Here is a 144,179-nt window from a genome sequence, read left to right on the forward strand (position 1 = left end):
CATTGTAGGTTTGTAGTAAGTTTTCGATTTGAGATGGTTGCCTACTCGTGTGATGGTCACATCCAGGAACACTACCTTGGTTTTATCAAATTCATAGGTGAACTTCAGATGGGGATCTTGATTGTTCACCCAGACAAAGAAAGAGCGCAAAGACTCCTCATTACACTTCCAGATTAGTAACACATCATCTATGTATCTTTGTCATAGGATAAAGTTTGGAAAGTACAGGTTGGTGGTGGGTAGGATGTTGTTGGATTCACATACAACCCCGCCACGCTAGGGGCAAATGTACTGCCCATTGAAGTTCCCGTGGTTTCCGTAGTGCTGTATATGTACACTGAGTGCAAGTGTTCAAACAGCAGCAAAGGTGCACCACAGAAATTGTAACAGTTGTAAGGGGAAGAACCTAAATAATAGGATATATTGTAGCTGGCAAGGTGATCCCAGGACCACGCTTCTATTCTCTTCTCCCAGGCACGCGACGTCCGACCAACTTGAAGGTAATAGAGTTTGATGACCTTATGCGCCACTAGTGATAGAAACAGACTCTTTAGGATTCTTATATCCCCGTGTTCCTCTTCTTCTTTTCTCTCTGGGTTATACAACCAGACTCATGCCATGCTTTCATATATTTATATACAGGGTATCTTCTCCCAATGCGTTCTGTCTGTGTCAGGGTCAAAGACATGGGTCTAATGCCAAATGTTGAATTTTGTCTCTAATATCTTGATACATGGGCCTAATGCCAAATGTTTAATTTTGTCTCCGAATATCTTGAAAACGTAAGATATATGTGTATTTTCCAATCTTGTACATCTGAAATGTAGAGATATAGATTTGATATGTAAATACTGTATATACACCTGTACATAGCTCAAGGCCATCGAATACTACCCTGCTGTCAGACGGACAGCAAACACATGTATAGGCTCCGCGTCTATGGTAGTAATGCGTTTTTTAAATTGGTTTTGCTAAATGTTTTTAAATTTTGTAAATTGTATATGTATTTCAGTACATATAATACTGATCTTATGTATATATGTTTTTTACCGACAGCCCTGAAGAAGTCCCAGTTTGGGACGAAACGCGTCGGCTGTTTATGTTTGACTAAATGTTTTGAATAAAGGATTTGAAGAAGAATTCCAACATCTACAAGATTGATCATTATTATTACAACTGTTACAATTTCTGTGGTGCACCTTTGCTGCTGTTTGAATTCTAAATAATTCCCTAGGGATAAGGCACAGTGATGATGGGTGCCATTCAGTGTGCACACAGTCCCCTTGCTTGAACTTAAGGGTTAAAATATTGCATGGGGGAAAGATAGTCAGGTGCTTAGTCTAGAAAGGGTCCATCATCTTTGTAGTTTCTGACTTTGGTTCACCCTTATTAGCACTGACACACCCTATACCCAAATTGAGTAATTTTTGTCACAGATGTGAGATTATTTGATAAGATAAGATTGTCTTAAACATGACTAGCTTTAAAGATAGACGCCAGGAGCTTGCCCAGGATCTATTCACACCTGGGGCAAAAACAACAGGCACATCAATCCCGAAGGAAGATGGCCTTAAAGTCAAGTTCAAGAAATTGGAGAAACTAAAAATGAATGAGATGTCCCGGTGGTGGGATGGCACCACTTTAGGAAAATATTTAGAGAATGAAAAAATCCCACGTGGGTTGAGAATACTTATTTTCCCCACATTTGAAGACCTAGACACTGAGCAACTAGAAGATTGGGAAAACAACCTTCGGAACGCATCATTCACAATGATGCGGATCCTTATTAAGAATGCCGAAAAAAAGGGAGCAAAGGCCCAGCAAGAGATAGAAGAACTAGAAAAGGAAATAGCACAATCAGAACTGAAGGATGTCATAAAGAAAAATTACGCCATATTGGATGGGGTACTGGAAAAACATCAAATCTACCTTAGAGATAAGAAGCTGAGGAAGATTAAGAGGGACGACAAGGATTACAGCGATGGGAGGGTCTATACCTTTTCCAAGAAATACGATAAGGTGAAGGTCCCAGGGGAAGGTAAGAGGCAGAGAGTAGAGACCCCAGAACTAAGCTCAGCGAGCAGCATCACATCACTCTCGTCTGCGGCAAGCACTGCTTCCATAACGGAACCAATAAGCTCCAACACAACTGATATAAGACCCAATAATTTTTTATTGGAGATGGAGAGGTGGAGGCTAGGGGCACGACCGGTTCAAAAAGAACCTCAAAGACAAGACGGGGAGGGAGGTTCTGGCAGAAACGCAAACAGAAACTCAAAAAAACCAAATCTGGAAACGGCGGAGAGGGTAACAAGGTCCAAAAAGAAGGGGAACCCGCCGCAATAGTTGATTCTGAGAATAACAACACAGTTGAGTCGATTGTGGTTAACCTTTCAGAGAGAATACTAGATCAGGATGAAACCTCTTTCCTCAATAAGGGTTTAGGTTTTTGCCCCAACCAAAAGGGTGGAGATGTTAATATATTTGTGGATTTAATGAAATTTGTTCGCTTGCTTAAACTTAAAGATCATTTTGCACGTAACCCTTCTAATCATGTCATAGAGCACAATGTCAACAATGTCACTGATTACACTGTCAACGAAATAAATACTTTACAAGCAATGATCTCTGTTGAACTTGACACTTCTGTTGACATTGAAAATGTGAGACAGGAATTGAATGTTTTTGAAGATGTATATATTGACAGTGGGTTAAAACCGAGATCTAAATTTACCCCAACTGGTACCCATCCAAATATAGATACCTTCAGAGAGAAAGTTAGCCATTCCCTCCACCAGATGCTTGAAAACCCAAAACGTGCTTCCCCGCCCAAATTTAATCTTACCCGGACAGAATCAGAAGCTTTGAAAAGACTGCAATCAGATGAAAAAATTGTTATCCGTGAAGCTGACAAAGGGGGGAATGTAGTCATTATGAACAGGGATGATTATATGAACGAAATCTCCCGACAGCTTTCTGATTTCACCTGCTACACCAAATTAGGCTATAACCCCATTGAAACACTCACATCATTTATAAACATGAAACTTACAGAGTGGCGTGAGATAGGTTTACTAAGTGCAGAGGAGTGCCAATATCTGACAGTAACAACCCCGTCTTATCCCTGCATATACATACTCCCCAAAATTCACAAAGGGGGTCCCTTCCCACCTGGCCGCCCCATCATTTCCGGAATCAGCTCGCCTACAGAAAGGCTTTCAGAGTATGTGGATACCTTCATCCAGCCCATGGTACAAAACCTCCCTGCCTACCTGAGGGATACCAAGGACATATTAGACAAATTGGAAGGCTTTACCTGGACAGATTCTCTACATTTGGTTACACTAGATGTAGTAGGACTCTACACTTGTATCAAAAAGGAGTTTGGAATAAGGGCTTTGGAAACTTTCCTAGACAAACGTACAGCAGACCACTTGTCACACAATGGTGTTCTCCTTGAGATGACAGATATCATACTGTCAAAAAATTACTTTCTTCATGACTCAGCATGGTATCACCAAATACAAAGGACCGCGATGGGCTCCAAATTTGCTCCCGCTTACGCCGGCCTATTTATGGGCTGGTTTGAGCGGGAGCATGCATGGGGTCGCCATGCGGCCGCTTGGATGAATAACATCATTTTCTGGGGTAGGTACATCGATGATGTGATCATGATCTGGGATGGACCTACCCCAGACCTCCTTGACTACTTTGGCTACCTCAATGACAACCCGTTCAATGTCCGTTTCACCCTGACACACAACCAGAGAACTATTGACTTCCTGGATGTAAACCTTTTTGTGGAGAACAACAAAATCCAGAGTCGCACACATCGCAAAGCAACAGCTTGCAATAGTATCTTACATTACGAGAGCGCACATCCCCGGCATATCATTGAGAACATCCCCTACGGGGAAATGATCCGGATGCGCCGTAATTGTAGCACGGAGGACGCCTTTCAACGTAACATACAGGAAACAGAGAAACGTTTCCTTGAAAGGGGCTATCCAAGGAAGACGCTTGAGAAAGCCAACAAAAAAGTCCAAAACGTGCCCAGAACAAACACTTTGGCCCCCAAACACAGACCAGCAGATACTAACAGACCCCTGTCATTCACCACACAATACTCAGATCAGAGCAGCACAATTTTTAATATCCTAAGAAAACATTGGCACCTAATTGCGGACATACCGAGCCTACAGGATTCTGTTCCAAGAAAGCCAAAAGTCTGCTACAGGAGAGGTAGAAACCTCCGTGATATCCTCTGCCCCAGTTACTTAGAATCGAAAAAGCAGACCAACTGGCTAACAACCCCCACCAAAGGTTTCTTTACATGTAGCGATTGCAATATGTGTGCACTAGGCAAAAACAGAACTAAGGAATTTCGCTTCAACACAAGCAAAACCTATACAATCGATCACTTGATCAACTGTAACACAAAATACGTAGTTTATGTTTTGGGTTGCGGCTGTGATAAGATTTATGTTGGTAGCACCAAGCGAGCCTTAAAAATCCGCATCCAAGAACATGTAAGAGCAAGACGCAATGGTGACCTAAGATACCCCTTGACCTTTCATATGCAGGAACACCACAAAGAAACAGACAACATGTGGTTCATGGGTATAGATCACCAACCCATACACCCAAGGGGAGGAAATAGAGATCTGGCATTACGACAACGGGAGGCGGGATGGATTTGCAGACTTCGGTGTACTGAACTTGGTCTTAACACCGAAGATGAACTACATTATTTCCTGGAGTAGCCCGCACTTACCGTTCGCATCATGTCCTGTTCTGTTCTGCTCTGTATCTGCCATGCTGCTCTCTTGAGATTACATTCATGGTGATTATGACACTGGTGTATACCTTAACCTCGAGGGAATTTCTGCCTGTTTGCAGACTGTACATATCTGTATATACCTCTCTCTTCACATTTGAAAAGGTTTATTTGTCTGTGACCCATGTAACTTTGTTGGCTCACTTCTTTGAACCATGTAACCTTGTTGGCTCTTTTCTCTGACTTACTTTGATCAGCTTACATTTCCTTGCGCCTTCCTCCTTGCCCCTTCCTCCATTCCCTGCCTTTCCTCTTTAAAAGCATGCGCCCTGATATGGAGTAATTTTGCCCAAAGTATAACGCTTGGAAAACCTCAGCACACATTTTTAAATGCGTATGTAACGTTTCCCGGGTCTATATTCCACTGACCTCTCCTTATGCTCTCTTACCGCCCCCCATAGATAAGATTTGGCCTTTCATTTACAATTGGATATATACATTCGACATTACCACCCATTTGCCAAACACATACAAGTGTATGGTTAAAGATGGCCGCCGAATTCACATGTCTTTTCCATGCATTTGTCCTTGCCTTGTTCACGCTCCTATGGCTCACCCTCATCTCTGCATTTACCAATTTCTTTGAATCTTAGGCTTAGGGTACATTAGGCTGACATATCAGGCTCATAGATGACACATGCCGATTTCTCAACATCTTACCCCGTCACACTGACCCCATCTAAATTGCTTTAGCCTATTTTAACTCGGACCTCAGCAGTGAGCCTAGCATTAGGATTGTGATCCTTGCCGTCTTTAAAATATTAAATCGGGTTCTACTCTCAACCCGTCTTCAGAGATCTCTATTCACCCCAGACACTCCAAGATGGCCGCCAACGTCAGGCTCACCCCGATCGTGATCTGGCGAGATAGGGCTGCTTCACTAGGAAAAGCTGCATCAATATGCTTTTTCCATCCTCTAGTAGCACTACACATAAGGGCCCGATATTCGGCTCTACCCTCATTACGGGTTCGTATTCTATTCCCCTTAAATATATCGATGCGTTTTTCGCTTTTTCATTTATTTTGACGGCCGGATTCAATATGGTTATCTTTTCAAAGAGAGCATCAGGTTTGGCATATGCAAAACAAAGAATATTACGTTCAGTCCGTGGGATGGGCATCCACGTTAAAACAGTTGGTTCAATGAGGTCTGAAGCATAGGAAAACACGTTCGTTTAGCCATTACAATATGGCCGCCGCCGTTCTGACGGTTGGCATACAGCGAATCCTGCGCGAAGGCGGGAATCGTGGGCCAGGTGCAACCCATTAGTCCAATCTCCCCTACTATAAAGGGAGCAGCATGGACCCACATCTTCAGCACACGACGTCGCTGCGGGTGTTAGTCAGGACGAGGGCTGTGGATGGGCGCCGGCCGCTTTTTACTATAACGGTGAGTTTATTTGTAACCAGTCAACCATGGCTGACCTTTGCAGACTTACCTATGTCTCCAGGTTCAGTCAGATCTTGGGCACTTCCCTCTACAATGGGGATACTCTGTTCTTTGTGGACTAAATTTCCCCTTGGGAATCTAGGTTTGGGAGACACTGGGTCCTCCTTCCCCCTCTATACATTCAATCCCTTATTGGATAAGGACTCATCAGTTAATGCCTTATGGTGGTGTATATAATATGCTCATCTCCTTCATCTTGTAACTGGGGGCAGCATAATTGGGCACATGCCAACCTTTTATTTCTACTCCATACTGGGGGCTTTGAAACATATGATACCTTTTTAACCAAAAAGCATGGTATACTTTCATGTCCTTGGAGCTGGAGGCTTTTTTGACAAACAGGATCCTGCTTACTTTTCATTAACAGGCCTGCTGGGATACAGTGCCCACACCCTCCTCCAAAGGACTCACAGGACCTCCAGTCCAACATCATTTACACATCTAACTCAGGTAAACCATGTTGGATAGCCATTTTCTTCTCTCTAATTACTCTTGGCCATCAACGAATGATTGATTACATATCTATAGGAAGTGCCGGTGCACAGGGTACAAGCCCCATTCTTGCCTTGTTTATATCTTGCAGCACATGGACTGAGACAGTATTTACAGTAAGGTGGCACATTCAATCAAACCTCCGAAGAACTCTTAAGAAATCTGCATTGCTGTCGCCCGCTAGCACTTATATAGTAAGTAGACTGATCATAGGAATGACTTTTAGCTAGGTAGTCAGAGGTGCCCCGCACAGGAGTTATCATGTTTCACCATACTGTGCTATTCCCTGCTGTGCTAAAAAACAAGATTAAAAGTTGATATGCTCACAGGGTTCTCTTTCTCTCTTCATACCCCAGATATAATAATAGTGTCGGGAAGAACCTAAATAATAGGATATATTGTAGCTGGCAAGGTGATCCCAGGACCACGCTTCTATTCTCTTCTCCCAGGCACGCGACGTCCGACCAACTTGAAGGTAATAGAGTTTGATGACCTTATGCGCCACTAGTGATAGAAACAGACTCTTTAGGATTCTTATATCCCCGTGTTCCTCTTCTTCTTTTCTCTCTGGGTTATACAACCAGACTCATGCCATGCTTTCATATATTTATATATAGGGTATCTTCTCCCAATGCGTTCTGTCTGTGTCAGGGTCAAAGACATGGGTCTAATGCCAAATGTTGAATTTTGTCTCTAATATCTTGATACATGGGCCTAATGCCAAATGTTTAATTTTGTCTCCGAATATCTTGAAAACGTAAGATATATGTGTATTTTCCAATCTTGTACATCTGAAATGTAGAGATATAGATTTGGTATGTAAATACTGTATATACACCTGTACATAGCTCAAGGCCATCGAATACTACCCTGCTGTCAGACGGACAGCAAACACATGTATAGGCTCCGCGTCTATGGTAGTAATGCGTTTTTTAAATTGGTTTTGCTAAATGTTTTTAAATTTTGTAAATTGTATATGTATTTCAGTACATATAATACTGATCTTATGTATATATGTTTTTTACCGACAGCCCTGAAGAAGTCCCAGTTTGGGACGAAACGCGTCGGCTGTTTATGTTTGACTAAATGTTTTGAATAAAGGATTTGAAGAAGAATTCCAACATCTACAAGATTGATCATTATTATTACAACTGTTACAATTTCTGTGGTGCACCTTTGCTGCTGTTTGAATTCTAAATAATTCCCTAGGGATAAGGCACAGTGATGATGGGTGCCATTCAGTGTGCACACAGTCCCCTTGCTTGAACTTAAGGGTTAAAATATTGCATGGGGGAAAGATAGTCAGGTGCTTAGTCTAGAAAGGGTCCATCATCTTTGTAGTTTCTGACTGAGTGCAAGTGTGCCTGCAATGATTCATTTTGGGAAGCACAGGTCTGCATGGTGAAGACATGAGGAGGTAGAGGAATATCCCCAGACAGATTTGTGTATTGCCGCATGCTTGTGAGCTGGGTGAAACACGCCGGAGGAAGGGAGAGAGAGAGAGAGAGATAAAGAGAGCTAAAGAGAGATAACAAGAGATAAAGAGAGAGAGCGAAAGACTCCTCCTTATATTTCAAAAGGGTGGTCTTTGATTCAGTGATAGATTACAAGGAAGGGGCCTGAAGACACCGCAGGAAGGAGATGGGGCTGATAAGGGAAGCAGAAAAAGTGGGACTGTGATCTCAGGATTAACCTTTTGATGCATATATCACTGTGGCTGACATCCATGTGTGACCTTGAGTCACTCCCATGGCCTGTGTTTTGGAACTATCGGCTTCGGTGTCTCTCCTTTTGTGACAGACAGACTTTCAAGAGGAAAGAAGAGAGGGAAAAGTGTACACGTCAAAAGAAGCCGAACTGAAGGGGCGTGGCCACTCAAGATGGCAGAGCGGACGTAATCCTCTCTTCTCCCTTGCAACTCGCCCTAAAGAAAGTAAGATTGCACCTGAAAACGAATTCTCAAAGAGCCAAATCAGCAGCATTAATTCCCCTAAATCTGCCAGAAGTGAAAATTAGAAGCTTTTAGTGAAACTAACCTTCGATGCCGCTGTACATGAAGAAGGCCGGACCCTGACCTGGCTAACATGGCGGGCCGCACCTACTGCTGATCCGGCAACAACTACAGGACTCCACCGACTCGGGAAAGCACCCACACACCAGACTCCTTCCCGTATGCCTATTCGGCGCCACACCATGAAGAGGTGGCTCTATCTCAGAGCCCTTGTGGAAGCAGCACACCAAGGTGAGAGACAGGGGTACGGGTGAAATACGCTGCGAGGCACCTTAAGAACCCAGAGGGAGGCAAGAGGAGTCGCGGACAGAGTCGAGCTCAACGGAAAGGATGGGGCACTCTTCCCCCTGAATGATTTCCGGAGGGTGGGACGGGCCCGTGGCAAAGGATATCACCAGAGCGGGATGCCTGACTCTAAAATGGCATCTGTCTCGGACAAAAGCACACAACGACTTAATCTCTCACCAGAAAGCTAATAACCCATTACTCCAACTATATTGCAGGCAGCATCCTAGACTGAGGTGACTCATTAAATGAAAGTGGGAGAGAGCTAGAAGAGAATGTTGCAGGGATCTGGGCAATATCGATAAGGTGGGCCCATACCTGGCCCTAAAATGGCATTGACCTGACACAGGGGAAAGCTTCTACTGGCACCGAGATAGTGAGTCTGGGGGACACCTGGAACCTCTACAAAAAGTAGTATACACAGCCTGCTCTTCTCACAACCATACATAAGGGACCCCTGAGCACAAAGAAAGGCGAGTCAAGTCATCACCTAAGAGATTCCACACTCAAAGTAAATGTGCTGTTTAACTCACCCTGCAAGTCAAGGGAACCAAGACGTGACTCCACGCAATGGGATCTCCCTACATCAGACCCTTCAAAGCCCAGACCCCCTACATCATTTATACCTTCCAAAAAACAACACGACAACAGGGTCTCCAAGTACTTTGCCCCAGCAGAATCAGACAGCAACACCCGCTGCAAGGCGGACAACGAACCAATGACCATCACAAAATAAATACTCTTATCCTCCCTTAATGACTTTAAAAGGGAGCTGCAGGAAGAACTAAAGGGGGATATGGCTTCTTCTTTGACTGCCCTGAAAGCTGATCTATCAGAAAAATGAATGTCACGCAGGAAGGCATGGACTCAGTAGGAAGCAGAGTAATGGACTTGGAAACTAAAATGACGGAACTTGAACAGGAGAGGAGGGACCTGACCTAGAAACCTTTGTGCAGGGATTATTCGTGAAAATACTTAATGCTCCCACTACTGACATCAAAATTGACAGGGTCCATAGAGTGGGGAGAGCAGTGCTTGGGGAGAAACAGTGGTCAAGATACATTCTTGCTAATTTGCACTCATTTAAAACCAAGGAAGTCATCCTACAAGCGGCATGGAAAAAAAAGACAGTATCCTTTCAGGGAGCCTCCTGCCTTTTATTCCAAGATGTATACAGGCTACGCTAGCCGGACACTAGGAATTCTGGCCAGTAAAGAACAAACTTCGACCTGAAAACATCAGCTACAAGTGGACTTACCCATTCGGGATAGCCTTTGAATTTCAGAACAAACCACCATTTCACAGATGAGAAATAGGCAAGGCGGTTACTGGGACTACCTTCTGCTGAAGAAGGGAATGCTGAGCACGCAACTGATACAATTGCAGACCCATCCAGGAGCCCAACGGGTTCAGGTCCCTGGCTCTCCCAACGACTCCCCAAGCAAAAGAGGTGCTGAATGGGATAGAATGTAAGGAGTAAGCACCATGGAAAGCACATTCTCTGAGAATATCCTTGATAAGGCAGAACCAGGAAAGCCTCCTCTCAAGACCCACAATTCCCGGCGGCTCTTCATAAACCAGTTTACCAATCCCTCTACAACAGGGGTCTCCAAACCGGTCCTGGAGGGCCGGATCCATGCCAGATTTTTAAAATAACTACATGTATCTCAATGGGGATATCCCAAAAATCTGGCATGGATCCGGCCCTCCATGACCGGTTTGGAGACCCCTGCTCTACAAGAACCAGTCCACTATTACAGACATTTCAGTCATACTTCTAACTGTAGGAGAGGACTATAAGAAAATTTGCAACACCACTGGCTCGATTCGCCCACCACGGACCAGGAGGTCGACTTGTTAAGACTATCATAGGGACTTGTTATCCCTGTTTTGTTATATTGGGGTTTTTTCTTTTTTTTTTATCATTGGTTTTGAGGTACTCAAGGACACAATGCTACTGTTCTAGTGGGGTTTCTGCGCACTCAATCGGCTCCAGACAGGTTGAAAGGTCTTGAGGGGGAGGGAGACGGGGCCTCCATGGGAGGGGGAAGCTTGAATAGGTAATCCCTCATGGTTAGCAGAGCCTCAAATACGGAAGGACTCCCTGCAACACCATTTATGACACTAAATACACAGGGTCTAAACTCCCCGAACAAGCGCCACAAACTCTGGAACTTTCTCATTGACCAACACTATAACATAGTGGCCTTGCAAGAAACGCATCTTAAAAGATCAGAAGATGATAGCCTGAAACACAAGACTTTCCCCCTGATATATAAATCATTGGCCACAACAAAACACAATGGAGTGGCACTATTATTCCACGCAGCTACAAAGTTACAACCCAAGGACCACAAATCGGATAATGAGGGGAGAACAGTAAAGGTAAAAGAGGTTTTATATGGTAGACCAGGGGTCTCCAAACCGGTCCTGGAGGGTCGGATCCATGCCAGATTTTTAAAATAACTACATGTATCTCAATGGGGATATCTAAAAAATCTGGCATGGATCCGGCCCTCCAGGACTGGTTTGGAGACCCCTGTGGTAGACCATGTACAGTCATATCCACTTATGCTCCCAACACAAATCAGGGTACACACATTAACAATCTGTTAACCCTTATAGGGGGCTTTGCGGAGGGTGATATCATTCTCATAAGAGATTTTAATCTCACATGGCAACCAGATCTGGACAGCCCACACCCACACGGGACACAAACAGGCTCCTTTACTAAGAGCACTAAACAGGTCTTTCTTGACTTGGGACTGATAAACGACTGGAGAACACATCACCCTCTAGATGAGGACTACCCATTCTTTTCCCATGTATTACTAAGTCAAACTTTGTCCCAAGATATCAGACAGGTTGAAGTCCAAACCGATTACTATGTCGGGCCATGCATCAATTCTCCTCACCCTCAATTGGCACTGCCCCATGACAAAAGGGAAACTGTGGTATTTCCCTCAAGCGTTATTTAGAGATCAACCCTCTCGAGATGAATTGCAAAAAATCATTAGGGATTACTTTCAGGTTAACAAGACATCGCCCTCAAATATCTGGGACGCCTTCAAGACAATAATTAGGGACCAATGTGTTGCTCTCAACTCAGCCCTTCTCAAATAAAAGACACTGGAATGCTTAACCCTAGAGGAGGAATTACGCGCTATGGAAAAGGCCCATAAGCTTACACCTAGACTGATCCTCCAAAGTATAGTGACAGCCCTGTGAGGGAAATTAAATGCTATCAACAACAACAGGGCCGAGCTGACACTTCTTAGGCTCAAACATAGCGCCTATCTACAGGGCAACAAAACGGGGGCATACTTAGCTAGGCAACTTAAATCATAGAGGGAGAGGGAATACATAGGAGAGCTTCAACTTCCTGCAGGAGACGTTGTGTCTTCGGAGCAGGAGAAAGCTCAGGCCATGGGGCAATTTTACACCCATCTTTACAAGGCAGAAGTATCAGACACGAGAACCCAACAGGATTACTTACAAGGAGTACAGTTCCCACAAGTGAATCAGATACAAAAGGAAATGCTGGAAAACTCCATTACAGAAGAGGAAGTTAAACTGGAAATCTCCTCTCTTAACCTACATAAAGCCCCAGGGCCAGATGGCCTCACTGCACACTTTTATAAAGCCTACATCCAGAAACTGATACCTCACCTGACTGAGCTTTTTAACCACATAGCAACATCAGGGAAGGTCACAGCCACCATGGAAGAGACAGTGATTTCAGTACTATTAAAGCCTGGCAAAGACCCTTGAAATTGTGAATCTTACTGCCCCATAGCGCTTCTGAATCTAGACACAAACTTTATTCTAAAATATTAGCAACATGACTAGAGAGCCTTCTACCGGAACTCATTCTCCCTGATCGGTCAGGCATTATCAAGAATGCCAAATGCATGACAATGTGCAAAGGGTGATCCACCTTCTTGAGAAGGTCAATAAGAAAAAAGTCCTGGCAATCCTACTAGGTTTGGACTCTGAAAATGTGTTTGATCACATGGATTGGCCCTTTCTTTTCAACACCCTTTGAAAAATTGGCTTTGGAGATTCCTTCAACAAAATGATTTCTGTAAACAATTTTTCGTCATCCTCTAGAGTGATGGTTAATGGGACGAGTTCAGACATCTTCAACCTCAAGAGGAGGTTAGACAGGGATGTCTAATTTCCCCCCTCCTATTTGCACTAAGCATAGAACCTCTAGTGACAAAAATCAGAGATAACCAGACCATCACAGGCATCTATTTTGAGTGGACAGAGCATAAGATATCTCTTTTTGCCGATGATATCTTAATGCACTTTTCAAACCCCCATGACTCCCTCAAGGCACTGCAACAATTTGAACCCATAGCAGGGTTTTGCTTTAACCTGACTAAATCCTTTATTCTAAACCTGACTTTGGTGTGGGGAGGATTTGTACAATTAAGATCCCTCACCCCTTTCCAATGGGCCCAAAAAGAGCTTAACTACCTTGGAGTTAACTTAATGTTCCAGATATCTATCCTCTTCTCAGCCAACTCCACCCTCCGTCTACAGGAATTGCAGGGGAATCTGAAGCACTGGGCACCTCTATACATCTCTTGGATGGCCAAGATTCAAGCAATTAAAATGGTAGTGCTACCTAAATTTCTACATCTTTTTCAGAGTCTATCAATTCCTATAGAGAGGTACTACTTTGACTCCCTGCGAACCCTCTTAACTAAATTCATATGGCAAAACGAAGGGCCCAGCTACACTACAAACTTCTCGGATGTCCGAAAGACGAGGGTGAACAGCCCTTGCCCAATTTCCTCTGATACCACAAAGCATCTCAATTGCGGGTCATAATGGAATGGTCGCAGAGGGAATCGGACAAACACTGGTTGCACATGGACCAGGCGATAGCAGGTAGGGTGTTCTGGGACCTGCTGTGGAAGCCAAAGGAAGATCGCCCATGCAACACATATATCAGCACCCCAATGGGCACAACTTTAAAAGTGTGGGACAAGTTGGTTAGAACATTTTGTTCACCATTTACCCTGATTCCTTTTAATTTGGCCTTTCCTCCTGCTCAACAACAAGGGCCCTTTGAGGCTTGGAGGGAGGGGGTTTCCCTGATGTTCCCACACCTCTTCTACAACTAGGATTTCCTCACCTTTGATAATTGCAAAAGAGAATTCTGTCTAACTGATAATAAACACTATCACTATCTACAATTACAACACTGGGCATTGCCGCTAAAGGTGAGAGAAGCGGCAACAAGAGATCTGACCTGAATTGAACACTTCTTGAAAAGCACAAAGGGGAGCAGAGGCGCAATCTCTTTTCTATGCGTTCTGCCTCTTCATACTCTACATTACCCCAAGCCACACTTCACGGCTTTTTGGGTGAAAACATTAAGGTATGAAATACAAGATAGCCAATGGAAGGCACTATGGAAAGTTATAATACAATTCAACCGTTCTATGGTCATGAGAACTGCCCACTATAAAGTTCTTTATGACTGGTACCTCTTTTCTACGAAGGTACACAAACTTTTCCGCAAATCGTCAGAACTCTGCTGGAAGGGTTGCAAGCTCAGGGGGGATTAACATCATATATGGTGGGATTGCCCTACGATTCGACCTTTCTGGGCTGAGATTCTGGCACAACTCAAGGGGATGCTTGGCTATCCTTTGCTACTCACCCCTTATTACGTCCTACTGGGCCTTAGAGATGACTCCCTATGCCACCAGACCTGATCGGATCAAGCAGTAATTTGGTAAAGCCTGGGAGAAGCCAAGCTGACACTCGCAGGGGTTTGGAAGAAAACGGAAGCTCCCACTGTAACGCAATGGACGCAAAACTATGGCATGCCATCATAATAGAGAGACTGAGCTCCATCTTTCTGAATGAATTTAGGAACTTCGAATGTGTCTAGGGCCCACTGGTCTCCTACTTGTCAAAAGGCCTCCCACTCACTACCAGGACTCAAGCGCTACACTTATTTCAGATCTGAGGTGTCACACCGTCATAGACATCACTCATCAGCAACTTTGCTCTAGATATTACTCCTGAGCAATGTTCCCTCTAATTTTTTTCCTCTGTGTGCAGCAGTGGAGGGTCTCTGTGCGCTGCAACCATGGCTATGTGCGCCAGGAACCGAACCTCGCGTGTCTGCGGTGCCAAATGCCACTCATTTTTGGTGCCCTCCTGCCCTCTGCCCCACTCCCTTTTGGTGCCCTTCTGCCCTCTGCCCTACTCGCTTTTGGTGCCCTTCTGCCCTCTGTCCCACTCGTTTTTGGTGCCCTCCTGCCTGCTGTCCCACTTGCTTTTGGTGCCCTCCTGCCCTCTGCCCCACTCGCTTTTGGTGCCCTTCTGCCCTCTGCCCCACGCGCTTTTGGTGCCCTTCTGCCCTCTGCCCCACTCGCTTTTGGTGCCCTCCTGCCCTCTGCCCCACTCACTTTTGGTGCCCTTCTGCCCTCTGCCCCACTCGCTTTTGGTGCCCTTCTGCCCTCTGTCCCAGTCGTTTTTGGTGCCTTCCTGTCCTCTGTTCCACTCACTTTTGGTGCCCCCCTGCCCTCTGCCCCACTCGCTTTTGGTGCCCTTCTGTCCTCTGCCCCAGTCGCTTTTGGTGCCCTTCTGCCCTCTGCCCCACTCGCTTTTGGTGCCCTCCTGCCCTCTGCCCCACTCGCTTTTGGTGCCCTTCTGCCCTCTGCCCCACTCGCTTTTGGTGTCCTTCTGCCCTCTGTCCCACTCGTTTTTGGTGCCCTTCTTCCTTCTGTCCCACTCACTTTTGGTGCCCTCCTGCCCTCTGCCCCACTCGCTTTTGGTGCCCTCCTGCCCTCTGCCCCACTCGCTTTTGGTTAGCGCATTTCAACCTGGTAACTCCGACGACAGACCGGCAGAACATTTAATATTATTACTCAATGGACTCGGGTTCAGTTAGTTGATTTGAACAAACTCTGAAGGATGTCGGGCAGAGTCGGATGCCCGTGATTCGACCCCCTCCCGAGCTCCCTCCCACGAAATTGGAAAAAGACAAACACCGAGATAAACTTCCAGAAAACACTGAGAATCAGCGAACCCACCGTGCCCTAGAGCAAACGGCTATTAGGAACTGGCCCCTCTATCCGCCTAACCCACCACCGCCCACCTACCTCCCACCCACCTACCCCACCCAGCTTCTCACGCTGGGAAGGGGTTCTGATAACTGCTCCACAGTTGCTTTTCTCCTGCTGTGCGTCAGTGAAAAGAAACCACACACTCCCAAATAAAGATTAAGAGGCCAGTGGCAGCAACACACATAAACACGAGGAAAAGTGGCACTGCCTATGCACACGCAGGAACAGACACACCAGGCAGGCAGGCTCAGCCTTCCATCTTTACTAGGTCGGCAAACTTGGAGCGATTTATATATCTGTAACAACATCAGTGCTTGGAAGAATGCATTTGATATAGCGCCTTAAGATGCAGATATGTTATACAAAAAGCTATGTTTAAATACGTTATATTATTATTAATAATAGTAATAATAAATATAATGATAAAAAATGACACCGTTCCCAAACAGACAGTATGGGCTGTCAATCATTTATCGAGGGATTGAATGCTTCCGATAAAGTGTCACTCATAGTTGTTGAAATGTCACTCGAAATTACAATGAAATTATGAAAATGGCACACATAGCAATTTGTGGCGCTTGAGGCTATGAGGGAGGGCGGGGTAGACTCTGGCCATTTGTTTAAGTATTGCTGTTAATCAGAGCCCCTTCACGGGCTCCGATTAACAGTAATACTTAAACAAAAGGCCAGAGTCTTCCCCGCGCTTTCCTAACAAAAGCGTAGGCAGTTTCCAAGCACAGCGTGTGTTTGGAAACTGTCTACTCTTTTGTTAGGAAAGCGCGGGGAAGACTCTGGCCTTTTGTTTAAGTATTACTGTTAATCGGAGCCCGTGAAGGGGCTCTGATTAACAGCAATACTTAAACAAAAGGCCAGAGTCTACCCCGCCCTCCCTCATAGCCTCAAGCGCCTCAAGCCCTCCCCCACATCCTTACCTTCACGCCTCACGACCGCTCCGCCGCATTCGTGCCACTCGCTTCTTTCAAAGCGGCTGGCGGCGCGACTTCCTGACCGTGTGCGCGCTCCACGCTAGGTGGTGCGCGGTGAGGTCAGGAGCGGTGCGCACGCGCTCGCGCCTTAGAGGGAACGTAGCTCGAGAGTACGCTGTGTTTTAGTCTCTTTTTGTTTGGTTTTTTTCTCTTCTTTACTTTCTGCAGGATTCTTTTGTATTTAAGGGGGGTGGGGGGAGGGATAGAAGGAAAATAGAAGTGTTATCTTCTTTGGATGTTAACATGTTGATATCGTTGATGCAGAAAGCAGAGTGGAATCACCATGTGATACCCTGTGATACTATGACTAATGCTGTAAATAATAGTAGATTTCCGGAAGAGCAACCCAGGAGTCTGCACTTTCTCAGCAAGTACCACCGGAACCCTGAATACCAGGAGAGGCTGCTAATACTGTGTTTGCCAAAAGTTTGGACTTTGCCCAGAAAGACTAGGAGCTGTGACCGGTGGGTCGAGACCTGCCACTGATCTGCTCAGCGAGATCTGCCACCGACCGACCTCTGAGGATGTTAGGAGGACATCGCACCACCATCGAGCTCCAAAAGGGAACTGAAGATCAATCCCCCCCCCCCCCCCCCCTGTTTGAGGAAGACAGGCTTACTGTATCTACAAAATCTGGGAGCATCTATGATCACTGGGAAAAGCCAGCCGCACCGCTCTGGAGAGAGCCTGCACCTGCAAGGTGCTGCTGCATGTACAGCAAGCAACTTGACTGCTCTGAACAAAACTAGAACTTACAGGTGCCCACATTCAGGGTATCCACTGAGATGCTGAGCTCTTCCATGCTGTAGAAAAGGATAAGACTTGAATATGGCCTGTTGGGCCTACGGGTACTCGCTTACTAAATCCTGAGGATTTAAAGGGGAGCTCTCGAGTAAGTCCTACTAGTGAGCATTCCCTGGATGCAGCCACCAGTGAATGGGAAACAACTCCTACCTTATTGCATGGATGAGGGTGGGACAAGGAGTTGCCAAAGAAACACTAGAGTCCGGACTTCAAGGGGATGATGTTGTTGCTTACGTATGTCATTACTTCTTTGAATGCATAGAACACTAATTTGTTGACTTTGCTGAGTGCACTTTGAGTTATGAGTCATGTTCACTAATCTGTATCTACCCGGCCCCTCCGGGGAGCCTGTGACTGCTTAGTCACAGCTATCACTGAAAGTAAGGATCAATAGTAGGTTAAGCTCGAGAATTCAGTATAAAAAGGCCTCAGCCACCTCGGTTGGTCCCAGTAGCCTTCTGAAAGAGGTTCTTTCCATTGCCTTGTTTTAAAAGTGTTTTAAAAGTGGAACTGAATCTCCTGCAAAATAGTTGTCTGACAGGCAAGAAAAAAAAGGAAGGTAAAAATCCTGCTACAGGATCTGCAGGACCCACTACTGTCAACTTCTACTACCACAAGAAGAGTCCCAGATGAACCCCATCAAGGATGTTAAGTAACACTGGCAATGATTTGTCACAAACTTGGAATGCAGTAGAGGAGAATAACTGTTGGGGCTAGAATCAGTCGTTGTTGAAGGCCTCCTCACTGACATCCATTCCGCTAAAGGGGAATGTCGTTGTGTGCTACCGGTTCTGACCTTGGGCTCTTAATATATGGCTCCTGAATTGGATCTTCTAAGAAAGAATTCACAATATTGTGATCTTCCATGTTAGAAATGGGGTTTTTGGTTGGCTATGGTGTGCACCAACGTCATGCAGAACTCACCACTTTCGTCAGGGTAAGTAAGTTACACACCAAAGATAACCAGTGCTCACCCCCTTGGTAGCTTGGCAAGAGCAATCTGGCGTATCTCTGAGGTAATGTGTAAAGTATTTGTACACACAGACAGTAACACAATGAAAACAGCACAAAAGTACTACACACCAGTTTAGAAAATAGCCAATATTTATCTGAGTAAAACAAGACAAAACGACAAAAATGCAACATACAAAAATCCAGAGCTTATTTCTTAAAGATTAAGTCAAGTATAGCTCTTGGAAATAAAAAAATATCTCTAACCGGAGCTACTTGGTCATGATCGACATCTCCACAAAGTCAGTCCGACCTCAATGGAGCAAGGGCCGGTTACTGAGTCAGGCAGACCTAGGTTCAGTACCTTGGAGGCGTCATGAAAAACAAAGCTGATGTAAAACATATAGTAGGTGAAGCATCGCGGAGGCTGGTGCAGCGTCTGTTCCTTACTGTTGCATGGGAAGTAATGCGTCGGTTCCTGACTGCAGGGCAGTAAAGGTGATGAGTTGGTTCCTTACTGTGGTAGGGCATGGGATGCTGCAGTTGCAGGTGCAGTACCTCTTTTTGTTACTGTGGAGCGGTGTCAATGAAATGTCGAAAGTCAAGCCACAAGACTTCAGTTTCCTGGAGTCGATGTCGAACTAGGCCACAGGCGTCGGAGCAGTGCACCATGGACTTAGGTGATAAGGTGCTCAAAACTCTGGTAGTGCCAGAGCTTCGAAGGTACTGCATAGTTGTCAGAGCCTACGGTGCAAGTTGTAGGTTTTGCGTTGAGAGGAACTTGGGTTCCAGTGCAGGCAACAGCACAGCGGCAGAGTTGTCAACATGCACCGGTTCCAAAGGTGATCAGCGTCAATGCCTTGGTTTCTTCTTAGCAGTACCCCAAACTCACTTCAAAGGGACCAGGAACTGGAAGAAGCACCACTTGGCAAGTAAGACTCCTCAGTAGAGGGGACCAGGCATTGCAGGTGAATTATTTGATGACCCTAAGACTTCTTAACAGGAGGCAAGCTCAACTCAAGCCCTTGGAGAACCTTAAAAGCAGGATGTAGAAAACAAAGTCCAGTGCTTTCACTCCCAGGACAGAAGCAACAAACAGCAGGCCAACGCAGCAAAGCAAAGTATAAAGCGGCAGTCCCTCCTGACAGCTATCCAGCTCTTTCTTCTTCCTGGAAGACGGTCCTCAACCCAGAAGTGTTCTGAGTATATGGTATCATAGGTTCAGTACGTATACCCATTTCAGCCTTTGAAGTAGGAAAACTTCAAAGGAAAGTATTTGTAGTGCACAAGACCCTGCCTTTCGCTGCCCTGGTCCCAGACACACTATAGGTGGGGAAGACTTCTTTGTGTGAAGACAGGCACAGCCCTATTCAGGTGTCAGTGTCAACTCCTCTCTCCACTATAGCTCAGGAAGACCCATCAGCCACACCTCAGCTTCTCTTGTGTGACTGTCTAGAGGGAGCTCACAAACAACCCAACTGTCATCCTGACCCTGATGCGTATTCAGAGACAGGGAGAGGCACAGAATGGTTAAAGTAAGAAAATGCTCACTTTATAAAATTTTCAGACCTGCAATTTAAAATCCAACTTCACAAAAAGACGTATTTTTAAATTGTGAGTCCAGAGACACCAAACTACAATTTTCTATCAGCTCCAAATTGACAGATACACTAGTAAGATATTACAAGGCAGCCCTAATGCTAACCTTGTGACTGATGGGCCTTGCTGTAGTAAAAACCAAGCATTTCACTACCAGGACATGCAAAACACAGCTTTACAGGTCCTACATTTTAAACACATTACACCCTGCCAATGGGGCTGCCTTTGGCCTACCTTAGGGGTGCCTTACATGTAATAAAAGGAAAGGGTACGGCCTGGCAAGTGGGCGCACTTGTCAAGTCAAACTGCAGTTAAAAGCTGCATACACAGACACTGTAGTGGCAGGTATGACACATATTTGCAGGGCTACTCCTGTGGGTGGCAGGCCCGCTAGTAGCATTTGATCTACAGGACCTGGGCACACACAGTGCACTGTACTAGGGTCTTGGTAATAAATCAAATATGCCAATTATGGAGGAACCTATTAACATTACGTTTTAGACATGGAACACTTGTACTTTAGCAATGGTCAGCAGTAGTAAAGTGCCCTGAGTCCTAACTCCAGCAAAAACGGAATGCAGCACACAGTCCAAACAGGAGTTCACAGGCAATCAGATAGGGGAAATTACACCCAAATTTGCCAGGTCTAACATTCCACAAACCTCTTCAACAAAGTAAAACTGGAGCAATAAATGTGGAGCTAAGAAAAAGAGTAGGAAGCCACAAGTTGTGCTGAGCCTGTTCCAACTTCCAACATGCAGACAGACATGCATGGCAAAAAGAGACATACCAGAGAAGACAGTTAATTCATGATAATAGCCACGAGAACTCGCACCCGTTCCTCCATGGCAGTAGGCATAGGCATCAAATCTCTCTTCTGCCCCTTCTCAAACAGAGGCAAGAAGTCTGCAAGCAAAGGCAATACTGTGTAAGTTGCATAAGCCCCAGCACAGGGCACCTGCTAAAAGAATCCTTCAGTGCTGCATCCACTTTCTTATCAATCAGACCCGCTGCCAGAGGCAAGAGCCCTTGTAGAATAACCAGTAACAAGCAAGGGGTGCACTTTGAGCACGATGAGCACTTCAGCATGGAAGCCCTCCAAAACATACTTCTTAGCAAGGCATTTAAAAAGTGTGGGCTTCTGTGGGCTGTTCAAAATCTTTACAGTTTAATGCATTCTCACAATATTAGGGATGAATCAGAGATGTAGATAGTGTATCTGCCCTAAGTAACATAATTGCAAGGGCAATGACAGGTGAGTCACCTTTGGTCCAATTGAAAATGCTAGCTGAATGATGGAGCTATATGATGGCTGGGCAAACCTCCTCTGTCCGTGAGAAGTGGCCGCTTGCACTGTCGAACCAACCTGTCTGTGTGAAGAGTGCATGCCCCTGACAGAGAGGGTTTAGGATGCTAGTCACCAACTGCCATGACTTTAGATATCCATTGCATTTAAGGTATCCTATTTTTATTACTGATGTGTTTTTCAAGTCTTTTTCTGACTTAAAAAAATCTGTGTTTTTGCATGGATCGGCCAATCTCAATCAGTTGAATGCTTTAACTATCACACTCACTGCTTCTCGTTTTTTCTCACATGCTGTCAATCACATCTTACAATCTCAAGATTGCCAAAATATTAATTCACTCTCAGAAAAGATATGGAATACTGTAAACCTCTGCCAGTTTCCAAAGATGGTGAAAATATTGCAGTTCCCCACTTGAACCACAGAGTAGAGAACAGAGTATGGATCTCACTATCAGCAGGAAGTGGACTTAGTGCAACCGAGAGAAATTAGAAGGATCATATACTCATGACCTAAACTTTATGATGTCACAGCACAACTCATCTAACACATCATCAACAAAGAGAGAAAAGCAGGTTATATCTGTGAACTAAAATGAATTCCTGATTGTCTTCACAACGAATAATAGAGACCTTAATATCATGGTATTTCAAATGCTAGTACTCTACAGCTTTGTAATTACAAATAAGAAAATCAATATAACACCTTCTTCTAATCCTTGGCATGACACAGCCTCTGATCCATCGCTAAATGTGCTTGCCTTAGATGGTTTTTTTGAGGCCCCTACCAACTGAGCTCATGTCAGTCCACATCCCTGTCTGCAATATACTGTTTGGTCTGCTAAACTAAATCAGAGTGAGCTATTCATGCCAGACGCACTGCGAGAGAGTGGATTATTAGTTGGATTGTGGACCACCACAAGTACGTATGTCACTAATAATGTCACTATTCTTGTTAGGTCAGTGAAGTTTTCATAAATGTAATCCTGAGCTCAACCCCAGGTAGCTATGGCACAAAGCAGACAGGCTTAATTAAAAAAAAAAAGAATGTAAAGCATATAGAAGTACCAAAACTGTCAGTAAAAATAAAAAAAAAAACACAATTAAAATCCTACTTTAATTTATAAAAATAGAGAATAATGTAATGAACAAAATGACACCAAAAATGAGAAACATCTAGTAAGGGGAACTGGATATATGATTTTTGTAAAGTTTTAAATAAAAATAGAGCTAAAAAATGTTAAGCGCCAACTGCAGTCATCTGGTTGTGCTTGACCCACACCTTGATGCAATTTAAGGGAGACATCCATGGAGTGTGGGTTGGATACAGAAAATGTATTTATCATAATCAGAAATTTAACTTCTGACTTAGGGCCTCATTACAATGCCGGTTGGAATAGCGTCCAACTGGCATCGTAGCGGAAACGGGACTGCCCGACAAGGAGTAGACGGTCCCGCTACCGTTATTTGATGGCGACCACCTTCATGGTAAATGGAAACTGTATTTTTCCAATTCTGGCTTGTGCTGGGGCACACAGCACAAGCCGCAGTAGGAAAAATACACTATTGAAACATTCATGCACTGTGTGAAAGGCGCCGCATCGATTAGGGGGGCCCAACAGGTGCACCACAGTGCCCTTAGCGGAGGGCCACAGGGAAGAGAGGCCCTACTATGGGCCCCAAATTACCCTTTCCACCAGCTTTTTCATGGCGGAAAAACCAGCCTGAAAAGGCTGTCGGAAAGATGTATCGTAATCCCAATGGCAGTGCCTGAGCAGGCACCGCCTCCATTCTGGGGATTACGATCTGCCCACTGCCCTGACAGGCTCCTTATGCCTATCGAGGTGGAGCAGATTCCCCCTGCAGGCATCGGTCGGACCACCTGTATCCTAGTACAGCATTCAGAAAGATGCCTCAGATGTCATGCTGACCCCCACTGACGAGTTGTGCGATGGCCTTCTGCCCGATATCGTAATGAGTTCCTTAATCTCCTGGTAGTTTGATCAATCTAAGAATAACCGGAACATTTACGACTAACACTACAAACCAACCCTTGGCTCCATGGAGTAGTGTGCTACCACCTGCAAGGCACATCAATGGTAGTAAATGTACAATAGGATACAATGCATCAAGACTATTCAAATATTGTGTAAAAAACAATTACCTGGTGGACATTAAAATCTTCCTGCCTCAATTATATAAAATTTGGAGCAGAAGTAACCACTGCCTGCAGGATTGAGCCCTGTGGAACCTTTACATTTAAGAGTTGCCCATATTACCCTTTGCACAGCTGTTATGTGGTCTACACTCTGTTGTGTTCTTTTTAGCTATTTTGAACCTCTTCACAAGCAGGGGGCTCATAAACCACAGAATGCAAAGTGACCTTTGGTACAATTCATGTACTTGCTAAAGGAATCAAAAATGACACTGAGACATCTGCAAGCTATGATATTTTGCTATTTACTATGCGGATAGCATTCTATCATTTTTTCACTGCTTTCCCACTTACAGAATGCCACCATTTTTTTCACAGACACCTGCTACTCTACTACGCATGGTATGATTAAAGGCAAAGCATGATTAAAGCATGTCATGCCTGGCCTGGGGTTTGCATGCTTTACTGACTTTAAAGGAAGGGAAATTGAGAAACTGTTTTCCCTGAATGACAGAACAAAAAAACTAGCAACACAGCAAGTGTAATGTTGATTCTCCCACAGTTTCTACAATGTAAATAAATACTTTGATCAAGTGTGAAAACTTGTTTGTAAATCTTATATCAAAAGATTAAATAGGCATGCCTTCAGTATTTCCTCGCAGCACTCTGAGTTTGAGTACTTTTGCTCCCAGGCTTCATGATTTACGTCAAAGATGGAATCTTGTTTATGTTCGAGTTGCATAAGTTGTGTTGTTGTGATTAACATGTTTTGTTTATTGTACATTGCTTGGCTTGAGGTGGATGGGAGTGTGTGTGGGGGGAAGGGGGGAGGAGGGGGAGGGTAACCGAGACTAAGATGTTAAAATTCACAATACCTGCACACCCATACCATTGAGTGGACAGGGACCTAGGCTCTGGATTGCTTTTGACCGTAACCTAAAGGTTCAACTCATCCTCACCTTGATTAAACGTCTGAAAACTGAACTCCTCAGATCTGCATGAACAATGGTGATGCTGAAGAATTTCAGGCCTAGTTACTCACTCAGCCAGATTCAGCTTTAACTTCGACTTGCAACAATCAAGCTGTGCTCTCTACCTGTCAGCACGCTGAAGCTGCTGAAAGGCGACACACAACACAATAAAAAAACAATCATGAAAAAACTGCTTTGACAAATCTAATAGGCCTGTCCTTGGCAAGCTGGTACAATCATTTAATTATGCTCTTTTTTATTGCAGGGATGTGTACCCAAACAAGAGAAAACAAGTCACGTCTAAAAGTGGTGAAAATATGCTTGCATTAAAAAAATTTAATACAGAAAATAAATAACCCTCACTTACAATTTTAATACAAGAGTATGGGTGCATCCTGGCTGAGAGATGTTCTTAAGACAAGTATAGAAACCCTTTGTAGATTTAATACTTTACAGTAAAATATGATTCTTATTGGAACCCAAGTGATAACTAAGGACAGTGGGTATTTGACAATATTATAAAGAACAATGGTCCTCAGTATGGAAGGGGTAGAGAAGGAAATGATATAGACTTAGATAAGTACTATATGGATTTTTCACATGTCCAGCCGGACAAGGAAGTTTATTCAATAGATTTAAGAAATAAGGAAAAATCAAGGACGAACAAAATACAGCAAGGCACAATCCTGTACCAAGTATGTAGGAAGGGGAAGGTTTATGGGAAGGTAGTGAGGGAGAGGAATTCTGTGGGACAAACAATAAACAGGCAATAACTTGGAGCAAACGGTGGCTTGCACTTAATTAACACAATAATACAACAAGCTCTATCCAACAAAGCAACAAAAAATTAATTTACACAATGGTCAACTTTTGGCTTTGTTTGAAAAAAGTCGACGTTTCGATCCCTAGCGCCTAATGAGGGGGATCATCATCAGGACTGACAATATAATTGCCTGGTGTTAATAGTTGCCACCTTAGGGGTCCGATTAGATCGTAGGAAGCAATTTCTAGGGGGTCTTTATTTGCAGCCGCTTGGTAGGTTGATTGCTAGGTGTATTTGGGGAGCGGCGTACTCACTCTGATGCGGCAGTTGATATTACTACGTTTACTCAATGGAGTCTTGAGGTGCAGACAAGAATGTCTTGCCATCGTGCACAGACCGTCAGATGCACATCGATGCTTTTCTCCAATCAGACTCTATTGAGCTTACAAAGAAGTTGTGATCGCCACCCCAGAAGCACACTGATGCCCTGCACCTCAAGACTCCATTGAGTTTACGTAGTAATATCAACCGCCGCATCAGAGTGAGTACGCCGCTCCCCAAATACACCCCAAATACAGCAATCAACCTACCAAGCGGCTGCAAATAAGGAGCCCCTAGAAATTGCTTCCTAGGATCTAATCAGACACCTAAGGTGGCAACTATTAACACCAGGCTATTATATTGTCAGTCCTGATGATGATCCCCCTCATTAGGAGCTAGGGATCGAAACGTCAACATTTTTCAAACAAAGCCAAAAGTTGGCCATTGTGTAAATTAATTCTTTGTTGCTTTGTTGGATAGAGCTTGCTGTATTATTGTGTAAATTAAGTGCAAGACTACGTTTGCTCGAAGTTATTGCCTGTTTATTGTTTGTCCCACAGAATTCCTCTCCCTCACTACCTTCCCTTAAACCTTCCCCTTACTACATACTTGGTACAGGAATGTGCCTTGCTGTATTTTGTTCCTTAATAACAACCATCTGATGTGTTCTTTGAATTAACATTTACTATAATGAATGCAGCGACATTAACATTTTATGTTCCCAGCCAAGTTGGAGGATGTTATGTATAAAGAGAGTTAGAATTGGGGGTCTCTAGCTAGCAGAAGTATGCACCTTGTCCAAGTAGGGACCCTTCCTTCTAGTCAGGATAAGGGATTGCACGCTTACACAACCCCTGCTCCCCCCTTGGTACCTTGGCATGAGCAGACAGACTTATCTTAGAGGCAATGAGTAAAGCATTTGTACATAACACACACAGTAACACAGTGAAAACACCACAAATTACACCACACCAGTTTAGAAAAATAGAGCATCTTTATCTAAACAAGACCAAAACAAAAAAAAAACAACACATAGATATATATCAAAATATCACTTTTAAAAGGTTTCCAGCAATTCTGTCTAAAGAAATCTACGGATGCGTGCATTTTACACAAAGTGCTTTAACAGCGTCAAAATCCACAAGGCAAACCAGCTGCAGAGAGGGGTAGCATTGGAAAATACAGCAAGGCATCAGTTCCTGAGTCCTTGGGGAGGTAAGGTGACAGTTCTGCTGCACGCTGTAGAAGTGGATTATCGAGTCTGGGCTGTTGGGAAGTGAGGCATCGATTTCCAAGGCAATTCTGGTCTGCAGGTGTTTGGCGCACAGGTGCAATGTGTGAGAATATTTCACTGCTACAGGTCGATGTGACGACAACCCAGGTGCTGCGTTGATCCTTTTAGCTGCACAGCAGGGGCTGCGTTAGATTTGGTACATGGATCTCTGACTCTGGAGATCAGTGTGTTGAATTTGGCGCTGGCGATTCTTTGCACCACTGGCAGGCACTGCGTTAATTTCTCCCACACATGGGGCTATGCATCGGAATATGCTCCACACAGCGGCGCTGTGTTGGAAATTTCAGCTGCAAGAAGAGCAAAGCATTGATTTTGCAGATTTCTTCAGATCTGAGTAGATCTTTGCAGCAGGAACAACCTCCCAGGGGACATAACTTGATTTGGCACCACAAAACAGGTCAGAACTCCCAGCAGGGGATTTCAAGGATGCTGCAGGATGAGACTGAGTCCGTGAGACTAGAGGACAGAAGTCAAGCACACACAAGCCCTTGAAGAAACTTCACACGCAGTAAAACAGCAAAGACCAGTCCTTTTCCTCTCCTTGACAGAAGCAGCAACTGCAGGACAACCCAGCATAAAAACAGACAGCAAAAGGGCAGTACTCTAAGCTCAGTAAAAACCAGTTCTGTCCTCCCTGGTCCAGCTTCACTACAAGAGGTGGAGACAGCATTGTGCAGAATAGGCACAGCCTATTCTGTGCTAGTGACCCCCGCCCCCACCCTTCTAAATGCAGAAAGGTCTATTCAGCCTGGCTATGAGTCCCCCAGGAAAGGTAGGACACACCTCAAACTCCCTTGTGACTGTCTAGAGTGAATGCACAACCCCAGCTCCTGTCACTACAAAACCAGACAGTGCATACAAAAACAGACAGAGGCACACAGGATAGTTAAACAAGAAAATGGCCACTTTCTAGAAGTATCATTTTCAAACACACAATTAAAAAAAACCTTTACTAAAGATGGGTTATTAAATTCTAGGCTTGAACTCCAAATTTCTAGCAGTTCGCAACTGAAAGTTACACATGTAAAATGTTACAATGCATCTCCAATGATAGCCTATGGGAGAGCTAATCCTTGCAATAGTGAAAAATGAAATGCCAGTATTTCACGATCAGGACATGTAACACACACCAGTACATGTCCTACCTTTCACATACACTGTACCCTGCCCATGGGGGTACCTTGGGCCTACCTTAGGGCTGATTAATATGTAGTGAAAGGGAAGGATTAGGCATAGCAAGTAGGTGCACTTCCCAGGTCAACATGGCGGTTAAAACTGCACGCAGATGCGCTCTTGACCACAGAATTTAGAGAACTTACCTGTCCGAGGTACCTTAGACTCCTGAGACTAACACCTCCTGTAGACCCAACCAACTAAACAGATCTGAGATGGGGACTCATGGAGTGGGGGGGGTGGGGTGGGGCAGCAGGATGCATTAATGACTTAAGCACTGGACGGGGAAAAGTTGGGAGGGAGTTGGGGGGAGTTGGGGTGTTGGGGGGAGGGTTCAGGGGGGGAGGGTGAGTCTGCTTCTTGCTTTTCCTTCCTTTAGCTTTTCAGCCTCACCGACAGTGGCAAACATGTTCAGCTTTTTCCCAACGGAACCTTATCTGCGGCAGCCACTGTCCATTACCATGCTTTGTTTACTTTTGCTTTGATGTTTTTGTTTGTAATGTGCATACCCCTCCCTTCTTTGTCCCCTTCCCTCCTATGTTTTGCCTTAATAAAAAAAAAGCTTTAAACCTAAAACTGCACGCAGACACTGCAGTGGCAGGTCTAAGTCACATTTGAAAAAGCTACTTAGGTGGGTGGAACAACCAGTGTTGCGGGCCCACTAGTAGCATTAGAGTTACATGCTCTGGCACCCTCAGCGCACTTATCAGTAAATCAAGTATGCCAATCATGGATAACCATTCATAATTACAAGTTACACAGGGAGCACTTGCACTTTGACACTGATCAGCAGTGGGAAAGTGCCCAAAGCATCAAAGCTAGCATAAACTAAATTGAGCACATAGTCAAAATTGTAGGAGGTAGAGGCAGAAAAGTCAGGGGAAACCACAGCAAGGATGGCAAGTCAAACAAAGAGACATGCATTTTTCCAATCCAAGATGGTGACCAACGTCATGTGAAAATTTTCTTCTCATAATTCAATATCCTAAAGCAAGTAAATCACATAGGATTGCTAAATTAGCACTGCCATAGCTCACTTCTTGTAGGACAACACACAGTTAAACTGCAGGATAGGAGAAGAATCCATACCAAGTCCAGATGAGAGTGTTATGCATCATGAGAGCATGTTCCTAATCCCCATGTCTATGTGTCCTCTGATGTGAGTTATACTAGCCTCTTCAGAAAACAAGCTGGACGAGAAGGAGCAGCTTGTGAGTCCAGACACCCCCACAGTGGAACCGTGGGTTTGATAGTCCCAAACTTGTTTCCTTATTTTCAATATGGTGGTCATGAAAGATGCTGTAGGCTCAGCCTCCAAAACAAAGAATGTTCTTCCTTCACCTGAGCAATTGCTATCCTAACAATGTATGTGTCAGAGTCCTACTTTCCTCTACTGGCCAGGAAGGATTAGAGGTAGGAGGACTCAAAAATAAGATGTCCTACTTGGCCTGAAATGCAGATGTCAGAAGCAACTGAACACTGGAAATTGGAGAGGTTGTGTACCTTCTTTCATTCCAACCCAGAGCACTTAATATTCAATAGCTCAGGAAACCTCTAAAACAATGAAGCCTTTAATAAGTGTGTTCAAACATTTCTCAGCTAAGGTGCAATCTACTCTATCCTTCAAGAAGAGAGGGACTCAATCTTATTTCTTGTTAACAAAACATTGTGGCACTTCTATACCATTAACAACATCACAAAAAGCAATAGATCTCTCATGACTGTCCACCGGAGAGTGACTCAGAGGGTCATTCTATTGCTGTTGTTCGGGTTATTTACCACTTGGATCTTCTTTTCTGATGCCTTCTTTCAGATCCTCTTCTTCAGTCTCAGCAGTGCCGATTTCATGGGTCAAGTGTATTCAGGTTTCTTTGTGTGTCGTTTGCTGGGCTGTTACCTTAGCCTACCTAAACACCTGTAATTTAGCATGCCAATCTTGATCTGTGATTCTTTGCACCCACTTTTTAGAAGCTGTTCTGAATTTAGGTGAAACCCGAAGGTCTGGCTTCTCGTTTTTTTGTTCTAATTCAATTTACTTAAGACTTCCTTGACTTTTTTTATCGAAATGCTGCTTTTCATGTGCCCTGGAATGAAAGACCAGGGAGATGAAATGGCAATGCCATGATTACTTACAGTAATAGTGACAACCCTCCCTCATTCCAGTCTTGCTTTAATTCCATGTCCTCTGCTCTCCAGCCAGTAGTAGAGATCTATTGAACAAGATTCATTCTGTCAATCTTTGTGTTTTTGCTTATAGCGTATTTATAGAAGTTGTCTCAGCGGGTCCCACTCTTATTTCTTCCCCAAAAGTATGTAGAGTGCACATTCTTAGTTTTTGTGTATTACTATGGCATACTAAGGCTCTGATTCTGAGTTTGTCCTAATTTTCGGCCACCTGTGCCAACTCCTGTTTACACAGAAGTCTTAATTCAAAGTTGGATGGTAAATATGCATCTCACCCATAGTTAAATGTTGGCATGCCACATCTACCTAACTTCAACAGGGGACAGCAATATGTTATTTAGTGAGGGAAACAAATTTTGGTGCATTAAGAACCACAATGTGCATTTGATTCCATCCACACCTGCAAGAGGTGTTATCTATCACATTAAAAAACATTCTAAAACCTGGGACATCGGATATCATAGGGTGAGATAAATAGTGCCTTCAATCCAATGAACTGGGAAGTAGTCCCCTAGTGTTGGTCATTGAGGTAGGACACTATCATGAACTAAGGACTGGGACAAGGAAGTGTAGGATTGAATATAAATTGAAAGTAATCAGGGCATTACAATGAGACTAAATGAGGATGATTTGCTTTACAGTGACATTTAAATAAATGCATTGGCAGAGCCAGACGGTCCCTTCTCAACTCTTGTTCTGGAACAGCAGGCGATGGGAACACAAGACAATAGAGGAGACGGAAAGGAAATTATATACGTGAGAAACCGTGGTCCTGAGAAGGCAATACAGAGGGGAAATGGACACTCAAAGTTCTCCTTCAAAGGCCTATTGCTACCATCCAGCTTTCGTCTGATTTGCATAAACTCATCCTTTGATCAATTCCAAGGTTTAACTTCAGTATTAAAGCAGATAGAATTAAAATAATGTTAAAAATAAGGCCTTTTCCCCATTATGATATGCTCCGTTATGTTATATTGTGCCGTGATGTTTTCTAATAAATGGTTAACTGACCTCTTAGGCCGCTTCAAAGTGCTAGGAGAAAAGGCGACAATTCAACAATAATTAGCATTTAAAGACAAAAAGCTATCCATGCGCAGCAGTTAACTGCAAAACAGCATGAACAAAAAAAGATATAATTTTGAAAATCAAGTTCGAGTTTTTGCTGTTCTGAAGTGAAAATCTGTTTTACTGATTGCTTTTAGGAACTGGAAATCGAAATAATAGTTGTTCACCTAATTCCTTAATGAAAACTGCTAAAAATGAAAATGTCCACATGTGCATTATTAAATTATTGTGAATACGTTTTTCAGTACTCCGAATGGAGCAAGGATTTGCATGTAACGCGATATAATGTTAATGTATTAATCCACAATACATGTTTGTATTATTAATATCGCATTATATGACATCTGAGGGAAGCTTGCATATGTGCTTTTACTAATGTTAATCCGCTTGCAATAATATGGCTGCTGCTACGTGGGATTTCTTACTGCGCATGTGTCTGTCACACTCACGTGACATGACGTATCTTTCGCTTGGAGGGAAACTTTTGCTTCTGCGCACTAGTACTAAGATGCCTGCTCTGTGTTACTGCATGCATGAAGCTTGCGCTGCTGTTTTTTGCTAAGCTGTTCGTTCTGCTTAACACTAACGCAATAGATAAATATAAAGTAATGGGAACAGAGTAGAGATAAGTGGTATACAGTGCATCCATTTATTCTTTGTCCTAAAACTGTTTCTTTTCTGCTTTACTATCAGCTCGTGTTTGGGCCTGAAAGGTATCTGTGACTCCATTTTGAAATCCACTGCACTCCATATTGAAACCTTTGAGCCTGCGCACCAGAGACTGAAAAACCATTGAGTCATGGCTTTGAATGAGGGCCAGAGACAGTCTTGACCAAGATGCGCCTGGGAGCCTCACCTCCTGAACTCTACGGAGGAAGCAAAATTCTCATGTGAACTAAATTGTAACCAATATTGGAACATTCATTGTCGGGTGGAATAAAACATACGTGAGAAAATAAATTGATGGGCGGGAACGCTAACATTAATATTCAAAAGAAAAAGTGTCATTTTGGTATAATGTGATGACCTCTTCTCATTCTTTTGTCCAATCAAAATTGGGGATCCTTACACTTGCAACATTGGGGGGTGGTACACTGACCTGAAAAATAGTATAACTAGGGTAGGCTTAACTAGTTAGATTGTCTGACTTGTCCGAATAGCTGACCTGTCACAGACCCAACGCACTCTATAGGTGACCAAGAAAAGAGGGCTGAGGACCACTCTGTCAGAAGATTCGCTGACCCAATCAGGGTTCCGGGAGCTGAAGTGCTAGCGAAGCACTTTGTCGGGAAAATCGATAACCCAATCGGGGTTCTGGCTGTTAGCTGCAGAAAGGGAGTAAATCAGGCGTTGCAACTTAACTGCGGGTGCCTGTCTTAACCTTTGGTGGTCCTGTCCTGATCCAAATTGGCTTTACCTGTCCTGAATTCTGGTCTGCACCTGCTTGCCTTGCAGGCGCCTGCATTTTCGGGGTTCTGTCCTTTGTCCAGCCCGTGCCATGTTTTTGTCTTTACACCATTCTAGGTAATTATAAATCTGTGTGGGTTCATCAATGTATTATTTCCTTCTCTATACCTTTCCTACCGTTAAAAGTTTGACATATGTTCCCTTTCTTACCCTCCCTATTGTTGATATCTTGAGACAGTCTTGATTATGTATTTCTTTTCCTTACTCTCCCTTTTGTTAAATGCCCAAAATTGTTTGATCACATATATGATCCTTCTCTTTACCCTCCCTTACTGCTAAATGATCAAAAACAGTTTAATACATCTTTTGCATGATTACATATTGATTCTTATCTTCATAATTGAAAGTCTATTGGTGTTTAATCTTTGGATCATGACCATTTAAGAAACTTAGATAAAGATTTTAAAACTTCCCAAGTCTGTGGTTATTATATGAGTGCAAATGTTATTTTCCTATTATTCTAACACCCTTGAGCCCTTAGGACTTTAGGTACCGATTACAAGGATTGGTAAGTCAATAGTATAGGTCCTAAATGAAATTCATAAATCACTGATTAGAAAAGTGCACAGGTTACTGGTTAGACTCACATACAAGTTTATGTTTGTTTTATGGGCCCAGGTGAGTATGGTAAACTGAGTGGGGTTGGTAGCAGCAGTATCGTTAGGGTTTAGTTAAGATAGGTAGTTTGTTAGTTATGTATTGATTATTGATCGATCAAATCAGATTTTACATTGATTATGTTGATGCTGTATTGAATTTATGTATTAATCAAAATTGTTCGTACCTGTTATATGTTTTGTCTGGAATCCCCGGGGGCAGAATAGTGGGTGGTAAATGGAAGTCACACTGCAGTGAGGTCACTTACCTGTAGGAAATAAGTGCATGGTTAGGTAAAACCGGAAGCACTATTTAGGGATTTTTCTGTATAAATGTGTAAATAAAGAGTTCACTGGCAAAACTTTTTGTGTGGTATCACCTAGAAAGGGTCACACGGAAGGAGTAGCAAGTTCTTCTGAGCTTGATTGATAGCAGAAGGGTTTGCTGGTGAAACTTTGGCCTTAGTATATCCCGGAGTGGATATGTCTGAAGGAGTAGCAGGTTCTGGAAATGCTTGCGTGAAGGGTAGACGGAGGGATCTACTCGTAGTATATGAAGAGTTAGCGGAAGGGATTTACTCGTAGTGAGTGAAATTTAATTTTCTTTTGAATTAGTCACTCAGGTACAGTGGCAAATGTTTTTACGTTGTAGAATAATAAAAAAATCAGCATTAAAAGTAAAAAGAAATTAAGTTTTCGTATTACCTTGCAAAAGAAGGAGTCAGACACGAAGCTGCGCTGAAGAGCCGCGCTGGTATTGGTTGAGACAGCAGGTGTGTATCTGTGGTAATCATTGTAAAGGAGGGGTGAGCACAGGAGCGTGAGAACTAGTCTCACGAGAGAAGCCGCGCAACTATTGGTTGAATTTATTTGAATTCTAAATTTTGATTGGTCACTGGAAATAAAAACGCGCTGGTATTGGAAATAATTTTGTAAACAAATTGAGAATATCCAGAAGGTTTGCGTTTGAAATATATGTGGTATATAGGTCCGCTTGTAGGAAATAGACCTGATAGGAGATATTTAGGGTTTGCCCAAGAACAGCATATAAGAGGAAGACCTTCAACATGTAAGGACGAAAAAGAAAAATGTCATTCATTAAAAGAATTAAGAATTATTTCAAGAAAGATAAAGAAATTAAAACAAGAGAAGGGATTATTATTCCACCACCAAATATTCCCGCATCATACATGATGGTAGAAAGGGGCTATCACACTTGTGTGTGGTTAGAAAATTGGATAGAGTATACAAAAGATGATGGTGTTTTAGCATTTCCAGGAAATGGTACATTTAATGGCAGAGTTTTGCTCAATTTGAGAACTCGCATGAATGAATTAGATCCCAGACCTAGATTAACACAGTATGAGGCATTGGAACAATGGGAAACTGAGGCTTTTGAGTGAGATAGACCCAGAAGTAATGGTAATTGGAGTAGGTTTTATCCCCGATTTCCAAAAGATACAAGAGATAAATTATTGAAACAACGGAGACAGTCTATGTTAGTGGAAGGATTGTATCCTGTATTAACTTTAGTAGAATCCACTGGAAGTAAAAAGAATGAGAAAATGAATCATTTAATGATTAGTGGTGAGTCAGATGATGATTATTTGGAGGATTTGTTATTGAAAAATCCACCACCTTATAATGAGTACAGTTAATCCAAATGCTCCATTTCTGAAACAACCTTTGATTCCGCAAGTGGTGCATGCGACTTCATTAGAAAAAGTACTACAGGACAGGGAAAGAGAAGCATTAAATAAACAGAGAAGTGAATTGATTCAGAACATTTCTCAATTAAATACAAGTCCTGAAGCTCTAACAATTCCAGTAACCAGTTGTACCTTTGTACGGAGAAAAGCAGGCAAGTCCGAAAACCCCAGTACTGACTCCACCTGTAGTTCAGCCAAGAAAAGAACCCTTAATAGTTGATGATCAAGCAAGTGAATGTGAGTCAGTGATTTCTCTGATGGATTTGCCCATAAGAGAACCAGGGGGTAACTCGACCAGAAAAACCACTCCTGTAAATTTGGGAGAAGTACAAATGGAGACATCCCTAGGTACAAGAAATGTCACAGAAGTAACCCCAGAAGAAATAGAGAGATGGACACGAGAAATAGAGAAGCCAAAGTCACAGCCAAAAGTATTGTATATATTCAAATGAATAGTTGAATTAGAAGAAATGATGGCTGGAAATGTGGGAATGGACAGATTAAATACATTCAGTGAAGATTAATTATTATTCATATGCAAAAGTATTACTAGAAATACAGGAGTGTTTCATGAAAAGTTAATGGACATGGCAGCTAACATGGGAATTGACATTGGCAAATCTAAAGTAATACAGAAACCATATTGAGCTGAATTTTCTGACAAAGACTTGGAAAATATGAATGTGTCAGGTAGAAAAGTACAAATTAAGGAGCTGATGTCATTATTGCAGAAATGGGGTGACTTAGAAAAATGTAAAACTAGATGGGCAAAGAAAAAGGAAGAGGCTCGATCAAAACAAACTGTTTCTGAATATGTATTAAAAGAAACAGAAAAGGTGGAACGGTTATGTCCCATGAGAGAGGTACCAGGTGGAGGTTATGTACTTGTCCCATAGTCCCGACAGGATATTTTGTCATTTACAAATGATTTCCCCAAACTTCGAGAAAAACCAGTAGAATGGTACAGACAAGTTGAGAGATTTGTGAAGGTTTCAAAATTTCTTTTGAAATATTTAGATGGATTATTTGACATTGTTGTTCCTGTAGATTTGTGGACAGAATGTAAAATTACTATTGATTGGCCTAGCGATGAGTACCCTAGAGACCCAAAGACAGGGGCACCTTCAATCAATCAATCATGCTACTTGTAAAGCGCGCTACTCACCTGGAAGGGTCTCAAGGTGCTGGGGGAGAGGGGTCCGTTACTGCTCGAAAAGCCAGGTCTTGAGTTGCCTCCTGAAGGAGAGATGGTCCTGGGTTAGCCGAAGCTGGATGGGGAGGGAGTTCCATGTCTTGGCTGCCAGGTAGGAGAAGGATCTTCCTCCAGCGATGGCTCTGCGGATGCGTGGAACGGCGGCGAGGGCGTGGCTGGTCGATCGAAGCTGGCGGGTGGGTGTGTTGAAGGTCAGGCGATCGTTGAGGTACTTGGGGCCCAGGTCGTGGAGGGCCTTGTGTGCGTGGGTGAGGAGTCTGAACGTGATCCTCTTGCTGACGGGGAGCCAGTGCAGGTCTCTCAGGTGGCCGGATATGTGGCTGTGTCGGGGATGTCCAGGACGAGTCGTGCGGAGGCGTTCTGGATGCGTTGGAGTCTTTTCTGAGGTTTGGCCATGGTTCCGGCATAGAGGGTGTTTCCGTAGTCCAGTCGGCTGGTGACGAGTGCCTGGGTGACTGTCTTCCTGGTTTCAGTGGGGATCCATTGGAAGATCTTTCAAAGCATGCGCAGGGTGTTGAAGCACGATGATGAGACGGCGTTGACTTGTCTGGTCATCGAGAGGGAGGAGTTTAGGATGAAGCCCAGGTTGCGTGCGTGGTCCGTTGGCTTGGGAGTGGTGCCCAGGGAGGGGGGCCACCAGGAGTCGTCCCAGGCGGAGGGCGATGACCACAGGATGCGGACTTCCGTCTTGTCTGTGTTCAGTTTCAGGCGGCTGTTCTTCATCCACTCAGCGACGTCTTTCATCTCTTCGTGTAGAATGGTTCTGGCGGCGGCAGGGTCGTTGGTGAGGGAAAGGATCAGCTGGGTGTCGTCGGCGTAGGAGATGATGTTGAGGTTGTGTTGCCGTGCGATGGCTGCGAGGGGGCTCATGTAGACTTTGAAGAGGGTTGAGCTGAGCGATGATCCCTGTGGTACGTCGCAAATGACTTCGGTGGCCTCGGATATGAATGGGGGAAGGCGGACTCTCTGGGTTCTTCCGGCGAGGAACGAGATGATCCACTCCAGTGTCTTCTCTTGGATTCAGATGTTGCTGAGGTGCTGCACTAGGGTGCGGTGGCAGACAGTGTCGAACGCTGCGGAGAGTTCCAGGAGGATGAGGGCCACTGTCTCCCTCTTGTCGAGCAGGGATCTGATGTCGTCCGTGGCTGCGATGAGGGCGGTCTCGGTGCTGTGGTTGGCTCGGAAGCCGGACTGCGAGCGGTCGAGGGATCCGTTCATCTCGAGGAAGGCGGCAAGCTGTCTGTTGACGGTCTTCTCGATGACTTTGGCAGGAAAAGGGAGGAGCGAGATGGGGCTGAAGTTCTTGATGTCGGTGGGGTCCGATGTTGGTTTCTTCAGGAGGACGCCTTCCGGGAAGGTAGCGGTGTTGAAGGAGGCGTTGTTGATGTCCCGGAGTTGGGGTGCGATGATGGAGTCGGCTTTGTTGAAAACGTGGTGGGGGCAGGGGTCGGTTGGGGATCAGGAATGGATGGTGTTTATCATGCGGGTGGTGTCTTTGGTGCTGACCGGGGTCCAGGCGCAGAGGGTGGTGGTGGGGGGCGTTGGTTCGGTGGTTGGGTGCGTGGTTGGTGCGCCAAAGCTGTTGTGTATGTCGGCGATCTTGCGGTGGAAGAACGAGGCGAGTGAGTCGCAGAGGTCTTGCGAGGGAGTGATGTCGTTGTTTCCGGCCCTGGGGTTGGAGAGCTCTTTGACGATGCTGAAGAGTTCCTTGCTGTTGTGGGCGTTGTTGTCCAGTCGTTCTTTGAATGCTGTCTTCTTGGTGGTGCGGATCAGCTGGTGGTGTTTGAGGGTGGCGTGCTTGAGGGCAGTCATGTTGTCTGTGGTCTGGTCGTTGCACCAGGCTTTCTCGAGGGTGCAGCAGTTCCTCTTGGAGTTCTTAAGTTCATCGGTGAACCACGAGGCTTTCTTGCTGCTGTGTCTGCTGGGAGGGGTCTTCAGTGGTACGAGGTTGTCTGCACAGTTGGTGATCCACTGTGTGAGGTTGCTGGCTGCTTTGTAGGGGTCCGTTGTGCTGGCGGGAGGGTTCTGGCTGAGGAGGTGGTGAGCTGGCCGGCAGTGATCTTGTTCCAGCTCCTGCGAGGAGCCTGTTGCGGGTGGTGGTGGGTCGTGGTTTTTCTGAAGCTGAAGTGGACGCAGCTGTGATCCGTCCAGTGAAGTCCGGTGGAGTGGCTGAAGGCGATGTACTTGCTGGAGGAGAAGACTGGGTCAAGCGTGTGGCCGGCGTAGTGGGTGGGGGTGTTCACCAGTTGCTTGAGTCCGAGGTTGGCGAGGTTGTCCAGCAGGGTGGTGGTGTTGCTGTCCTTGTTGTTCTCCAGGTGGAAGTTGAGGTCCCCTAGGAGGATGTAGTCAGCGGAGGGGAGGGCTTGCGGGCTGATGAAGTCTGTGATGTCTTCGCTGAATTGTGTGCGTGGTCCTGGGGGTCTGTAAATGAGAGTGCCTCTGAGAGTGGTCTTGGGGTCGGTGTGTATCTGGAAGTGGAGGTGTTCGGCGGCGGTTAAGGTGTCGTCGGCGCTGGTCGTTATGTGGATGGTGTTCTTGTGTACGATGGTGATGCCTCCTCCAGTCTAGTTGACGCGGTCCCTTCGGGTGATCTTGTATCCGTTGGGGAAGGCAATGGCGATGTCGGGCGTTGAGGAGGCGTTCATCCAGGTTTCCGTGAGGAAGGCGACGTCTGGTAATGTTGTGTCGAGCATGTTCCAGAGTTCGACGGCGTGTCAGTGGACTGATCGGGTGTTGAGCAGAATGCACTTGAGGTGGTCCCTGCTGGTGCTTGGCTTGGCGGGTGCGGTGCAGGTCTGGAGACAGGTGAATTTGCAGGCTTGGCAGGTGAAGGGTCCGTGGGTGCATTTCGGGGTGCCTCGGTAGCAGGCGGGGGGTCGCCCAGTGTTGAGTGCGTTGAGTGTGGCGGCATCGTAGGTCCATCTTGTGGTCTGGCGTCGACGAGAGCCAGGGATCCTGGTGCTGGGCGCGGTCCAGGCATGGACGGGCGCAGACGGGCTTACCTTTGGCGCGCCTTCGGCGCACAATCGGCGCACCCGCTGCACGTGTCGGCTGCGCGTCCGCCCAGTCTCCATTTAAGGCGAAGTGGGAGGGAGGATCAGCTGGGAGGCGGGAGTGGGGCGGCCAGTAGGGACACCGGAAAAAAGGGGGCGGGCCGCGATGGAGCAGCGGCGGGAAGCGGGGAGCGGAAGGGGGGTCACACCAGGGGAGCCAGCGATAAAAACGCAATCCTACAAACAGAAAGAGAAATGCAGTGAAATACAATGAGATACAAACAAACAAACCAGGGGGAATTTTCAACAGTTTACAATTACAATTACAATTTACAACAGAGGTACAGGGGGCAAAACGGAAGGAAGGAGGAAGAGTGAGCAGGAGCAACGAGGGGGCACCGAGGTCGAGGGCGGACCTGAGGTGCTGGGGCACAGAATCGCCTACAGCTGGAGGGCCACGCGGCGTGGGGGTGTCCTGAGGTCAGGTCACACTCACCTGCGCTGCGTGGTCTCAATTTAAGGCCAAGTGGGAGGGAGGATCAGCTGGAAGGCAGGAGCGGGGCGGCCAGTGGGGACACCGGAAAAAAGGGGGCGGCCGCGATGGGGCGGCCGCGATGGAGCAGCGGCGGGAAGCGGGGAGCGGAAGGGGGGTCTCACCAGGGGAGCCAGCGATAAAAAAACAATCCTACAAACAGAAAGAGAAATGCAGTGAAATACAGTGATCTACAAACAAACAAACCAGGGGGAATTTACACTAGTTTACAATTACAATTTACAACAGAGGTACAGGGGGCAAAACGGAAGGAAGGAGGAAGAGCGACCAGCAGCAACGAGGGGGCACCGCGGTCGAGGGCGGACCTGAGGTGCTGGGGCACAGAATCGCCTACAGCTGGAGGGCCGCGCGGCGTGGGGGTGTTCTGATGAAGTTATGAAGAAATACAACCAGGTAATACTCTACCTCAAAGGGAAGGTGCCTGCAAAAGAGACAGATTGGACTAGAATAGATAGAACCACTCAGAATAAAGATGAATCCGTGCATGCATATTATGAACGCCTATTACAAGTATTCAAACAGTATAGTGGTCTAGATAATATCGATATGAAAGACATGATGCATTTCATCTATCGGTTTGTGTCTGGATTATGGCCAGAAATTTTGCAATGGATTAAGGACCATAAAATTTGCTTGCAGGCCAAGCCAATTGATGAAATCCTTAAATATGCAAAATATTGTGAAGATGAACTTGATAATAAACAAAAAGAGTAAAAGGAAAAAGTAATGTGGGCAAAAGTGAAATTAGCAGAGCAACAAGAACTTTAATTTAGCCAAGTAAACAATAACCAGAATCAGGGTGATGGTAATGGGGGTAAGCCAAGGGGAAAATGCAATAGAGAGGAAGCAAAAAAAAGTTCCCTTGTCACGGGTGCGGCAAGTTGGGGCACTGGAAGAACGAGTGTAAGGCTGTGCAAAATGGTAACATGCCAAATAATTATTTGAATTCACAGACTGGTTAGAGGCGGCAGACCCGAGAGCAGAGGACGGCCCGGGACCAGGGTTCGATTCCCGGCGCGGCAGGTTTCTGGACCAGGGTCAGCGGACTCGATAATTCTCTCGCCTCGGTGCCCACTCTGATCAGCGATCACACTCGGCAACTCTGGGCATTAGCTTGCCTCATCTTCACTAACGGCCCCACCAGACCGCCGGGGATGCCTGGTCTCACCCTGGAGATACCCAATAAGGGACCATCTCTCAGGGAAGCCAGGAAGGGTTTCGCAGCGGTCGAAGCGCCTTGGGACCCTACGGGTAAGTAGTGCGCTATATAAATGCCTATACATACATACATACAGACGCAGAATGAGGTGCCACAGAAGCAACAGCAGCAGGTAATACTAAACCAGTTGCCCCTTGCACCAATGCCAAATTTTAGGAGCAAAGCACATCAGAGTGTGGATTCCCCAAATTGGGAGGGAAGTGAAAGGAGAGACACAGCGACATCACAATTTCTTTTTAGTGATACATTTTTCAGTGAGGACACATACTGACGGTGCCTGAGGGGGTAGGACGAGGAGTGTGTACTTGGTGTCTTCTTGCCGGTAGATCAGTCAGGTCCATACATTGAAGGAAAGGTTGAAGGAAATGATGTCACCTTTCTATTGGACACTGGTGCTACCCGTTCTACTGTGAGAACAGCACACGTTCCAAACCTACCCCTCTCAGGAGAAGCAATCCAAGAAGTGGGCGTTTCTAATACACAAATTAGTACCCCAGTCACAGAACCAATGGAAGTTAGAATAGGCAATTTTAAAGAAATGCATAGATTTGTTGTGTGTGATTTAAGTCCAGTGAACCTGTTAGGTAGAGACTTGTTGTGCAAAATGAATTGCACCATCTTTTGCACCCCGAGTGGTGTTGAAATTCAAACCCCAGACAAAGACGGAGTTTATAAATTAATGTTAGCAAAACAAAAAACTGAGATAAAAAAGTTACCTATAGTAGACTTACCAGAAGAATTGCAACAGACTGTAAATCCTGATGTATGGGATTTTACCAGAAAAGATGTAGGATTAATGGAAAATGTCGATCCAATAAAAGTTACTGTAAAAGAAGGTGCAGTTTACCCAAATACTCGACAGTAGAAAATGAGCCCAGAAATAAAAGCAGGTGTTGCAGCAGAAATAAAGCATTTGGTTGAAGCAGGCATTTTACGAGAAATAATGAGCAGTCCATGTAATTCACCCATAATTGGAATAAAGAAACCGAGTGGCAAATATAGGGTCGTATAAGACCTTTGCAAGATTAAGAAAATTGTTGTCCCATGCAGTCCAGTTGTGCCAAATCCTGCAGTGATTCTGTATCAGATACCGTGATAGATTTGTGTCACACATTTTTCTCGATTCCATTGCACCCAGATAGCAAATTTCTTTTTTCTTTTGAATTCGACAGTCATGTGTACGTCTGGAACTATGTTCCTCAGGGGTATACAGAGAGTCCATCAATTTTTAATCAGATTTTGAAAAAGTGCCTTGAGTCTTTGGTGCTGCCTGGACAGTCAGTCCTGGTCCAGTATATAGACGACCTATTAATGGTATCTAAAACTCGAAATGACTGTGTTGTTGATACCATTGCTTTACTGAATCATTTGGGTGAAGGAGGGCATAAAGTGTCACCTGAAAAATTGCAATTCTGTACTACGTCAGTGAAAGATAGAAAGAGGTGTCAGAAGGGAATCACTGACATAACCTCGACAGACAGAATATTGACTAGACAAAATATCGATGAGAAATTATCGACTACAAAAATATCAACTCCCAATACTTTAACAAGAAATAAAAAAAATATCAAAACCACAATATCGATAAAAAAATATATCAACTACAACATTATCAACCATCAATATTATTACATGTAAAAAACATCAACTTGTAATCCTTAACATAAAACACAGCCAAAATATCGACCATAACAACATAGAATGCTAATATATAAAAAATTATATAATATCGACTTTACAAAATACATGCAAAATGCTCTTTCTAATAAAAAAAGCATATCATACACATCACAAATATACATAATCTATTTTATAAAATTAATACAACATACAATAAACATTGCTAACAATTTAAAAAAAAACATTTACATCAAATAAACAATTTATAACACATACACAACATTTCAAATAATAAAACATTGCTTAAGGCACATAATAAATATTCTATCACTTTAAATCTTAAAAAACGGCATTAACCATTGAAAAAAATTGCCTTACCCATAGAAAAAACATTAATTGGCGTCACCCATTTAAGGAAAACAATTAGCAAAACAAGTAAAAAAATTCAAATAAACCAATAAGAAAAAGCTATCAATGTGGATAACCAATAAACTTTCAGAAACAATTAAACTCATCCTATAAAAAGAAGAATTACACCTGCTAAAATCGCGATCTAAAACACCAAAGAAAAGGAAGAAGAAACTGTGCCAGTTTGCTGAAAGAAAACGGATTGACTTCTACCAAAAACCAGCTACACCTATCCACCTTAATATATTTCTAAAACGTAAATCTAAGACTTCAAACCTGTATTTAAAAACAAATAACTAAAACATCTCTTTTATTCCTACTCTATTTTCTACAGATAAAAAGAAAATATTGAATAACGGCACAACATCTACACTTCAAAGAAAAAAGATAAAAAGTAGGTATCTAATTTAAAACTTGAATGAAAACCTTAATAAATAGAAAACTAAGGACAAACTAGCTAGCAGAGCACAACAAAAGAAACATAAACAAATGTAAAATCTTGTAACACATCTTCTCCATCTTAACAGGTCCTAAAGAAATACACAAAAAAGAAAAACTTGAAGAAAAGCAACACCTGAATTCAACAAAGAAATAAACTGGTAAATAATTAACGTGCAAATCAATGTTATTATAATACTAAATACATAATTTAAGTACTTTTCTAATAATGTAATGTTTAATTTCTCCTAGCACCAAAAAGCAAACATGACTGAAGGAGTGAAATTTGTGTATTCACAGAAAGGGGAAATGCTTCTTTGTTACATGGGATATGTATATACTCAAGAGAAACAGAAAGATATGAAAGTTTTTTGGAAATGCACTAAATACTATTCTAACAAATGGTATGGGAGAGCTATAACTCAGGAAACTACTGTAACTTATACTAAGGAACATAACCACCCACCCAATGTAACAGAAAAAGAGATTAGAGAAATGCTTGATTCCCTTAAAGAAGCTAGCACTACTACTGATATAGCAACAACTGCTATTCTAAAACAGCATTTAAGTGTTCTACCCCAACTTGCCTCTAGCCAACTACCAAGTATAGATTCCCTTAAAAGAACCACAGCTAGACAAAAAAGAGCTACAGCAACTACTCCTCCCACACCTGAAACTTTTGAAGAAGTGCAATTTTCCCCTGAATTCTGTCTAACTCATAATAATGAACCATTTATACTATATGAAAACAACTCAAAAGATAAAAGAATAATACTGTTTGCCACTGCAGACAACATGACTAAACTGAACCAATGCCAAACTTGGATGATGGATGGTACTTTTGCAGTATGTCCTAAACCTTTTTGCCAATTGTACACTATCCATGGTCATTTCCAAAATGCTAATATTCCATTCCTATATGCCCTCCTACCAAACAAACAACAATCTGCCTACCAAGAAATCCTAACCAAAGTCAAACAACAAACTAATGACTATTTCCCACAAAAAATTATCATTGGTTTCGAAAAAGCAATGATAAACAGTATCCTTAAAATATACCCACACACAGCAATACAAGGTTGCTATTATCATTTTAATCAATGTATATGGTGACATCTACAGAAATCTATATTTAGGGGCCCATTACGATGTCGGGCGGATTGCCTCCGCCAGGCTGGCGGTGGCCACCGCCGGTCTGGCGGAGGTAATCCGCCCAACACCGTATCCCGAATTCCCCCCTGCCATATTAGTATGGCGGGGGGACCGCGGCGGACGGATAGACCGTCTGCCGCTTTTCTGCCTAGGTCGCCTTGCGACCGCGGCGGAAAGGGCTTAACCTGGTGGCGGTGTCCAATGGACACCGCCAGCCATATTATGATGTGTGGGCATAGGTGCCTTTCAGTGATGGCGATGCCGCCACGGAAAGGCAGGCGGTCTTTGCTTTGGAGGCCCCCTGCGGGCCCCCCTGGTGAAGGCCAAGGTGGTGGGTGCAAAGGGGGGAAACCTGGGGTACCCCCCAACATTTGCATACACCAAGCAGCAGGCACCACGCGGTGCCTGCCGCTTCGTGTATGCAAATGCGTTCATTCATTTTTAAGATTGTGGTGGGCGGTGCAGTGAGCACCGCCCACTACAATGTTAAATATGAGGGATGCGCCCGCCACTGTGGCGGGCGCATCCTAATGCACACATCGGGACACCCACCCTTTAGGCGGGCGGTCCAGTTTCCCGCCCGCCATACTAATGACCCCCTAAGTGTCCAATACGCCACAGACAGCACCTTTGCTTATCAAATTAAAAAACGTATTTCCCTAGCCTGTGTTCCTGTAACAGACATTGCAGCACACTATAACCTATTAATAGACAGCCCCTACTATAAAAGAAACGAAGAAAGATTAAGCCCTATGCTTGACTACTTTGAAGATACATGGGTAGGAAGGCTATACCAATCTGGTCATAGAAGACAACCTAAATATCAAATAGCCTGGTGGAATGTCTACCTTAGCACCCTAAATAAGGAAGCAAAAACAAACAATGCAGTTGAGGGATGGCATAATGCCTTCCAAGCAACCACAGGCAGAGGAACACCTACTCTTCACAAATTAATACAATCCCTACAAAAAGAGCAGAGTTACCAAGAGCTCCGAATGGAGCAATCAGTAACCCTGATAGGACCAAATTTAACTAAACAAACCAAAAAAAATTATAACACACTCCAAAGCCAAGTTACCATCTATCCAAGTACCAGAGGACTAGAATATCTCTCAATGATAGCTAAAACAATTCTATAAAATATATCACAACTATACATCCAACATTACCCACTTATAAATATAACTTTTCCTACCATTATTATATTTATAAATTGTATTTAAATTATCAAATAAATGTAAAACACATTTATTAAATTTATTATGATAATTTACTTTCAAACTGTTACATATAACATAGTAATACAACAAATTAAAACACATTTCCCACCCACAGACATTTCTTTATATACTTACAGTTTCTGTCGCTTCTTCAAAAGTAATCCAATGTTGAAAAATCCACACCAAATAATCTAAAATGCCCATACAATCCAAGGAAGCCCCCCAAAAAATGAAAAAATACAAGACACAAACCATGGCGACTCCTCTCCAATTTAATCCACAGAGTATACCCTTCAAAACCCGAAAATTGTAATTCAAAAAAGAAACGCTCCTGGAAAACTCGAAAAACAAAGTATGGGGGTCATTAGGATGACGGGCGGACTATGGGACCCATTACGATATCGGGCGGATTGCCTGCGCCAGGGTGGCGGTGGCCACCGCCACCCATGCGGAGGCAATCCGCCCGACAACCACTCTTGTGTTCCCCTCCGCCTGATTAGGATGGCGGAGGGGACAGTGGCGGACGGAAAGACCGTCCGCCACTTTACCGCTGCGGTCGGCTTGCGACCGCGGCGGTAATAGATTAATATGGTGGCGGTGTCCAATGGACACCGCCAGCCATATTACAATGGCAAAAAGCAGAGGCCTTTCCGCGGCGGCAATGCCGCCATGGAAAGGTATGCGGTGATTGCTGAGGGGGCCCCCTGCAGGGCCCCCAGGTTGGCGCCACTGTCTGGGGGGCACATGGGGGGTACCTATGGTACCCCCCCACATTTGCATATGCAAAGCGGCAGGCACGCGCGGTGCCTGCCGCTTTGCATATGCAAATGCAAAACAGCATTTTTTACATTGTGGCGGGCGGTGCAGAGTGCACCGCCCGCCACAATGCAAAAACTACAGGATGTGCCCGCCACTGTGGTGGGCACATCCTAATTCCCCCCACGGGACCCCCGCCCTTATGGCGGGCGGTCCCGTTCTACGATAGGGTGGCGGGCAGACAATGTCCGCCCGTCATCCTAATGGGGCCCTTAGTCCGCCCGCCATTCTATCGAAAATCGGGACCGCCCGCCATAAGGGCGAGGGTCCCGTGGTGGGTATTAGGATGTGCCCGCCACAGTGGCGGGCACATCCTGCATTTTTATCATTGTGGCGGGTGGTGCTCTCAGCCCGCCCGCCCGCCATCCTAATGGGGCCCTTAGTATTTATATTTGTTATAAAAAATTACATTTCCAATATATGTGAATTAATATAAACATTATTTCACTGCCATTTATCAATATTTTTAATATACAAATATTTACTTGCTATTAGATTTTTTTTATTGAAGACTATTGACTTACAAAATTATACTGCGAATAAAAATGTTTCCTCGACTTCCCATTTCTTTTTACATCTTAATAAACTGTTTGTAAATGTTTTCACTTAACTATGTGTGTGTCTCCTTTTTAAAATTTTTTAATAAAATATAATGTAAATCTTATTTTAATTATTTATTGATTATTTTTCAAATATCATAAATATTGTGATTTCTTTATCAATTTATTACTAATATAACAATAATTTGAATATCTGCTATAGTTATTATATTTTCATACAAATAATAATTGTAAAATTCTACCAACCAAAATGTATATCTGTACACAGTTTTTGCTATTCCCACTCCACCAACTATAAACTCTGAGAAGGTGCTGGACACTAAAACCATATCAATTACTATTCCCACTCCACCAAGTATAAACTCAGGGAAGGTGCCGGATAGTAAACCCATATAAATTACTATTCCCGCTCCACCAAGTATAAACTCAGGGAAGGTGCTGGACAATAAACCCTTATAAATTACTATTCCCACTCCACCAAGTATAAACTCAAGGAAGGTGCTGGACATTAAACCCATATAAATTACTATTCCCACTTCACCAAATAGAAACTCAGGGAAGGTGCTGGACAGTAAACCCATATAAATTACTATTCCCACTCCACCAAGTATAAAGTCAGGGAAGGTGCTGGACAGTAAGCCCTTATAAATTATTATTCCCACTTCACCAAGTATAAAGTAAGGGAAGGTGTTGGACAGGAAACCCATATAAATTATAATTCCCACTCCACCAAGTATAAACTCAGGGAAGGTGCTAGACAGTAAACCCATATAAATTACTATTCCCACTCCACCAAGTATAAAGTCAAAGAAGGTGCTGGACATTCAACCCATATAAATTACTAATCCCACTCCACCAAGTATAAAGTCAGGGAAGGTGCTGGACAGTAAACCCTTATAAATTACTATTCCCACTCCACCAAGTATAAACTAAGGGAAGGTGTTGGACAGTAAGCCCATATAAATTACTATTCCCACTCCACCAAGTTTAAAGTCAGGGAAGGTGCTGTACAGTAAACCCTTATAAATTACTATTCCCTCTCCACCAAGTATAAACTCAAGGAAGGTGCTGGACATTAAACCCATATAAATTACTATTCCCACTCCACCAAGTATAAAATCAGAGAACGTGCTGGACATTCACTCCTTACAAATTACTATTCCCACTTCACCAAGTATAAACTCATGGAAGGTGCTGGACACTAAACACATATAACGTACTACTCCAACTCCCCCAAATATAAAATCTGACATTTTTTTTTATTATAATCATTTTTTAATATGAACTTTTAAAATATTAAAATAACTACATTAGAATTTCTAAATTTCATTTACAATTATTATTTGATATAAATTTACAACATTTTGTTGTTATATTTTTTAAAAATAGTATTTTTGATATTTTTGTAAAAAAAATGTTTTTTAATTTTTTTATGATGTATTTTTTAAATACATTTTTATAATGTAACATTTCTCAAATAAATTATTTTTATACATTTTTATTCAATAAAACATTTAAAAAAATATTACTAATTTAAATTTTAAATTTAAAATGATTTCAAAATTTAAATTCAAAATATTTTAAATAAATTCCTACCCTAAACCCGAAAAAATCAACAACCCACAAAATTTCTATTAAATTTCTAAATTTAAATAAATAATTTAAAATCATTTTCAAAATTTTCTTTAAAAAATTTTTTCAAAAATTCCAACGTTATTCCCCAAAAACTTACACTAACCTATCCGAAAACACAAATATTTCATACAATAAAAAATTTCTATTAAATTTCTAATTTTAAATAAATGATTTAAAATGAAATTCGAAATGTAATTTTAAATTTTTTTACAAAAATTCCCACATTATTCCTCAAAAATTACACTACCCAATCCTAAAACACAAATATTTCATACAATAAAAAATTTCAAATACATGTCTAAATTTAAATAAATATTTTAAAATTCATTTTGAAATTTAATTTTAAAATATTTTAAAACACTTCTCACCCTATTCCCCTAAAAACCCACAACCTGCTACTAAAAAACACATATTGTTTTAAATTTAAAATTTAAAATTAGTTTCAAATTTTACATTTTAAATCTTTTAAAACACTTCCCACCCTATTCCCCTAAAAACCCACAACCCGCTCCTGAAACATACATTTTTACAATTCAAAAACATTTTTTACATTTTATTTATATATATTTTAAAACACTTCCCACCCTATTCCCCTAAAAACCCACAAACCACTCCTAAATTTTTTTATTATTTTTTAACTACAAATTTATTTTAAAAAAAATATATTTATATATTTTATTACATAAAATAACATACATAAATAATATTTTACAAAAAAAATAACAACTACAACATTATAAACATTCTACATTTCACAAATCAATATTCTGACACTCGATATTTTCTCTTTCGATATTCTAACACTATATTTTGACATTCAATATTTTTTACTTATACAAAAACTCGATATTTTCTACACTCGATATAAACTACTCGATATTTTTTACTTCGATATTTTTTTAAACACTTAAAAATCAATAAAATTAACATCGATATCACTTACCTCGATATTACTGCCATGTCAATTTTCTGTAGTCGATAATCTGTCCAGTCAATAATTAAAACTTGAGATTTAGACTGCACACCGTCAGAAGGGTTTCCTCAGAAAGAATCAGAATAATCAAAAACATGAATGAACCACAAACTCAGAAAGAGATCTGAATTTTTCTTGTAGTAGTAGGTTACTGCAGGCAATGGATTGTGGGATTTGCTGTCCTAGCAAAACCGTTGATACAGATGACAAAGAAAAGAGCAAAAGACCCAGTAGAATGAGATGACGAAAGCATGACTGCTTTTTTGAAATTACGAGAACGTCTGTGTGCAGCTCCAGCATTAGGGATGCCTGACTATTTTAAAGATTTTGCACTATTCTGTGACACACGAGATAATTGTGCACTTTCAGTTTTGGCCCAGTCTCGTGGTCTGATGAGACGTCCTGTGGCATATTTTTCTTCCTCACTAGATCCAGTGGCATCTGCATTGCCCGGATGTCTGAAAGCAGTAGCTGCAACCTGCATGAGCCTTGAGCAAAGTGAGTCCATTATTATGGGACATCCTGTGACAGTGTATGTTCCACATGCAGTTGTGATTTTGCTAACCCGGACCAAGACCCAGTATCTCACTCCTAGTCAGCTGACTAAGTATGAGCGAATCCTTGTAGGTGCAAGGAATGTAACCATTGCTAGGTGTAATATTTTGAACCCAGCAACACTGCAACCTAATTCACACTTTGCAGAAGTGAAAGGAGAAGTCGAACATAATTGTATTGACTTGACTGAATACAGTACAAAACCACGTCCAGACATAAGAGAAGAGCCATTAATTGATTCTGAATATGATCTATTTGTAGATGGTTCATGTATGAGACATGAGGAAGGAGGTTTGAGTGCTGCCTATGCAGTGTGCACGTTGGGGGGTCTAATTGAAGCATCCTATTTACCTGGAGTCAAGTCTGCACAAGTAGCTGAATTGATTGCATTGACAAAAGCCTGCAAATTTGAGAAAAATTGGAAAGTAACCATATACACTGTTAGCCAGCATGGTTACGGGGTTGTGTACGACTATGACCAATTATGGATGCAAAGGGAGTTTCCGACTTCTTCAGCTACTCCTATTAAAAATGGTCATTGTGTAAAAGATTTACTTGAAGCAATCCAATTGCCAAAAAAATTGGATGTGGTCAAGTGTGCAGCTCACAAATCTGGAAATTACAAAGTGACAGCTGGTAACCGATATGCTGACCAGTTAGCCCAACATTGTGCCAAATGGCTGTAAACAAGAAAATTGAAGTAGGCAAAAACAGCTGCCAACCTATGTTGCTTGAAGGTGTGAGAACATGGGAAGAAGTGAGAGGCTTGCAAAATGAAGCAGAACCAAAAGAAAAGGAAGAGTGGAGAAATATAGGTTGTCAGAGAAGGGTTGAAGAGGGTGTCATTGTTTACCTTGATGGTAGGCCTGTTTTACCAGACTGTTTGCTTGCTCCTATGGCTAGGATGTTCCACGGTGATTCTCATTTGGGAAGAGATGACATGATACGTCTGCTCAGACAGTCAAGGTTCAATACAAAATTCAGGAACATAGCAGAAGCACTTTGCCATAGATGTTTAATTTGTCAACAGATGAATCCTGGAAAGAAAACTGTAGTATTACCAGGAAGGATTTGGAAGGCTGAGGGCCCTTTAATACGATTGCAAATTGATTTCATTCAGTTACCTCCTTGTTGAGGACTAAAATATATTCTTGTCATTGACTGCCTATTTTCAAAATGGGGGGAAGCTTACCCCACATGTAGGAATGATAGCATCACTGTAGCCAAACTCCTACTCAGAGAACTCATTCCGAGGTTCGATTTTCCAGTGACAATTGAATCAGACTGAAGAAAACATTTTAATAGTGAAATAATTAGTCTAATCTGTGAAGCATTCAATGTAAAGCAAAAGCTGCACTGTGCATACCGCCCAGAGACTTCTGGAGGGGTAGAACAACTGCAAGGCAAAATCAAGTCAAGATTGGGAAAGATGTATGAGTCTACCCGATTAGAGTGGCCAGATGCTTTACCTCTTGTACTGATGGGACTCAGAAGTATTCCAGATCAGAACACAGGCTTGGGTCCTCATGAAATATTAATGGGAAGAGCAATGAGGCAAGCATGGGTGCCAGGACACAAGCTGATAAATATATCTGATGATTTAGTACTGGAGTACTGCAAAGAACTGACTGACCAAGTGCTTTCTATCTCTCACCAGGTTGGGGAAGACGCTGTTGCCAGACAAGCAACTCCAGCACATGACCTGAACCCAGGTGACTGGATAGTGCTAAAGAAACATACTCGAAAATCTTGCCTTGCACCGAGGTGGGGAAAACCACGTCAAGTGATTTTGGTTATCACTACAGCTGTAAAGAGCGAAGGAGTTCCACACTGGATCCATGCCAGTCATACAAAAAGAGTGACTGAACCTGATGAAACTGAAGCTGAAGGTTGTGCAGCTGAGGGGTCTCAAGATATCGATCCTGAAGTAGCTGAAGAGTAACAACCGAGCACCAGTCAAGATGATTGGATTCCAGTAGTTGAGATACCTGCAGAATACGTGAGAACCAGAAGTCAAACCTATCTAGACGGTCAGAGTGATAGTGAGGATGAGATAGGTCTAGAAGAACGGACTCAGATTACAGAAATTCAAGCTAATGGTAATCTTGAGGAGGATCAGATAAGGGGAAATCGATGTACTCGGACATTTCAAAAACCTGTCACAGCTCCATAGTATGAGGAGGGACAGATAGGTAATAGGGCAGAAGCTCGAGCAGAAGAAAATCAAGGGTTCGAAGAGCTAGACCAGGACCAGATAGGAGTTGAAAAACGTGTTCAGGAAGAAGAAGGTAAATCAAATCAAAAACAAATTCAGCAGACACCTGAACAAGGCCAGATTAGTAACCCGGCAGAAGAAACAGAAATAAGACCTGGACCCAGTCAGATAGAGAGGGATACAGAAGACAGCATTGAAATAGATGTGCCACAAATGAATGAAAATAAAAGAGCATTAGAAGATGGCCAGAGTACAGAGCCAGCTAAAAGACTCAGAAAAGGAGACAAGTGGCCTAAGTTTGTCAAAAGATTGAGACTTCGACTAAAGACAATAAATGACGAACCAGAACAAGTAAATTGAATAACTAGTCAAGCTGAACAGTCTGTAATACAACCAAGAAGGGGAAGTCCACAACTGAAAAGGCTGAATAATAAATTCAGAGGCCCTGAATGGACTTACATTATTCTTGAAGATTTCGAAAACTTAGAAATAAGCGACGAAAGTGATGACGAATTGATTGCTGATCAGACTGACGTAGAAGTGAGACCCACTTGAAAAATTTCACAGGTTAAAAGACGGTGTAAAAGCTACAAAGAGGGGTTAAGTCTCCTTGGTCAGAAATGGCTGATCGTACTGTTAATGGAAGACCGAAAAGAAACTGTTTAAAAACATCTTGTAGAATATGCACATGTAGTATAGCGATAGTACTCATAGTATAGTTAGGATTAACAATAGCTATTCCTTACATATTGAGTAGAGACATGAAGAATGATACTAATGAGCCACAAACAATAGATACGCCTAGATGAATAGATACACAAGAGAAAGCACTTAGCATTAAACAACAGAAGGTAGATTTAGAAGCATCAGATGAGGAAGGACTACATTATACTGGAATTAAAAATAGAACTCATTTAAATGTATTTGCAAACCTATTAGTACACAATGGGGCCGATTCCAATCCTGGAAAAACGCTATACAAATCGTGGTATGGAGCGTTTTCCCCATATAACTCGTACTTGTAACGAGTCCCCTACAACCTAGGAAGTACGATCCGTACAAATAGACGCACTCTACACAAATTGTAAAAAAGACTATACAACTCATATATACAAGCGATTCTGATTCGGATTGCTCTGTACGTAACGTTCCCATGTATTCCCGGCAGCAGTTTACAACCCGACAAGTACGATTTGTACAAACGGCACTCCGTACGCTCTTTTTTTACAAGAGCCAAAAAGTGTCGGGAAAACCTTGTACGGCCCGAAAACAGTACGAGACAGACCCCCCCATGTACGCGTCATGTACCCCATGAATACAGGGGTACGGTGCGTATGTACGGTGCGTACGGATGACATGGAAAGTGGGGTACGGTGTGTACATACGCGATGAAGGGGTACTGGTCGTGTACGCACTGTACAAGCACCGTACCCCAAAAAGGCCTGTGTATGCACCGTACCCCAAAATCGCGTATGTACATGCGCGATGTTGGGGTACACACCATACACACGCCTCGCATGTGGGGGAACCCCTGTACGCCTCATACCCCTATACGACCGATACCCCGGTATGAGTCGTACCCCCAGAACTGTAAAAAAGGGTTCCAAAGACAACCAGTAACCAAAGACCCTTTTTATGTTGCCCGGCGGTATCGCCTCTATGACCCACCAATGTTAATCAATGAAGAAGCGAGCGCTGGAGACTGGAAGGCAGGAAACGAGGATTTTATTCTCTCCGGAGGAGAACACATCAATTCAGACAGCAAGTATCGTCACGAGGTGCTCTAACCACATCTCTGAGGCCTGGCCTCTTATACTAGAGTTTATGACCTTTATTGCACATAACACATTCTCGCAATATTATGACACTTGAAAGAACATCCTCGGAATCTCCCCATCAGGCCCGTTCCCACATACATTTACAGTTGGATTCCCCACCCCGGTCACAACAGGTGGTGGTTGTCGCGCAGCAGGGCATTCCGCCGATTCACGGAATGCGTGGGGTTGATCGGATCTCATAGGGTGGGGGCTTTGATCGGCCCGAGGGTCTTTTGTTAGGGAGGGGAAGCTTCCTACTGTACGGGGTAATAAACAGTATCCGCAGGGCCAGGTGGTGGCCTGGGAACAAGGAAGACAAACGGGGACACAGGAAAAAAGGGGGTTTGCATCAAAAGGATCTGAGACCATGAAAGGAATGAAGGGAGGTGTCGCGCTGGGAACAGGATGGGGTTCTGTGGCGGAGCTGCGCTAAAGAGGGGTTTATGACCCAAGGCATGAGAGAGCGGGGGTTGTCAGTGTGCGAGGGGAATGCTTGCGAGGTTAAGAGAGTGAGAGACGCGCTGGCTATCAGCGAGGGGCAGGGAGGCCATGGTACTCAAAATGGCTGCCGCTTACGCGCACGAATGGGCTTGGAAAGGGGCAAGATGGCGCAGATAATGTTGACCAAGCTTGTACTAATTTTTCACAGTCCTCCCTTTAACATTTCCAAGACATCTTGCTGGCCTATTTCCTATCTATACCTATTGCAGCGGTCATAAGTAAGGGAGAGGGGACTTCGGCAAAGGAACTGTGCATATACATCATATCATAAACATCACATTGAAAAATCTCATCATCTAGTAAACGGGTTTATTGTTAAGTCGGTTGTAGGAAAAATCATCGTAATGCAATATCAGACTAGAATTACGTAGTGGGGACGTTGGGTACAAATCATAGGTACTTATGGTCATTCGAAATAGGAGCTGGTAAGTTATTATATAAGTAAGTCCTCTTTGCATTCGGCGGGTGCATAGTTAGTCCAATGGTGCCTGGGAGAGAAAAGGAGAGATAGTAAAAATATCAAAGTTCTCGTTGTCTTTTGTCGTCTTCTGTTGGCACTGTTAAGCACCTGGATTACAATTCGGTCTGTCAACAGGAATGTTCATGTGGATTGAGTCGTTGGAGGTCTGCGGGCAGGGGTACATTTTGTCTTGTTTCGCCAGACCTCATAGGAGCAATGCGTTACGGTTTTGGAGCAGGTGCACTTTCCTTTGTAACGCAGAGCATGGATTTGCAATAAAAAAATGCGATTGTTCCTGAGTTGTGAGATCTGTTTGTTTCTTGAATCTGTGTGGTGAGCATTTCCAGTCGCTTCCATCATCTTCAAGGCGTTCAGCAGCGGGTAGAACCACATACTTCGTTCATCTTCTCTTTAGGGGTGACTCTTGGTGGAGTCCTAGGTCACCGTTCTGAGATTAACATAGTTCGTGGTCTACTCGATCGGGGTTCCCTTCTCTTTGACGCAGGGAATACTCTTCTCTGGGTAGCTCAGTAGGATTTGGAGGAACTTGGGAGTTCGGGTGGAAAGGTGTGGGTGTGAACAGTCCTTATGGTAGGTCGGAGGAGGAGGGGATGGAGCAAGGCCAAGTCGGGAACAGATCAGGGGGGCGGAGAGTTTGCGACAGGCGGGTCCGTAACCATGTTCAGAGAGCGGGGACTTTGTGGCACACGTTGATCATAGAGCAGGGGCTTCAGGTCAGCCCTTTCCTTAGCTTTGGTTGAAACAGTGCCCCGTCCTGCGTCTCCTTACTGCTGTGGTCTCGCCTCGGCCTCCGTCGCTGATGTTCCACAATCCGCAGTCAGGCCGCGTGCTCCCACATCCGGTCTCTTTCTCCTCCGACAGTGACACCCTTAAATGAGTTTTGAAAAGACAGTCTTTAGAGATATTGCAGAAGAAGGTAATTACATAAATCTATTTCTCTCCCAACACCAAGCAACTGGGGTAAGCACTCGCTACATTGGAGATTCCTGCGGTTAACGTATAAACAATTGATGATGGGTTTGCTGGATTCCTTACAACTTCCTTTTGCTGGCTAATTCTTTGGCGCTTTGATGGTTATTACGTTCATTTGTAATAGGTACGAGGTCTGATACTCATTTATTGCATACGTCTATTATAGTAGATGTCAGTTCTTCTGGTAGAGACCCATTTCCCTAGTACGAGTCTTGCAAGGTTAGGCTGGCCTTCAGGGCCTTGTATTTTACAAAAAGTGCAACGTGCTATTCACCACAGTCTGATGTGCATCCTTCTGAGGGGTGAACATAGGCTAAACAAGTCTGCATTACATAAAAACATCTTATTTACAACAAGGCTTACTGCAACAAGTTCTTTCGATTTTCGATCTAATTTTCAACCTTGCACACATCTTTCTAACTTCCTATATAAATCCTCGCAACCTGGTTACTACAAAAACTCGGGGGGGGGGGTAGTTTGCGGTAATTATTGAACTTATCCTCGGGGAAGGAGGGATCTTATGGAAAACAATTAGGGACACAGTGAAATTAGAGCAGGGGGCGTTTTTCAGGCTCTCGTTCAGGGCAGCTGACACCAAACTGGGGGCATTTTGAGAAGACGGGGGTGTCTCAATCATTTCTTACTGTTTGTGGTATAGAGACAATTTGGAATGTGGATGGTCGCATTACCACAGACATATTTTATCATAGAAGCCACTGACAAATAGTTCCCTGGCTATGGGTCAAATTTAGGGAACTTTAGTCGTCTTACCTGTCCCTTTCCTTTTGGTCAATTTTAAATTTCATCCATATTTAGCAGAAAAGGAGAGGTAGTAACGTGGTACCGATACAATTTTATTTAGGACAAATTTGTGTAAATACTTATGGTATTTGGGGCCAATCAGGAGGGGCACCAGGTTCGTCAATTAGGTGCCAGTCGCTAGGTAGGGGGAGAGTGTGGAGGGGTGAAAGAGTGAGAGAGAGAGAGAGAGAGAGAGAGAGAAAAAGAGAGAAAGTGAGAGAGAGAGAGAGACAATAGGTCAAACAGTACACATGGGACATGGAGAATGACCGTGTATTGTTTGGGCTATTCAGTGCGTTACCCAACGTTAGACGTTTCGGGTTTGTGTTAGGATGTAGAAAACATGCAGTTTTGGGACAGAAGAGTATTAGATCTGGTACGAAAAAAGGTCGTGCATTGGGTAGGGCGTCCTTTTTGTGTCGTCTTGCGGCGGTAGTCCGTTTTCATGCATCGGGCGTGACGTGGCTCCAAATCCTTTACGGTACCCTAATCGGGACCCCGATGTAATCTGCAGAGGGGAAAAGGAGGGAAAAAGGGGGAGGTGGGGGAACAACATTCGAACACATCAAATGTACGGGCACGAAAAGTCCTTTACTTACTGCATACTCGTACTTATCTCTTCGGGATATAATCCTTAGGGTCTCTGTCTCTGCAGTCAAAAGGGGGGCGGGCAATGTGATAGGTGGTTCATGGGGGGTTCGAGGATGGCATGAAGGATCGTGTGTGGGGGGGCGCTAAAAAAGGGATCAGAGGTGCCTAGCGTGAGGTACCCGGTTTTGTAGATGTATCCGGCCATCGGGATCCTTAAATCATTCCCAAAGCTGTGAGGTCCTAAGGCATATCAGTTCTTCATTCAACCCGGCACCTCAGTACCTTCGACCACCATATCTTTATAACATTTCATCAATCACGCCGCTTTACTTTACCCATTCTCAGACGTCGAGGTCCTTCTTCATATGTCAGTCCCTGAGCTTAGTCGCATAATTTGGAGACAACGTATCATACCTGGGATCCGATCATCAATCCGGGGCCGGACAATCATTTCTCGGATAACCTTAAAAAAGAGCAGAACGGTTGCGCACAGAAAAACCCTCCCACCGATACCTACATTTACAAAAGTATGCGATGCTTACTCATAGTTGTTAAGACCTTTATTTGTATAATCCTTCAGTATGTAAAATGTGAGAGCACAATCATAATTTGGCCTGATATGTCGTCGATGGAGGCACATACAGTAGGGGGTTATTTTATAACACAAGAACATGTAAAAAGGCCTAATTTATTATTTGCAAGTAACTAAAAATATTTCATTGCGTGACGAGGGAATCAGGGGCGATTTAGTTCATAAATGGAAACACAGTCAAGCTCATAGGAATCGTATTTCCTAGATGTAAACCATGGGTGTGCATCATAAGCGACGTTATGTACCAGTTACAATAAACATCAAAATAAATCGTTCATTGAAATCAACATTTTTACGGAACCCCTCTCAAATGTTCGCCAAGTGAACCCTCCTCCCTTTTTCATCGAGTGCACAATGGTTCGTATATATATCTCAGTACATCAAGTTTCATTAGCTTAAGGAATACCACGAGGTATCCGTTAGTTTCCATTGATACCGGCGCCATTTTGGGCGAGGCCGGTTTAATCCGGAAGTAGCATCAGAGGAAAAAGAAATTGTCTCCGACGATTGGCGGTTGGACCAGGGTCCCTTTCGGCAGTTCAAAAAAAACTGTGCTAACAGAGGGGCTGGTGGTGTGGACCGTCAATCAAGAGAGGGAGGGGGTAGAGTCTTTCTTACCGGGTCACGTTGATGTTCAGCCGGAACTTACTCGAGTTCGTTAGCCCATAATGTTCCTGGGTGGTTCAGACGGAAGCTGATGCAGACACGAGAGCACCGCCATCTTGTTGCTGTACCGTGGTTATTTCATTAGTGATCAATGCAGCTGTTCCCCTCCGGAAGCCTGAAGGGGCTGAGGGCTCTTGGGACTTTGGTAGAATCTTCAAAGTCGAGGGGATGTTTGTCGATGGTGGGGGCTTGCGCCCAGGTGGGCAGGTGCCCGAGTTGCAATTTCGGACAAAGTTACTCCAGCGGCCTAGACCCGCCTTTCGAGGGCCCAGACGCCGTTTTGAAACCCTGTGGCAGCCACCTTTGTCGTATCCATCGGGAGTGGAAGAAACCTTTTGTGATGGCGAAGGACAGAGCATCATGCTGCTGGAGCAGGACATTTTGGTTCGGGGCGCCAGGGTGCAGCAATGGAGCCTTCGTCTGGGGAGGTGAGAGAGGCTCGTCCGTGCCGCCTTCCTCTCCCGGCGCATCCTACGCCGCCCCTTGGAATCAGGGGCGCACATGATGACCACCCTACACCCCTGATTCCGACTCTTGGGGGACCACTGTACATCCGGTGCTCCGCAATATGCCCGTCGGACATTGTGTGTCCTGTGCTGAGAAAGTATACCAGACGGGCATTTTATGTCCTGTGCTGCGGAAATATACCAGGCCGTCGCCCGGCTGGAGGACATCGGCGCCGGACCAGGGCAGGGAAGCCTCCTATCTGTGGAGGTGGAAGAGGCTCGTCCGCGTCGCCTCTTCCTCCCTGCCCACCCTGCATCCGTTCGCTGGAGGAATTCGTGATGGCCGGACCAGGAGATACGAGGGAGGGGGTCATTTGCAGCTGCCCCCTCCCTACCTGCGGCCCGGGGGACGCCATCCCTGGAAGGGCAGTATGGGAAGACCATTTCATTGCCTGCTTGGTGGAGCCTCCAGGACCTTCTCGCCAGCAATCTCCTTTTTGGCCCATGGTTGCTGGCAGGCCCCGCCCCACACGTGCTATGTGTTTCGGATGGGCGGGACCATCGAACTGTTACATCTCGAGGACTTCCGGAGTGAGCATAACACGTTTTGTATTTTTCCTATTAGCCAAGTTTGCTTTTTAGAGAGTTCAACTAGTTATTCTATTTACTGTTGGTTGTGTGTGTTTCTTTACCGTAATTAAATCCTAAGTTACATAATAGACGCTTGGCTTCCTTGAGTCCTTTCTCTAATGGGGGCTGTTCACACTGATCTGTAATTGTGTTTGGTTTTCAGAGTGGGGGAGCAACAGAGAGCAATCAGTCCCAGAACTCTAACATGTCGTTAAAATTGGTCTGACGAAATCTGTGCCATCGAGCATAATCAAACGGGGTGGTTCTATCTGTCCTGTCCGTACTAGTCTGATTTATCTCGCGCCTTTTCCCTTTCTGTCGGTCTGTTCTTTCTGTCGACCTTCCGTTCTTACCTATGCTCTGCAGAGTCGGGCATTGGGCTTTCCAGTGCCCGAGACGTTTACAGAAAGCACATTGGTTCTGTTTTAAATCTATTCGTCCTGTGCGCAGTGTCGGGGGATTACCTTCGGGTCGTTGTGTTCCGGGGTTGACTTGTCGGTACACCCCTTTACACCGTTCTCCTTTCATATCTACTCCTCGGGACTGTGCCATCGCTGGCCCTTCACCTTTTCTAAATTCGTCGTTTTCCCTTCGTCGTGTGGCTTCTTTGCGCCACATACCGAGGCTATCGAGCATAATAGGTGTTGTTTCATTCCTACGAAGGGCTATTTCTACCGTTTCTATTTTGTCAAGATCAAAGGATCCTCTCAGTGGCCACTGACTTTCCCGTTCCCTTTTCGTATATTTATGCCACAGCTCACTATAGGCTATAGCGATCAATCCATGCTTCATGAACATGTCCTTATTAGGGGTGCCTTCCAGCGGAGCCGGATGGTTCATCTCTAATAAGCGGTCCGGGTTAAACAGGCTACTAACCAGTGGGGAGAAGACAGGCATGACGGATCACAATGGGATGATAGTCAGCACTACCTATCTTATCACTGCGTGCAAAGACTAGACAGAATATTTCTATTCTACATTGTTTGTACGTAGTGAATACCTCATGAATCAATTTTGATCAATCAATGTTAGGTCAAAAATAAAAAATCAATATGGTCAATGGGGAGAATAAGTAGGCTCGCAAAGGTTCGCGTCACCTACCCTTTCACTATCTGCAAAGAGGGGACCTAATCTTCCCTGTTTTCAGACAGAGAATCTCCAGAAAACAATCTATAACAGTTATGTTATATGGGGGGCGGGGCAATTGTTCAATTGGGGAGAAAGATAGGTCCGAAGGGTGCGTACCTATCCTTCGCTGTTTATAAAGGGAGAGCCTGTTGTTTCTCCGTTTGTAGACAGTGAATCTCCAATAAATTAACAAAAAGTAATACTAGTATTTTCTCAACAATTATCAATCACTTTCAATTATCTATCACTTTCGCAATTCGTTGTGTTTACACGACCTTACCCGGACCGCATGGACAGTTTCTTGTCTTCCGAATCCAGCGCCCGATCGTCCTCTTCTCTCCGTACTTCTCGTGGCACTCCTGATGGTTCCCAGTCAGGACCGCAGATCACTCGAGAGAGGTCTGTTCGGAACCAGTGAAGTTCGGATGATCGGCTGTCAGACGAGGGTCTATCGGACAGGGTACCTTCCGATCGTTGCAGTCGTTCACTCTGTCGTCAGGACCTCTCCCACTGGATCCACGAGTCGCTGATGGGCCCCACGTTTGGGACGCCAATTGTAAAAAAGGGTTCCAAAGACAACCAGTAACCAAAGACCCTTTTTATGTTGCCCGGCGGTATCGCCTCTATGACCCACCAATGTTAATCAATGAAGAAGCGAGCGCTGGAGACTGGAAGGCAGGAAACGAGGATTTTATTCTCTCCGGAGGAGAACACATCAATTCAGACAGCAAGTATCGTCACGAGGTGCTCTAACCACATCTCTGAGGCCTGGCCTCTTATACTAGAGTTTATGACCTTTATTGCACATAACACATTCTCGCAATATTATGACACTTGAAAGAACATCCTCGGAATCTCCCCATCAGGCCCGTTCCCACATACATTTACAGTTGGATTCCCCACCCCGGTCACAACAGGTGGTGGTTGTCGCGCAGCAGGGCATTCCGCCGATTCACGGAATGCGTGGGGTTGATCGGATCTCATAGGGTGGGGGCTTTGATCGGCCCGAGGGTCTTTTGTTAGGGAGGGGAAGCTTCCTACTGTACGGGGTAATAAACAGTATCCGCAGGGCCAGGTGGTGGCCTGGGAACAAGGAAGACAAACGGGGACACAGGAAAAAAGGGGGTTTGCATCAAAAGGATCTGAGACCATGAAAGGAATGAAGGGAGGTGTCGCGCTGGGAACAGGATGGGGTTCTGTGGCGGAGCTGCGCTAAAGAGGGGTTTATGACCCAAGGCATGAGAGAGCGGGGGTTGTCAGTGTGCGAGGGGAATGCTTGCGAGGTTAAGAGAGTGAGAGACGCGCTGGCTATCAGCGAGGGGCAGGGAGGCCATGGTACTCAAAATGGCTGCCGCTTACGCGCACGAATGGGCTTGGAAAGGGGCAAGATGGCGCAGATAATGTTGACCAAGCTTGTACTAATTTTTCACAGTACGAGTCATACCAGGGTACGAGGCGTATAGGGGTTCGCTTCGTTGCCCGGTACGAGTCATTCCCCGTATACAGGCCATTTTCCATACAAATCGTATGCTGACAACCCGGTACGAATCGTACTTGACGGGTTGGACAGCCTTTTTACAAATTGTATGGTCTTTTTTTACAAGTCTGTGTCGTACAGCTTTTTCCGATCCAATTTGTATGTATTTTTCTGATCAGGCCGATCTGCATGTATTTTTCCCGTACGAATTGTACTACACGGGTTGGAAGGGACTTGTACAATTTGTATGGAAAAAATACAAATCTTATTTATATGGAAAATAAAAATCCAGGATCAGAAACAGCCCCTATGTAGAAGCTATGGAAATAGAAGATTGCTATGTCTGTATGAAGGTACCTCCTTCGGTAGCTGAAGGTGTAACTTACCACCATTTACCACTAACATATGGAATTTCATGTAGTATTTTAGCTAGCTTATTTTATAAGAAAGGACCTTTGCAATATTACTATTCTAATTCAGATGTGATATTTTCTGAACTTCCTATACGTAGTAACCTGAATGCTGTACATACTAAGAGTGATGTAACACGTTATATGGGAGAATATTTTCTAACAATAGGTACAATAGATATAGCTGAAGCACACAAGAATAATTTAACATGCTTATTAAGTGAAAAAGAGAAAATATTTTTGAATATGGTTGAGAAACGGAGAGAGAATTTCCAAAGAAAAGCAAATGATAAGAATCATAAAATTCCTAAATGGGCTGAAAATATAAAGTTCACCCCAAATGGCAAGACTCATGCTGCTATGTTGCTGGATTTCGAAAAGAAAGAGAAACTCTGTCTCCATAGAGAAAGAACAAGTTATTATAACAATATACTCATTGGTTCCAGTGAATGTGAACACAATTATAAGGTAATTGGGGGTTGGGGTATCAAAGATGGAACTGAACCTGTGTTTCCTGGAATCTATTTTATATGCGGAAACAAGCCTTATTACAAATTGCCAGATCATTGGTATTGGAGAAGTTATTTTGGAATAGTATTCCCAAAGATATACCATGTAAATAAAATCACTGGAAACAATGAAGAAACTAATGGATTAATACGTAGCAAAAGAGCTAGTTATGGAGAAATAGTAGGTGATATATTAAGTACATTGATACCTACAGTGGGAGTGGCTCTAAATATGCAAAGAATTTGCAAAATGTCAACAGTAGTGGATCGGTTATCAAGTGGCACTGCTGGAGGATTCCTAATGATCAATACCAAATTGGTTGCGATCAGATAAATGGTTTTATAAAATAGACTTGCTCTTGATACATTATTAGCAAAAGAGGGCGGAGTCTGTAGAATGTTGAAAGCGCAACATTGTTGCACTTACATACGTGACAAAAGTGTTGAAATTAAAGGGTATGTAAGAAATATTACACATTTGGAAAAAGAGCTCAAACCACTGGAGGTTGATAGTGCATAGAAGAGACTTACTGATGGTCTCTCCTCTATAGGTAGTTGGCTTTCTAATGTAGGAAAAAGTTTTGTAGGTAGAATACTGATGGCAATGGAGGGAATAGGTTTACTGATTTTAGGGTTAATTATTTTTTGAAAATGTTGGAAGCACAAAAAGACATATACAGTGAATAAGAAAGGGAAAAAGAGAAATATTGATGAACTTGAATTAGAAGAGTTGAATGGAAATATATACAAGAAAGTGAAAAACTTTCACACAAACAATGAAAAGAAACAAAATAGAAAGTTTGAAGAAATTGAGCTGGGTAAGATGTGATAAGTTGGCATCTGTTTCATTAATTGGTGATGATATAAAATATCATCAAAGAGGGGATTGATGGAGCAAGTATTTGCATGTAACGCGACTTGCTTGAATTCAGCCCTCACGACATAACGTTAATGTACTAGTCAACATGTTTGTATTATTAATATCGCATTACATGACATTTGAGGGAAGCTTGCATATGTGCTTTTACTAATGTTAATCCGCTTGCAATAATATGGCTACTGCTACGCGGGATCTTACTACGCATGCGTCTGTCACACTCACGTGACATGACGTATCTTTCGCTTGGAGGGAAACTTTTGCTTCTGCGCACTAGTACTAAGATGGCTGCTCTGTGTTACAGCATGCATGAAGCTTGTACTGCTGCTTCTTGCTAAGCTGTTCGTTCTTATTAACACTAACGCAATAGTTAAATATAAAGTAATGGGAATAGAGTAGAGATAAGTGGTATACAGTGCATTCATTTATTCTTTACTCTAAAACTTTTTCTTTTCTGCTTTTCTATCAGCTCGTGTTTGGGCCTGAAATGTATCTTTGACTCCATTTTGAAATCCACTGCACTCCATATTGAAACCTTTGAGCCGGCGCACCAGAGACTGAAAAACCATTGACTCACGGCATTGAATGAGTGCCAGGGACAGTCTTGACCAAGATGCGCCTGGGAACCTCACCTCCTGAACTCTATGGAGAAAGCAGAATTCTCATATGAACTAAATTGTAACCAATATTGGATCATTCATTGTCGGGTGGAATAAAACATACGTGAGAAAATAAAATGATGGGCGGGAACGCTAACAGTAATATTCTGAGGGTGCCGGTCTTAACCTTTGGTGGTCCTGTCCTGATCCAAATTGGCTTTACCTGTCCTGAATTCTGGTCTGCAAATGCTTGCCTTGCTGGCGCCTGCATTTTTGGGGTTTACTCCTTTACATTCACGACAATAGAAGTGTGTAATTCTTTCTTAAAAACCCTATGCATTCTTTTCAAAACTGTAACTTGAAATTTGACACTCTGTGACATTTTAAATGTAACTTGAACTTGGCTACAACAAAACATATCTACTTAAGATTTTTTTTTCTTTGCGAGCATAGGACAAATGCTATATAAAACCTATTAGCAAGACTGTTCACACATTCACGGAATTAAATTTACGAAGGATTCTGTCTGGTACAAGGCAGACTAAATTAACACTGTAGCAAGGCAGCTGTTAACCTTCCTAACATAGGCTGTACATGTTTACGATTAGTCACCTCTGAGTTCACCCTACATAAAATTCAAGACAGGTAAATTATTCACAATATGATCATCGGTGAGCAAGGTAAATTTTCAACACTAAATGCGGTCCTCATGGAAGAATGCATTTTTGATAACTAAAGAAAGAGAGAAGATCTATAAAATGGTAGACAGTCAAAATATCGAGTTGGAAATATCGACCTACCATAATATCGAGTCTGAAATATCGAAGGAGCATAATATCGAAGGCAAGAATATCATAGGACAGAATATCGACCCAAGGTAAGTAATATCGATATACTTAATATCGATGTAAGTAATATCGAAGTTAGTAATATCGATAGCATATATATCGATGTTAATAATTTTGATGACACTAATATCGATATTTGTATTATTTTATAGTTTTTTATTGTGTATGTGTTTTATGTTTAATATAAGTATTTAAAATAATTACTATTATATGTGTATACATTTTCTATAATAATATATAAATTTATAAGGAAATTTGATGTTTTAGTACAGGAGCGGGTTGTGGGTTTATAGGGGAATAGGGTGGGAAGTAATTTAATTATGGTAAGTTGATTAATAATTAGTAGGATTAATTAATTAATTATAATTATTTGCTAATTAATATTGATTAATTGGGAAATAATTAATTGATTAATTGATATATATTTTCTGTAGCGGGATGTGGGTTTATAGGGGAATAGGGTGGGGAGTAATTTAATATTAATTAATTAATTAATATATGTTTTTAAATATTTATAACTAATTAATTGGCAAATAATTAATATTAATTAGTTAATTAATTAATATAATTTTGAACATATTTTAAATTAGTAATTAATTGGTAATTAAATAATATTAATTAGTTAATTACATTAATTAGAGTAATTTATTTATATATATAATTTTTAGTTACTGTTAATTAATTATTTGGGGAAATATGATATTAATTATTAAATTATATTAATTACAGCTTATGTGCTAATATATTTACTTTATTGTTATTGTTAATTAATTATTAATTGCTAATTAAATAATATTATTTACCTTTGGGTTAAGGAGTATTTTTAGGGTTCAGGGTCATTTTTGGGTTTTTGGTTAAAGGGGTATTTTTAGTGTACAGGGTCAGTTTTCAGTTTTTGGGTAGAGGGGTATTTTTAGGGTTCAGGGTCAGTTTTCAGTTTTTGGGTAAAGGGGTATTTTTAGGGTTCAGGGTCAGTTTTCAGTTCATGGGTAAAGGGGTATTTTTAGGGTTCAGGGTCAGTTTTCAGTTCATGGGTAAAGGGGTATTTTTAGGGTTCAGGGTCAGTTTTCAGTTCTTGGGTAAAGGGGCATTTTTAGGGTTAAGGGTCAGTTTTCAGTTCATGGGTAAAGGGGTATTTTTAGAGTTCAGGGTCAGTTTTTAGTTCTTGGGTAAAGGGGTATTTTTAGGGTTCAGGGTCAGTTTTCAGTTCTTGGGTAAAGGGGTATTTTTAGGGTTCAGGGTCAGTTTTCAGTTTTTGGGTAAAGGGGTATTTTTAGCGTTCTGGGTCAGTTTTCAGTTGTTGGGTAAGGGGGTATTTTTAGGGTTCAGGGTCAGTTTTCAGTTTTTGGGTAAAGGGGTATTTTTAGTGTTCAGGGTCAGTTTTCAGTTCGTGGGTAAAGGGGTGTTTTTTGGGTTCAGGGTCAGTTTTCTCGACTGTTGCACTCTCTGGAGTGGGAATAGTAATTTTATCCCTACGCTATCAAACGCTTTCCCTACTGTTCCACTCTCTGCAGTAGGAATAGTAATTTTTACCCTTACGCTATCCAACGTTTTATATAATTAATTGTTAAAATATCACATGTTTATTTTATTTTTTATATTAGTTACATTTTATTTATGTTATTGTTTTATGTTTGTAAATGTATTAGTAAATTAGAATATATTTCATTAATTTATAAATTAGTAAATTAATTATTAATACTTATTGTTCAGTACATATATATTATATCTTTACTGTATATATTTAATTAATGTATTATTAATATATATGTATTATTTATTAATTTTAAACATTATTAGATACTTTTAAATATGTATATTTTATTTATTAGTGTTATATACTTACTTTTACATTTATATATATATAAAAAAAATAACGATATTTTTAACATCGATATTTTTTACATCGATATTTTTGTACTTACCATGTTGTAGATAGGATGTCGATATTTTTGCCCTCGATATTGTTGACTCGATATTCTTGTAGGTCGATATTTCTGAGGTCGAAATTCTGTCAGTGATCCCTATAAAATATTCTTGGCCTTACTATGATGTCCCGCATACTTGAGTCTGCCCGACACCGATTTGGTGTTGGAACCGACCGACCGTAGGTTGTGGTTCTGACCACCAAATTACAATACGACTGCAAATGGTGCAGTCTGAAACTCCCATTTCTCCATGGGAGCTTGTGCTGTGGGAGTTTTTCGCCCACATCACAAGCTCCCATAGAGAATTGGGAATTTGTGTAAATCCCTGCACCGTGTGGTAGGCACCTAATGGTGCCCCCTCGGCCCCCAACTGGAGGCCGCAGGGAGAAGGGAGCCATTCTAGGGGCTAATCGCTTTCTGACAGGCTTTTCATGTTGGAAAGCCCAACATGAAATGTCTGTGGGAAACTGACATCGTAATCCCGACAGCCGAAATGTGGATTACATGCCGGTTCCGACTGGCCGTTGGGCTTCTTGAGCCCATCGGAAGCTAGCCGGAGTGACCGGCCAGTTTCACTTCTGACCGCCATCATTGTAATGCAGAGGTCAAAAGTGGAACTGAAGATATCGGTTGGAAAGGCTTGTCAACCGACATCAAAATGAGGCCCTCTGTGTTCTAGCTTTAGTTATGTTCGTAGAAAAAATGGGAATTCGGTTTACCAATACAGGTTCCTTACTCCATTTTTCTTCATTTTCCTTTATTGTAACCACAAGAATTTTCTGCCCCACTAGAGAATTTCACAAAATAAATTTTTACAATGGTTGCATTTTAGCAATTATTAACATCATATCTTTCATCATCTTCAAGACTGAATATTTGTCCAGTGCAGAGAAGAGAATGCATGAAATAAGCAAAACTGCGGCAGGGTGTCTCGCTGATGTTTCAGAGAGGTCAAATGACCTTGTATGCTTTCATCAAATCTGTAAAGATCAACTGGCTTAGGTTTTGTTCTTAGGGATCTTCTTAGCAGTAATGGCCAATTTTCCTGACTCTGAGGCTCACTGTATGACCTATTTCACCGCCTTGAAGTCGCCTCTGCGTACTATAAATAAATCAGGCCAGGATGAACTGCTGAAGCAAATATGCCATCCAAGTCTTCTGCTTTGTGAGACAATGACATCCATAGGTATAGAATACAGGATGTGGACTTTGCTGGCTAATTTCTGGAGATGATTCACGCCAACAATGCATTTAGGCGGGACATGTTTGGTTATGTGTTGATAGGATGCAGATTAATGGCATCAGCTTGTCTCTTTTGTGAAGAGGAGCAGAAAGACTTTACAGACTGTTTCTTTTGTTGTGCACTAGCTCCCTGTTGTGATTTAGTTTAACTGAGATAGATTTGGATAAGACCAGTCCATGACTCCTAGCTTGCAGTTGGTTTATATGTAGTCCCTTAGCTCAGAACAACAGAGTGAATAATTAAATACTGCAGATGAGAACAATGCAGCATTTAGCTCCCCCCCACCATCTTGACCCAAAATAAGAAACGCTGATGGAGTATGAGTAGCCTCTCGCCAAAATGTTTAGGTGACAAAATAGCTCCATTGCCCTGCAGCGCGCCATCAGCCTTTTTTGTACCATCTAAAAGGACATAAAGGGATGATTGGATTAAGGATTAATGATTTGTTTAAGCGCTACATTATCTCACTCATGAGACCCATCTAAAGATGCTGCATCATGGAACAGGAGGTCAATTTTAAGCATCAATGTATGAAATAATGAAATATTTAGTCCCTGTCAACAAACAGAATGGTTAAAATGAAAAAAATGCACAACAAAAACTTCTATAATGTAATAGTACAAAACCCCACACGGGCACCATGCATTAGATTTTCCAGTTAAGAAAGTACTTATTGCCTATTTACGATGTCGGTCGGAAAGCATTCCAACAGACTCAATGTCGGAATGGTTTCTGACCGAATCAGATTGCCTGAGTCCTTCCGACTGATTAGAATGCTTCTGAACACTGTTCAGTCGGACTCCCATTGACTTCAATGAGAGCCTGTGTTCCAACCGACAACATACGCTCCCATTACAAAAACGGGGTGGGTGCTGAAAACCTTGCACCCTGTGACGAGCACCCCATGGTGCCTGCCACACCATGCATAGTTGTGAAGAGGGGACCCATGGTTACGCCCACAGGCCCCAGCCAGAGGCCTTCCGGTGATGCGGAGCTTGCTACGGGCCACCAAAGTCAGATTCCAACAGCTGATCCGTGTCAGACAAACCGAGTTGGAAAGGCTGACAGAACTCAACACCATAATGTGTTGGTCAGAAACGCGGTCCGTAATCGGTCGATCGGATATGTTTCCGTGCCAGTTGGAAACACGGATTCTGACACGGATGAAGACAACCCGAATGCTGTTCGAAGCCTTTCCTACCGTCATCGTAATCGGCCCCTAAGTTGCACCCTGTGTATCTCGCAACCATTACCTTTCAAAATGTACAGAAACTGGGAGGACAAAACATAATCAGCAAAACAATTGTGTGTTTTACTTTGGCATCCAATTCACACAGTAGGACTCTGTAGTAAATCAGTGCATGCTCAGTAATTTGAGGTGGCGGCCGAATCAAGGGAAGATTGATTTTGTTTTAATGTTTGTTAGATTCATTGCTCCCATTTTAGCAGAACATTGTTTATCACAAAGTTGTGCTTAGACAGACTTGGTGAAATAGTATTAAAAGTAGTTGGAGTGGAACTCTGAAATCTCCTCCTCAGAGGCCCTGATAATAAACGACTCGGGGCATTGCAATCGCTGTGCAAACACCTGTCTTGCAGGGATCCTAATTATAAGACATGTAATGTTTATCTTACTCGGTAATCACAGGTGTGATAAAGTCCACCTCCCCTGTTTAATTAGCTAAGAACTTGACAGAATTTACTGGGTAAAAAATGCCTGGTAAATACAGGGATGTGATGATTTTGGAGCGGTAAACACCAAAATCAGCACTTGGAATCCCATTTTTGAGGGATAAGCTTTGAGTAGGCGATACTTATCATATTTGACACATTCTGAACACCTCAGTGTCAGAGTTTATCAGGTGCCATCATTATCTCATCTGATTCCGGTAAACTTGTAACCGTGCTCCAAGATTTAAAGCTGGTGCACAAGGTGACCAGATCCAAACCTAATTAAGGCAGCATCTGCTGAGGTACATGATAACCAAGATTACCACAGCTGCTGCCTCGATTACAGTCCTCTACAACCTGGTATCCCCAAGACCATTTTAGCTAAGTGTTGCACATAACATTATCTGTTTGCTGCCTTTTGGAATTTGGTTTTGATTTTTGTTATAGTGATTGTCTCTTGGTTGTGGGAATATGGTTTGTATTTTGTATGTAATTATTTTGGTCCTGTTAATACTATGGGGCCGATTCCAAACCTGGAAAAAGCGCTCCAATTAGCCGTACGAGCGTTTTTCCGGTACGAATCGTACCCTGCAACATCCCCCGTACGTACGAAGAAGTATGATTCGTACCAGGAGCAGGACTCCGTACGAATCATACAAAGACCGCACAACTCGATTCTCCGCACGAATCTCCCCCGGAACCCGTTGTACGCGACATCTGTATGGATCACGGCTGCTTTTTCCGACCCGGCAAGTACGATTCGTGTCGGGTACGCACCATACGACCCTTTTCCTACGGGAGCTGAAAACAGCCGGAAAAGCAGAGTTCGCACCGAAACAGGTACGGAACAGCCCCCCCCCCGGGTAAGGCGCGTACCCCCCATGATCGCAGGGGTACGGCGCGTACCCCTGCGATCATGGGGGGTACACGCCGTTCCCCTGCAATGGTGGGGGGTACACGCCGTACAGTGTGTATGTGATTGTGCTCTTTTCCATACGAATCGCCCTTACCTGACGTGGACCGTACGAATCGCATCCTGATTCCCCAGTCCGGATCGTACTCGTCGGTCGTACGGCATGTGTACGAATCGTATGGTTCACGGTTCCAGCCTTGCAATACGTACGGGTCGCGACGATTCGGACGGATTCACGGAATGCGGATCGTACTACGCAACTCGGAAGGACGGGTATGATTCGTACGGAAAAGGCTCCGGATACAAATCGTACGGATGTTTTTTTTACCAGGATCGGAATCAACCCCTATGTGTGTGTTATATTTTTTGCTGCTGTAAAGTCTGGCCAACTCTCATTTTTTCCTTGTTATAATAAATAAGCAAATAAGGAAATCATGATAGTTCTTCCCCAAGTAGTTTCATGCCCGTTTCTAGTCTACCCTTCCTGGGTAAGATAAGATAACTGAAAACGTCTATTTGCTTCTAAAAAAAAAACAATGATTGCCCTGCTACCATTACAATCTTCAAGGCACTGTTTTTGTCATCATGCAGTCAATAAATGGTTTAAATAAATAAATGAAAATATATGAACTACCCTTCCCCACATCAGAAAAACAGTCAGTGCCATGCCCCTACTGAAATAAGACTTGCTGTTCAGTAACCAAATGCACCATACACCTTCTCCCGAATCAAACAGAATGGGCAGGCTTAACAATTTGTAGAAAACTAAGATAACATTTGCAAGTCCTAAGTCCTCGCAAATTGGTTCAATGGGAAATGTCCTCATTGTAGATGCGTTCTTATACAGAGCAAAATTAATTGTAAGTCATTGGGTATTTGAACACTTCACATGTGACCGGGTAGAGGTCTCATATTTCGTGTGCTTTTTAAATTTTGTTTTTTAAATACTCCGATTAATTTAAAGAATTTCGGCAATTATACCTTTTTCTCACATTTATGAAACATTTTGGTATTCTTTATCGGAGTCATTTGCTCAAATTGTTAGGTCCAACAGATAAGGCATTACATGCCCTTTCCTAAGGGCTATCTCAGAATGTATAACACAACCTTTGACCCAGTGTCATTGCAAGCAGTGACATAATGGAAAATAGGTAACATATCCTACTTCAAAAAAATGTATAACTCTGAAATATCAATGGCGGCTCCTCTGCTAAGGCATTCGAGCGTCGCCCCTCTCCTCACTGAGCAGTTTAAAAGGGAAAAATAAAAATGCAGCATTATTATCATTTTATTTTACCGTGCTGGCTCAGCTGGTTGGAGACTGTGGGGCTGGGCTGTTGAGAGCAGGGGGAGGAGTGGTGGGCAGCCAAACAGTCATGTGCACTTACCATGTTCTCTACCAGACTGTATTGCACAGCCTGGGTGGAGAACATGCACAGCCCCCATTCCCTCTCTGAGTGCCAAACCACAGTTTTCAGACCAATCACAATGCTGCTGTAAGACAGCGTTGTGATTGTCTAGGGGATTTTGGGAGACTGTGTTTCCTGACCTGCTGCAGAAGAAGAGGACGGAGGAGAGGCTGCGGCCGGCGGCACCCAGGTAAGTCCTTTTTATTTATTTTTATTCCGCTCCCCCATTCACCTCCCCCATCCCCGTTCAGTAGCAGCCGCAACGGTATAATATTAGTAATTTTATAAAGCAAACAGGATGAGCTACTAAAAATTTCAAAAATGAAAGCAGTAGCTGGGAAAACGGTTTTCAAGGGACGAGGGTACCCCAGGAAACGGGATCACAAATGGGGACTATGGAACAAATACAGAGGTGAAATCTGCATCTCTCCAACAGTGGAGATGGGGCGTGAGAGGCAAGAGCTGATGGCCCTCCTCACGACCGATGTTGTGCCGCCTCCACCAGCGGTATGACACATAGGTAAATGTGTGACCTTAAGTGCTATGGAAGGATGTGGGCGGTTCTGGTCTGTATGTGTGCAGGGATTTTACTCGGGGACCCCTCGGAGGTAGCGAAAGTATGCAATGCTTTGTATGCTCTATGTAATGATTTGATGTCAAGGTCTTGTTCTGTACAGTGGGCATGTCAATACGACTGAATGTTACTTGCACTGATGCATTTTCTTACCAATAAAAACATGTTTTTTTTAAATGAAAGCAGTTTTACCTTTTGCTCTCCAAGGGATATGTGACCACATTTGTGAAATTGTAGGATTGTGAAGCATTTTAAGGATTTAGCAATTATTACTCCAAGCTACTTGGAAATGGTGTTCTTGACATATTGCTAGCGGGACTTGATCAGAAATCAAAATACTATCTGAAGGTGAGATAAAATCCATGATCCAACCACCATACGTGTGATACAGTTGAGAAATTAACAACTGAACATATAACCCATTACCAACACTTACAGTGGTGCTGGGAGAGGTTGTAAGATATGAACGAACTACGGGGCTCTACAGTAGGAAAAACTTCAATGACTGATTACATGACATACACCACACTTACAGAACTACTTACATAGTGTAACCACGTTAGGGCTTCCACCACAGAGATTCCGACTACCAGTAGATGTCAGTCTTCTTTTAAAACAGACAAGAAAACCAAGGTACACAAACTAAAATATTACTCTAGCCCATAAATAAAAACATAGGCCCAGATTTACTAAACATGCTGTCCTGGGCGTGAGACACAAATTCCAAAGTCTTGGGGTGGGATTTACAGGCCAACATAAACCAAGATTTGCATTGGAAAGCTCCCGAAAGTAATGCAAAGTTGTGCTATGTGTTTCTTAATGCTACTTTTGCATCATGTGAGTGTTCCAGGGGTGGTACATTGGTGTTCCTATGCAACCACCCTTAGGTTTTGATGCAAATCCCTATCTACTACCATTCACAGAGAGGTATTTTCATCAAAACCTGATGCCTCTTGGAGGGAGACGTACTGAAAAGAAATGTTTTCATTTATTATTTTTCCAACTTTGCACATGTGCTGCATTGTACAGCATGCATACTGTTTACAAATACAAATGTAATACAAATTGGGGAAAGCCTTAAAAAGACGTATTCTACCAGAAGGGTCCCCTTCTAGTATAGTACACACCCTATGCTTTAGAGAAAGCGCACACACCCTTGCACTAAATAACAGGGGTGTGTGTATTGATGCATGGCAGCCAAAAGTAAGCCAGAGCAGAGCAAAAGAAAACATGCATCATATCCTAGGAGCTGTTGCTCATATTTCCTCTTTCCATTAGTAGCAAGGCTCCACAGCAACTTTGGTTCCTGGGCTGTCTTGCCTTGCTTCACAATTTAGCAAATCTGGACCCAAACCTTTTAATATAAATCCCAGCAGCTTCATTTAGAGATGCATTTGGAGGATGTTGACTCGACACTCAGAAGAATCTTCCACCTCAGAGAAAATCACAATCCATCAGGTATCACTCTGACAGCCAAGACATCCAACAGATGACATGCCTGATGCCATGAGACGTACAAACAAATGTGACATAGACCATTCCAAATGGATGCCCATAAGTTAAAAATTCACACCCTTCTAGAAATATTGGTGTTGACCATTATTACAAGATGGTACCACAAAAGGAAAACTCCCAATCAGCTCAATTAATTCTACTAACACACAGCTTTTCGTGTCAAAGGCACAGACATAAACCCTGAGCTCCTTTGTAGGAACCATAACCAAGGAGCTCATGTACCACTGACTTTCATCCCCTGCATCTCCCACCTTAGAAAATCGACAACCAGCAAACATCACTGTGCCAACAAAAATGGCCAACAACACTGAGAAACAGTTATGAAGACAGTTGGTACCCATGTACAAACATTAGCATCACTGGAGTATATATGCAACTGAGTTCACTGCCATGCTATTAAGATGCTCTAAAGATCTGACCTCCCATAGGTGCTCCTTGGTTGGGAAACCTACAACCAGCAGATGTTACTCAGAGAGCTGCCAGAGGCTACATGCCATGTAATTGACATTGATTGAGCTATAAAAGTGCTCAATGATATAACATAACACCACATGAAACTGTCTGTAAGAAACCTCCCCTTAAGGTAGCACACCAGTTTATAGAATTTAGTCGGATGATGGCTGCTGGCTGCTCGCTGCTCATGCACCTGGGAGTCGACAAAACAAACACTAGAAAGACTTATGGCCACATTAACAATATTTGTAAATCAAAACACATTGCTTTTAGGATCAAAACACGTGAATTTGTTACATACCTGTAATAGTGAATAATAAACAAATTGTGTGAAATTGTTATAAATACTCATTTTTTACACAGAAAGGTGTCTAAACATCCCCTCCCTCCTTACTAAGTATAAAAATACAGCACCGCGTGTAAATGCTGTTTGGAGCATGTGGGACATGATTGAAGGGCGGATCTGCCCTGCCCCAGACCAATGAGCTTTGGCCTTCTATTACCATGCCATCAACACAGATCATAGGAGCGCCTGGCACGAGAGGTGACAGATTGAAATTTTAGGGAGAACCCCTCATGAGCCGTTCATCGATCCTTTAGACCCTCCTATCTGGGCTTCTCTCAAGCAGAGAAGCTCTATCTTCAGCAAAGGACAGCACTCAATCTGACAACACACCCAACAAGCCCCAAGAAATCACCGACCTCGACAGTCAGCAAGTTCTTTCTCAGCTGATCCCATCAACACAGCCCCGCGCCTTGGGAAGACTATAGGGCCACTTCAAGCGTGACCAGACGCCCTGCTGCGCCAGCAGCTATGCATTACTGCCAGCCTGTCAGCCTTCAAGGCAGAGCAGTTCCAATCATTTGATAATGTAGGGACCAATTGTCTTTGTCATTCTCCCAGAGATGCCGCCATATGTGTTAATGTACCGCCGCGATGTGGAGATGGCTGCAAATGAAAACTGTGCTGCCGCTGCATAATGCGAGCAGCATGTATGGCTTGGAGAAATGAAATCTATCAGCATTCTGCTCCCAGTGAATGATCATGCAACTGTGGAAGAATGCCAGGCGCGAGGTTCGCTTACCGCAGGCTGCAGTTCCCAGCAGATAGATACCCTTGTTTCATCCTAACGTCTTGATTGTTTTTCTAGGAAGGGGTGGGTAAGGGGCTAGAAGTTTAATGGCTTGCATCAGTTCGAACCATTTTCGTGGTACATTTAGCGGTATTTTGTGAATCACAATAGGTAGTGTGATTCGAGAAATACATAATGACCCCTGTCAGCGTTAAGTAACTTTTGCTATGTCAATAGGGTGCAAAAATGTTAATTTAAAAAGAGCGATTTATTGCTCTTTCTCAAAGGTGCCACTGTCTACTTCCTGTCCTAGGGAGATAGCAAGCAAACCGGCGAAAAACTGGACTGCTTCCTAGATTAACCGGTTATTTTGTACAGTAACCCTGAATCTGTCCGTTCTTGGCGCCCTCAGAACACTGTGACTCGTTATTTTTTCATGGATTATACTTGTGACACCCCGTATTGTTATTACCTATTTATAGAGCAGATAGCGCTCTTATATAGCGCTCAACACATAAAAAGTGCAGTAGCCCAAATTCTATTTAGTGAGTTCCCCACTAGAGCTGCAGAATACTAGGATGACCAGATATTAAAACCTGGCTAGTTGTGATTGCACCTCGTGTCTGTTTCTTCAACAAGCCCCACACTTAATGTTTCTTCATCTCTTGGTATATGATCTCGGCAGGAAGAATATAGAGGATTTGGCACAGCTATGACCTTTATTATATTGGAGACAGATCATGACAACCCCTGAACTAGCTCATTATGCCACTGCCCTGAAGGACATCATCAGGGCAGATCGCTTTCATTCCATTCCGTGGCTTAAAGAAATATGGGGTATGCTAATTAAGTTGGAACTAGACTACTTATGGATCACTCCCAATGCCTTAAGTTTTCCATCAAAGGCAACCCTGAAAAAAATGTACTAGGATTTGGTTTGGTTGACTGCTTATAGTACTGGATCCAATACTAACTTAACCGGTTGTTTTCCTGATATCAAACCTTTACCATCATGTGAGCCTTACTGGGACATTATTGAAAGGCCGTTTGATGGAAAATTGTATTTTCAATTTAGAACCGGGACCCTTCCTTTAAAGGTATTTACTTATAAATGGTCTGCAATTCAGGATGACAAATGCCACCACTGTAAAGATTTGATTGAGAACATCCCTCACCTGCTGTTTGTATGTCCCCTTTACGTAAGCCCCCGTCGTAAGTGGATAAAACCTGTGTGTTTAAATCTAGGAACACGTAGGTACACAGAGGCGTTAAGAGTACTGGAATTAGATTGTACACCCTGTGTGGCGATCGCTGTTGGAAAATTCTTAGGGTGGGCCTGGACTATACGCACCCGCACTTTGCAGAGCCCTGATGCTGCCCAATGAATTTTATGACACCGCTTAATGTCCGATCAACTTTTTAAATTCATGTCTTATTGAACTATTTTAATTATTCTGTATAAATTGTTTTTAATCTGGAATGTGCCAGCATTATGGTTTAATGAGTTTTTAAAATAATTAATTTAACTTTGCAGTATTTATAGTGTAGTGTCAGGGTGTACAACTGCTTTTATGACATGCTGTCGAATAAAGCTTTGAAATTTGATTTGTTTCTTCATCTCCCTCTTGCAAGTTCTTTCCCATCTCTGCTATTTCACGATTTTCTTCAATCTTTCTTCCTTTTCTGCCTTTACTTCTTGCCCTGGGGAAAAGTTTGATTATGATTCCCCCAAATCATTTCAGATGCCGAGCACCTGAAACTCTGCACAAATGAAACAGTGTAATGTAGGATTCACTTGAGGCCGCTCATGCATTAGTAGTGGCGTCTGACTGAGCCGCTGAGAAAGAATGTTTTCGGTAAGCAGGGATTTGAATCGGTGAACTTTGAGCTAAAGGAGCTTAAAATTTCAAAGACTTTTTTGTCGCCAGAATGTGAACAGTTTGGATAGGTAAAAGGGATGGAAGAGTGAATGGCTTATAGTATTATGTGTGTAGAAAACATATAGACACACACACACACATGTTATGTTATGTTATGATGAATTTGTAGAGCGCACGTTCACCCTGGGGTTTCTTGGCACTGTGTACCGCTGGGGAACCCGTCCTTGCGTTCTCGTTTTCATAAAACCAATTAAAGTCCCAGTGGTTATGCAGACATACCGGTGCAGGATGCCTGCTCTGCTTTACAGATGACGATGAAGTTTCCTGGGGCTCCCCTGCAGAACCTTCAGAATGTTCGTGTCCCTGTCGAACCAGGTAGGTACCAACGTGGTCTGCTTGCGCAGCGGGCTTCTCTCTACGACCGGGCCGGCCGTCTCAACATCAAAACACGTGCAGGAAACCCATTCAGAGAGACACGAACATTCTGATTTATGAAAACGAGAACGCATCCACTAGGAATATTAATGACACTACATAGCCCATAACGCCGCTGTGAGGGAACACACCCAGTGGGCGGGGCATGTTTCAAAAAGTGCATACTTTGAAAACCTTCTTGTAACTTTAAAACCATGGCCACTGAGGAAGAGAGCTTCGCTCTTGAAACGCGTCTGGCATGGCATACACTCCCTTGCTGACACCGGTGTTGGTAACCTGCAGGCAAGCTGACGAAATTAAAGAAGTCTTATCAAGTTCGTGTGTGGCGTGTCTCTCTGAATGGGTTTCCTGCACGTGTTTTGATATATGTATATATATATATATACACTACAAAGTTCTTATAGTTAGGTCACAGTTTCCATAGGAACTGCATTTTTGTTATATTAATAACATTGGTGCCGTTGTCAAATCTGTATAAAGCTTTCCAAAAATAATCAGTGTTTCCCCTTTGGTTCGTTCGTTGAAGGTTTGCGCTGATCCATCAAGCAAGAAAAGGGAGGAGTCCCAAAAATGGGATTTCCCATTGTAATTCCTATAGGAGAGTTTTCTCTCTGATACATAAAAAAAACTGTGAACGGATTGACACAAAATCTGGCATCAAATTTGAATATTTACTCAGCATGCTTTTTGTGATCCGTTGTACATCCATTCAGCAGTTTTCGAGAAATGTGCATTTAAAGAACGGCTCTAGTTCAGTAAGAAGCAGTTAACTCTGCAAAAAACTTTTGGATATCTGGATGGTTGGTCCCATTGTGCTCCAGCAAAACAGTACTGCAATACTCTCGTGGTACCAAAATAAAAAAAATGTGAGTACTGAAAGGTTGATTGGTTGCAGCAGTTTTTTTTGCTTTTGCTGGCCATTTCTGTGCTATGGTAAAGAAATGATGAGATTCTCTGGCTGCAACAGTCACTAAAATATTGTGACCATCATTAAATGACTCAGTCCCTGAGTCCTAAATTTGAGGTGAAAAGGTAACTGAGTACACCCTGAGCTCACGCCCATACCCATCTGGCAATTGAACATTTAACATTTAAATAAAGCAGATTTGTTGCCAGTACCAAAGTAAAACTGTGGGACCCAGTGAGTCCCCATCAGGTGCTGGTGTACTACAGTGGTAGCAATAGCAGCCACAGTAGTACCAAAAAGCATTTTAAGAAAGAGGTTGGCTGACCAATGAAGGGAATTCACCACAAGGCTTGGCTGCCCATTTGGTGGAGGACTTGGCTGCAGGCCAGGTACTGCGGCCAATCCCTGGTGCACATGGCTAAACACTGTGCTCAGTGGAAGTTGATAGCTCCACGGGGCATTAGGAAAACATCTGGCCACAGGTCTGGGGCTATGGTCAATCCCTAAGGGTCTTGTGTCTGTGGTGAGAAAGGCACATGGCTTCACTGTAGCTAAGGCTTTACAGCCAACTCCTGCTCCTCATGGGCCAATCGCCACAGAGCCTTGCTACAGTCCGACCCTGTAACCAACCCCTGCTGTACACCACCAAAGGCTATGAGCAGTGGGGATGATAGCCATTCCTCAGAGCAATGGCACAGGACATACCCGCGGGAGAGGTACAGCGGCCCATCCCCGCTGCTCATATAATAAATCATAGCAGGTTGCAATTTGTAATCTACATCATGAATATTCATGAGGGAGGTAAGCTAGCAAGCGACTACGATTCAGTATTTTCTGAACCAACCTAATAATAAAGAGGTCCGTTCACAAAAAATGATTAGAGTTACAAAAAGTAGATGGCAAATATTTAGGCCCTGGTGAAATTTAAATTACGCTGGTGTAAATGGTGTAAATTCAGCATTTCATGTTGTGCTTTTTGTGCAAAAGTTCAGAAATTACACTGTTACTTGACGTTACAATTGAGGTAAAATTTGACCATAAGCATTCGGGAATAATGCTAGCAGCCAGAAACTGAGCGGCTGTTAATCCTGATTTTTTGTTAACATGAAATTAGTCCTTGCGTCAACAATTCATGATACAACAAATCCGATTTCATGCTAAAAGATAGCTATCTTAATGATGCAATTTCGTACACCCCTATAAATATTGCAACCCTTTATGCAAATCTAACATTACTACTTCTGGACACAGGTTTATAGTAACATACTTTAACAGTTAGGCCTGAAATGACAAGCAACATCATTTTTTTTGCTATTTTCCAGAATTAAATGATCTGGAAAAGTTGATCAATGTCAAATTAGACATGATTCAATCAAAAGTCATACAAATCAAGCATAAAGTTTTCAAATGTCCTAAACTTAACGCATTCCCTTTCTGAAATCACAGATGAATAGTGGGGTGGTCCTACCAGAACTGTGCAGTTACTCATGTATTGTACTTGGCTTCATCACATAAACACACTCTAGTAGTGCACTGTTCTCGTTATCGCTCATGTCCACAAAATTTGCATTTGAAGATGAAATATTCCCTGCTGCATTCAGCGTGCAAAACAATAATACCCCTTGTCTAGAGTAGGATGTTTTTATATGGCACACTGTTCATTGTTTCTAATAATATTGGGGCTTTTTGAAATCCTTGTAATGGCTACTCCTTTACTGGATCGTGCATGACATCAGGTCTGCAAGCTATCAGCCTCAACCCTGTTCTTTGATCACGCACCTTTTTTTAATGATGTCTCACAATTAAGCCCTTTTTCCCCTGTCAGACAGTTGGGTGTTTCCTTTCTCTTTTGTTTTTGTCTCCCTAAGTGGTAGTGCATTCGCAATCATTTTCTGCATCTGCTCTTTTCTGATTGTGAGTTATCACCGATGTCTAGTCAGAAGGAGAGCTGGTCTTGTAGGTTTGTGGAATCCTTCATGGGCCTGAGTGCTTCATTTGTGTTGCTGGCTCTCACTGCTGGTGCCCTGGTTAGGATTCTACTCCCTAGTTTGTACTGCTGTATTTTTGGTGTTGACGTTCAGGTTCATAAATCACTGTGGTGGGGTGGCCATGCACAGCATTCCTGAACGGATTCAGTGGATGTGACTGTGAAGTGGGTTTGATTCTGGAGGATAGGTCATGGTAAACACATGTACGGTGTGGTGAGATTGCATGAGGTATAATGAGGGTGAGCATGTGGTGGGGTGGTAGGAAGATAATGGAGGGCAAAATGCTTTGAGTATGATGCATCTGAGTAGAGCTTTGTCGGTGTAGGACGCAGCGAATGTATGAGCTTAAAGAGGGGGTGTGCAGTGTGAAGTGATTGGTGTGTTATGTGACAATTATTTATTTATTTACTGCAGTTTACATTGCGTAGACCAAACTGGGCTGTGGAGCGGAGCACTTTACATAAGTGTTAGAGGTTCCATCAACACAGTATATCAGTCAAGCATAATAAAGCTTAAAGAGGAAAAACGTAAGGTTAGAAATTGTTTCAAGGATAAAAGAATATTTTTAAATGGGAGATGAATCCCTCAAGGTAGTTCAGTCTTGTAAGAAGAGAACACATAGTAAACAGAATTCATTACACACACAGTTAGGCCTATCGGTTTTTGCAAACGCTTGCATGTGTGGAGTTAATACTAACACGTATATAACAACCAAAGGTTCTGCAATTCGGTCTAGTAGAATAGATCTCAAGGACAATATATCCTGTACAGAAAATGTTGTATCTGTAAATGATTCTGAAAATCAAAAACCTTAAGAACTTGAGATATTGGGGGAAAATATTCTCTGAGTTGATAGAGCGCAATTGTGATCTTTTTAATTTGTAGGGGTGATAGAGCGCAATTGTGCTCTTTTTCATTTGTAGGGGTGATAGAGCGCAATTGTGCTCTTTTTCATTTGTAGGGGTGCATCATAATCGCAAGTAGTTTGCACCTGAATTTATTTTTGTTGTGTTAACATTTGATCATTAGAATGTGAAATGTAATAACATTCAAAGGTGAAATGATAGAAATATTTAGTGCAATGTGAAGAAATTAGCATGTCTTTGGCATTCTAAATAATTTGTTTATAACTGACTTGTGAAGTTCATTTATTGAAAATTAATGCCTTGATTTAAATATGCACCACATTAATGTCTACGTATATGCATGTTTAACAGAAATTTTAACGTGCAGAATTTGTGTAGGTTGCTTACAATCATTCATGTATTTGATGTGTTCACGTAATGTGTTAATTGAGTAATACTTAGTAAAATGTTCATTTGTATGTGGTTTCATAAGGCCTACTTGCTATTTCCTTATGTCGGCCGATTTCTACCGGCCCGAAATACATTTTCCCTGGAAGCTTTCATATTAGACTCAGCTGAATTTCATGTGCATGTTGAATTTGTTCTTTCCCTCGTTTCTGTTGCAGGTGGAGAAAGTTATCTTTGTCATTTAGAATAATGTTTTTGTTTTAGAGTTAGGCTCAGGGAGGAGAGGGTCCAATATGTAAAAGGAGTGCTGATAATGTGAGACAGTGTTCTTTCTCACTGGAGAAGGAAAGGGAATCAAGGTCATCGAGCCAGAAGCTGAAAACATCAAAACTAAACAAAAAATCACATACGAGGAGGTGTACAGTGGGATTAGGTAATCGAATTATGTAGAATGGGCGTGTTTATAATTTTGGTCTTTGAATTACGGTCAGTGCACAGGAGATTTAGTCAGGAGAAGAGAGGCGATCAATGGAGAGAAAAGGAGCAGCTTAGCATGAGCTCTGTAGTTTTATGCTACTTGACCCATTCAATGTGAGTGCACTTCTTAGGAAGTCTTCCTGCGCTGACACCTTTTTCCTGAACTTGCCTGGGGAATGCTAAGTAGGGATGTCATGTTAGTAGTAGTGTAGGGACAGACTAATGCTTTTTACTTACAAACCTCCAATAAAGTCTGATCTTGACATGCAGGCACTTATTGCCCGTGTTCTGATTTTGAAATTTGTCATTCTTTACATGCTTCAGAGACTGTTTTTCTCACGCAGGTTCGGCTTTGTATTAGTTCCGATGTATTTCTACAACCTTGTTGTGAGGTGCTTGTATATCCAGGTATTTTTGGCTTTGTAATAAACACACTAACCTAGAACCCGGAGTCTGTGATTCTTCGGGGTCATGATCCTTTGAGCTTGTGAGTAGTAAGAAGGGATACCTTCCATCAAATCAATCCTGGTCGCAAAAGTGACAGGTCTGGTCGCAAACGGCTGGTCGCAATTTTGACAGCTTTTGACATGTCTGGTCTTAAACTTCTGGCCTTAAATTTGACAGCTCTGGCAGCAAAATGGACATGCCATGGTTTGATCAGCCCTGGCCTTAAACAGTCTGGTCTTAAACTTCTGGCCTTAAATTTGACAGCTCTGCTGCAAAACATGAGGTAATTGTGTATATGTTTAAAAGTGCATAGAAAAACTGCATGGCTGTAGGCTGGAATTGTCTGTGCATTTTTAAAACTGGGGGTTTGCAGCCAGCTGCTGGTTGAACAGCTGCGGGGCAGTCCTGAGTTCCCCAGCCCAGGGCATGGGAGGAAGGCTATGGCGTGTAGGTGTCAAAGTTGTAAAGGGTCCTCACAAACCTTCCTCTGGTAATTCTCTCAAAAAATAGGTTAATACAAACCCCTTATAAAATAATAAACCCCAGCCAGCTTTGAGATGCGCAAAAGACAGGTGGCACGTAGAGCAAAGCTTCCCATGAGAACCTGAAACAGGGTGCCAGCTGTTAGGATGTAATAAACACATCACAAAGCCCCTGGTCCCAAATTTGACAGGTTAGTCTCAACCTTGAGATGGATGGCAGGAAATTTGACAGGTTAGTCCCAAACTTGACATGCCTAGCAGGAAAAAACTCTGGTCTTAAAAAAAAAGACAGGTGATGGGGTGTAGGATTGGAGGTAGATCCTGTTCCCGGGCTCCCTACTTCCCAGCAAAAGGTGTCACATAGGTGTGAAGAGTTTTGCGATGGCCCCCATTGTCTAACCCCACTCTTCCCAGGATAGGCCTTGAGTTTGAGTAACAGGTGTCAAAGTAATAAAGGTTGTACTGGTTATACTGTACAAGGATAGAAAAAAGGTTCCCATCCAAAGGTCCCCAGGACATTGTTCTAAACCCCCCCTCAAGTCATAAAGTGTGTGGGGGGCTTCTAATTAGCATGCTTGGAAAGGTATAAAAAGGCCCCTCAAGGAACACTGCCAAACACCCATTCAAAAACCCCCCTTTGAGGAGCGACTGGCATGGATTGTTCTGCTGTACCTGGAGGACTCCTGCATCAACAGCCAAGTCAAAAACCTTTGTGGATTTCTACACCATCAAGCCCTACAAAACCTTGGGGAGTGACTGGCCTGGATTGTTTTGGAGGCACAGAGTCAACCCTTGGAACTTAAGGAATGGACCTGAGCAACTTCTCTCAGATTGACGCCGCCTGTCAACATGTAAAGAAGGTAAATAATGGATGGCGCAATGTTGTATTAGGGTGTACATGTAGTTTAAAAAAAAAAAAAAAAAGTTGTACTTTTAAAAAAAATAGTACTATGTAGTGTGGCTTGTAAACTGTTGTTGTGTTTAATGTAAATAATGGTGAAAATGAAGTTTTTTACAAGATGTGAATTGTAAAGTAAATGTACTGTTAATCTTTAAGGCGATGTGCTGTGTTTAATGTGAATAATGGGGACAATGAAGTGTTTTTTTTAAAAAGACTTGAATTGTAATGTAAAGGTGTTTAAAGTGAATAAAGGCTTTGCTGATGCATTGAGTTTAAAGCTATGTGTGTAGGTATTTAATGTTAATAGGGGTGGTGGCGTAGGGTAGAGTTTGCAGGGTTTGTATTTAAGGGGCATAATGTTATAGGCCTTAGGAGGGTACATGCAGAGGGGAACGTATATTTTACAGCTCATAGAAACATTTTTACCAGGCTGTTGTACATTTAATGCTAATAAATGTTAGAGGCTACTACTGCTTTAGGGGTACCAGAGGTTCTTTAAATAAAATACATTGCATACATATAAAAATAAATAAAATGCATTATTTGTACTCACCAAGCAGTGTTTTTGGGCTTTTCGAGGGTCAGAAGTACGGGTCTGTATCCGTGCAGGAGAGTCTGTAAGGGGTGATGGGGGTAGGGTTCCAAGGTCCTTAGGGGCTACGGGCCATGGTGCCGAGTTTGCCGCTTTTTTTTAAAAACAAAAATACCCCCGAGCCCGCTTGATCTCGGGCGCTGCTCGGGGTGCCTGGCTCTGGTGTCCGGGACCCCTGTGGCCATAGTGCAGCGTTTTTAAATAAAATAATAACCCAGAGCCCGCTTGCTGCTGGCGCTGCTCGAGGGTTTGGAGAGAGGGCTCTAGGCTCCGTTTTGTTTAAAATAAGCCCCCGAGCCCGCTTCTCCATGGCGCTGCTCGGGGGTGTTGTGGAGAGGGATCTGAGGGTATTTCTGGCCTCCGTGGCCTTAGGGCAGCGTTTTCTTTTTTAAATAAGCCCCAGAGCCCGCTTGTGTCTGGCACTGCTCGGGGGTGCTGTGGTTGTTGTTGTCCCTGGGGCTCCGTGTCCCGAGTTCACCGTGTTGCCACTTTTTAAAAATAAATACCCGAGCCCGCTTCTCCAAGGCGCTGCTCGGGGGTTGAGGTGGTGTCCGAGGGTCCATGGGTCCCGGGGGTCGCTATGTCCCAATTGCGGTGTCTTCTTTTTTTTCTTTTAAAATAACCCCCCGAGCCCGCTTCAGCAAGGCGCTGCTCGGGGTGAGGACTCCGGTGTCCTTGGGGCTGTGAGGGTCCTGGGGGGCATTTTCCCACGGCCCCACGTGGATCCAGCAGCGGTAGCATGGGGGATAGACGCTTCACCGGGACTGCAGGGGCAAGGTCCGCCCCTTCAGTGATGTCACCAGTGCATCACTGAAGGGGCGGACCAAGCCCCTGCAGGCCCGGTGTGTGTGTTTTTTTATTTATTGAGAGATGGAGCGAACACGAGGGTGTCACAGCGCTTTACATAAGAACCAGTTGCAAAAGATAAGGATTTAGGATTACAGGCGTTACATAAAAGATATAAAGTACAAGATACAAGTAGAAAAAAAAATGTAAATGTAGCGCGAACACAAGATTGTCAGAGCGCTTACATAAGAACCAGTTGCAAACATATAAGCACTAAGGATTTCAGGCGTTACATAAAAGATACAAGCAGAAAAAATGTAAGTGTAGCGCGACCTTCACCCTTAGGTGTCAGAGCGCTTTACATAAGCCCCAGTTGCAGAACAAAAGGACTATGAATTACATGCGTTACATACAAGATACAAACAGAAAAAATTACAAATGTACAATGTGGCGAAATTTACATGTGAGCAAAGTACAACAGCATACGTTAAGTTACATGAGGAAAAAAGTGACAAGTGTTAAGGTTACAAGAGGAAACAAAGTACAATTAGAGGTATAATCCTGCAATATAGGGTAGACACTCAAGCACAAGAATAAGAGTTATGTAGGCAATTGTGGCACTGGCACAACTATCAAAAGTACGCAAAATGTAAGAGGGCGCAACCAAGGTGTTACAAGAGAAAAGTGGCATGTACATGTTACAAAAGTGTACCATGAACCTAGGGGCAGTGGTTGCAGGTCAGAAGGACCATGTGTACCTAAAGTGATTTACACCCATAAGCAAAGGATATGGCGCAGGTTGTTTTTAACATATGTTTTAGCGCAGCACATGCAACGCTTTTTTTAAAATGTCTGTTGTAGCACCCCTCTTAACAGTTTTTAAAATGCCTACAAGAATTGTATGAAGTTGTGATACTTTTGTTTATGAAAGGTGTTTTAAAGCCTGTTCTTTTATTTAATGTTTAATACAGATGCAAGACCCTGCAAATGCAACCGTCACCAATGTGCCCCCTGCGCTGGACACTGCTGTAATAACTAGCAATGCTGGTCACTTGTCAGCCCCGCAGCCAGGTATATATATTTAGGGTTGTGTAGTTCTACGTAGTTTTGTACACCAACAACGCACAAGTTCTCTTTTTTCTAATGTGGGTCTCATGTATGTATGATTTTACAGCTTATGATCCCGACCTACAACAAGTTTTTGAAGATCTCATGGTGTACATCGAGGCTCAAGGAGCTATGAACAATGTGCAAAACACTACAGTTCCTACAGGTAATTAAAAAGGCCGCTGTTATTTAAACTGTCTAAGGCGCTAGGGAGTTGGCGGGGTAGGCCAGAGTCCTGACCCTGAGGGTGTATAGAGGTAATCCTCAGAAAGATGACTAATGTTGGGTATTATTTTCTCTTTACAGGTGCCCCTATGTTATGCCAGGACAGTGTTGAGGTCCAAGAGGCGGCGCAATGTTCAAAAGAAATCCCTTTGAAGAGGAAAGCTTCAACTTCTAAAGTGGGACCCCTGTCAAAGAAAGGAGCTGCAAAAAGACCTCTTTCAGGTGTGTTTTTTACAGAAGGGTGTGAGAAGTACTATAGGTGTTACAGACTCTCAAGCAGAAGGGTACAGATGGTTGTAATATTGCCTATGTAAAAAAGGTGGCTGTGTAGAACTTAGGATGATGGTGCTTGTACGTGCTCCCTTAATAAGAAACATAGGTACTCAGAGAACCTCCCCAACCCTTTAAAACGTGTGAAGGCCTGTAAGGTATTCACAGAGCCCCAAACAGAACCCTTAAACCTAAAGAAGACAACGGCGGTGTTCCAAGAGGGCCATGCAAAGCTCTTAAGCCCTGAGAAGAAAAGCCCTAGCAACCCTGAGCCCCAAGCTAACCCCTTAGATTTATCTATAAAAAAGGATGCTAATCCCTTGAATGAGGCCTATACAGCCTTGAGCCCCAAGGAGATGGTAGTTGTACCGGTGGGTGTAGAAGAGGCGACGCCGCCACAAACCCCTAAAACATCGCGCCTCTCAAGAAAACATCTGAAGCTGAAACCGGAGGTCCCTAAGCTACAGTTAGCAGAGTCCCTCAGCAGCCCTAATGCAACGCAGGATCCACCAAGCGTCCTGAAACCCCAGGCAGTGCCAAATAAAATAACTGTTCATGTAGAGGTGCACGCCACAGAGGAGACCCCAAAGCCGGTTGTAAGTGTTCAGGCCCAGCCTAGGGTCTCAACTGGTGATAATGCGCAACCCCTAGAAGGTCCTTCTAGCATGAATAGCCACGCTCTTGAGGTGTTGAGGGGTTTGGTAGACAACATAGGTAGAACCCCAGAAGCGGTGTACCAGGGGTCTTTGAGCACAGAGGGTTTACAGAACACAGGTAACCAGTCACCACACCCTAACACAGTCATTTCAGCTAGGCTGTTCAGGTAAGCGCTAGTGTAGGCGAGGCATCATTCGATACTCTGCTGCTGCTGCGCTTGCTGTATAATTAATTCCCAACAACTGCCATTGACCCCGTGGACATTTACTTAATTTGGTAGATCGGAAATCTATTTTAAACTGTGCTACATGTTCGGCGCTTGAAGCGCGGTCCTGTGCGCTTTTATTTGCGTATTTTAAAGGGAAAGCTTTCTGTATGTGCTTATGACTAGTGGGGCTTGTTAGGACATACTTGCATTTAATTTCTGGATGTTGCACTGCTGTTTGGCGGCTCGTTAGTTGGACTGGGGGTTAGGCGCCATCTTGGGAGGGGAAGTGCCGGAAAGGGACGCCATCTTTGTTGGCGGTATAGCTCTTGCAAAGACATAGCACGATTGGGTGCTACTTAAGTGGATCAGAGCAGGCGCTCGCTCTGTTCAGGTAAGCGCTAGTGTAGGCGAGGCATCATTCGATACTCTGCTGCTGCTGCGCTTGCTGTATAATTAATTCCCAACAACTGCCATTGACCCCGTGGACATTTACTTAATTTGGTAGATCGGAAATCTATTTTAAACTGTGCTACATGTTCGGCGCTTAAGCACGGTCCTGTGCGCTTTTATTTGCGTATTTTAAAGGGAAAGCTTTCTGTATGTGCTTATGACTAGTGGGGCTTGTTAGGACATACTTGCATTTAATTTCTGGAAGTTGCACTGCTGTTTGGCGGCTCGTTAGTTGGACTGGGGGTTAGGCGCCATCTTGGGAGGGGAAGTGCCGGAAAGGGACGCCATCTTTGTTGGCGGTATCGCTCTTGCAAAGACATAGCACGATTGGGTGCTACTTAAGTGGATCAGAGCAGGCGCTCGCTCTGTTCAGGTAAGTGCTAGTGTAGGCGAGGCATCATTCGATACTCTGCTGCTGCTGCGCTTGCTGTATAATTAATTCCCAACAACTGCCATTGACCCCGTGGACATTTACTTAATTTGGTAGATCGGAAATCTATTTTAAACTGTGCTACATGTTCGGCGCTTGAAGCGCGGTCCTGTGCGCTTTTATTTGCGTATTTTAAAGGGAAAGCTTTCTGTATGTGCTTATGACTAGTGGGGCTTGTTAGGACATACTTGCATTTAATTTCTGGAAGTTGCACTGCTGTTTGGCGGCTCGTTAGTTGGACTGGGGGTTAGGCGCCATCTTGGGAGGGGAAGTGCCGGAAAGGGACGCCATCTTTGTTGGCGGTATAGCTCTTGCAAAGACATAGCACGATTGGGTGCTACTTAAACGTCCCCCGATGACGCGCAGCGGTAACGCGCAGCGGGCGCGCCATAGGCGCGCCGGAGGCTCGCCAGAGGCGAGCCCATCTTTGCCCATCAGTGACCATCCGGGACCCGTGGCCAGAACCCCTGGTCTAAACTTGTCCTACTCCAGAGGTGAACTAATGGAGTATAATTTGGGTAAGTCTCAACTTGATCAGGGCTGTATACACCTGTTGGCTCGGGAGGGCTTGCTGATTTCTCCAAAGAGCTCTATAGTGCGGCCGCGCCACTCCAATGCTTATGTTTTAAATGTCGGTCTGTTGAATACGCGTTCTCTGCAGGGACATAAGCTGGAGGTCTTCTCATTATTAGAAGACGGGGAGCTGGATGCCCTTGCACTCACCGAAACGTGGCTGGAGGATTGTTCGGCGCCAGATTTAGTGGCGGCCTTACCAGATAATTATTTGGCACTCCACTTCAATAGGGAGGGAGCCAAAAAAGGAGGGGGAGTAGCTCTTCTCTTTTAGGACCGTCTCCGCGCCGAAAGATTCCTATCAGAAACCTTGGGGGGCGCAGAGATCATGGGAGTAAAACTCAGACAGGGGGCGGCGTGCGTGGTGTTCCTTGTGGTATACCGCCCGCCTGGGGCTTTGCCAGATTTCCCGATGTTGTTTACCAGACTGGTTCAGGATCTGCGTTCCAGATATGACAAAATGATTGTTGTCGGAGATTTCAATTACCATTGGGAGAAGTCCCCTAAAGAGGGACAAGCACTACAAATTGAGGAGGCAATTTCCTCCTTGGATTTCACTCAGCAGGTGAATGGACCAACACACGAGAAGGGACATATGCTTGACTTAATCTGGACTTCTATGCCAGTCCTGGGCGCTACAGAGATTCTGCCATGCGCCTGGTCTGATCATTCTTTAATAAGAAGTAAAATTCTTTTGAATGGCCATACGCCTAAGTCGGGGGAAGGTTGGAAAATGGCCCGGAAATGGAGAAACCTTGATGGGGAGAAAATGATGTCCTTCCTAGAACAGTCTCCGTCAATAAAGGAGCAGGACGCCAACGTTGATGCCCTTTGTGGACATCTCCACCATAAATTGGGGAGAGCCATTGAGCTGGTAGCACCCCTTCGTAGGGTGAAGAAGGTGGATAGGGGAGCTGGGGCCCCTTGGTATAACGACTCCCTACGTGATATGAAACGTGGGGTAAGGAGGAAAGAACGTGCATGGCGGCAAGAGTACGACGCCACTGCCAAGAAAGACTATATGTCTTCCCTGGCGACCTACAAATTAGCCATCCAAACCAGGAAGGCGGTCTTTTTTGAGGAAAGAATAGTTGCAGCTAGGAATCCACAGAAGGAAATCTTTCGGGTTCTGACAGAGCTCAGGACAAACAAAGAGCAAAGTACTGAGTTCACCCAGCAGGATTGCCAGAGGTTTCAGGACTTCTTTGTGAGCAAGATCTCCGATATTCTGGGAGATATCGCTGCAACTATACCCCTCGACTGTCCATGCCCACCTGATTACACAGTTCCGCCGGTTCTCGTTCCGTTAGCTGAGTTCCCCTCAATTGTAAAGCAGGAATTATTCATGATTACAGACCGAGTCAAATCCGGTTCATTGGTGGATCCATGCCCGCCTGAAGTATTCAAGCTGGCACTACCAGGCATTGAGGAAGAAGCCTTGCACCTACTGAACACTTCCCTCCACACAGGACAGGTCCCTGTAGCTTTTAAAGAGGCTCGCCTGATCCCGCTATTAAAAAAACCTGGTTCAGATATAAAGTGTTTAAAGAACTTCCGTCCCATCTCCCAGTTGCCTTTTTTGGCTAAGGTGATCGAGCAGCATGTGTTGGTATCGCTCTCAAAACATCTAGAGAGCAACAACCTGCTGGAGGCCAATCAGGCAGGGTTCCGTGCTAACCATAGCACGGAACTAGTCATGCTATCAATTCTGGATGAATTAAGGAGTCGGGCTGATATAAAAACACCAAGCGCCCTGGTACTACTAGATCTCTCCGCGGCCTTTGATACCGTGTGTCATGAACAACTTTTGTCGCGGTTGAGGTCTTTTGGTATCAGGGGCACAGCTCTGGCATGGCTCGCATCATTCCTGCAGGGTAGGACACAAAGAGTACAGCTGGGGGACCTGCTTTCCACCTCCGCGCCCATCACTTGCGGGGTCCCACAGGGCTCTGCCTTGTCACCCCTACTCTTCAACATCTATCTGCAGCCATTGATCGCACTCCTGAATAGGATGGACTGCCTAGTATACAACTATGCCGACGATACCCAGATAATCATCCGGCTGGAGGAAGGCCCAGGAGCGTCTACCAGGCTGCAGGATATACTTAAAGCCACGGTTAATTGGATGTCTAAAAACTCCTTAAAAATTAACCCGGACAAGACGGAAGTGTTGCCCATTTCCATCACGGGCAACCCCTGGAACGAGAAATTCTGGCCTGTAGAGCTGGGTGCACCACCAAAACCAGCGACCGCAGTTAAAAGTCTGGGTCTGTACGTGGATGGAAAACTCTCCATGGAAAAACAAGTCACTACGGTAGTGGGTACCTGTATTGGCTTGATGCGACAACTGAGGAAAATTTCGGCACTACTTTCTTTTTCCACCCTGAAACATGTGGTTTCAGCCATAATCCTGGCTAGGCTGGATTATGGAAACTCTCTGTATATAGGGCTACCCCAGCGGCTACTGGATAAGCTACAGGGGGTTATGAACGATGCAGCCAGGCTGATTTATAAGAAACCCAGGACGACCCACTCGTCCCCTCTGATGCAGGAGCTACATTGGCTCCCGATTCGGCAGAGAGTGGTATTCAAAGGACTGTGTATAGTACATAAGGCGCTGTATGGGAATGCACCAAAATATCTGAAATCCCGCCTATCTCTATACACGCCGAGCAGGACTCTGCGCTCATCAGATGCCACTCTCCTATCCCAATCCCGGTTTAAATTGGCCACGGTGGGGGGACGTGCTTTTTCTAAAACACTCCCAGCTCTGTGGAACAAACTGGCCCCAGAACTAAGGAAGGAACGTAATTTGTTAACCTTCAGAAAAAAATTAAAAACTATTTTGTTTAAGCAAGCATGGAGCAGCCACTAGGTGCACTGTCAAGATCAAGTAAAATGCCAAGCCCCACTATGTAACCTGGACAATCAGCGCATAGAGACCCCGGTGGTTATAACGCGCTATATAAATTAAATAAATAAAAATAAATAAATAGGCCCCAGGATTACAACAACAGCTCCTCACAATCCTCATACCCTTTGTCCCCGAGTACCCCTCCTGGAGCATACGGCCCTACCAGCCCCATACCATCCACATGTCCAGTCCCGTGTCCAGCCCCGCTGCCAACCCCATGTACAGTCCCGTGTCCAGGCCCGTGGCCAGCCCCGCTGCCAACCCCGTGCCAACCCCGTGTACAGTACCGTGTCCAACCCTGCGGCCAGCACCGTTGCCAACCTCGTGTACAGGTCCGTGTCCATCCCCTGGGACATGCCCGTGTACAGCCCCGTGTCCAGCCCGCCCTCGATGGTGGCAGTATAGATGGTCCTGAGGGGTTGCATCCATTTATAAGACCACGCAAGGTGTGCCCCCCTAAATAGGAACAAGATGGGTCTGTAAACACAGAAGAGGTATTGAAGACACATGTAAAAGAGCTACAGATGGCTGTTCGAAAATTAAAACGGCAGGCAAACATAAAATGGGGGGTAGGGATTACCAAGACCGTGTACACGAGGGAGGCCCATCAGAAGATCGTGCAAAGGGTTGGGGTGTGTAAAAAAGTGATCATCCAGGCGTGTCAGGCGGCTGTGGCAGACTTACACGGTATACGGGCGTGACTATGTCAGTACCAGCCCCTAAAGACCCCCACAGCCAATGGTGCTCATAAGAGGCCCCCAAAATATAGCCGTAAGGTCCAGAGGTTAGTGACAAAGTCTGTACGCTTCTTAAAACTGCTCAAGCAACTCCCATCTGGTACCCCACAAACCCTCAAACAAGACCCCACTGTTTCCATAGACCCCTTCAAACAAGACACCCCTGTTTCCCTAGACCCCTTCAAACAAGGTACCAAAGCTTCAAGAACAGCACCTGAAACATATAAACCAACACTTCACCACCGACAATACATAGGGGCAGGGTCTAACATACCTAGGGTCGGCCATTTGAAGGAGGTAGGGGGGGCTGGCTTTAAAACTCCAAACACAACAACATTCAGAAGGACCTTGGGGTGGAACTGTAGCGGCGGCCTCCATGAACAAGACAGCCAACGACAGCGACCTACCTGTTCAGATAGGCTGGGGCTTGGTATCTAGAAAAGCCTGGGCCCGTAAAAAAACCCAAAAGTGGCTTAATAGTACAAAGCAATGCCGGCTTTTAATAAATAAGTTGAAGAAGGCGAGAATATGCGCTACCCGCAGGTTTACAAGGATCCCTGAGACAGGTCCCACCCTGACCTCCCAAAATGACACAGCAGAGAACACCTCCACAAATCACACTCCTACTGATGAGGGAACAGAGCCCTTGTTTTTAGAGAGTGTTAGAAGTTACACTCGCAATGTAGAGCGGTTTAGGGCCGTAGAACACTATGAGGAGTTTAGATTTGTTAACCTACACCAAATAACATCAATCACTCATGGTGTCCTGGCTATACATCAGGCTGTGCAGGAGCTCATAGAAAGGTTGTTACACGATGTGGGGCCTAATGACTTTTTCCAACTCCGCTTCCAGGGGCAGGGTTTTGACACACCGTTGTTCACCAGGCGGAAGACCCGAGATGTTTTTGACGCTGTGCAATTTTTAGAAAACCTCCAAAGGCTTTTACAGAGTAAGGCGGCACTAGTCGCCTATGGCACTTTTAGAGTCATAGCCCTAATTGTACGGGGGCGTGAGGGGGGTGTTTCCAGACCCTTAAAGAGCGTACTATACAGTAAAATAATTGGTAAGAAACAGAGGTGGCTGCTCAACTTTAGCAACGCCACTGCCAATACATGTCTGGCGGCCAGCATCGTGGGTCTGCTGATGGCTCGCAAGACCCCTGACGCTGTCATCATGTCTAGAGCTGCTGAAGCCCATGAGGTTCTTGAAATACCTCCTGACCGAATGGTCGGCTTTGGCGATATAGGTCTTTTTGAGAAGTATTTCGCAGTGACGGTGAAAGTTCTCTAGCACAGCGGTTCCTGGAAGTACTTTACAACCGGGGAACCTGTGAGAAACAAGACAGTATATGTCCTCCACATGGAAAATCATTTTTACGGCATCTTGAGCCTTAAAGGTTTTCTGGGGGCCAAGTATGTGTGCGCCCACTGCGACCATATATACAACAATAAAACATACCACCAGTGTGAAATGTGTTGTAAGATGTGTCAGAGGGACGGCTGTATAGAAGACGCTACCCTGAAGGTGAGGTGTGGCACGTGTAGGCTGTTTTGTCGCTCGCAAAACTGCTTGAGCATACATGAGAAATCTTTCAACTGTGTCCCTAAAAAGGACTGCAGCGAGTGTGGGCGGTGTGTTGCAGCGGATCACAAGTACAAAGGTATGATATGTCCCCGTTGCCATGTGTCTTACAAGGCCGGCACCAACCATCAGTGTCATATGGTTAAAGGTCCACCTCAGACCAAGACCGAAGACTATATAATGTTTGATATAGAGTGCACCCAAGAGACGGGGGTACACCAGCCTAACTACATTTACGCACACCATCTAACTTCCGACGACAGCTGGGAGTTTGAGGGCCGAACGTGCGTTGGTGATTTTCTAAGCACTTTCATTCAACCCACATTCCAAGATATACCATGCTCGCCCACAACTCGAAAGCCTATGACTCCTTCTTTATTCTACGAGACATGATTCGTGAAAAGGTACAGGTGGAACTCATAACCCAGGGGTCTAAACTGATGCTGATGACAGTATGCCCTTTAAAAATACGCTTCATAGACACCCTGAATTTCCTACCCATGAAATTGGGCAAGCTGCCAAAGGCCTTTGGGTTCCCAGGGTATAAAGGTTATTTTCCACACTTTTTTAACACCTGGGCTAACCAGAATTATATGGGACCCATGCCGCCTTCTGACAGCTATGGGGTTGAATACATGATGCCTGATGAGAAAGTGAGCTTTCTACAGTGGTACTCTGAAAACCATGAAAAGGAGTTTCACTTTCAAACAGAGTTGAAAGCTTGTTGTCAGGCTGATGTAATGATCCTCCGGCAAGCTTGTAACCTCTTCAGAGATGTTGTGGTGTCTATGGCTAAAGAAGTCAAGGCCTTGAAACCTAAGACACTGCCTAAGAAAGTCAAGGCCTTGACATCCAAAACCCCTGAAATGCAGCAAGCGGTCGAATACATAGACCCATTTCAAAACGTCACTCTGGCATCCATGTGTATGTCCATCTACAAACACATGTTTTTAATGCCAGAAACTATCGCTCTATACCGCCAGACCTCTATACGGTAAACAGAAACGTTATTCAACCCCCTCTATCCAATGGCTCATGTACGTCTCTGAGAAGGAAGACATCCAGATTCAACATGCCTTACAGGGTGGTGAATACCACCTGGGCCCCTATCACCTGGACGGGTACTCTGTAATTAAGGGTGTGCCGACAGCCTTTGAATTCAACTGCTGTTTTTACCACGGCTGCCCTAAGTGTTACAAGACCCACAAGTATAACAAAATGCTGGGTGCCAAATTTGAACACTTATACAGACGTACTCTGACAAAGGCCCAGTATGTTGAAAACCAGGGCTTTGCTATGAGAGTTCTTTGGGAGCACGAGTGGTTAGACATGTTAAAAACCGACACAGACCTCTGCTCTTTTCTTAAGACTCATGATTTACCCACACCTTTGGAGCCCCGCGATAACTTATTTGGGGGCGTACAAATGCCATACAACTGTACAAGGTCGCTGGTGAGGGTGAGAAAATACACTACTATGATTTCACCAGTCTGTACCCTTTTGTGAACAAGATGAAGTTGTACCCATTGGGTCATCCCACCATCATCTATAGAGATTTTAAGCCCCTATCCGAATACTTTGGGCTTATCAAATGTGAAATCTATCCTCCTAAGCAGCTTTACTTCCCAGTGTTACCATGCAGAGTCGATGGCAAGCTAATGTTCCCCCTATGTCGAACATGTGCGATGCTTTAAGAGATTGACGGCTGCAGACACACCGATGAACAAAGGATGCTCACAGGGACCTGGTGTAGCATTGAGGTACAAGCTGCCTTAGAGAAAGGGTACAGGCTCAGTAGAGTACACAAAGTGTGGCATTTTAAGAGCACTACAACACAACTCTTTGCCCCCTACATTAATTTGTTTCTCAGAGACAAACAGGAGGCCTCAGGGTATCCTGAATGGTGTACTAGTCAGGATGCAAAACAGAAATACATTGATGACTACTACACTCACGAGGGTATCCGTTTACGCCCCCAGCTGATAGAGGTCAATCCTGCACGCCGACAGTTAGCCAAACTCTGTCTCAGCTCCTTATGGGGAAAATTTGCACAGCGCACAAACCTTTCAAATACCACCTTAATATCAGATCCTGATGAACTGTTCAAGTACCTGTTTGCCCCATGCTACGAGGTGTCCAGCTGCGAGTTTATCGATGACGATACCGTGGCTCTGTGTTGGAAATATGCCCAAGAGTACCCAACATCGAGTAACAACATAAACATTTTCATAGCCTGCTTCACGACAGCCCACGCTCGTCTAGAGCTTTGCGGGGTTATGGATAAGCTCCAGGATCGCTGCTTGTATCACGATACAGATTCTGTGATTTTTCTGAGCAAGCCGGGGGATGAAGACCCTCCTCTGGGAGATTATCTGGGTAATCTAACCAGTGAGTTAGATAAGGATGAGTTTATAAAAGAATATACCCCCTCAGGGCCTACAACATACAGTTACCGTACCAACAAGAACAAGGTGTGTATGAAGGTGAAAGGGATATCATTAAATGTCAGCAACGCCCTAAAAATCTATTTTGATAGTCTGAAGAATCTGGTACATGAATACGCTACAGCAGACGATTCTGAGAATGCTAAAACCATAGTCGTGAACCAGCCCTGCATAGTCAGATCCAAAAAGAAGTGGGAAATCACAACCCAGCCTCTACATAAAACATTGCGAGTTGTTTTTGATAAAAGGGTCCTGACCACCGACTACAAAACACTGCCTTATGGTTATTAGAACCATTAGAGAGACACCAGCCGCAGCATAGACACTAGGTTGCAGCATCCGTTCTCCTGCGTGCTAGCAGGACCCTCAAACTGTGGTAAAAGCTACTTTATAAAAAAGCTCTTAGAAAATTCCGACTCTGCTTTATCACAAATCTCTAACAGCATTGTGTGGCTTTATTCATGCTGGCAGACTCTTTATACAGACTTAGGCCGCCGGTTCCCCCATATCAAATTTATAGAGGGTATACCGGATAACCTCAACGATGATGAGCTACTACCACCAACCCTTGTAAATATGATAATTGTTGATGATCTGATGCGTGAAGGTGGTGATCATCCAGAGTTAGAGAAAGCTTTTACTCAATATTCCCATCATCGCAATTTAAGCATCTGCTACATTGTGCAGAACTTGTTTTACGAACGCAAGAACAGTAGGTCTATAGCTCTCAACGCTTCATACCTTGTTTTATTTAAAAACCCCTGTGACAAACAGCAAATAGCTGTCATAGCTAAACAAATGTACCCCGGAAACACACACTTCTTCATGGAGGCCGTTAACGACACTACAGCAAAACCCCACGGGTACCTATTGGTAGACTTAAAAAATGAAACTCCAGAAGACTATAGACTAAGGGCTGATATTTTTCCACCAGAGCTACCTGTAGTTTACACCCCAAAGCCCAAGACCAGGCCCTATAAAAAGCAGCGGTGATGTCTTTTAGAACCACTTACAGGCCAGCCCTTATAACGCTCAGTGGTGACCATGTCTGCACACCTACGCCGCAATTTATCCCTCCTGAAAATGCTTGTTACAGCCAGCCCCCAACATCGAAAGGCCATCCTGGGAACCGCTTCTGACGATTTAGTGGCTGCCATTTCAGAAATAGCCCTAAACACCCTAAAAGGCAACGTCCCTATATCAAAGCGTCAGGTACAGGTTCTGAAGAAGAAGAAGGGGCTTATCAAGAAGCTCAGTAATACAAATGTATCTGGTTCCTAGGCAGCAAATGGAACAAATGGGGTCTTCCTCGGACAACGCCTGGGATATCCGGAGAAATGAGACTTTACGCTTGGATACTGAAATTAAAGACATTTTGAGCAGGACTGATCTAAACCCCTACGACAAGGCTAACCTTTACTACAGCACTCTCAAAAAATTCTTAAATTACTACACCCAGTGGAATACCGAGAAGAACAAGTTGACTCTATATGCCCCAGACTCTGAACAACCAGCTGCTCAGGCCCCCGACCCTCAGCCCCTACAACCGCCTCCCGATGATGCGACAGCCTTAGATACCTTTGTTGGAGACCTCCTAAAAAATATAACTCAAAGGCACAGAGGGGCTGCGCAGATGCTGATGAGTAAACTAGCCGCTTCTAAAGACCTAGCCTCTTGGAATGAGCGAAGCGAGTTTCTCTACAAGGGCCAACCTGTTGCAGGGTTGCATATGTACGATCTAGTCAAAGGTCTCACACACCCCAAAATCCTGACGCGTCAAAATGCACCGAGAGGCTGGGAGCAGTTTCTGCAGGCCGCTGCTGAACTCAATATACCCTCCACGATCGTTGGTAATAATAAACACCGCAGACTGCTAGACAATTTGAAAAGTCCCCTACTGCCATCGCCTACAGGTTCTGAAGTCCGAAGGCTATCCCCTAAATGGGCTACTCCTGCACCGTCGTTGCCAGCTCGAAAAAAAAAAGACAGCGCCTAAATCACCCTTCGTGTGGCTTTTTGATTAATTGTGTGTGATATTTATTCCTATGTTTCTTCAATAAAGTTTTGTCAACTAAATATTTGTAATAGACACCTTGTTATAACTTTACAAACCGTCTCAGTCGTCTTTAAAAAAAAAAAAAAAGCTTTTTATGGTGCATGTATATTGAAATGACGAGTCTGAATGCATGTTTTTAAAAAATATAATGTCTTTTATTTTATACGTTCAACATTAAGGATACAACTGTTATAAACCCTTACCGCTTTGACAAGGTACATATTCTGTTTTCACAGGTCTGACCGATACCCTGGTGTTTTCTTTTACATATTTCGCAACTACAATATCATTGTTAACAAGATCCCTCGAATATAGATTTAAGAAATTTCTAAACGAAAGACCCTGTGACATTTTACTGATAAAATAGATACAGTGTTCCCCGCATGTGATGGCCATGGAATCCTGCACCCTTAGTTTGTTATACTCCACCACAGCTGCCGCTTTTTTCACAAACTTGAATATAGGAGTTGTATAGAGTCTGTGCTCAGGGAACTCTGCGGTACTGTCAAACACTGTAACCTTGTCAACATCTATAAACATTGCAGCCCAATGTGTCCCAGCCTGGTCATGCGGGTCTGTGTTAAAGACTAGGGTGCATGGTCTTTCTGCCCCTATTTCGCCTGGTAGCCCATCGCTAGGGAAAACACCAAAAAGTATTTCCTAGCGTATTTATGTCTGCTTAAGAAGTCGCGTATCTGCACCGTATCCATTTCACAAGTGTTTTTAAAGATAGTCAAACAAAATCTGTCTTGCCTGGTTGATCTGAATGGTGCTATCGAATACAGAGAATACGACCATGTTCACATTAGCCGCCAGTGGATCTGCAAATCGTATTTCAGCTTTTAGATTCCCATTTTTGACCAGGTTGTAGTGGTCACCATCTTCCATGTCCGGTGTCAGGTTGAATGCGAACAGCGTGTATCCACGGCCGTAGCCTTCTTTTGACACCGCTACACCGCAGTCCCTTTGATGCTTTCCTGTTATCGAAACCAGTCCTTGATATTCCCTGATGTAATGACCGGCTGCAAAACTGGGGGGTGTAGGGTTTTGCAGGAATCACATTGCCCTCATGGACCAGCGCCGCGTAGTTGATGTTGTAGTGTTTAAAATTGAAGGAGTTTGAGGCATAGGTGCCACTAAAAGCTGTGTTGTCCACAAACCCTATGATAATGAGCTTTGGTAGTTGTCCCAGAAATAAATTCTGCTGTTGTGTTAAGCGGGTACCTGCAGGGATGCTGAATACCTTCAGAGCTACTCTTTTCACAGCATACTTGGCGTTGGATATTTGCAAAGCTTCGGCGTGCGCTAACCTGACGCTCGGGGACACTTTCACTCTCTTTACAAACAGGCTCGCAGACAGTATGTTCAGCTTGTACTGTTCTGCATCCCCGTTGATGAGGCAGAATGAGTCCTTGTTATGATTGAGCTTGATCTTAAGATCAATTCCGTTGATGAGCAGTTTATCTTGGAAGAAGAGGTCCGAATGTATGCGCCCCAGGAGGTCAAAGGTACGGCTGGCCGCAGCATGCCCCGCTCTTTTTATAAAGCCCTTATTATCACCATCCAGAGCTGTGATTTCAAACTGTCCGTGTGTATCCCTGTGAAAGAGACCAGCTGAAAGTTGTATGTCAAGGGCGTCGCTACTGTAATTTAGAATGCTCTCAATGTAGGCTCTGTAGGCGTACATGTTATCGTTCTGGGTGATGAGTCGGTCGCCCAGGGTGATGTCCACTTGATTAAACATTGTAGCTAGAGGGTAAGCGATTGGTGCCACTTTAGCGTCATCGTCAATGTCGGACCCATCCGCTTTTACGATTTTACACATAAGATGCAGCAGAGTGTTGTTGAGATCCAAATACATATCCGTGGCCCCTGACACATAAAACTCTATAGGTGCCAGCGGTGTCAATGCTGCTAAAGGTGACACCTCCATGAAGAAGCTGTTTTCGATGCTTGTCTGCGTGGGTTTTAGACTAAACAAGTCCAACTCTGATTTGGCGCACTCTCCAGATCCACAATGTACGAAGGCCATGGCTGTGTTTACAAGGCTTTCAAAAATATTTACTTTAGAGCCGGTTCGCTTCTTCGCAGCTCTCTTCCGTCTTGGAGCTCTTCTTTTCTGAGGGCGTTTTGAAGATGTCCTCCTTTTTTTATAGGGGGCAGGTGGCCCCTGCCGTATGGAAACACGTTGTTTCCTTTTGACAATCGCACGTGGCTTATACATCAAACCAGCTCCTTCTTGAGGTTGCTTGTTCATGCGCTCTGCAACCGCCGATGTAACAGACCCCACTACCTCCTGGGCAATGTTTGTGGCAGCCGCCTTAACATGAGGCTTTGCAATTTCATAGCCTCTTCTCAGGAAAGGCATAGCTCTTCTAAACATACTCCTAAAGAATCTTCCTAATCCAGCCCCGTACATAACAGGTGAACCTTGAAAGTACGGTGGTCCTCCATAACCGGCTTGACTTCTGTAATAGTCTCTGTACATAGACGGATCTCCGTAGGTTTTCATAACCACCATGATGGCTGCTTAATACCCTCTGTCGTGTCTAGGCCTTAAATGAAGCTTGACAATAACTTTCCCGTATTTAAAGGCCACCGGCTCAGACTGATCATCGTAGATCATAATTGAAATAGTGTCAAAATGGTTTTTAGAAACTGCGACATAGTCAGGTTTGTTAAATTGTATGTTGACCATGGTATTATTATCACCCTGTACATGCACCCACCTTAACAACGGTGAGTAACTTTCACCTATCCTCTGAGACTCTACAATATCCCTGTACACGTAGAGCGTGTAGAACCCCCCCCCATTAATATCGGGGCACGTGTGATCTTGTTCCACAGGGCTTTTCACATGTTGTACTGTCCCTAAAATCCTTCTTAATTTACCTGAGCAGTTAAACAGGGTGTTTCGATTTATGGATTTAAGAAACACCTTCCTTCTCACATTATCTAGCACCAGATGAATATTCGGATGTGGTTCTATACTGGCTATGGATTTTTTGATGGCTTCGATAATGCTTGAAACGTGTGGGTAGTAGCCTGGTGGGAAGGATGTGTGTATGCCCATGGGGTCCTGTTCCCTCTTGATGTGAAACTTGGTTTCCGCCGCTGTAAATGTATTCCATGTTCTAGGGTATTGTATTTCTGTTAGGGCAACCTCCCAGTCCCCCTTCAGGTCCACAGCCTTAGCCAATTTGACGGTGTAATTAGAAATCTGATTGTTGGGGAACATGTCCTTAGAAGCGTTGGATGGTAAGGTTATATAAAAGGGTGTAGTCTCCATCGTCACAGCGGCTTTTTGCTCACACACCCTTCAGGGAGCTGGCCAATACCCAACTGTTAAATTTCTCAGGCCATCCGCGCCATTTGGCATATGCCTGGCTCTTAACACCTGTACCTTTCCTTTTCAGAACCTTTTCAACCCTATACACCCTGCTCGGATCATCGGGCACCTTTTGTAACTCTTCCTTGTAAAAGGACCCCAACACCGTTTCCCCATCGTAGTCATTTAACCTGTAAATATACAACCCTTCCTTAAGCTCCACACTTTCCACTATAAATATTTCATCACTAAAGGTCTGTTGGTTACCCTTTGTGAAGACTCCTTTCAGTTTTGAAATCCTAACGTGATCACCATTTTTAAAAACAGACTTCTTCACCTTTGTGCCAAAGTTAGGCCCATACACGTTTCTCCATGCAGTTAACGAATTATCAGGTGTTACCTCTTCAGGGGCCATTTGGATGGTCCTATGATAACTGACATTATATACAGCTAAAAAAGCCAGTAGAACATCCACGTATCTGTATGTATTGTTGGCCGTAAAATACCGCCACATCTTAGACTTTAAAGTTCTGTTAAACCTTTCTACAACTGCTGCTTTTACCTCTGTGTGTGTTACAAAATGTTGAACATTGTGTTGCTTTAATAATTTCTGAAATGACTTGTTTAAGAATTCTTTTCCTGCGTCTGTTTGTAGTTTTTAAGGAATACGCACCTTAGCGAAGATGGCTTTAAAAGCGCCTGTGACGCTAGCTCCACTTTTATCACGCAGCGCCTCTGCATACACGTACTTGGACAACACATCTTTGACTGTTAATATATAACAGGCGCCGTCGTTATGTTTTGTTATATCTTGAAGGCTGATTATGTCCGCTTGCCACTGATAATCTATACATGCATTAACGATTGTGGGTCGCCTCTTAAAACGTCTTCTGGCTGGTTTATGTAGTGAATACGCCCCCTCTCCTGATAACCACATCTTCACAGCTTGTCTGCTTACCGACTCCTTTTCAGCCCTAGCCCTTGTATATAGAGCTGCGCCGCTTCCAAAGCTGCCAACCCCTCTTGTATCATAATAAAGTTTTCTTAACAGGCCCTCCGACATGTTAGCGGTCATTACAGTACAGGAAATGAAAGACGCTTGTTTTGTGTAAGAACATTTTATTAAAAATAATGAGTATTACCAAATCACAGACATGGGGGTTTCATATCTTTTCACAGTATGCGTAGTAAGTACAGTTTAACACATATACAGTTTTTTGGGTGTAACATTCTAAGACTCTACTTTAATACACGCTACCACGTAGCAATACATCCGGACTTAGCTATTATAAAATAGCCTTTGTGGTGCCAGGGCCACTACTTTTTTGCTTTTTAGATACACATTACACATGAGCCTTTCTATAAGTCTTTCTATCATTTTTCTGTCACAGCACGCACAGGCGTTTGGCATGCTTCTTAGTTTTGCGCAGGGGTCGTTGGCATAGCGTATCTCCTTTACTGTCGCCATCAAGATCTTCAACATGTTAGGGTGGACAAAATTATTTTCATCGCTCAGACCGTGCACCACCCTTAGCAGCTTATACATCTTGTACGGATCAAGCAAACTACATATGTGCCGTATCATTCGGTCTCTGTATGATTCGGCGAGACACTTGTGCGCCCCCTGTTCAGGGTCCTCAATACGATGGCCAAAACACATGTTGTAATAGTCCCGTTTGACACATGCTCGTACAACTATAGCTGCGAAACCTTTAACACCAGCTATAGTGTCTCTGGGGAACCACGCCGTTGCTTTTACAAACTCGTCGTTCTTAGAACCATCTTCACATTCCATGGGCAGAGGTGAACCCGGCTTTGTGGAACTTCCAGTCTGGTTTGCACAGCATATACAGGACAGATTCAAGCTGCGACCTTTTGCAGTCTGCCCCTGGGCCTCAGTTCTTTTCGGTGTTTCATCCTAGGTTCAAAAGATAAATATTGACACCCGTTAGCTGCAGAAAGACAACAAACTTTCATGTAAAGGGTCTATGCCTAACATTTTTTTTTTGACTTACCCACACATTTCAACCACCCTCTGCTGCGGCTCTGAAATCTTGAGAGTCAGTAATATCCATCGGTGATCCCTCATCTTCAACGCTTGTATCAGGCTGATGCACAACTACATTCGTAGGACTCATAGCCTTCTGAACATCCATGGTTACATAGATGTGCGTATTAGGAGGGGGCCTAGTTTGATTTTCTCTGTGCATTATGAAGTAAGTGCATCCCCCGGGTGCTGCTCTCTAGAGGGTCACAAACAAAAAACGAATTATTAGTGTTCGATAGTTGTAGAAATAAAAATACATCCTTATGTAAATGGTTGCTCATAACATTTTGACTCACCTTCACATTTTCACAGCCCTCGGCGGCGGCTCTGACATCTTGAGCGTTGTTAATATCCTGCGATGCCCCATCAGCCTCGGTTCTGACATCTTGAGAGTCGCTAATAACAGCCGATGCTCCCTCACCTTCCACGCTTGTATCAGGCTTTTGAACAGGGACATTCTCAGGAAAAAGACTCTCGTGAAAACCCACGTCTTCATAGACGGGTGTATTAGGTGGAACTATGGTGTCTTCCTCATCCTCCGCCTCCAAGAGCATGCTTTGCTCAAGCGTCAAGTCGCCACTCGAACCCTCGCTAGAGCTACTGTCATGCTTAATTGGGGACACAGGGCACCGCCAATCCTTGAGACCTGGGGCACCAAAGCGCTTAGCAAACCCACAGCCAAAAGGTTCTTCTGGTTGAGCATTCTCGTCCATTACCAAAGGGCTTATGGTTCTGTAAAAGCTACTGATGGGGGGCTGTGAGCCACCAAACAATTGTTTTCTTGCAAATGGGTTGTAGCTCTTCCTTTCTGCCATGGCGATCCTTCACTTTGTCCAGCGGCTGCTTGCTACACCAGGCTCCTGACCCCTGCTTATATGTATTCTAAGAAACCACAACCCCTAAAAGAGACGTATACCTCTACACCATAACAGGGACACATGGCCTTAGGGCGGGTCCGCCACGCCTCTGTCTCAAAAAACTACCCGCCCCTATGACTCATACACCCCCTTCTGGGACACCTGCCTGCCCCTGTCAACACTCGGGCCACCTGTCACTTGTTTGAGGCCAGCAGTTTAAGGCCAGGACTATTTAAGACCAGGCCTGAGCACTCCCTGACATGACCATTTTTGCTACCAGGCCCTCCCTGGCATGTCCATTTTTGCTGCCACAGCTGTCAAATTTAAGGCCAGAAGTTTAAGACCAGACTGTTTAAGGCCAGGGCTGATCAAACGATGGCATGTCCATTTTGCTGCCAGAGCTGTCAAATTTAGGGCCAGCAGTTTAAGGCCAGGACTGTTTAAGACCAGGCCTGAGCACTCCCTGACATGACCATTTTTGCTGCCAAGCACTCCCTGGCATGTCCATTTTTGCTGCCAGAGCTGTCAAATTTAAGGCCAGAAGTTTAAGACCAGACTGTTTAAGGCCAGGGCTGATCAAACGATGGCATGTCCATTTTGCTGCCAGAGCTGTCAAATTTAAGGCCAGAAGTTTAAGACCAGACTGTTTAAGGCCAGGGCTGATCAAACCATCGCAATTCCATTTTTCTGCCAGAGCTGTCAAATTTAAGGCCAGCAGTTTAAGGCCAGGACTGTTTAAGACCAGGCCTGAGCACTCCCTGACATGACCATTTTTGCTGCCAAGCACTCCCTGGCATGTCCATTTTTGCTGCCACAGCTGTCAAATTTAAGGCCAGAAGTTTAAGACCAGACTGTTTAAGGCCAGGGCTGATCAAACGATGGCATGTCCATTTTGCTGCCAGAGCTGTCAAATTTAAAGCAAGAAGTTTAAGACCAGACTGTTTAAGGCCAGGGCTGATCAAACCATCGCATTTCCATTTTGCTGCCAGAGCTGTCAAATTTAAGGCCAGCAGTTTAAGGTCAGGACTGTTTAATACCAGGCCTGAGCACTCCCTGACATGACCATTTTTGCTGCCAAGCACTCCCTGGCATGTCCATTTTGCTGCCAGAGCTGTCAAATTTAAGGCCAGAAGTTTAAGACCAGACTGTTTAAGGCCAGGGCTGATCAAACCATGGCATGTCCATTTTGCTGCCAGAGCTGTCAAATTTAAGGACAGAAGTTTAAGACCAGACATGTCAACAGCTGTCAAAATTGCGACCAGCCGTTTGCGACCAGACCTGTCACTTTTGCGACCAGGATTGATTTGATGGAAGGTATCCCTTCTTACTACTCTTGTGAGTTTGAGCTAATGAGTCATTTCTCCCCTCTACACCTCTAAGCAGGTACAAATGGTCCATTGACCAGGGGTTCCAGAGTACATTGACAAAAGGGAACCTGGCCCTATCAGAAGTATTCATCCTTTTAGTGAATGGGACGAGTACCAGACTTTAAGAGCAATTTCAAAGAAAGCTTACTTTGTTGTTTTTTTAAAGCCTTTTATTTCAAGGCTGGGTTACAAACAGAGAGAGTCTACATTTCAGAGTTCCCTCTGAGATGGTAAGTCTGTTTTCCAGGTTGTTTGCAGTATGCCTTTGTAAAGCTCTGTGAACTACACTTCCCATCTTAGTTATTCTTTTCATTTAATCATAAGCCATTTTAATGTGATCTGTGTAGTGATGATGTGGTCACATTTTCTTGCGCAAGAGACCAGTTGGGCAGCCATTTTGAGGGATGCTTTTAATGGAACCATATTGATAAGAAGTTCCTTTATGCCTTGTGACAACCAGGAGTTGAAAATAGTACATGTTAATGTGTTCATTCGGCTATGTAGAGTTAGCTTTTCTTTCCAGGGTAAAGCCCAAGGATTTTGTGCTTTCAATGATATCTGACTTTGAGATTAGTGTAGTAACTGCAGCCAGCCAAGCTTGCACAGAGTTGTAGTAGTCGAGGAGGAAGACTCCGTTTTTTGAGCTTTCAATTTGAGATGGTGAAAAATCACCCATGCCTATACATCCCTAGTGTCTTTGTGAGGAAACTTCCTGGTATAGGTGAGTTTCATCTGCATTAATATTTATTTGAAGTTTTCATCTAGCACCTTGTCAGAGGGCAGGTATTAAAGTGCTTTTCAGAGAAAAAAAGTTTACATGAGCAAAGAGGGGGAGCCAAAAAGGAGGCCAGGTAGAGGGGGAGGTAAAGATTAAAGAACAGCGGAGTTTAACAATAGTTAGACAGCTGAAAAATGGATAACGTAATGAGATCCAAAGATCTCTGTTTCATGTGCACTGCAGAGAAGCCTGATTACTTTCTTTAGATGTAGGATATGGAGAAATGAGTCTAGAAGCCTTTCCTGAAATGTCGGACTTCGTAGCTTCATTTTAGGTCAAGTGATCGAGAGTTCCAAGAAGTGGTAGGCGCTCTTAAGAAGGATTGCTCCAAAGCTAAAGATGATTTGAATTTCAGTGTTGCTAATTTTATGGTGTTCTTGTTTTTTGATAGTTCTACACCTCCGGATAGTGTGAGGAGGTTAAGTATGTAGGTTGGTCTGTTGTAGTATAAGGCTTTGTAGGTGGTGCCTCCATTGTTGAATTTGATCTGGCCTCAAGTGTAAGCTAATGGAGGTCTCGTCGAATTGAGAGTTTATGTGTCTGGTATGAGAGGTGGAGTGGAAGAGGACTTTGAGTGGAGTCAATGTTGATGTGGGAATACCTACTAGAATGGCAATGTCTGCATCAATTCTTGAAAATATCAGGACATGAGCAGCCATTGGTGGAGGTGGAAGTTAGCAGATTGTGCCATTTTGCACACTTGTGCTGTCAAAGTGGCACATGAGTCTGGTGTGAACCAAGAGAATGACTGTGTTCCTCTGTGACCATCAAGAATAGTTCAGACATGGCCATATGCAAATCAGTCTGACCCTGTGCCTCATGGGAACAGTCTATCCCGAACTGCCAAGCCGTCCATCACCACCCCCTTTTGTACCGCTTTGTTCGCCATAATTTGCCAGGGTATGCTCAGACGTGAGTCCCTTGCTCACTTTACCACTGGATTCAAGCAAGTCTGGCTGAAGACGGCTGTAATGCCAGAAAGCGGTCCTAGGAAGCTTGTTTCCGGTCCAGGGAAGGCATGGCTTGGCAGTTTGGGCTGGGATGTTCCCATGAGGCACAGGGTCAGAGTGATTTGCATATGGCCATGTCTGAACTGGGGTGGCAGAGTGGGCTAAAGAACGGTGATGGATTAAACCCAGATCTGTTAACTGGGTGTGAGTGTTTGATTGGTTCAGATGCTCCGTACATCACCACCCCCTTTTGTACCGCTTTGTTCGCCTTAAGTTGGCAGGGTATGCTCAGATTTGAGTCCCTTGCTCACTTTGCCACTGGATTCAAGCAAGCCTGGCTGAAGACGGCTGTAGTGCCAGAAACCGGTCCTAGGAAGCTTGTTTCCGGTCCAGGGAAGGCATGGCTAGGCAGTTCGGCTGGGCTGTTCCCATGAGGCACATGGTCAGACTGATTTGCATAGGGCCATGTCTTCACTGGGGTGGCTGAGTGGGCTAAAGAATGGTGATGGATTAAACCCAGATCTGTTGACTGGGTGTGAGTGTCTTATTGGTTCAGATGCTCCGTCCATCACCGCCCCCTTTTGTACCGCCTTGATTTTCATTTGAGCAGTTAATTTTCACCAAGTTGTTGAGACTGTCTCTTCTTTTGGAGAGCAGTTTGAGGCATGGACTATTGTATAGAACTGCTATTCCTTTTGGTTGGGTTTGACATCACCTAATGACTCCAGGTGGTTTATGAAGCTATATTAGGTAATTCTTTGATCTTGAGGTGTGTCTTCTGGGTTTCCAAACATGAGAAGTGCTTTCTGGGCAAATCTCAGTAAATCAATTAAGCAACCAATCGGTCAATTTGTAGAGCACGTCTTGTCACCCATGAGGGTACCAGGTGCCTGCAGGGTCCAAGTGATCACCCGAATAGCCAGGTCTTCAGTGCCTTATGACACTCCAGAAGGAATGGGGAGGTCTGGATATGTAGGTGTAGTTCACTCCATGTTTTCCTGTAGGTGAAGGAGCGTACTCCACTCGTGCTTTGTAGGATGCAGGTGTGTGAGTTTGCAAGAGGGAGGGATAGCGGAGGTGTCTGGTGGGCTGGTAAAAGTTCAGGTCTTTGTTCCTGTAGGCTGCTCCGCAGTTGTGTAGGGCCTTGAAAGTGTGGGTCAGGAGCTTAAAATTACATTTTTTCTGAATAGGGGCCAGTGGAGTTCCCTGAGGTAGGGGGTGGTGTGGGTTCAATTTGGGAGGTCGAGGGTAAGGCTGATTGTAATCTTCGGAGAAGGTGGGAAGTGAGCCCTGCGTATAGAGCATTACCATAGTCAAATCAGCTGGCGATTAGGGCCTAGGTGATAGTGCATTTGGAGCTCTGGGGTAGCCATTTGAAGATCCTAAGAAGCATGCAACGGATGAAGATGGAGGAGGAGAAGATGGAGTTGATCTGAGCCATTATGGTTAACTTGTTGTCCAACATAATACCTAGTTTTCTAGCGTGTTCAGTCTAAGTTGGAGTAGGTCCAAGTTCTGTGGGTCACCAGGAGGTGACCAATGGGAAGTTTACTTTGCAGAAGATCAGTACCTCTGTATTGTCCATGTTGAGCTTCAGGCAGTTGTCCTTCATCCAGTTGGCGATGTTTTTCAAGCAGGTGTGAAAGTTAGTCTTGGGGTTAGTGGTGTCTTCAGAGAGGGAGAGGATGAATAGTGGGTTGTCAGCTTAGAATATGATGTTAAGTTTATGGGTTTTGATGATGCTGGCCAGTGGTGTCATGTACATGATGAAGAGGATGGGGCTGAGTGAAGATCCTTGTGGCACTCCGCAGATGATTTCTATGGGTTTGGATGTGAATGGTGGAAGGCAGATGTTGTGAGTTTTTCCGGTAAGGGAAGAGACTATCAATCTGAGGGTGGCTCTTTGGTTACTGATGTTTTGCAGCCTAGTGATGAGCATGTGGTGGGAGATCATGTCGAAAGCTGCAAAGAGGTCTAGGAGGATCAGTGCTGCTGTCTCTCCTGGCTGAGTAGCGCTCATATGTCATCAATTGCTGTGATGAGGGCAGTCTCGATGATGTAGTTGCTGTGTAATCCAGATTGGGAGGTATTGAGTGGGTGGTTTTGTTCCAGGTATTAGGAGTGTTGCTAGTTGATGTCTTTTTCTAATACTTTCAGTGGGAATGGGAGCGGGGAGATTGGTCAGTCGATGATGAGTTAGCTGGGGTCGGCTGATGGTTTCTTTAGTATGCAGATGAACACTGTGTTTTTCCAGTCCTCGGGAAGGGTGGTCATAGCTATTAAGGTGTTGAACAGAGGGTTGAGCTTATGGCTGATCCTGGCTCTGCCTAGTTTGGAGATGTGTTGTTCAATACGGGTCAGTGGGGGACTCTGATTGGACCGAGTTTTTGATGGAGGTGGTGTCCTAGAAGTAAACTGGTTCCATTCGGTCAGTTGGTTGTCTGTGGTGTTAGCGAGGCAGTGTTGGTTGAATAATCTCTAGCCTTGGGCTTGAGTTTGAAGCTCTTGTAGATATTGGTGATCTTGTGGTGGGAGAAGTTTGCAAGGGTGTCATAGAGTTCCTAAAAGAGGGCGATGTTGTTTGTTACAGCTGAGGGGTTGGAAAATTGGATATTTTGGGACGAGAGCACCTCTTTGGCAATTCTGGTTCAAGGCTTTAAATTTGTTATGCCATGACTTTGTCAATACAGGAACCGTTCTTCACAGAGCTATCGATCACAGAAGTGACTGCTCTGTTCTGGGCTCCCCGGGTTTCCTAGGTGGCACTGACGAAGATGTACACCTTGACTAGGGAACGTGCACTGGCTGGAACCGGCCTCTTAAAACAGAGCGCGCCAGCCTGTCAGTCCCTTTGAATATCTGAAAGAGCAACCCCACCGTGGCACAGCACTTTGAGGTATGTTTCTGAGTCTGGTCCCCTCTCAATTACTCAAATAGCGTGTTTGAGGTTGGTTTTTAGCAAGCCTTTATTCTGTCTTTTAGGATTGAATCCCCTACCTTAAATAATTCTGTTAAGCTCAATATTGAAGACTTCACTATGGGTTGCATTCACAGTATGGTTACACTGCAGTTGCAGGCAAGTTGCCTTCTGTGCTTTATACACCATATAATTAAACTAGCGATGTCAGTCTTCAATTGCTCATATAGCATGAATTGAGCTTGGTTTTTTAGTATGCCTTCACTCTGTTTTTTAGGAATTGATCCCCTACCTTGATTAATTCGGATTGAGCTCATAACTTAAGACTTCACCACTGATTGTCTTTGCAACGTGGTTACACTGCAATTGCGGGTAAGTTGCCTTCCGCGCTTTGTGCACCCTACACCAGATCTAATTAAGCGAGGCTAGTTCTAATAAGTTTCTGTCTCTCATCCCAGACCTTGCGTCTAAGGGATTGAATACCGCGCTCGACTTGTACTGCATACTGCGGGTAAATCTTTTACAATGTTTTCGCATACTCCCAAACTGAATCAATCTAGTGCTGCTAGTATTAACTAGTCCCTGCCTCCTTCCTCAGATCTTTAACTAATGTGATTAGACATCGGGCTCGCCCCTTATCGGCTCCTGGTTGCCTTTGACTGTGATACTGACGCCAAGTGTGGTATCTACATTAGGTCAGTATACAGATTTGTCCCTTCCCATAATTCCAATTGAATTGGAGGTTACACCCACTAACTCATCCCATTCATATCCTAGGTTGTCTCCCCCTTGTCCTGAAGGAGACCCGCGCACGGGAGGTTTCAAGTCGCCCTCTTCGCATAAGACGAGTCGAAACGTCGACGCATCACCCCATCAAGTGCCTGTAAAACTATTCACCCCCTATAAACCTGAAGTTGCATACATTACACTCATAAATAATGTAAATAGATGTAAATAAGATCGTGGACACGTCTCATCATACTAGTTCGACTATAGACCAGTGGCCCTTTGTAATAAGGAACAGTGTGTATTTTCAAACATCCTGATTTTCACTTTTCTTTCACAAGCACCTCTTTTTCCTTTCACTTGTGCAACCTTTTATCTATTCCAAGTGGAAATAACGTTATCTACATTAAACACTTGAAAAATTATAGAAAAACAAACATGCACAATTGAAATCAGTGTGGGTGTAATTGCATATAAATTTTTTGCATTATTTGAGGAATGTATTATTTTTCTATGGTGTTTGTCCATATGTGCTTTCTATTCATTACCTTTTGTTGACTCACCTGGCAACCCCTATAAAATTTACATTTTCTATTCAAACATTTCCTTAAAGTCAGTCAAGGACCAACCTTTTCATATTAAGACTGTGTAATTGTCCAACAGTTCATGGGTCTTGAGGTAATGGTGAAACTGAGGTTGAGGAGAAAGGGGAGGAATGTCTGCGTGACAGAAGCTTTGGAGACCTTACATGTCAGGATGGATAATAAACAGTGGCAGGAAAGAATAGTCATCAAGTCCTTGTGCTGGAAATAGTTAAAACTCAACAGTAAGCTTGTGTGCATTTTGGGTAATTTCCTTTCGGGGGTCATGTAAGTACCGCCTATTTTTTCCCCTCTATATATACAGGAGGCAAACATTGCCACTTATTTTGGATTGTAAGTACTGTAGTGATCCAGTATAGCAAATGAGTCTTGTATTTTAATGTCACTGGTGAGAGGTTGGTTGATATAGGAGGTTAGGATGTTAGGATTGATATTTTCTAGACCATGTGGAAGACAGATTGTCTGGTTTTCGTATTTAATGTCTGTAAAATTAAGGAAGAAGTGGGAGTGAGTCAGGCCATTAAATGATCAGGGGTCATCCACAGAGAAAAATGACAGGGAAGCTGTGATAAAATCTAGGATTGTTTTTTGCAGTGTTGCTTTAGACCATTTTCTTTAAGGAATATTTGTAACCTCAATCATGTCTTATTATCTAATGACCTGTAGACAGTAGGATGCTTTTAAAGAATAGTGAGAATTGTGAAATCCATGGCTCCACCAGGAGAATGAGTTCAGGTTTTGGCCCTATGAGGATTGCTGCATGAGTGACACCTAACGCTGTTGATATACGATTGGTTAGTAGGCCATTGCATGTGGAGGTGTTATTCTTCAGTGTTAGTAGTATCTATGGTTGTGGGGAAAATCAAGCCTTATTTGTTCTTGGGGAAGGTAATTTTTGTATGGAATGAGTTTCTTGATTCCTATTGAGTCAGGAAAAATGTATGGTTTGTCTGTTCTTGTTTTCAACATGTTTTATGCTTCAAGGGTAGTGCAACACCAATATCAGGTTGATGATTTTCTTCAGTGATGAAAATGACTTCTAAATCATAGGAGCAGTCTCCAAACTTCTCCTCCCTGAGCAGGATCTCATGCAGACATCTCCAGACTCTCTTCCTCGACCTGGAGAAGGGCAGATGATGATTTGGAGTCCGAAGAGGTTTTGGGAGAGTTTGAGAAAGAAGACATCCTCTATCTCCAGCCTGGTCACTCTGAAGCTGCTGGGAATTACATAGTTAACATTGTTTAAACAAACACGGTAAGGTGACTGAGGTACTAATTACTGGTTGCAGAACATGGTTGCAATTTGCAACCGTTTTTGCTTCTCCTAAATAATGTTACGAAATTACCTTTGGACTAATACGTCGATTTGTAAAATGTCAATTTGGACTGGGTTGTAATCCACCCTACTACATGAATATTAATGAGGCAGGTAGCAAACAATGCCTAATTTTTAAAAGTTAAAAAAAGGAAGTGCCAGGTCCAACAATATTTCTCAGGGGCCTACAGCAGCTTGCACCAACCATTGCCAATGCCAGTGCAATTACTAATCATCACATTCCTTCAGGTGTTACAATTAAGATTTTTCCAGGCTACTCAAAGCTGTAGGAACGGCCAGGTTGAGCTGATATTAGTTTTAAATGTGTTGAATTTCTGAACACTATATTTTCACCTCAGAAATAGATATACAACACCTCTAGGTGTTGGTTTTCACAAGGGCCGGTGTTGGCAATTTAGTGACCAAGCTGAGCACCACCAAACACCTACAACATACCCCTTCTAATTACGAGGTCACGATCTCATGTTAGAAGTCGGTAAGACTTCACTGAGTCTTAAAATGTTATCAGTACATTTGAAAACGCATATTTGTGGTTACAAACTATGACTAGCAGTGTTTGTAGCATAAACATTTGCAATGGTTTCCCCATCGCGTGCCCCGCGTGATGTCACTGCATTGTGTTTTCCTCGCGCCGCCTGTGCGCGGACTTTAGGCATTCTAGAGACAGTTGTGAAATAACAGTTGAGATGACTTTCCTGTGAGCTGTAGGTCGCACTTCTGTGCTCCTGTGGGAACTTAAATAAATACAACTGCTGGAATATTTATCTTGTCTTCGAGTTACTACACTCGATACTGGTGACGGAGGTTACGTGTTCCCACATCGAACTGACAAAGAGAGTATTATAAAAAAAAAAAACTGGATGGGACTTACCCGAGGTGAAGCAGTACCAGGCCACAGAGACGCGTGAGTCACGGCGTGGTTTGGTGCATCTGATGAAAGGGAGGAGCGTATTGTGTGACGAACAACAGCGCAGTGAGGCGTCTCTATCACCATTGCTTACGGAGACTGTGTGGCTGCATTGGTCTATTCCTGTCAGCTTAACCCTTTCAAGGGTGTTGATTATCATCGAGAAGCATGGGAAGGCTGAACATTGTAGGAAATGCTGTCAGCTGCTATTTTGGTATTATAGAAAGCATTTGGAGCTAATACGTTATCACAGCTGAGTACACATGCTACGATCAAATCGCGCAAGAACTCATTGTCCACAACTTCTTGGTAAGCAAGAAAGGCCACTTTATTAAGACAGGTGTAGGCAAAACATCTCTCAACATATTTTGATTATTTATTTATTAATACTCAAATCCTTCAGCTCACTGAGCAACCCTGATAAGAAGTCAACCCCCCACCAAATAAAACCTAACAAACCCAGGCAACTAAATCCTTTACTATCCCCTCCTGTCCTTTACCTGCCCTTTGGGGATGGACCAACCCGCTCCAGGCTGCCCACCCCCCACTAAAAACCGCCTACAAAAGAAAAGAGTACAACCTGTCTTAGCGTGGCAAACCTAACAACAAAATTACCTAAAGCACAATCGCAAGAAAAAAGGCCTAAGAGACAAAAGAAGGGAGGGTGGGTGGGGCAAAAAAAACTCCGCTGTCCGCCTCCCGCCAAAAAGCCCTCTCTAAACCCTGCCCTGGCCCTATATATAGACTCTCTCCCTAATTAACCTCACCTGTGGCCAATCTGTCTGCGCGAACCTTCCCAGGGAGAGACCGGCTCGCGCACGGCTCTCCCTGGGTCCCCCCTCGCGCAAGAACTCATTGTCCACAACTTCTTGGTAAGCAAGAAAGGCCACTTTATTAAGACAGGTGTAGGCAAAACATCTCTCAACATATTTTGATTATTTATTTATTAATACTCAAATCCTTCAGCTCACTGAGCAACCCTGATAAGAAGTCAACCCCCCACCAAATAAAACCTAACAAACCCAGGCAACTGAATCCTGTACTATCCCCTCCTGTCCTTTACCTGCCCTTTGGGGATGGACCAACCCGCTCCAGGCTGCCCACCCCCCACTAAAAACCGCCACCCAGGAAAACCTTTAGAGTTTTCCTGCCCCACCAAAATAGCAAAGGAAAGAACGCCCCAAGAACCACAACTGTACATCCTGAACTTTCGCGATCAAATCCGCAATTCAAAAGATAAAAGGACTGACCCATCTGAGAAAGGTGAACCCCATGCTCGTGAAATAAGTGCCACTCAGAAACCTGTAAGGGAGGATGAGCCAAAATGAAAAATAGCATGCCAGTACAAAACAGTTGCATAGAGTGGTTCAGTGTCCGTGCTCTGCCCATAGCTGTGCGAGGTAGAGCTCCATTCCAGCGTAGACGTGGCACAAATGCCGTCCAGGTCACCATGGTGCTCGCCCATGCGCCGTGACGACGTCCGGATCCATCTGCATCATTCGTAACAAAGACAGACCAGAATAGAAAAACCAGATCAGTTTCACCCAGTTGAAATTCTAGCAAGACTGGCAGACCCCCCCCTCCCTCACCGAGCAGAGACAATATGGAACAATCCCCCCAACACAGTCCCCAATTACCATGCCAATACACTTCATGCGTGAACTGCTGAGACCAAGAAACCCCCTCCAACATTATTGGCATTCTGCAGGGACTGCGGCCCATTGCAAAAGGAGCGACCAACAAACCAAACCCTCAGTTTAACTGTAACCATCCTGCGCAAAGGACCTAGGAGAAAAAACACATCAACAAAAGAAGGTGCACTACCGTCTGACAAATTTCTCGCAGCATCTCAACCTCCATCTCCCAATCCTGCGGGTCTGAGCCCAATCCCACACCAAACATGCAGCCACAGAACCACCCCAAACCTAAAAGAATGAGTGCTAAAGGGTAAAGGAGGCAACTCCAACCCCAAAAGTACCTTCCTGAAAAAACGGTCCACAACTGGGCAACAAAAAAGTGGGCTGGCATCCTCACCGGGAAAAAACCCCGTACCCCACCCAGCTGATCCGTCTCAGGCCCGTAGCCAAAGGCGCAATCCATACCCTTCCACAAACACCTCCGTACTGGACATGCCCGACCCGGAACGCAAACCCAAGAGTTCGGAAGCCCGAAACGCCTCAAAAGAACCATACAAAACAGAACCGAAACATAACGCACTCAAAAGCACCAGAACAGCAAGAAGACAACTAGGAGAACATTTGCCGAAGTAAAGCAAAAGGACAGGCTGCCGCAGCTGCTTAGAACCAGCCTGTAGTCTACCCAAACCTTCCAAAAAACCTGTGCAAGCAAAAAACACCCCCCACCGGATCCCTCCCACACCTGAGCTGCCCATAAAAAGAAATCCCACCATGGAACCAGGGATAGTGGTGTGCGAAAAACCTCTGTCCACCAAGTGTAATGAAAGCCCCTAGAATATGTTGTGCTGTGAAAAAAATTCAGCTGCAGGCACCACAACGGAAAGACACAACAGCCGCAGCACACACAAATCCCTTGCACTTCGCCCGGGAAACAAATCCACAAATGCCAAATTATCAACCTGGAAGAACCCAGTCCTGTTCTGGGATTCCACGCCTCCGACGTACAGGGCCACCAGCAAATGGAACAACTCTAAAAATGCAACACTGCGACCCTGACGCTGCAGTGAACGGACCAGCTTGCAGCGCACCAACGCCCCACCCAGAAGATGCCAAATCCCAGCAAGGTCAACTTCCAAGTTATTCCCCACAACCTGGGAACTCTAGTTCGCTGACTGCAATTCATCCGACCCCTACCCTGCCGGGCCCCCCGTAACCAATCGTGAAACCCCACCGCGAAGCCCCAGAGCAAGCGCACTGCTGCATCAAAGCCCAGAGAATCCTGCAACTACTGTTCCAAGACCGGGACCTTTAAAGGAGTAAGAGCACTTCGGGACAACCGAGAGAACTGGCCTCAGTCCCCTTGTCCCCCCCCCCATTGAAAATCCAAAAAGCTGTCCCAGGAAGCAGTGTGTGAAAGGGTACCTGCCCCCACATCGTGAACACATGTTTATACCTACTGTACTGTCAGGTGACACATGAACAACAGCAGCATACCAAATCCTGGATGTTCGTTTTACCCGACAAGTGAGAAACCAGGGGCATACCAATACCTGAAGAAGGCCATTGCATACGGTGGAGGATACCCTCTTCCTCCTGGGCCTTGTGGTGAGCAAAGTCCCCGTCCGCCCATGTGAAATGACGGCATCGTCCCCTCGAGACTTATCATTCACAACAGAGTGCCGCACAGGCAGTGGTGTAATAGCAACTTCTTCCCCTACATGCTCATCCCCAATCCCAACAAGTGCACGTAACTGGGAGACTCTCCCCTTGTCAACCAATTTCTGTCGAAACACCACAGGGTCCCCTTGTCGCGGCTTGCTGGATGAAGAGAAAACGATGAAACACGTGCCTTTGCGTGGTCCGCACTAGACTCCCGCAAAAAACGTGCCGTTGCGTGGTCCGCACGAGACTCCTGCAAAAAACATGCCGATGCATGGTCCGCACGAGACTCCTGCAAAAAACGTGCTATTGCATGGTCCGCACGAGACTCCTGCAAAAAACGTGCCATTGCATGGTCCGCACGAGACTCCTGCAAAAAACGAAGCGAACCAGAATGCCCCGAAAACTCCCCTCCGAGTCATGACTGTCACAAGTGGAACTTCCACATCTCGTAATGCACCCACCTCCAGATCATCATCATAAACTTCCAGAATCAGTCCATCTGCATGCCCAGCCTAAACCCCTGCCACTGGGCCAGTTGCCATCACTGACATCGTGAAAGTGCCATAAGAAATGTTGTCATGGCGCACTGCGCCTCACACCCCAGAAGGGAAATCCGCTCCAGATCCCCCTCCTGCGCCCCCCCCCCCAGACTGAACCAATGCCCGTATAGGGTAATTTTAAGTACATGGTCTCGTCCCCTTCGTCATGAACCATAAGTGTAGTAGCATCCCCTGTCCGCCCATCCTGGACGGCGGTAGCGTCCCCTCCAGACTCAGCATGCCTATCAGCTTGCCGCACCGGCAGCTACGCAAGAGCAACTTGCTCACCAACAGCCCCATCCCCAATCAATAGAGCGAAAGCTTGGACGGGGAGACTCTCCCCATAGTGCTACACCCACAACCAACCCCCCGTACCCGTAGGCAACTGCAGCAATGTCCGAAAAAATGCCAGAAAATCATCATTGCGCACTGCGCCTCACACCCCAGAAATCGAAAGCTCGGACGGGGAGACTCTCCCCATAGTGCCACACCCACCACCAACCCCCCGTACCCATAGGCAACTGCAGCATTGTCCGAAAAAATGCCAGAAAATCATCATTGCGCACTGCGCCTCACACCCCAGAAGAGGAATCCGCTCCAGATCCCTCCCCTGAGCCACCTCCCCAGGTCGAACTGCCTCATGCGCAGTCCGCAACGTCCTCACAAAGAAAATTGACAACGACACTGCAGGCGGTAAAAAAGGCAGCCCCTACCACCCCTCCCAACGGAAGAGGCTCACCCTGAAGCGGCAAACCATCACAACCCAGCCAGCTGGGGGAACAGAGGGTACATTTATTTAGTTATGTGTGGGTATAGAGCGCGGACCTTACCCGAGCGCCGCACCATAGGTACAGCCGAAAAAACCAAAGGTGGAAAGGAGACACAACAGAAGTCCAGAAATGCCACAGAATGGCCTTAGCAAAAAACCCCAGCCACGACCAAGACAGACCGTGAAGCAGGGGCATTGGGAGGTGCGAAAACAGCTAAGTGAAAGCTGCTCACCACGACAGCGCTCGCCCCCCCCACCACCTCCACCCACACCCACACCCACCCAAAGAGCACCCCGCCCAGAGGACCACCCCCCGCCGACCACCAGCCGCCCCCCCCAGCGGGCCCCCCGCCCCAGAGGGTGGGGGCAGAACAGACCTCTGGAGGAGCGCCCGGCGGCGCGGGGGCAGCACCAACCAACTCACACCCGACCCCCCCACTTACCGACTCATGGGGCAAGGCAGCAGCGCCGTCCATCGAGTCGACGGTGTAGACAGGCAGGCGACAACCGCCGAAGCCACGCCTCCAGCCGCCGTCCTGAAAGGACGCGCGCGTCCAACCAGTGACACCAGAAGCTCCGGCCACAAGGGGGGGGGGGGCACCTCCGGAGTGGATTATGCGAGCCCACCCAACCTCCGCAAAACAAACTCCGCTGTCCGCCTCCTGCCAAAAAGCCCTCTCTAAACCCTGCCCTGGCCCTATATATAGACTCTCTCCCTAATTAACCTCACCTGTGGCCAATCTGTCTGCGCGAACCTTCCCAGGGAGAGACCGGCTCGCGCACGGCTCTCCCTGGGTCCCCCCTTTGTATGCTTCCACGCACAGCAAAATATTGAAACTAAAATTTCCATGAGGAAACGGTATCGGTGTGACGCGCACGAGAAGGATAGTTTCAGAGTGTGTCAGGCATTTAACAGTATTTACAGTTTGCAAAGGAAAACACGGTGACATGCACACCTTAAATTTATATATATATTATAGATGTATAAGCGGCATTTTAACAAAGTGTAATATATATATATATATTATAACAAAAGCTCACTGTTGTCATAAATTAAAAGGAGAGCTACACACGAAAAACAAAAGATAAAAGAAATATAAAAGATAGAAGATATATGTGTGTCACTCCTCAGTTTCTAAAATAACAAGTTTAATAACTATAGCCTGTTCATATATCTTAACACAAAATGCAATCTGTCCACCCTCCTCCCCCGTTCCTTGATGCGCCAGGAGAGTCACCTATTGTGTGGAGGAAATGGTTTGACGCCTTTGAGAACTATCTAGGGGCAATTGGTGCACATCGATTCAGACCGGAAAGGAAAAAGTTTCTGCTGTTATATTCCTTGGGGTTTGAAGGACGGGAAACACTAAAACATTTACCTGATCTTGAAACTGTTGGGGAAGAAGAAATGGATGAATATAAAACCACTGTGAAAAAGTTAGAAAAGAGATATGACAAACAGCCCAGTATAGTGGTATTGAGGCACAAATTCTTTAAAAGGGCACAAAAGACAGAGGAGGACGTTGACACATACATAACTGCACTTAGAAAAATGGTGGCAGAATGTGAATTTGAAAACTTCAGTGAACAATTAGTTTGAGATCAATTTATTAGCAAATGTAATGACAAATCCATAAAACAAAAACTACTATCTCTTGAAAATCCTTCTTTGGATGAATCCATTCAAATTGCGAAGAGCATAGAAACGTCTCAGACATCGTTAAAGAACTGGAGAACAAAAACATAGAAATGGTCACTCCGGTGCGCCTATCAAACTTCAAGAAGAAAAAAGACTTCCAACAAAATAATTTTTTCAAAAGAACTGATATTTGTTTCAGATGCGGATACCCGTTTCATGCAAAAAGTGGAAGACCTTGCCCTGCAAAAAATGCTTTATGTCGTTCTTGTGGCAAGGTGGGACATTTTGATGAAGTGTGTCAAACACAGAAAAAGAAAAGTTCAGGTAGGATGTGTAAAAGACTCAAGTGACAGCGAAAATGACGACACTCTGAGTGAATTGGAGAACATGGTTCTGGTGGTAAATGACTCTGAAGTTAAAAGAGGGGATCCTAATGAGTGTGTTGATCCTTATGCAGAGATTGATGTTGGTGACAAGAGTTTAAGGCTCTTAGTAGACTCTGGTGCACGTATAACGGAAACTCTTTTTAGAGAGAAGTGGGGTCAAAGACCTCTTCAACCACCGGATTGTGAACCATTGTCATATGAAGGGCGAAAAATTGACATTCTCGGATATTTTGAGGATGTCATGGTATTTAAAAATAGGCACATTCATGGAAAGATATACGTAGCTATACATGGGCTGAACATACTTGGTTGGTTCCATCAGGGCCTGTTTAGTATGATGTTATGTCCTGGTGCAAGAGAGCAGGTGTTAGCTGTACGTGATCATGACCATGTGGAAGACCTACTTAACAGATATCTCAAAGTATTTTCTGGTGAATTGGGAAAAATCAAAGGGTTCAGACACAAAATAAAAATAAGAGATGATGCTGTTCCTGTCAAACATAAAATCCGAAGTGTACCCTTCAGTATAAGAGATGATTTGGAAAGAGAACTCAAGTCTATGCAAAAGCGGGGTGTGATTGAACCCATTGAATCTCCAGATTGGGCTTCATCTTTAGTGATAGCAAGAAAAAAAATAATGAACTGAGAATCTGCATTGACCTACGCAGCCTTAATAAGGTGATTTGGGTAGACTCACACCCCTTACCCAACATTACAGAAATGCTTGATGAAGCTGCAGGGGCAAAAGTGTTCACTAAGCTAGACTTAGCCTCTGCCTACCACCAAATAGAGTTGGATAACGATTCACGGCATTTCACAGCTTTCACCTCACGGTTGGGTATGTTTCAATTCTGTCGTATGCCTTTCGGTCTGGCATCAGCTGCCTCTGTCTTCCAAAGAGTAATGGTCGATTTGCTCAAAGACATAAAAAATGTAGCGATTTTTCAGGATGATGTCCTGATATTCGCAAAATATCAAGCTGAACATGACGTGACTTTAAAAAAAATTCTCTCAATTTTTCAAGATCATGGAGTGGTTCTTAAACCTGAAAAATGTGTGTTCTCTGAAGACAAAGTGGAGTATTTAGGTCACACCATTTCAAGCGCTGGGGTCACACCAAAACCCAGTCTGGTACTAGCCATTCTTGATGCATCTTCACCAAAAGAGAAAGCGGGTGCCAAACCCTTGCTTGGTTTGACCGAATTTTATGCCAGGTTCATTCAAGATTATGCCACTTATGTACGTCCCATCTCTAAATTACTTAAGGAGAAAAATGCATTTTTGTGGGACAATGAGTGTGAACAAGCATTTGTATGGCTCAAGGAACAACTTAGCACGGTTAGAGCTCTGAAACCGTTTGAACGTTCTCTTCCATGTACACTGACAGTGGACGCTAGCAGTTATGGGCTGGGAGCAGTCTTGACTCAGGAAGTGGGTAATCAAGAACATACCATAGGCTTTGCATCAAGGGTACTGAGGGATGCAGAAATGCATTACTCAGTTATAGAAAAAGAACTTTTGGCATGTTGGTGGGGCATTGAAAAGTTCAGAAATTATCTGTGGGGCAAGAAATTCACTTTGCAAACCGACCATAAACCTTTAGTTGCCATTTTAGGTAATGTGAACAACAACAATGCTACGCCAGAAATAGCTCGCTTGGCGTCAAAACTCTTGCAATTCAATTTTGAAATTGTACATATAGCAGGAGGAAAAAATGTGAGAGCTGATGCTTTGTCCCGCTTACCTCCTAATTCAAGTAAATCCGTACAGGAGGATGATGATATTGAGTATGATGACAAAGAGGACCGTATAATAGCTAGTATTGAGTTGCAAAATGTGTGTTCAGTGATGGAAGGCAGATGGTATGCCGCTATGGACAATGATGTAATTTTAAATGATGTAAAGAAATACATAATACAGGGATGGCCTAAAGAAAGGAATGTTGATGTCGAATTACAACCTTTTGTAAAGATCAATGACGAACTGACATTAGAGGATGGGCTAGTGTTCAGATCAGACAAGTTAATACCACCTGAAAGCATTGGAGCCTCCATTCTTAATAAAGCACATGAGGGACACTTGGGAGCCACTCTCACAAAACGCAGAGTGTGAGAATACTTTTGGTGGCCACATATGGACAGTGACATTGAGGCCCTTGTGTTGGAGTGCCCTATATGTGCAACTAGTGACAAGTGCCTCCGCACATCTGTTCCTCCTCTCACCCCCATACCTTTCCATGAAGCCCCTTGGGAAATATTGGGCATTGATATTCTTGGACCCTTCCATTCCTTGCCGCATTAATGCAAATTTGCGATAGTAATGATCGATTACTACACAAAATGGTGCGAAAGTAAGGTTTGTAGCCAGAGCTGGCTCACAAGAAATTTTGGACTTCTTGAAAGAAGTATTTATGAGAGAAGGTTTCCCCAAATCCATTGTTTCGGATAATGGGGTTCAATTTGTCTCTGTTGATGTGGAAGAATTCCTTAGAGAATCTTCTGTTACCCACCTCAGAAGCTCCTTGTACCATCCCCAAACCAACAGCCGCGGTGAGTCCATTGGGGCGTAGGGGCGTAGCCCGTCCAGCCACATGGACCCGCATCGCGGCCGCAATTATATCTAAATAAAATACATTACATCACCTGCATTACATTGCAACAATCAGCCGCCGGGAATTGCGCAGGGGGGGTGGCCTGCTGCAGCTTGAGTGACAGTCCACACACTAAGGCTGCAGCAGACCGTAGTGCGCAGTCCCGCTGGGGAACTTACAGTGCGCATGCTTGGGATAGTTGGCAACTATCTCAAGCATGCGCACTGTAAGTTCCCCAGCGGGACCCAGGGGTACTTGTTTGCCTGCCATAGCCCGGGTTTACAAAGGGCGACAGGGTGAGCAGCAAATGTGCCCCCCTAGCCAATCCTGGCGCCACCAAGCAGCATCCATCATTGGATGCCTCGCGTGGGGGTGAACTCCTGAGTCCTGTGAGGTTAAGATACAGCGTGTGCTGGGCCCACCTCGTCAGCGCGGGTGTGTTCAGTCAGCTTCTTTCTCTTTTTCACGGTTTCATGGGGGGGGGCAGGGGGATACGGGCGAGGAGCCTCGTCATTGTGCAAGACCCCGGAGACACGGGAAAGTGGATTGGGATGACTGCGGGGGTCACTTCCCCGGGTCACGAGTCACTGGGTCAGGGTCTATAAACATCAAGGGGATCGTTGTCTCTGCACGGCGCCGGTCAGAGAGCACAGCAGCTGAGAGGCCACACACCGTATAGTCACCCTTCCAGCAGGTATGAGTCAGAGATTCGCCCTGTCTGAGCGAGAGCAGCGGGGGTAAGAGATTTACTGTCCAAGTGCGAGCATGTAGCCAGGTTCTGAGCTGGGATGGTGCAGTGAGCTAAAAAACGGTGATGGATCAAGTCCTGATCTGTTGACTGGGTACGAGTGTTCTGTTTAATTCAGATACTCTGTCCATCACCACCCCCTTTTCTGAATCGTTTTGTCCACCATAAGCGTGGTAGGGTATGCTCAGACATGAGTCCCTTGCTCACTGCACCATCAAGATTCAAGCAAGCCGGGCCGAAGACGGCTGTAATGCCAGAAACCGGTCCCCGGAAGCTTGTTTCCTTTCCAGTATAAGAATTGGCTTGGTAGTTTGGTCTGCCCTGTTCCCATGATGCACTGGGCCAGGGACAGACTAATTTGCATGTAGCCAGGTTCTGAGCTGGGATGGTGCAGTGAGCTAAAAAACGATGATGGATCAAGCCCTGATCTGTTGACTGGTTACGAGTGTTCTGTTTAATTCAGATACTCTGTCCATCACCACCCCCTTTTCTGAATCGTTTTTTCCACCACAAGCATGGTAGGGTATGCTTAGACATGAGTCCCTTGCTCACTGCACCATCAGGATTCAAGCAAGCCGGGCCAAAGACGGCTGTAATGCCAGAAACCGGTCCCCGGAAGCGTGTTTCCTTTCCAGTAGAAGAATTGGCTTGGTAGTTTGGTCTGCCCTGTTCCCATGATGCACTGGGCCAGGGACAGACTAATTTGCATGTAGCCAGGTTCTGAGCTGGAATGGTGCAGTGAGCTAAAAAACAGTGATGGATCAAGCCCTGATCTGTTGACTGGGTACGAGTGTTCTGTTTAATTCAGATACTCTGTCCATAAACACCCCTTTTCTGAATCGTTTTGTCCACCACAAGCGTGGTAGGGTATGCTCAGACATGAGTCCCTTGCTCACTGCACCATCACGATTCAAGCAAGACGGGCCGAAGACGGCTGTAATGCCAGAAACCGGTCCCCGGAAGCTTGTTTCCTTTCCAGTATAAGAATTGGCTTGGTAGTTTGGTCTTCCCTGTTCCCATGATGCACTGGGCCAGGGACAGACTAATTTGCATGTAGCCAGGTTCTGAGCTGGGATGGTGCAGTGAGCTAAAAAATGGTGATGAATCAAGCCCTGATCTGTTGACTGGGTACGAGTGTTTTGTTTAATTCAGATACTCTGTCTATCACCACCCCCTTTTCTGAATCGTTTTGTTCACCATAAGGCTGGTAGGGTATGCTCAGACATGAGTCCCTTGCTCACTGCACCATCAGGATTCAAGCAAGCCGGGCCCAAGACGGCTGTAATGCCAGAAACTGGTCCCCGGAAGCTTGTTTCCTTTCCAGTATAAGAATTGGCTTGGTAGTTTGGTCTGCCCTGTTCCCATGATGCACTGGGCCAGGGACAGACTAATTTGCATGTAGCCAGGTTCTGAGCTGGGATGGTGCAGTGAGCTAAAAAACGGTGATGGATCAAGCCCTGATCTGTTGACTGGGTACGAGTGTTCTGTTTAATTCAGATACTCTGTCCATCACCACCCTCTTTTCTGAATCGAGTGCGAGCCCTGCCAGGCACTGGGGTCAGATGGAGCTGTGGGAGGCGGCGAGGCGGGGATGCTTGGGGTGCTGGGGACCGAGCGCCCCACTCTTCGAGAGCCCTTCCTGTGCATGTTGATGCTGCGGGCTGCCGGGGGTAGGTGGGGGATCGGGCAGGCCGTCTCTAACGCAGATGCAGCTAGGAAAGCGCCGCTGGGTCTCCAATGTGGTCCGCCGCTTTCATGGCCGCTCGTGCAGTCCTTAGAGTTATGGCCGCTCTGTGCCCTGATCGCAGCAGGTCGCAGGCTGAATGGGGTGGCGAAGCAGCCTGCACCACAGGCAATCACTGTGGGCAAAACGATGAATACAGGACAACTGCTGTGCAACTCTTGGCAGTTAGGCTCCCAGAACCGTAAATCCCAGGCACAAGCAGTGCAAGTACGGCCTCGGCCTCTAAGCCAGACTCCCCACATTGGCATGGGCCTCGCCAGCTCCTCCAGGGGATGAGTTCAACACTTCCTGCCATCAACAGCCGTAGGGAAGGGTCTCGCGGTTGTTTGGGGGACTCGTGGGGTTGCTATCAGCTGTGAATACCTGCTCTCCCCCGCTTTATTCTCTATCTTACCGCAATTGGAAGCTTAGAGAAGTCACTCTGTCACAAGACGGCCCTGCAGGAGTCAGGACGGCCTGGAGGACTATCACTGTAGGCAGGCTGGGGCCGGACGGCAAACTGGATTGCTACAGCCTGCGGTGACTTAACAAGGCCTAAGCCCGTCTACAACCAGCCTTGCAGACCATGGTTGCTGCCTTGCGTTATGGAGTGTGAAAAGCGGGAGGCCAGAATTGGTTAAGAGACGTAAAAACAGATATGGGAGACTGGGAACAAACCTGTTGCCTAACGCTGCCCAGAGTCTCGTGAGCAGGGATTTGACACATGATGTTAAGATAACTTTTCCATTGATGTTGTGGCGTACATACTGTGATGTGCTAACCTTGAGCTTTGCGAGGGAAAGGTTTGTGGTTTTTCCCGAGTAGAGGTCCTGTAGAGTGACTGTTTCCTAAATTAATTTAAAGCAAGATCTGTATTATATTTAATTAGCTTTTACATTCACAATCCTGAAGCACTGTGGCACTAAAAATAATAACATGCATTAGTGTCCTTCAGCAACATAGTTTGAAAAGTAAGTCAGGTTGAATACATATGCAAGAAACTATTTAAAATAGTGCACACTATATGTTATTGCCTGAGCAGCAGCTGTAGCCCAGTATTAGACTACAGACCTTCAGGTACCTGAACTCACTGTCTCTTGAATGCAGCTCTCTACTATTCTCTCTCTGTGATTGACGGTCTGGCTGACGACTCTTACCTTACTATGTGCTACAGTACGTATATAAATATATATACATATATATATAGGTTTTTGTGCTTATGACTTCTCTTTAATCTTACAAATTGTGAATTTCATTTCTGAATGGCCACTGTCTAGACACTTTCCACATTAACACCATTACTTTTTCTGACTTTAATATTCCAGGCTTTTGTGTTTAGGATAAATGGGACATTCGTCCTCATCTGGAAAACTGATAAAGAAGTGCTCCTTCTTCCGAAATGTATGGTGGATTAATAAAAAAATGAAACTGCACACCCCTTTTGTTGCCTGTGTCAAACGTTACACATTTATCTTTTGATCCGTCAGCGTCTGTCATATGTTTAGATTCTCTCATAAGAGAATGCCTCAGCCTCACTCTCCTGAGCCTTGCCTGATGCCGTTTCTGTGGCCACTGACCGAATACGTTAAAAGGGTACTGGGTTAGTTCCGTTCCATTTCTGGTGCTTTATAGTTGTTTAAAGATCTCCTAAAAGTTTTACGTTGCTCGAATGGGTGCACATTCTGATATGTATATACATTTCCCTCATCTTCATTACTTGATTTTGCTCTATAGAAAGTGTCACTCATAGTCCTTGAAATGTCACTCACTATTACACTGACATTATGAAAATGTCACACATAGCAATCTGAAACCTTGGCAGCTATGTCTGTCCCTTCTTGTCTTTCAGCCATGGGTCCCGTGAGAGCTGCCCTCTGGTTGCTGCTGGCACTGGGCTTCTTGCAAACAGCAGCACCTTCTTTCTACGGTAAGGCTTTGTCCCTCTTCCCTGCGAGCATCAGAGCCCCCCCCCGCCGAGCGGTCATTCCTAAAACATGATTTAAACCTGTGCAGAATGCAAGTGACATTCAGGCCCCAGGAGAGGGGAAATCAGGATCGGATAATAACCTGACTAGTGATTTTTGGTTTCACTGTTTTACAAATAAGTGTAACTGAAATGTGTTTTTTTAGAATTTAGAACTATTCTTGTCAATTTTGTATTTTTAGTTAAATGGATTGCAGAGTTTGAGTGATTTTATAAGAAATGTGGAGTCCGCCCTTTCATGTTTTTACTCTATAGCCTCAGGTTGTGCCCCGTGTTAGTGCACCGGTTTTGGAGAGTGTCCTGTGTGTGTGTGTGTGTGTGTGGGAGGGGGGGGAGAGTTCGGGGGTGTCAGGGGGTGAGACCGCTGCCGAGGATACTCTGGGCTTTAGACTGTTGGACGCGGGTGAGATCTGTGCAGATTGAGAGCTCCTGAGCGGAAGGGTCAGAGTGTGAGGGTTGAGGCCAGAGGCAGCCGCGACTTCGGGCAGGAGGGGCTCAATGACTGTCAGTTATGATGAATGTTATAATGAATGTTACAGCGAGTGGAGCTAATGTCTCCTCGAGGCCGGCAGTGACACAGTGAGGCATGTCGCTCTGGTGGTGGGTGACGCATGGGTATTAAAGGGATTGTTAGTGCAGAGACGGACGGTGGGTGTCTGGGTGAGGTGTGACTGCTATGAGCGTGTGAGATATGCCTGCTATTAGAGGGTGAGATATGCCTGCTATGAGTGGGTGAGCTGTGCCTGCGTTGAGTGATTGAAATGTGCCTGCCATAAGTGAGTGAGGTGTCTCTTATTAATGGGTGATGTATGGCTGCTATAGTGAGTGAGATGTGTCTGCTATGCTATGGGTGGGTGAGATGAGACTGCTATGAGTGGTTGAGATGTGACAGCGATGAATGCGTGAGGTGTCTGTTATGAATGGGTGGCATATGGCTGCTGTGAGTGGGTGAAATGTGGATTCAGTGCTGTGGGTGGGTGAGAAATGCCTGCCATGAGTGAGTGAGGTGTCTGTTATGAGTGGGCGGCATAAGGCTGCTGTGAGTGGGTGAAATGTGTCAGCTATGATGTGGGTGGGTCAGATGTGCCTGCTACGAGTGGTTGAGATGTGACAGCGATGAATGCATGAGGTGTCTGTTATGAATGGGTGACATATGGCTGCTATGAGTGGGTTAGATGTGCCTACTATGAGTGGGTGAGATGTGACAGCGATGAATGTGTGAGGTGTCTGTTATGAACGGGTGACATATGGCTGCTATGAGTGGGTGAAATGTGTATTCAATGCTGTGGGTGGGTATGCCTGCCATGAGTGGGTGAGGTATGCCTGCCATGAGTGGGTGAGATATGCCTGTTATGAGTGAATGAGATATGCCTGTTATGAGTGGGTGAGATATATTGGCTACGAGTGGGCGAGATATGCCTGCTACGAGTGGGTGAGATATGCCTGCTATGAGTGAATGGGACATGCCTGTTATGAATGGGTGAGATACGCCTGCTATGAATGAATGAGATATGCCTGTCATGAGTGGGTGATATATACCTGCTCTCATTGTTTGAGCCGTTCAATACTAAAGAGCTTGTGCAGAGGCAGGCGTCACGGCCTCTTACACATAGCAGTGCCCATTCAAAGGTACTGCGCAAGTTAACGCACAGTCGACTGTATTGCACACATTTTGTGCAGTGAATTAGGTATTGCGCAGTCAGAGGTATTGAACAGTAATGCCAACTTGTAGGCAGTGAACATCAGGACTTGTTGCACACTGCAGAGAACAGATCCATTAAGTGAGGAAGAGAAAGCTATCATGTTATCTTATCTCCCTGGGCCTCAAGTGGTACTTAGAGGTAGCTGTAGCTGTATGGTAAGAGATATTGTCAGACACAACACACAATACAGAACACAGCATAAAACATACATAGACAGGCAGGGGTTTTTGAACAGCCAATTTCATTCATTGGCTGATGTGGTTGAGTGAATTTTTGGCATTGGCTACCAGGATTTTCCATCAATGTTGACATCTGTCAATGGCACTTCACGGATGTAGGCATCCTTCAAGGTAGAAACTCACACACAATCATTGGCTCCTGCACTCTATCTGCTCAGTCTCACCCGCTGCTTATCCATTCTTCCCAGGTGCTTCTATCTCGCTCACCATTTTTAAGTCGAGCTTCGATCAACCTGTTATATCTCTTCTGTGGGGTTTGGCACCCCCCCCTACAGCCATTGGTTACGATATGTGGCATTCAGAAATACTTAATTGTTACTGTTGCATTTGTGTAAATGCCCCTCCTTTTCTGCTTAATTCCGCCCCAGGCGATTTCACTCAGAGAACGTTTTGTTTGGCCATCACACTGTACAGCATGTGATGGCCCCTCCTCCTTGTTTTTTGTTTTCATTCACCGGCTAGTTTCATTTTGGTAGTGGCTCCAGGTTTCTCTTAACATTGGTGTGCTTCATTTAGTGTCCTCGTGGACACTATTTGACTAGTTCATTCATCCTCTTTTGTATGGTTTAAGGGAGGGGTAGTTCCACTTGTTTTGTTCTGCTTTAGAATATGCTGTAGAACCTTGCATGGTCATTCTGTGGTTATACTGAATAAGCAGCTACCTATGTTATGCCATCTATTAATGTAATAACTGCACTTTCACAATTGCTTTATTAACCTTCCTGCTTTCTCAAATTTGCTTGAAAATGCACGATTTTTCTTCTTTTTTTTCAAAATTTTCTAGGGGGGGGTTATCCCCCCAACTCCCCTTTTAAGGTTCGGGCTCGCTCGCTGCGCTCGCTCGCTACGGTGCTGTATGCAAATCACTTTGCGCCCCACGACTTGGAATTGTCACCCACCGCCCCTGCAAACCAATGGGTTCGTTGAAAGACTTAATAGGGTTGTGGGAGATTGTGCAAAATGGGCCATTCAACACAACAGGATGATTCCCCCAACACTGAGGACCATGTTATGGTTTTACAGGACAACCCCCAACTCATCCACAGGTATCTCTCTTTTTGAACTTCTCAGAGGGAGGAAACCTTGCACAGAATTTAGGCCCGCTTGGATGTCAAAATGGTTTAGATCCAACAGTACTCCCCAAGATCTGGATGAAAGAGTCAGACAAAATGTTGGTGAAACGCAGTCCAAGCAAAAAGAATATTTTGATGAAAGGAAGCAGAGAATTTACAGTGGGTGATCTTGTTCAAATAAAGAAACAGGGCTTTGTAAAAAAAGAAGAGACAAAGTTCAGCAAACCCGTTATGGTAGACAAGGTGTGTGGTAGTGCTCTCCTCGTCATGGGACGCAATTGGTGGAACATGAATAAGATTGTAAAAGCCAAAGATGTGAATAGTGAAGTACGCAACATGAATTGTGATTTAGATGGTTCATTTAATGTTGTACAAGGTCACGATAAAGTTCTTGATTCACGCAATCCTCCTGCTGTACTTAGGAGGAGCTCAAGAGAGGTCCGCATGCCGGCCAGATATAGGCGTTAGAGTTTCTTCTTTCTTTTATTTTCTGCTTATCTCCTCACTGGCCTGCTTCCTCGTCCTCCCTCCATTTGTCCCCTGTTTCTCTTCTCCTTTTACTCTCTCTCTCTCTCTCTCTCGCTCTTTCTCTCTCTCTCTCTCTCTCTCTCTCTCTCTCTCTTTCTTCCTCTCTTTCTTCCTCTCTCTATCTCTTTATCCCCCCACCTTTTCTCTGGTTCTTATCTGTTGAGGAAAGGAGATATATGCAATGGTTTCCCCATCGTGTGCCCCGTGTGATGTCACTGCATGTGTTTTCCTTGCGCCGCCTGCCCGCGGACGTTAGGTGTTCTAGAGACAATTGTGAAATGACAGTTGAGATGACTTTCCTGTGAGCTGTAGGTCGCACTTCTGTGCTCCAGTGGGAACTTAAATAAATACAACTGCTGGAATATTCATCTTGTCTTCGAGTTACAACAAAATTCTTTGCACACCTGCCGAAATGTGACCTATCTTTAATTTCTATTAGATAACAACAACAAAATATGATTGTTGATATCCTTAAAATTGGCAAATATAAACTAAAGCCAAAGAACCACTATTCACTGTTTTCTTTTTTGTTCATCCTAGAAATGAAGGTCACAAATTTTGAAAGAAAATTCTAGTGACACCACAGGAACGTAATTCAAAATCTCAATTTGATTTAAACACCATCCATCATAAAACATTCCCTCAGATGGCAGAGAAACTAAACCTAAACATAAAAAATGAATGGAGTTTGTAAAATTCATGAAATTTTGCTTATTTGTAATTATGCAAACATTTCGGAAAATTACGCAGAATTACTTGAAATGCAAACCTGATCTTTATCACTATATTTTAATGCGAAATGCATCTTGGGTCTATTACGACTTGGAGTTACTTTCATGCACTAAAAAACAACTGCCACATACAGCAGCCACTCGCATTTTGGTAGTTCATATTTCCGCACTCCCATACTATGATTGTGCGATTTACCAGGCATAATGAGACGATTTTCTGCAATTTGGTTAGATAGGCATAATTGGAAATTATACAACTTAATCCGGTGTAATTTAAATTTGTCCAGGCCTACACATTGGCGCATTGTTCCCATGTACTCAATAAAAGAGTGCTTTCTCATCTAGTGTCCTTAAGGAAATCATAAATGCAAGGAAATCCAGGGAGGCACAATTAATGTGCAGGTTCAATTTAAGGCCTGATTTAGGGTTTGGCGGATGGAGTGAAGGCAGACAGGGTGGAGGACTTTAGGTCCTCCACTTTGCTTTTACTCCACTCAGCAAATTTAGAGCTGCTCAGTGGACATCTTTATACATTGGCAGGAAACTACTTGTCATGGCCGTTCCTGTCAATGTAGGAAAGGTTTATCAGACAATTTAGTTGAACAAGATGGCCGGCCAGAAAGTTTTTTCCAAAATTGTTATTTTCAAAATACAGACTCCAAAAATAAGGATTTGTTTTTCAAAAACAAAAAAAACGAATAAAACCCACACCTCGGGAGTTTTCTTCCATAGTTTGGGGAACATTCTTTTTTTTTTTTTTTTACTGTCCCTCATCCTCAGGATATACCTGGCTTTGACCATCAGTAAAAAAAAAGTAATTTCACCACCCACTCTAAATAGGGATAGCTTACCTCTAATGACCCCCTTCCCTCGGAATGTCTGAGAAAGGTGATACCTACGGAGTAAATTTTACTCAGTCTGCATAAACTTGGATCCAATTTGCTAAGAGGATGGAGACAAAAGATGCTGCTGGGGTCATTTGCTTCTTTAGCTTGATGCCCTTTGGGTTGAGCAGAAATAAACAAACACAGAGCAATGATTCACCAGCTGCTTTGTTTATTATATGAAAAACAAACTCCTTAGACTGGAATGTTCATGCATGAAAGATCCAAGACAATTAAGCTGCTCTTCCAAAGCTACAAATCTGAGAGATGCCGGCTGTACATCTGCGCCATTCAAAACTGCGCATTGCAGAGTGCACTCCGTCGGTTGTGACTCAGACCCTTAGAAGACAGTGCTCAGTACTTGGAAATAGTCTGGCCAACTCTGTCATTTCACATTTCACATTTAGAAAAGAAGGCTCCGTAAAAATCTCCTTTGATCTCTACTTTACTTCTGAGAAAATCTTTGTAAGATGTGAGAGGGGTTGGAGTGTTAACACCTAAGTGTGCTCTTTAGAAATTCCAGAAAAAAAACTTATTTGAAGTTACCCCAACATTTTCAGTGACAAAGCACAATGGAATACCAGAGCAACCATGTGGAAAACCACTGTGCTGAAGCAATGGCAGAGATACATGGCTAATCTCTTACTCATGAAGTTTTGACAACACAGCGCCTCTAAAACGTCGGTCGCGATGAAGAAGAGCCAGTCAAGTGCAAGGCATGCCTGACTCTGCTCCAGCCCCTACACAGTATTGAAAACACAGTCTTATTAGGAAATATTCTGGACAAATCATGTAACCTCTGATGGCAGTACATCGTTGTTCCTGCGAATATCTCTTGTCTAGATTGCCTCTGGCAGCGGATGAAAAAGAAAATTGCTAACACAGAATATTTTGTTATGGGAAAACGAGGCACAGTGTTTCACCTGCTGCAGTGACTGACACTTCAAAAGGAGTGTAAACGTGTCTGGCAGAGCAGCTTTGCTTTTATGTTTGTAAGAAATTGCAAAACACGGGTTTCCCACAAACTAATGGAAGACACTTTCAGGTATGCATTAGTCATATTTTAACACTGAACAAAATGACATTTTAAACGCTGCTACTACTTCCTGTTCACAGCTAACTCCCTCGATTCAGGCGGCGGGAGCGCATCTTGTAAACACTGAACTGTTCTAACCTTGGCAATTGACATAACAGACAGGGGCCCATCCACTCAAGGACATGGTCATTAAACATTGTTTGGTGAAGCTTGCCGGGAATGACAGCTTTTGCAGTGTAATCAAATCCATACTAAATAGTTATTTCTCCCGAAATGTGTCAAAATCGGAGACTGGCCTGATTCCGGCCTGCACAGTACTGGTGGGGTGGGAAATCCACATGTAAAATGTATATTACCATGCGGTAATGCTGTGCCAGTATTTACGAGCTGAACCTCAAGCAATGGGGAAATACCCAGTCGTAAACCCAATTTTAATCTGTTAAAACCACACGGAATTCCCAGTTCCATAGGGTTTACCACATACATATGCTACTTGTCCTGAGAAGGTGGAAAACGTATGCAGGTGACTGTGTGGGATGAGGGTGGAGGGAGGTGTGTGTGTGTGGAGTAGGGGACGGGAGGGGCAGATAAGGTCTGGCAGGGGGAGCATGCCCACCCCCAGAATAATAAATCGGGGGACAAAGGCTTCGTATGAATTTACCAGGCAGAATTGCCTCCCGGTAATATTTGGTCTGGTGTTCCAACTCCTGGGAAAAGCGGGGTTGTAAACTTTAGCCCACTAATGATTAGTCACATCTGAATTCCGTATGGTATTTCCACCTGAGTATTAACCAAGTCCATTGTGTTCATACGGTTTTTGTGTTCTTTGTCAAATGTGTGTTGCAAGGTGCCACTCAGACATGTATTAGTGTCTGCCTGTTCATGCATTTAAAATATGTCACTGATAGGAGAGAAACCAAGAGGCGGAGGTAATAATCCATGTTGACAAAGCAGGATGTGTACATTTTATACTCACTGGTTTGTGAACAGGGTTGCAAATTGTGATGCAACACACGTGGTAAGCCGCATCTCAAAATATTTGTGGATGGCACAATTACTTGCCTAATGAGTATTAATTAGGCAGGTCACTACTTGGAACCCCCTTCTACTGGCTACACTTCTAGGGATGATGGCCTGCATGGGGTGGCAGACCTTCATCCTAGCATTCACATTTTCAAATAAGAAAAAAAAAGTAGCTTGTATCTCTTAAAGGGACATGGGCAGCTCCCCCCTAAGTTACTTGACACAGAACCAAAGTCTTCAGTTGGGGTGGTATCTGCAAATCAGAAAATACCAAATCTTGGGAGTCTATATCAAATCAATGGTAAGCGTCCAAATTTGTGGTATATCGATTTATATCCCACTGTGACTCGCAATCAGGAGGATTTAACCTTTACATTTTGTTCATACTTTCAAAATAGGTTCTGTCCTTAGCAAAACCCTGTTTTGCTGTCACAAACTATTAGAATTTGCAAATTGCAGAGTTTGTGACCTCAAATCAGTGTCATACATCAGGCGACAATTTGATGGGTAACTTGGAGCTGACATAAGGCTCTTTGCTTTCAATTTTGTCCTCTTCTGACATCCGCAGTGAGTGAGTCATTGCATCTTAATTAGTGAGACTACTGTTAATTTGACACCTTAATTCCCCAAGCCTACTCCAATCCATCCATCATTGTGTACTGTAAAGGGATAATGTGTTGGGAAAGAGTGGAAGAAGTCTTGATGAGACAAAACATTCAACATTCATATTCAGGTCCTAAAGTGGAGCTCTGCGTAATGCTCCGAATTACATTTTAAAATAAAGGCCCCTAGAATAAAGGCCTGCAACTGCAAGACATTGCAGGCATTTATTAGGTATGTAATACAGAACTTGATCTTTAATAATCAAAATCCTTTCACCTGGAGAAGGGCTTTCATCTTCGAAGTCCATCATCACCAAAGTGTTTAATCTCTAGTGTCTTTCAGTCTGTGGCATCTCTAACCTTTGGGGTGTTTTATCCCCTAATGTCCTTCATCATCTATAGTGTTGCATATCTAGAGTTTTCCATAATGGGTTTTTTGCGGTTTTATACACAGCACCAACTCAAGAAGGTATTGGAGCACCTTACACGAGCACTAGTTACTCTTTTTATTTGTAACTTGTTTTTATTGACATTTTGCATTGACAATGGCTTGTTGTATCAGATAGCATTTACATATAGAACAACTACTAGTATGCGTCTCAAAGCGCATTCGCATTCATGCCATTACTAGTCAAGTATCCAGTCACCCTGGAAGTCTTCCGATGAGAACATGCTGAATATAACTGGGGGGATAAACTGGGGGTGGGGTGGTCATGGGATGCAAGGGTACAGAGAGCGAATGTGATCGAAGGGTGGCGTGTACTCCTATAACAATGCAGTATAGCAGGGTATCAAGGGTGTAGGAGGGGACCCATCATCAGCCCGGGGGCAAAAGGGTGGCTTATCCTGAAGGCGCTTGGTTAGGTGGTATTGTCAGTTAGCTGTGGGTGTGTCCTGCGGTGGGGACTCGGCATTTGTGTCCATGACTTTTCCCTGTGGTAGTGTGATTTGCAATGTGAGAGGAACTCCCCCGGTTCTCTTGGGCCAGTGGTTGGCTAAATTGATGTAGTAAGGTGGCCCAATCCATTGATATGGGGTGTCTACGTATTCCTTTCACCTCTTCCTCCCTTAACGCTTCTTCCTCTGCAAATACCCATTTCTTCACTGCACCCACCCATGCCTCGAGCGGGCGGCCTGTAGGGGACCGCCAGTGCATGGCTATGTTTCGTTTTGCCAGTAAGATAGCTAGGGAGTCGAACCTAAGGAGTAACTTGTGTTGTTTCTTTCTCTGGTAGATACCCAGTGCACAGGCGTCCCATGTATCTAAGAACGTGAGCCCAGTGAGATTTCTGAGGGAATCATGTACGTGTTGCTAATAGGAATGTAAAGTAGGGCAGCTCCAGAACATGTGTTGGAAATCCACTGGATGCAATTGACATCTGGGACACGAGAACTGGGTTTCGGGATAAAAGCGTTGGAGACGTGCCAGCGGTAAGTAAGCCCTGTGTAGGACATAGAATTGTATATTTTTAAAGCGTGCGTTTCAGGACACCTTCTTGGAGTATTCGAGAGCCCTTTCCCATTCCTTCTTGTGTACAGAGCGGCCTAGTTCCTCATCCCAAGTAGCTCTGAGAGCCGCTAGTGGCACAATTCTGAGTTCCCTTATAGCTTTATAGAACCATGTGACCAGGTGTCGCCCCACTCCCATATGTAAAATTGTGTGTAAGACTGAATGTGTAGGTGGTTCCCCTTCGAGAGGTCACAGTATGGACGATAGTTTGCGAGGAGCTGGCGATGAAGTAGGAACTGGTCCGCAGGGAGATCATACTCTTCTGTCAGCCGTTGGAATGGTCTGAGCTGACCATCCTCAAATAGTGACTCTGCCTCAGTGACGCCACAGTCCGTCCATGTTCGTAACATGTGAGACGTGCAATAGTGTTGCTGCATGGGCCACCCGGCCAGAGGGAGGAGGGGGGAGTATGGGGCCCTTCTGGGCGACATACGGTGTACTCTTAGCATGCACTTGCGTGCGACCGTGATATGTAGGGGATAAGTACGTCTAGGTTTGGTGCCAGGTAAAAGTAGCCCGCAGATTTCTGGGAAGGGCACTGGACCGTTTTCAGTATGCGTCTCCCCCAGGTGTCTGCCTGCCGTCCAGTATGAAAGCCACAGGAGTTGGGCGGCCAAGAAATATCATTTGAAAGAAGGGGCGGCGAGTCCACCCTGTGTGGCTGGTAGTTGCAGTTTTGACAGTGCTATCCTATGCCTGCTAGTCCCCCAGATCAGCGAGCTAAGGAGTATATCTAGATCCTTGAAGAAAGCTCTGGGCGGAATGATTGGCAGGTCTGTGAAGTAGTATAGCAGCCTCTGGACCATGATCATCTTGGTGATAGCCACTCGACCAATCTGGGCTAGGGGGAGATTCTTCCAGAATCCCACCGAGGCTCTGATGCCGGCTAGTGCTTTGCGGTGATTACTGTCATAAATATCGGTCGGGGTGTGATAGAGGCGAACCCCTGGGTAGTGAGGGGCCTCTGCGCTCCAGACAATGGTTTGATCGCCTAGTCTGATGACCCGTGGGGGAGAGTGTGGGTGCAGCGGGTATACTGTGGATTTCTCCCAGTTGACTTGCAACCCAGAGACTCCTGCAAACTCTGTCATTGTGGTCCAGATGGGTGTTAAATCAGCAGTGATGTCTTTGATGTAGATTAGGAGGTCATCGGCATACATAGAAACACTATGTGTGGTGTTCGCTATGGAAATGCCCCACTGTTCCCCCTCCCACCGTAGTCGTACGGCCAGTGGTTCCACCGCGAGGGTGAAGAGCAGAGGTGAGAGCAGGCATCCCTGCCTCGTGCCCCTTTGCACCGCGAATTCAGGTGAGATACAGCTCCCAACATGCACCCGTGAGATGAGTTTGGTATATGAGAGTCGGGTGTATGCCAAAAGCATTGGGCCAAAGCCTAGTCGTAGTAGTACCGAGAAAAGGTAGCACCATGTGAGGGTGTCGAAGGCCTTTTCAAGGTCTAGGATGAGGCAAGCTGCTCTGGGGTAGGTATCCCCTATTTGATCTTGGACATGGAACAGCCGGCGTGTGTTCTGAGATGTGTTCCTACCCGGGACAAAACCACATTGGTCGGGATGTACCAGGGGCCGTATAATTTGCGTGTATCTATCTGACAATATCCTCCCGAGAATCTTGCAGTCTGTAGAGAGGAGCGTGATGGGGCGATACGAGGCCATCAATTGTGGGTCACGTTGGGTTTCAGGAAGGTCACGATGACCGATTCCCGAAGGGATTTTGGCAATTCCCCCAGCCTCGAGTGCAGCGGTGTACATTGCTGCCAGTCTAGGGACCAATAAGGGGGAGAAGGTCTTATAATATTCCAGGGGAGTCCATCCAGTCCCGGTGCTTTGTTACGGGCTAATGCGCGCAGGGCTAGAGAGATGTCTGCGGGTTGTATCCTCGTATCTAGTGCCTTCTGATCGTCCTTCGTGATTTCAGGAATCACCAGGGGAGCAAGGAAGCGATCTATTCTGTCCTGCTAAACGCGGGTTGGGTGACTGTATACCGCCAAGTAGTGTTGGTGAAATGCCGAAAGGATCTGATCCTGGGATCGCACTAGGTTACAGCAGGGGTCTATCACCTCAGTAATAGGCTTTACCTCGCTATCCTGTCTTGCTAACCATGCCAAAAGGGAACCAGTTTTGTCACATTCCTTATGCATGCAGGTTACATATGTCCTAAAGTTGTAGCGCTGGAGATCAACGCAGGCTGTCATGTACTCTGTTCTGGCTTTGGCTATCTGTGCTGCCACCTCTTCCGAGTGCCCGTCCCGTTTAGTAACAGAGGCAAGGTGCTGCTCAGCTTTAGTAAGTGCTTTCTCTAGTGTGCGTCTCACTCCTACGATTTATGTGATACCTTCACCTCTGGCTATCACCTTAAATGTATCCCATTCAATGAGAGTGGAGGATTCCGTTCCTGTGTTGTGTGTAAAACAGTCCTCAATGCTCCGACCCTGATCATGTGTAAAAACCGGGTCTGCTAGGCAATCCCGTGGGAGACGCCACATGGGGACTGGGGGATGCGGGGGCTTCCAATTTAATTGCAATATGTGTGCATCATGGTCAGAAATGATCCTCCCTAGGTAGTCTGTGTGTTGTACTGTGGGTAGGATAGCGGCCGAGCATAAGAATCTATCCAGCCGGACTCGAAGGTCATGAGGGAGGGAGTGAAATGTGTATTATTTGGTCTACGGGTGTTGCATTCTCCATGCGTCAGTGAGTGCCCATTGTGTGAACCAAGCTTTGAAGCACTCTGTTTGTTTCTACGTGGCTGAATGTGTGGGTGGGGGGTGGGAGCGGTCGAGCGTGATGTCCAATGTGCAATTGTAATCACCTCCCAATATCCACGGTGTGGGGGTAAATTGTGCGAGGGTCCCGGTGAGATGTTCCCAAAACTTGTCCTGGTCTGTGTTCCGAGCGTATACTCTGTCCAGTAATATTGAGTGTCCATCTAGAATACCCTCTATGAGGGCATACCTGCCTTCCTTATCCACTAACCATCTAAGTTCCTGGAAGGGGGTCCCCGGGTGAATCCAAACCAATGCTCCCTGTGCGTAGGAAGAGTATGCCGTTGCACAGATAGTGCCGCACCATTTGGACTGTAATTTGCCTTTTTCAGTGCTGGTGAGGTGCGTCTCCTGGAGGAGCATGATCCGGGCATTGTGATGTTTTGCGTAGGAGTATACAGTGTAGCGTTTGCGTGGTGTGTGAAGACCTCGGGCGTTAAGTGTTAGGATGCTAATACCCGTATTGCTTGTTATGACAGTCATGTCGGGGTATCAGTGACTGTGTGGGAAGGCTGCACCTGCTGGGGTCTAATGTCTCGTGGGTCCCTTGTGGTATGAGGGGGGAAGTCGCCATGAATAGTTTCTGGAAAATCCGTCTCGAGTACCCTGTTGCATATAAGTCCAGACGAGGGTGGGGCGATCCGAAACAGGGGTAATAAACTATGAAGAACAGGGGTCGGGAAACTGTCCCAATACAGGGGACCCATTACAGTCTGCAATGCATCCAAACCCACTCTCCCTAACCGGAGAGTACAACCAAAAGAAAGATAAAGTCTATAGGGGTGTCAGTACATGCTGGGCGAGACATATCGCTTATCGGGCATTCGTAGGATCTCATGGCGCCGTCTGGAGGGTGTCATCTTATGTTTGTGGTGCAAGTATTCAAGACAGGAGTATAGGTCATACACGCCGGACCGACGTGGTTGTGGGATAAGTTCAAGCCGGGAACAAAACTCCTTGTCCATCCATCATGGTATCTGCTGTCTGGGGGGTAACCAGGGGGTGTACCCGTGTCCATTGCAGAGATCGTTCCGTCGCTATCTTCCTCCCCTTCTGAGGTGAAGAGATGTGGAGCTTGATCAATGTCCCCCGACTGCGAGGGGGTCTGTAGGTCAATTACCTCTTGTAGGTCCCCTCGTCTGTCTTTCATTATTTGTTCGAGGTCCGGGGAGTCCTGGGCCCTGGACCGGGGCATTGTCTTGGCCCCTCTGTTCTGCGATGGCCCCTCTGTTCTGCGATTTTGGGGTGCGTCTCCTCGTACGTGGCGGTTTGGAGGTTGGGACCTGAGTGGAGTCCGTTCTGGATTGTTGCGTGCAATGGCGGGCCACCCATTCCTGCGCCTCTTCCGCACTCGTGTAGAAGGTAGCCGTGCCATTGTAGAGTATTTTAAGACGGGATGGAAAGAGGAGAGAGTACTGTATCTGATTTGCTCGTAGTCGGCGTTTTACTTCCAAAAACGTAGATCGTTGCTGTTGCACCGCCCGCACATAATCTGGGAATATCATTATCTGCTTGTTTTCCACATGTATGGGGCCTGCTTGTCTGGCCGCTCGGAGTACTGCATCACGGTC

Source organism: Lissotriton vulgaris, chromosome 1_1 (assembly GCF_964263255.1).
Source record: "Lissotriton vulgaris chromosome 1_1, aLisVul1.2, whole genome shotgun sequence".
Taxonomy (NCBI): Eukaryota; Metazoa; Chordata; class Amphibia; order Caudata; family Salamandridae; genus Lissotriton; species Lissotriton vulgaris.